Genomic DNA, 126,723 nt, shown 5'->3' on the forward strand with positions numbered 1-126,723 from the left:
TAGGACTTTCAAGCTGATTTTAGAATTTCTCTCCCTCAATACCTAACTGAAGGGAGAAAATAAGACAGAAAAAAGGGGAAGTAGGAAAAAATACTTCAGCAAACAAAAAAATGAAAACTGAAAACCAGTGATTAAGAAAAATAAGTGATACTAAGGAAGAAGGTTAATCAATACAATCTTGAGAATTTTGATGATAGTTCTGTATTTTGTGGAAAAAGAGAGGGAACAAGGTGCTAAAGCAAAGTTAAAAAGCCTTGAGCTTGGAAACCTCATCTATCATTGAAGATGTTAAAATACTCAAAAACCAAAATAGGCTATTTTCTGAAGCCCTCATGGAAATAAGGTATAATCACTCTAAATGAAGTAGACCCTAGTATAGTAACAAACCCTCAAAAGAAGGACAAGAGGCGAGATCTTCTAACAAAGATAGTATAGGACTCACCCCAGCTATGTTGTTAGGGCAACATTTGCCCCTTCTCACCTTCAAATAAAGGAGAGAATGAGTGGTAATGTCATACATGGATGGCCAAGATAAGGAGGGAGGGTTTTTCAGAAGAGTTCACCCTCCATTTATTAGATCAAATGTATCTAGATGAAGTTCATTATGCCTAAGATGAAAAGAAATTGCATGACACTTAAACATAATGAAGCAATACAAGCAAGTATATAAAGATAGCTGAAGGTTCAATTCTAAAAGGAAACATAATCCCTGAACAACAGCAAAAAGTGACATCCAGGGAAAAAAGGTAGAGATATGGAAATAAAATGAAAACCAAATCAATGCAATTATAGAAGAGATACCATGTTATCTTTAACATGGATGAAAGAGAAATGGATGAAAATCCTCTTAATAGAGTAATGGCTTGATGGATGCAGAACCACAATAGATACAGAAGGAAAATAAGACAATTAGAATAGCTAAAAAGGCATTATCTAACTATAAAAGCAAATTTACATGCCCTACAAGCTTATGATTTACATTGCCAACATAAACTCAGGCAAATAGGGACCCATTTATCTTCTGATAAATCTGCGTATTGTTTAAATTCAGGATTATGAAGAAAAAATGGATGAAAATACTGCACGTTAAACTGCAAACAAATATCCTAAAGACAAAAAAGAAAAAACCCTGTTAGAAAACAGCAAGGTTGGAAAGAATTGTGTACTCAAGGACTAAATTGCCCTTGAAATGGATATAGAGGTAATGGAACAACATGCTCAAGCCTAAGGAACTCAGGAAATATTGTTAATAAGCTCTTATAGTTTGATCCTCTTAGGTTAATTTCAAGTAAATTAAGTTTATTACTTACTATACAATGACATATAGTGTGATGTTAAAACATTAATCTGATTGGGATGCCTGGGTGGCTCAGTGGTTGAGTGTCTGCCTTCAGCTCAGGGCGTGATCCCGGAGTGCCGGGATCGAGTCCCGCATTGGGCTCCCTGCGTGGAGCCTGCTTCTCCCTCAGTCTCTATCTGTGCCTCTCTCTGTGTCTCATGAATAAATAAATAAAATATTTTAAAAAATTAATCTGATATTACTGTACATAGAAAATTTTCTAGAATAAGAAATAATTATAATTATTTCTGGATAGATTTTGGGAGAATTTTTAGCTTTTTATATTTTTCTGTAATGCTTAGTTTTTATGAGTATTTATTATTTTGATACATAATTCTGAACAAGAGGCTTTATAGAAGTCAAAATTCAAATCATAGCCACTATTAGTCAAGTTATTGCAGCATACATAAGCTAGAGTATATCTTAGAAGAACAAAGCTAAACTAAAATATCAGTGAAAAAGTAATCTTAAAAATTAACTATAAACTTCTTATTTCAGTAATAGGCTAGATAATTTGGAACCAGCTCCCAGTGAGGACAACCAATAAATCTCTATGAAATGTTTTTAACTGATCAAAGTGCTAACAAAAAAATTATTGACAAAAATGTGGGAAAAGGCAAGAAACCAGAGAGGAAACAAGCAGTTGAAACTACTTTTGGTTGAGGCAAGGATGCCACTGGCATATCTGGCAGCCCCTCTGCCCAGGTAATTACAAAAAAGGTTCCTTGTGGCCAGATAATTTTTAAAAGACACCTCTTCCTCCAGCACTTGGCTTGTGACATAGAGCAGGGATTGTATTTCTGATCCCTTTTGCTCTCCTTAACTGGGTATCTTGATTAAGGAGACCACTCTGTGGTCATTTGTAGAGCCCAAACAAACAAGAGAGATTGAGCTGTGGTTTTGACAAATCTGCAAGGCAAAGGTGATAGAAGTCAAAGATTAGGAGTCTGATAATCCAACACATTCATTAAGCTGGAACTGCAAAGGGCTATTATATGAAATAAGGGTGACCTGGAAGTAAACATCCTGTGTTCATGAATCTTGAGTGGTCCAGGGAATTGCAAACTTACAATTTGAATGAAGAAATTGGACTGGTATTGTCTGGGAGAAAGGAGAAAGACACATTCACACCAGCCCTTAAATTACTCCTACAAATACTTTTCCAAATGGTATAATCAGTAAGCAAAGATCACTGGCATACAAGGAAATAAGATACCACAAATGGGAACAAATAGAAAAATACTCTCTCCAAAAACTTTTGAAATATTGGAATTATCAGCTAGAGCTAATAAAGTAACTATCTTTGGGGCAGCCCGGGTGGCTCAGCGGTTTAGCACTGCCTTCAGCCCAGGGCCTGATCCTGGAGACCCGGGATCGAATCCCATATCGGGCTCTCTGCATGGAGCCTGCTTCTCCCTCTGCCTGTGTCTCTGCCTCTCTCTCTCTCATGAATAAGTAAAATCTTAAAAAAATAACTATCCTTGATATTTTTCTTATGAATACAAGGTTGAAATTTTTCTAGAAATAGGAAACTATATAATGTCTTAAATTTTAGAAAGTACCAAAGACAGCCTCTAAAAAGGAAAGCTAAAATTACATTAGATACAACAAAAGAAAATTAGTGAACTGGAAGAGAGGTCAGAAAAATTATCCAGAATTCAGCAGGAACAAAAGATGGAAAATACAGAGAAGCTAAGGATATAGGCAAATTAAAAGATAACAAATTCCATCATAGTTTTGTTAGAGTCCCAGAAAGAAAGGAGGAAAAGAATGTCCCAGAGGCAGTATTTGAAGAGAGAATGTTTGAAAAGTTTCCAGAACTGATGAAGGACCCAACCCAGATTCCAGAAGTTTAACAAATCCAAAGTAGAGCAAATAAAAATAGTCTCATCTATAAACAGCACAAAGAACTGCAGAAAGTCCACGACAAGAGGAAAAAAGTTTAAAGGAATAACATTTAAGATTGCTAAGTCATTAGTCAGTGGAAGCCAGAAAACATTGCAATGGTATTGTCAGTGTGCTGAAAGAAAAACACTCCCACTCTAGAATTATACATTCAGTAAAAGTGATAAGACATTGAACATATTAAGATGAAATGGATATTTCATATATATTAAAACAGTTTACCACCAACAGACTTTCAGTAATAGAAATTTAAAGGATGTACTTCAGATAGAAAAATGATTCAGGCAGAGGTGCTAAGATTCAAGAAGAGATGCAGAGTGAGAAAAGAGGCAACTATTTGAGTAAACTAAATAAAAATTGTACAAAACAATAATAATGACCTGAGTGGGTGTTAAAGGAGGTAAAATTAAAATACACAGCAACTATATTTGCAATGTTATATATGGAGTTAATGTGTTCCAAAAGTTACTGCCTTATTCAAGAGGAAGGTAAAGTAATAGTTAACATTAGACTTGGAGATTTTAATGGCCCATGTTGTAGTTTTTTAAGATAATTTAAAAAATATTTTATTTATTTATTCATGATAGACATACAGAGAGAGGCAGAGACACAGGCAGAGGGAGAAGGAGGCTCCATGCAGGGAGCCCGACGCAGGACTTGATCCCAGGACTCCAGAATTGTGCCCTGGGCCAAAGGCAGGTGCGCTAAACAGCTAAGCCACCCAGGGATCCCCTCATGCTGTAGTTTTTAAGATAACCAATAAAAATAGGAAACAATCACATAAATTAGAAGAAAAAAAGGCATGATAAAAATTCAAACAAAGGCATAGAAGGAGAGGAAAAGAAACAAAGAACAGATAGTACACAGGAAAAGTATAAACAACATGGTAAAATTTGAACCCACATGTAGCAATTATTATGTTAAATGTAAATGGACAGAATATTACAGTTAAAAGATAAATATGTCAGGCTAGCTAAGAAAACAACATTCTATTGTATGCTATTTATAATAGGCCCATCTGAAGCATGAGGGCACAGAGAGGTTCAAAATGTAAAAGATGGAAAAAAGCATGTCATGCAAATACCAAAAGGAAGATGATGTAACTATATCAGGTAAAACATACTTTAGGACAAAAATTATTAGAGAAAAAAAGGGCCATTTCATAGTTTAAAAAGATTAAATTCACCAGGAAAATAGTGAATTTAATTGTATATAAATGTATTTGACCTAAAGTTATATAATGCAAAAATGGAGAAAACTACAAGAATAGACACTATGGGAGATATTAACATGGTTCTTAGTACTGATGGAATAAACCAAAAAGCAAGGGGGAGAATATAAGATTTGAACTACATGCTTTCTAGACTTGACCTACTGAAATGTTTAGAGCACAGTCCCTAAGGGATGGAGAATATGAATTCTTTTCAAATTTGACCAAATGGTTGAATGAGCTAGATCTCAAGAAATTAGAAAAATGAACAGCAAAATAAAATTTAAAAAATAGAAGGAATTTAAAAAGACAAACCAGTTAAATAGAAAACAAATAGAGTCTCAAAAAAACTAGGTGATTCATTGAAAAGGCTAATAAATTGACAAATCTCCAGTGAAACCAGTTAAGAGAAAAAGGCACAATTCACCAGTATTAAAATCAAAAGGAGTTATTACTATAATGTAAACACTAAGAGAGGATATTATGAATACTTTTAGGTCAATATTATTAAATTTTAGATGAAATAAAAAATTCCAAGAAAAATATAACTTACCCAACTTATCCATGATGTAGAGAACTTACCTGTGAAGCAGAAACTATTCCTATGACTATTACAGAAACAGAATCAGTGATTTTTAAAAAATCTTCTCATAAAAAAATTATAGACCCAGTTGACTTTACTGGTGAACTCTACCAAAAATTTAAGGAGAAAGTAATTTCAATATTTAATTCTTCCAGTTAATAGATCATAGTCCCCAACTTAAAGGTTAGTGTAACTGATAACAAGGACAGTACAAAAAAGAGAATCTCAATTACAAACATAGTTGCAAAAGTCCTAGACAAAAATATTGACAATCTAAATCCAGTAATAGTTTAAAAGACAACATGATCTGTCCAAGTTGGATTTATACCAAGAATGCAAGGTTGTCTGGTATTGGAAAATTGATCAATAAAATTACCATATTAATGAACTAAAAGGGGAAAAATCATAATAATTTCTATACATGTTAAACATGTCTGATAAAATTCACCTATTCATGAAAAAGATAAATTTAGTGATCCAAGAAGAGAATTTCCTTAGCCTAATAAAGAAGGTGTCTAAAGAACAAAAAACAATAGGCATTATACTTAATGGCAAAAATATTAACTTGAGGAAAATGCCTGTCACCAACATTTTTTTTAACATTGTACTAAATTAAATGTTCTAGTCAACTCCATAAGGCAAGAAAAATGTATACATGGCACAGGCATGGAAAAGCGAGAAACATAACTTGTTTGCAGAGGATACACTTCTCTACATAGAAAATGCAAAAGAATATACAGAGATCTTATTTTATTAGTTTTAAGACACATTAAAAATTATTTTAACATCGCTGTAATTGGACTGCATCTTTCAATAAATGAAGAATCATAATTAAGTTGGAAGCCTTAGTCTGGGCTGCTATACCAAAACACCACAGACTGGGGTGGCTTATGAACAATAAACACCTATTTCTCACAGTTCTGGAAGCTGTATGTCCATGATCGTGGTACCAATGTGGGCACATTCTGGTGGAAGTCCTTTTCCCAGCTCATAACTGGCATCTTCATGCTGTGTCCTCACATGTGGAGAGGGCAAGAGGTCTCGGTGAGGTCTCTTTTATAAGAAGTCTGATCACAAAATGCAAAGGCTCCTCCCTCATGACCTGAGCCCCTCCCAAAGGCCTCACTTCCTAACACCATCCTAATACTCACCTTCCTAATACCATCTCTGGGGGTTAAGATTGCAACATATGAATTTGGAGGCAGCACAAATATTCAAGCCATAGCACCTTCTTAATAGCATACATATGGCATATCTTATAATGGTATGACACAGTATAGTATACAGATGGTGTAGAAGGCATACCAAAATACAGTAAACAGTTAGAATTTAGAGTTTAACAAGATTGATGCAGTCCATACACAAAAAACTCATATTTAAGTGTACCACCAAAAAAAGGCAAATGAATTTAAAGTAAGAATTGTAGATACAGTATTAAGGTTATAAAAATGTTATTTAGAGGGGCGCCTGGGTGGCTCAATTAAGTGTCTGCCTTCGTTTGGGTCAGGTCATGATCCTAGGGTCCTGGGATTAAGCCCCGCATTGGGCTACCTGCTTAGCAGGGAGTCTGCTTCTCCCTTTCCTTCTACCTCTCCCCACTGCCTGTGTGCTCTCTCTCTCTCTCTTAGATAAATCTTTTTAAAAAGTGTTATTTAGAGATACATATTGGAAGTATTTACAATAGGAATCAAATGTCACCAAAGCAGGATTCCTCCTTTAAAGTATTTTAAAGGAAAAATATAAAGCAAATACAGTAAAATATTAATTACTATTAAATCTTGGTGATGGACATATGAGGGTTCAAACTATTCTCTCTGATTTCATATATATTTAGAAATAATGTTTAAAAGTTTGTGAAATGACAAAATCCTTAAATGAAGAAATATATTATGCTCTTAGATTAAAAAGTCAATATTGTAAAGAGGTCTATTCTATTCCATGCATTCCCATTAAACAATTCCAATAGGGTTTTTTTTTTTTTAATGGAATTGATGAATTGCTTCCAAAATTTACATGCAATTTCAAAGAATCAAGAATAGCCAATATTCTCTTAAGAAAAAGAATGAGGTATGAGGACTGTTTTACCAGATACCAAAGTTAAATAGAATGAAGACTTAAAAAAAATTAGTAAAAAAAGAAGAAAAAGACAATGTAGTACTGGCACAGAGATTAACAAGTAATCCAGTGGCACAGAATAGACTGCTCAGGGGTAGCAGCTCTGGAACGGCAGGATGAGGACAGGGGTATCTCTCAGAGAGGCATCTATTCAACTAGTCAAAATCAGTAAAGGCAATTATTCAACATGTATAGAGATTGACCAAAAGACTTAAACAAACTGAGAAGCATTAATTCACCAAAACCTGAGGAATTTTGGTAAGAATAATGGAAGGTGGGAGGCCATTGCATTGGAGAACTATGTACCTTATACCCCCTTCCCTAAATCTGCCTTATTAGAAAAGACCTGTTCCATTTGGGGTATAGGCGGAATTGATAAATCAAATCTCACTCTTGCGCTCTCTCACACACAGTTTTGTACCCTACGACTAAAAAATTTTTTTTATTCTATATTGAACACACTTTAAAAATCAATCCTGCACTTGCCCAACAGAGCAAACCTTAATCAATTTTTAAAAGTAGGTTTATTTTTTTAAAAAAAGGTTTATCTAGTCCATATTCTCAGGTCATAATCCAAAAAATTAGTAGTAAACGATTTTTAAATGCCAAATAAACCCTTAACTATTAGAAAATTGGTCTCCCTTGGATGAAGGAGAAAATAAAAGCAAATTAATCTTGAAAGTAATGAGAAAGAGAATATTTTATGCCAAAATACACGGGGCACAGTTAAGGCTATAATCAGGAGAAAATAATGGAATCTAGCACTTTTAATTAAGAAATTAAGAAAAGGGGGAATCCCTGGGTGGCTCAGTGGTTTAGTGCATGCCTTCGGCTCAGGGTGCGATCCTGGAGTCTCACGTTGGGCTCCTTGCGTGGAGCCTGCTTCTCCCTCTGCCTGTGTCTCTGCCTCTCTCTGTGTGTCTCATGAATAAATAAAATCTTAAAAAAAAAAAAAAAGGAATTAAGAAAACAAAATTAAAAAGAAAAAAGGCGTAAAGTTTAAGTTAATGACAAATATTTTTTAAATCAACAGGAAAAAAACCAAAATAGAAAGGCTATATAAATCCCATTGTAATTTGAAAGTGCCAATAAAATTGAAATACCCCTTGAGAAAAACTAATTAAAGGAAGCAAGAGCAATGGTTTGTTATTTAACATTATGTAACTATCCCTCGGCAAGATGATGTTGGCCCTCACTTTTGCCATTTATAAAAACCCAAAACCCAAACTCAGAGGAATAACTAATAACCACGTTTTATCCAGAATAGAAAGCATGATAGAGAAGGTATTCCAATATTCTTTCATATCCAGAAAGAAACCAAATTAAAAAAAAGACAAAATATTTAATAGGCATTTTTTTTACAACTGCAGTACAAATTATCACTTCAAATAAACATCACAGAGTTTTAATTGCTAGTCAGCCAATAAATAATTTTTGTAGCTTTCTGATAAAATTATTATAAAGCAAACATTTTTAATGCATTACTTTGCTTGTACTTCTACATCTGGAGAATTCCATTGTGTCTTGAAATTCAACAACTTTTAACTTTTACAGGAATTGCTTGAGCAGATGTCCTAATTTCAGTCATTTACTGGAACAAATTTTTAAAATAGGCAAGAAGTCGGAGATTTTGTTGTTAAAGGGAATATAATTGGGGTCCTAGAGACAATGTTGAATTGTAAAGCTCTGTGCCTCAAATTCTCCACAGTGAACTGTATGTCCTGTCTTACAGAATGGTAATGAAAGAAACTGCAAGGCCTGTGGGGTGGGGGTCTGGGGGCGGCACACAGAAAAACCAAAAATAAAAAACCCACAGAATGGAATCCCCAGGATGGCAGCTGCTCATTGTCCAGAATATTTAACCAACTCTGCTGCTAACCTAGGAAACTTACTAGCTCAGTAAAGCTCTGATCAAGAAATTAAATAAGGCAATTTCAATCGGCTTTTTAAAGAGTATATTGGTGTGTGAAACTTACATATGATCACCTCAAAATCCAGCCTAGGGGTTTACTAAATATGAACATCCCCACTCAAATATTTGTTCGATTCTTTATGTTAAACTACTTTGAATTCTTACTGTGATCTGCCCTCCGAGGTCAACACAATTCTGTATTAATACTTAATGTCAGATTCTTAAGAGCTACCTGTGTGATGAGCACCTTTCTTAATTAAACTTCCATTCACTATCCCATTTGTTGGCTATTTGCATCTAGAACAAAGAAGAAACCTGATAATTAGGCCTATTTCCAGCTTTGCAAGCAACTGTTGTGTTATACATATCTACTTTCAAATTCGCTTCCTTTTTCGTGGGAAAAAGAAGTGACAGAGGAAAGAACATTTGAATTATGAAATCTCTGATTCCATTCCCAATTGAACCCTCAATAGCAATGTGAATCCTGGCAAATTATTTAACTTCTCCAAGCCGTTTACCCATCTTGCATTCTTTCTTCTGCTAACTCTTCAAGAATGATGTTGTTTACTCGTGTTTGTTAGAGGTAAACAGGATATAAAGTCCTTGCTTACAGAAAGGATCCTCATCAGCTAAGGCCATCAACTCCATCTTTTTAAGACTGGTTGACTACATATGTTCATCCCTGTGGGTCACTAATATCTTTTTATCAGTTTTCAAATGAAATGTGATACATGTTGTGGTTTTTTTGTTTTGAGTGCCAGTGTATCTGTACACTGTATCTGCAGTGTATCTTGACAGTGGCAATGAGAAATAATTCTGAAATCCCAGAGGTAAAAAGAGAGTGGTATCCTGCCCAGGCAGGATGATGACTGTCACCCTAACCATTAGCATTTAGTGCAGGAATTCTCTGGTCACATTATGGATAACACAGAGTCACTGCTATATGATTCTATGACACTAAAAACTAAATATGGTATGTGGCAAACTAATATTTCACCAGTGAATTTCTTGTTGGCAAAAATATAGTATCTGCTTCAAATGGATTCTAGGCCTTACAACATTATTCTTAAAATGTAAGATCACATGGTGACGTCTTTCTAAAGGACCGACGAGGCAAGAAGTGGTGTTGCAAATGTATAGAAAAATGTATAGACAAAAAAATAAACCTAGTAAACAGATAGATAAACTCAAAACTGCTGCCTTGGAATTTCCTATATACAGAGGCAGGTGATACTTTCCATCTTGAGCCAGGCAGACCAGGCTAAATTAAATATTCTTCATAATGTAACAATGAGGACAGTATTACGTGCCAGTAAGAATTTTCACGGTTTGTGCTTATACTCGGTAGGGAATGTAAGGGGAGAAAGAAGCCATGAGGTTTCCTTTAATAGGAAAGAGCCAGTATATAAAAACTGGTTTAACTAGTACACCATGGCTCAAGGCTGCAGCAGTTTATGGGGCATGCAGTAGCTAAGATGTGGTGTAGGTAGGAGTCTCTAACCAGCTTAAGCTCCGGTTAAGCTAAGAGTATATGCTTCAGAACCAAAACAGTGTATGACACCATCTCCCACGTAACCAAGGTTACTATACATGTACATAAATACAAGGGCTCACGGGAATGTACAGTCAAGTCATTTGGTTGATCTGTTTGCTGCTTTCAACTCTGGCTTTGTTTTTTAACCTGGTGTCACAGTAGGCCAGGTACAGCTCTTAATGGTCCCAACCATCTTTCAAGTTTACACATCAACCTTCAGGTGGATCACCAAAAAGTGATACCGAATCTGCAAAATACAAACAAAATTCTAAAAAGAACACCGCATACACACATAAATTGAAAAACCATTTAAAAATCCAACGAGAGAGAGAGAATTTCGTGGACATTATCAGCCAGATTCCCTTTCCCCAAATCCATACCTCGAATCTAAACAGAGGCTTCTCATGCCCCTGCAAGGAAACGGAAATGCACGAGCCTGGAATTAAACATATCGTGGTGACTGAATGATCATCTATTGACTAAGAGACACCATGTCTGTAAACTACACAAGAGTGACAGAAGTACAGATTTTTTTTCAGTGTGCCTTTAAACAGAGGTCTCTTTCCATGGAGGGGGAGCGGGGTGAGGCCAAGGCTCGGGGCTTCTCCCCAAGAAGGCCGAGAGATGCCTGAGGGCAGAAGGCACACGTTCTGCAAGAGAGTGGCTGTCCAAGCATCCCCCTCATGTTTTTGCCAGTGGGTCAAACACCTGCAGCACGGTCCTCTTGTCCTTGTCACTGACTGCCATCCAGCCGGTGAAATCTTTCTGTCCGTGCTCCAGGGGCAGCTCCAAGGCCGGCGAGGCAGCAACTTGCAGTGGGTGCAGTGGGGCCGTGTGTGCTCTTTCCAGGCCCTGAGCCCCCGAGTCCAGTGGGTCAGAGCTCTTGGAAAGCCAGGTATTCTTCAACAGGCTAGGGTGATGGAGAAGGCTCCAGAAGGGATCCTGATAGTCACCCAGAAGGGAGGCTGCCTCTGCCTGGGTCTCCCTGGGGCCCTCAGTTTCGGGGCTCGTGGCAGAGGAAGCACTGAGGCTGGCAAGTGGCGGCACAAGTGCACCCTGGTCGGGCAGGTGTGCAGGGGGCCAGTCGCTGCTTGGGGTGCTGCAGGTGAGGGCCTGGAGGAGCTGGCTGTTGCTCTGCAGCACCTGTAGGTGGAAGGCTGCGGGTGCCGATTTCTTCCTCCTCCTCGGGGGGGCCTGGGGTGCGGGAGGTGGCACCTCCAGGGGGGGCGGCAGGGCGGCTCCTGCCATGGGAGGGGCGTCTTCTGGTGCGGGCTTCCTCTCGGCACCCTTCCCAGGCTGAAGTGTCCTTGGTTTGGGAACAGGAGGGGTTGCTAGAGGAGGGGTGTCAAGGCTGGTCTCTGGGGGCCCGATCGTGAAATGGACCATCTGCTGCCCAAACTGTCCTTCTGGTGACTCCGGCTAGGGAAAGGCAGGACAGAGAGCCAAAGTCAATCAGAAGCTGGCACTGGGGTGGGGGAGCGGGAGTCAGCACCCAGATGGTGTCAGCAGGGTAGCAGAGATGGGTCAAAGCTGACATCAGCAAATTCGAGAGTTGAGAATATCTGGGGTGCGAGAGGGTGAGCAGGAAGGAGAGGGCGCAGGAGGGACACCCGTCTATCAAGTACCAGTAGGTCCAATGAAATAGGAGCAGAAACTTTAAAATCAGGGCCACACAGCAAATTTTCTGAAACAAGTCTTTTCTCTGTTACCTTAGGAAATGCAGTTATGCTCTCCCTTTATTAAAAGTGAACCTCTGAAAACCATCTTCTCGGAGGCCATAGCTTGGAAAATACAGTGTGTACCATGCCGGGAGGGGGGAACTTATGTTGTTGGGGCATGAAGCTAATTGAACACCTGATGGATCAGTGTGCTCCTTAAATCGTTGATATTTGAAATTACTAGATGGCAAATTTCACCCAGGAATGTCACCTCCTTGGTTCCAACCCAACACTATCAACAAAACCACCGCGCGGTGCAAAAGGGAGCTTTTGTACTGAGGGAGCCGTTAGTATCTTAAAGCATCAGCATCTCAGCATTTCCTCGGGTTCTTTGGAAAACAAACTGCAGAAACCATCCCTTCTCCACCAGACTTTCACTGAAACTCTTGTGCGGCAGCTGGGAAAATAAATCCATTTCTGCCCCGGCTTTTAGAAGAAAAGATGGAGCAGGCACAGGGAAAAGGAGGAGGAAAGGGGTCTGCTTTGCAAGGAGGCACGGCAGACGGACAGACGTGAGTCTGCCCCCCAAGTGGGGCAAGGTGGATGCAGAAAACACAGAGCAAGCGTCAAAGCCACACCGCACACTTCCTACGGCTGGGAAACGGCAGTCACTGCAGGGCCAGCCAAGCCATTACCAACGGTCCCGTTACGAGAACACCGAGATCAAACGGAAGATCCAGATGTCTCTATAGGTGCCAGTCTTTGGGCTGCTACTGTCCTGACAAACTCATGTCTTTGAAGCAGCAAGCAAGGCTGAGAAGCTTGAGAGGGAGAGCAAAAAACAATCTGCAAGAAAAGTGGCAAGAGAAGCTGTCGAAACCCCAGCATCGGAGGAGGCCGCACCAGAGCTTGTCCACACCACGGCGCGTCTACACCGCTAATCCGGGAACTGGTGGTTGTTTTTCCAGTGCACGTGAAATTCTGCACACAGGCAAACCTTGTGCACATGACACGGAGTTTCGCAGATGGGGAATTCCGGAGCACTTGGAGGAGAGCCTCCCACAGTGACTCCTCTTGGGGGCTCGGATAGAGCATTTAGGAAGCGTGATACCTCCAAAGCTGTTTCATCACAAGGAGAAACCCCCGTTTTTTCTGCTCAGCTAGAGCCAAAGACGCGGCGGGGATGAGGAGGAGGAAGCGGTGGCCAAGCAGCTTCCTCCAGGATGGGGCCGGGTCTGCGCCTCCTCTAGCCAGACACGGGAGCACCTCGGGAGGAAGAGGTTCTGCTGCAGCTTCTTACCTTGCCCGTCCTCCGCAAGGTTGGCTTCTTGATGGCAGGAACTCTGGGTGCAGGCCGACGGGGCAGCAGCGGGGCCGCCCCCACAGGGGGCTCTGGTTTGGAAGGCCCTTGGTCCCTCAGGGCCGGGGCGTTTAGGGCTTCGCCTGGGGTGCCTGAAACACACAGCGGTACGGCTGAGGCGGGCAGGACAGGGCAATCCGCTGCATGATCTCATCTTTACACAGTCTACACACTAAGGAGTAACGTGCTAAGGCAATGGATTTCCTTTTTTTCTAAAAAAAACCCCAACCTTCTGAGTGCTGTCAAGACCAACCAGCTAGGTTTAGCCCCCAGCATCTCATGTTCACCTTCTCAACAGGGATGCTCTTCACGGGGGATCGGTGAGGCCCAGACATCATACGCAAAGTTTTATGTCTGTGCATTTCTCTGGGGAGGTTATCTGAAATTTCTCAAAATCTCAGCTAAGGGGGCGCTCAAGGGCTGAGTGTCTGCCTTTGGCTCAGGGTGTGATCCCAGAGTTCTGGGTTCGAGTTCCGCACTAGGCTCCTCGCGGGGAGCCTGCTTCTCCCTCTATGTCTCTGCCTCTCTTTATCTCTCATGAATAAATAAAATCCTATAAAAAAAGATTCTCTCCCACCCTCTCCCCCACCACTCTCTATAAATAATAAATAAATAAGTGGAATTATATAATATATAACCTTTTGTGTTTATCTTCTTTTACTCAGCATAATATTATCAAAGTTCACCTGTGATAAAGCATACATAGGAGTAGTTCTTTTTTATGGCTGAATAATATTCTGTTTTATGATTACACTACATTGTATCCTTCTATCAGTTGGTGGTCCCGTGGGTGGTTTCAGCCACACAATTTTATTTTTTTAAATAAAAACAGAAACCACTCAAGATAGTGTTATCCTACAAGAGTGTTTCCTGACCTCTTAATTCATGCCCTCCTTCAATGTTACTTGGGATTCTAAGTAAGTTACATATCTTGCCTAAAAGCAAATAGACAGCAAGTGATTGGCTACAGTGTTTCAGCAGGCATGATCTCTTCTCTCCAAAAGAGATACTTGTACGAAATCAATACAAAAAAAACCCCTAAAATATATTAGCACCAGCAATTTTGAATGTGATTACGATTAATATGATTAACATGAGTTAAGTGAAATAACAGCACCAAAAAATTAACAGGTAGTATGGTGAGGAAGACGTCCCTGCCTGACAGTAAAGAATTTATACTTGCTGCTGATTTCAAAAGTAGGTTTTGTGCCTAAAATAGGGAAGTGTCCCAAATTACCTCTTTTTATGGAGCTGGCAAAATGAGTTAGTGCCTGGAGCATTATTATCCTTTTCTAAAATTCATTTTTGTTTATTTCCATCTCTCCCTTAAAGCACTTCTTGGTAATCTTGGGGCTACTTCTATATACTTACTGAATTTTAAATATGTAATTTCAAATGGACAATAACATTTAGTGGAAGTTTATAAAGTGTTGCTAAAGGGTGTTTCCAATTTAATACTGCCTGCAGGGGGGAAAAGTTACTTTCATTCGAGGCCCCTTCTAGTAGGAAGATGCATAGAAAAGACCAGACGGGAAGTCCCAGCAGAACGCTCACCTCCTCTGGCTTCTAGGAGACATCGGATGGCTGCTTCTGCCTCCTGAGCATTGGTAGTTTTGATCTGCTTGACATTATAGGGTTTACTTATCCCCATCCTGGCTTTGGGCTTCAGCACAGAATCAAGAAGAAAGGCATTATTAACACAGGCAGGAAAACAGGCTCACCTGGTGCGCTCCCTGCCTACTGATCAGCTTGCAAGCCTGAGGTGCACGGCGCTCCTTCAGACGGCAGTTAAACACAAACTCCAACACAGAGCGCAACCCTCAAGCCTCCTTTCCCCAGAAGCACGTTCAGAGCAAGAAGACGAATGCAATAATTCAGAGCTGATAAGCCTCCTCTCCCAAACTGGGTGGTTACAGGTCTTTGTAAAGTGGATAAATCACTATTTCATTAATCAGGCAAAAGCCAGAAAGCCTCATCAGAAGCCACTTTCCCCACAGCTCAACAGTTATTAAAACACCTTCCACTTTTTCCTCAAATGTGCTTTTTCTACCTCTTCATCTTTCTACCTCTGAACCCAAACCTCTGGGTTGCCACCGATGACCTGCCTTCACCACCATCAACCACTGAGGCCTGGTCATCCCTTCTCCTGCTGTCACACGTGTCATCTGCCCCAGCCTCCTGGGATGGTTCGCCTCCACCCAGCACCCTGGCTTCACCTCTCTCACCTCCATTCCACCAACCACCACCTCCAGTCTTCCTCAGCGGCTCATTGCCATCCTCTGGAACTTTCTACTTCTACAAGCCTCCCTGACTGTGGTTATTACTACTGTTCCGCAACCGTGCTAAATTATTTAGGGCCTGTTACCCCTCTTCTTTTTAGCCTCTTCTTTCAAGAGGACTGATCTGAATTTCTCCTACTTTGCCTTCTATTGAGCACTGCTCTGCACACCAAGGTCAAAGGTGCGCATCAGAAAGAAGCAGATGAGTCTGGAAACCAGCAGTCCCACCCTGCAGGGACACATGGGATTTTTCACCAAATAGGATTTTCTAACACTCTGTACAACTATGTAGAAACTCTCTAAGACCTGCTCCTGAATTCTGGGTTTGAGACAGAGCTGGCAGGTAGGCAGGCAGAGGGTAAAGAGATTTAAGTCTGTGTTTGCTGAGAAGAGGCAATCCCAGGGATCCCTGGGTGGCTCAGCAGTTTGGTGCCTGTCTTGGGCCCAGGGTGTGATCCTGGGGTCCCAGAATCGAGTCCCGTGTTGGGCTCCCTGCATGGAGCCTGCTTCTCCCTCTGCCTGTGTCTCTGCCTCTCTCTCTCTCTCTCTCTCATGAATAAATAAATAAAATCTTAAAAAAAAAAAAGTGGCAATCCCACACAATCTTAGGGGCTGAAGATGAACCATGGGGCAGATCCTTTGGGTTTGAAATGCTGGCCCATTTTGCTTTGAGGCCGAACTCAGAAGAACTCACTGCTTGCTGAGGTGCTCCCGGCAGAAGCTTTGCCGTCTGCAAAATCGAGTACTGTCCGTGGGTGCCAGAGGAGATGGACACGTCCGAAGCTGACTTTTTCACCATTAAACCAGCTGGGAAAACCAACAAGGGCAGAGTCTCAATCTCAGTGAAGTCACCGGCTGCTTTGAGGCCAATTCCCAGCCAGCCGAGAGCCAGGCCAACCACAGATGCATTTAGGGGCTCAGCATGGCAGGTGGGCATTCACAGGGTTGATATTAAATTTCTCTTTTGATTCTCAAACAGTTTGTGCCTATTCTCTGGGAAGGATTATTTGCATGCAAACTTTAATCTAACATCCTGGGGCAGTTTAAATCTGTACAAAAATCTTTATTCTTAAGTGGTTTAAAATACACTACTGTTATTAGGAGCCAATTTTAAAAGTGGTTTGTAGGCAAAATCTAAAAAATCCCAAAGCAGGGAAATAAGTGATATTAAATTATACTTAGAGTCATTAAGAAATCATATTTTAGAACATTTAGGGGCACTTGGGCAGTGCAGTTGGTTAAGTGTTTGACTCTTGGTTTCAGCTCAGATCGTGATCTCAGGGTCATGAGATCGAGCCCCACATTGGCTTTGCATTCAATGAGGAGTCTGCTTGGGACTTTCTCTCCCTGCCCCTTCCCCCACTTGCATGTATTCTCTTTCTCTCTCAAAATAAATAAACTTAGGGCAGCCTGGTTGCTCAGCTGTTTAGCGCCGCCTTCAGCCCAGGGCATGATCCCGGAGACCTGGGATCGAGTCCCATTGTTGGGCTCCTGCATGGAGCCTGCTTCTCCCTCTGCCTGTGTCTCTGCCTCTTTCTCTGTGTTTGTCATGAATAAATAAATAAAATCTTTTAAAAAAAATCTAAAAAATAAAGGAATATTTAATGACACAGACATTAGATGAAAGACAAATGACCAAAGAGCATGGATACCAGCTTTGTAAAAACTAAATAGCCATGTGTAGCTACAGATGTATGCAATTAGAAAAAGGCTAGAAGTCTCGTGGTTAACAATTGTTATTTGTAGACAGTCAAGTGAATTTAAACATCTCATTTTCTATATTTATATGTTTTTGCAAATTTCCACAATATGACGTAAATTTTACTTTTTATTTACTTATCATTTTGTTCTCTGGGTGTTAACTCAGAAAAGCAAAGAATATGCTTAAAAAGTCATGCTTCCAGCCTGCCAAACAATTGCTCTTGTGACGTAAGCCAAGAGGAGCCCAACTGGGAAGTAAAGCCTGAGGGAAAGATCTCTGTGTCTGACTGCACTTTTAGGGTGGAGGGAGGAGTGAACAGAAGAGGTAAAACAGAAAGTACTGGACTCTCTCTGAGATCAACACAAAAAAGAGCCTGAGGAGGGGAAGGCGGGGGACCCAGAGGCGGGTGTCAAGTGGCAGGAAATGGGTGGTTATTCCCAGCAGGCACGGTGGCAAGCCCAAAGCAGCAAAGTCTTACTTGGAGGGGGGGGTCTCTGCGGTGGGTGAGGTGGCCGAGGCCTAGTGGGAACCGACAAAGACCTGCTTGGAGAACGGTGCCGGAAATCCCCAACTGCTTCCAGCTCCTGCTTTAGCTCCACCAGGTCAGCGTCATCTGGAGGACATGGCGGAAGGTGAGTGAGGTGGGAGGCAGGCCTCAGACTTGGGTCTGCGCGGAGCTGACCATGCAGGGGGGCTCCCCGCGAGGCAGGGCCCCCCTCTCTGTGGACATGGGAGGGTGGGTGGGCGGGGGCACCCAATGCCTGCTTGGAACATGAGATGAACTGTGGACCAGCCTTCTGGTCCTGACATGAGAGAGAGAGAAATTTTTCCAAGTGTAGGGGTACTTCCTTCTGAAATAATGAAGGAGACTCACACAGAGGACTAGAGGAGACAGCTGAAGACCAGAGTACCCCAGTTTTAATTCCTCACTCTACAACAAGACAGCTGGGGTGCCTGGGTGACTCAGTAGTTCAGTGTCTGCCTTTGGCTCATGATCCTGGGGTCAAGACCCGCATCGAACTCTCCGCAGGGAGCCTGCCTTCCTCTGCCTACATCTCTGCCTCTCTCTGTGTGTCTCTCGTGAATAAATGAGTAAAACCTTATAAAGCAAACAAACAGGACAGATGTTTTGGAAGTTTAGGATATTCTCTGCCTCTGCCAGCAGGGTTGCCTGCCATCCAGTGGCAAGCTCCTAGTATGGAGCGTCCTTGCTCATCCATCAAGCCCCAAGTTCCAAAACCCACTGCCTCTTGACTTGTCCTGCAAATACCTTCTAACTAAGGCTAAAAGGGGCATGAGGAGGTGACTGCTTTGATTTATTACCTAAGTTCAGGAAAATTTCAGATCTTCTCTCTCCTACTGCAACACAGCCTGACTCATTTTATTTTGGCTCAGACACTCCACCCCTCACATTTCCAACAGCTCAAGCCCATGTATTTTGGAGCTAGGAAGAGGCAGGCTTCTCCTTCTAATGGGAATGCCTGAACTCCCATAGCATCATGGACATGCCTTCTTGACATTCACCATCAAGCACCCTCATGCTGCTCTACTAGTTTTTCATTCAGAGAGGCCTTTGAGCGCATGTGTGCACTCTGCTTGGGAGGATTCCTGAATGATGGCCATTCCTGCAGAAAAGGACTGCCTGCTATCTGAAAAGCGTGTCCCTTCAGCCACTCCTACTCCAGGGCAGGAGCCCTCTGGATGTGCAGGGCACAGAACCACCTCGATGCATGGATGAAGACTGCTGCTTCCCAGTAGCAGTCCCCAATCGCAGCCATGCATCTCAGTCCTCCAAGGAGCTTCGTGACCTGCCAGATTTCCAGGGTCCCAGCCCACCCCTGCCAAATCCACATCTCTATGATGGGCCTCAGCAACCTGTAAGTTTAAAAGCTTCTGCTGGTTCAATGTAGTCAGCCTACTAACCACCTCTGGGACCACTGTACAGTCAAAAGGGCTTAGAGGTGTCTGCACCTCTCCCAGTAAATTACCTTCCCTGGGAAGCATCTCAATTCACTTTCACCATGTTCTGTGTTCTCAGCCAGAGCTCAAAGGGTCCTGACATACTCTAAGCTCCCGAACCTGCTGAGCACAGCTTTCTTCCAGTGGGGGAGGGGGAACACAGTGACCAGCAGCTGGAAGGCACTTGTGGCTGGAGCAGTCTGAGGCTAGAGCAGGGACTACCCTACTTTCCAGCCTATGAAATGCCAGCAGGTTTTAAAACTTATTCAGAAGGGCCATTATACCATATAACCTATGACTTTGGAGTTCAATCTGCAGGCCTTTCAGTCCCTCTTTGCTCAATCTCAAATGATAGAATGATGCTAATGTATGTTAATGTACAATAATGTGTTATATGAATATAACCATACACCAGCACTCAGGACCTGATGGATACTTAGATACCTGACAGACTTAGAGGGTGCGCTAAGTGAAATAAATCAGACATAGAAAGACAAGTATGATTTCATTTACATGTGGAATCTAAAAACAAAACAAACAATAGCCAAAAAAAAACCCAAAAACAAACAAACCATTAAACCCAGAAACACATACAGAGAACTGGTGGTTGACTGGGAAGTGGGAGTGGAGGAAATAGGTGAAGGAGATTAAGAGATACAAACTTCCAGTTATAAAACAAAACAGTCACAGGGAAGAAAAAGGTAGCATAGGGAATATAGCCAATAATATTTTTTTCAACATTATAAGATGACAGATGATAACCACACGCACTGCGTAACATATAGAATTACTGGTTTGCTAAGTTGTATACCTGAAACCAATATAACATTGTATGCCAACTATACTTCAATAAAAAAATAATTATGTCTCTCATGGGATTTAAAGAGAAACATTTTGGAGAGGAAAAACAGAATTAGAAATGTAAAACCAGTTCAGAGCGGTGGCCATTTAAACATACAGAGGAAATAGGAATTACTACAGATCTTGTGTGCTATAGGGGTACCAGTGGTTAAAAAAAAAAGAGAGAGAAAAAGAAAAAAAAAAGAAAAAGAAAAAGAAAAAAGCACTACAGAAAATTGGTGTGGTGGTAGCTGGATCCAGGCCCAAAACCCGGTTTCCACCCACTTGCTATGACTTGTTGTTTTAGCTCTAGGGTGGGCTGTGGGCACTTGATTCGTGGTATCACGTAATGTCCTGGTGTTGAGAGAAAGAATGGACTCGATGCCAGAGGCTTTTTAGAAAAGGAGGGGCCAAGCTACCTTTGTACGTCGGGTGCTGCTTCTTTTTAGTGAGTGCAGGTGACTTGCTGGCAGGCACCGCTGCTGTGGAGGCTTCAGAAAGGTTGTCCGCCCCCATCTCACCATCTGAGACCACAGACTGATTTAGCTCATCCACCAAATAGTCTTCGTCATCTTCGAGAATATCCCCTAGGGGAAGGAAATGTCATAGCACACCATCAGGGTACATAGCAGAGCCTTTCAGCAGTGGGTCTGTTTCTTTTTTCTTTTCTTTCTTTCTTTCTTTCTTTCTTTCTTTCTTTCTTTCTTTCAGATTTTATTTATTTATTCATGAGAGAGAGAGAGAGAGAGAGAGAGAGAGAGAGAGAGAGGCGCAAAGACACAGGCAGAGGGAGAAGCAGGTTCCATGCAGGGAGCCTGATGTGGGACTCGATCCCAGGTCTCTAGGATCACGCCCGGGGCTGAAGGCGGCGCTAAACCGCTGAGCCTCCTGGGCTGCCCAGTGGGTCTGTTTCAATATCTGGGCTTGCAGCTCAGCATCAGGATGTCTGCGGCACAGCTTCCTGCAGCCCAGAGGCGCCCACGTGTCAACAGGTACAGGATCCCAATTCCACTCATACCTGAGACACGGGACTGTGCCCACAGCCCAGACATCCTCAAAAGCCCTGTTCTCACTATCATGTCAGATGGCTCCAGGTCTTATTTACCCCTTCAGGCGACACCTCTAGACGTGCACACTGCCCCAACTTAGCACGACGAATAAATGCTTGCACTCAAAGGGCCCTCTGCAATCGTAAGGTGTTAGAAGGGGGCTTGAAAATCTCATGCTGGGGAACACCTGAGTAGCTCAGTGGTTGAGCGTCTGCCTTTGGCTCAGGGCATGATCCCAGGATCCTGGGATCAAGTCCCATATTGGGCTTCCTACAGGGAGCCTCTTTCTCCCTCTGCATGTCTCTGCCTCTCTGTCTGTGTCTCTCACAAACAAACGAACAAATAAATAAAATCTTAAAAAAAAGAAAAAAAAGAAAATCTCATGCTGGTTGTCGGAACTTCTTGCCTGCTGACCTCGCCACAATGACCAAGAAGTCCTGGAGTACTTGGTCACTTAAGTGACTACTCACCCTCTGACTCATAGTCCAAAGTTGTGAAGTCAAAGTTTTCCTCCAGCAAACAGGAATTGGCAGTGGGAGACATGGAAGCCATGCTATCCCGCTTTCGGATGATCTCCTCTTGCAAACCTTTTAGCCAGTCCTTGGTCTTTGGTCTGATCTTCACTGCTCTGCCTTTTACCTGTGAGGACAGAGTGGCCATCTGAGGATGAATGCAGACGTCAGAACCACTCCCTTCGCTTTCAAAGGGCATCTCGCTCAAACTCATGCATGAGAAGCAGGCCAATCTTCATGTTTTGCTAAGAAAAGTTGAGAATCTAGACCTCAGGCAAGATCATGATAGCTCACATTCAGTCAAAATAAAAGTTGAATTATCACTTCCAGCTTTTCATCCCATGTGAGTATAAAACCAGGATATTATCAAAATGGGAAATATCTGTATCCTGTGTATTTCAAAATAAACCGTCTAAAGAAAATGATTGCAGTGCTCTCCCACCGGCAGGTGTGAGCCAAGATGGACCCAGTGACTCAGTGGGATCTGCCCTCTAAAACTTGCTCTTCCTCCTAAATTCTGCAAGTGGCCAGGGAGACATTAGATATACTAATATCCTCAATGAGGACACCAGAAATAGACACCAGAAGGAAGAGTGCTATTGCCTGCCCTTCTGTGGAGTCCACACCTTAAGGAAGAGGTGAAGAGATGCCTTGACCATGTAAAAGCCCAAGGAAACAAGCAGCCCCCCACTCCATGAGTGACCAAGCATGACTCACCTTCATACCATCCACGTCCAGGACGCTGAGAGCCGAGTGACTGTCTGCAAAAGTCACCAGCATTTGCCCTTGGTTGATCCTGGAATAAGTGAGATATGCCAAGTCAACACCAAGAGCAGCTCGGTGGCTCTCATGGGTCCTGGCCAGAATGCACACGACATGCACCCAGGACCCTGTGCCAGCCGGGGCCCTAGTTACCTGACAAGAACAATGGTCCCGTAATTGCCCAAGGTCTGCATGAGTTCTGTGCGTACATCCTCAGGAAACTCATTTTTCTCTTCTAAAGTTGGCGACTGGAGGTTGACTACAACAGTGGCATCGAGGGGGCCCTGGAAAGAGGACACTTCCTGGAACACCCTCTCCCGAGCACCCACATCGACTTCTTGAACTTCCACCTCCACGATCGCCAGCACGGGTCTGCATTAGACATGAAGGGAAGATGAGTGATGGTTAACTGGCTGAGTAGGTCCTGACCCCCAGAGTCCACTGGCAAGAGTGAACAACAATGACCCATGGTGTGGCCCTGGCTCAGCACCTGCAGCCCGGCTGTCCTGTCCTAGGATTTCCGACTCTGTCTTTGCCCAGCCTTAGCACTGTCTTGGCATTCTTACCTAAAGGATGATTTAGAGAAAACAGTGCCCTGTTAGCGGAGATTTTTTCTTATGTGGTACTTGCCAAGATTGCTGAGGATGGAGAGAAGTGTGAATTCTCCCTCTGCTAGGGGAACAAGCTTTTTGGACAGCTATTTGGCAACTGGTGTTAAGAATCTCAAGGATGGGGACGCCTAGGTGGCTCAGTGGTTGAGTGTCTGCCTTTGGCTCAGGGTGTGATCCTGGGGTCCTGGAATCGAGTCCCTCACTGGGCTCTTCCCAGGGAGCCTGCTTCTCCCTCTGCCTGTGTCTCTGCCTCTCTGTGTCTTTCATGAATTAATAAATAAAATCTTAAAAAAAAAAAAAAAGAATCTCAAAGATGTCCATCTCCTTTGACCTACTAATTTCAATTCCAGGTCTTTGTTCTAAGAAAATGATGAGAGATTCAGACAAAGATTTATACACAAGGATGATTATTACAGCACTGTTGCTGAAAGGGGAAAGGGGAAACAATCTATCTGCCCCATACATGAGAGGTTATGGTGTAGCCATATGATCATATATTATAAAACTAATAAGAACAATGTTGGAGAACTCTAGTTGACATATCCAGGAAAACAGGCCAGCAGGAAATAATGCAATCGTGATTGCAAGTGTGATATAGGGATGGGTTTACTTTCTTTACAAAAATTTAGGAAATCCTCTATTATGAAGATTCTGTAATCTCATCAAAGACATTTATAAGACAGTATTAAGTGGAAACAGAACAGAAGACAAAACAGTAGGTCATAGGATGGTGACCTTTAAAAACAGGGAACACTGTGAAAATGGGGAGATGTGAGTGATAACCGATATTATCCTACCACAAATTTGTATCACCATTGTTAGATTTTTGGTTTTTTGCATTTAGAAGGAAAAAGAAGACTGAGGAAAATCTGACACAGGGATGTGCACCAAGTGAGTAGTTGTAAAAGCTGGCAGGAAACCTTTTGGGAGAAGCCGCACGTGCTGTACGGGAAGCATCGCTGAGGAAAGCAGGTGCACACGGGCAGCACCCCCAGTGATAATGCAAACAGGCTACTGATACTCAGAACAACTGCACGGATCTGTAGAGAATGAGGCTGGCAGGAAAAACCCAGTCCCCGAGTTCTGATGCCATTTATGTAACATGCTTGGAATGACGAAATGATGGGAAGGGAGAAAAAGCAGCGGCAGACACGTTAGGGACCAGGGGAAATGAGCAAGGCTATGATAGGCGCCAGGAGGCATCCCTGTGGTGAAGGAGATGTTCTGTATCTTGACAGTGACATTGTCGCTATCCTGGTCATGGCCCTATGCTACAGGACAGGATCTCCTCACTGCGGGGCCTGGGAAAAGGGACCTGGGCTCTCTGTATTATTCCTTATAATCAGATGTCAATCTCTGATTACCTCCACATAAAAAGTTTAATTTAAAGATATGAATGTAGTAAGTAAAAAGGCAATGTAAGTCTGCATAGTATAATCCTAATGTTTTTATATGCATTTATATATAATGCAGAGCTGCACATGAAGGTTACCATTTTGGTATAAGATCTTTTGACATGCATGGAAAATACAGAAGACACGTAACAGACCATTGCAGCCACTGTCTCAGAAGGCGAACTATGGAGGGTTTGTTTGCATATATAGGTTTTCCCTGTCAATGACTGAGGTGCTCTGTTTTTTTAATCAGAAAAATCCATAAATGTCTAAGATGCACTTCAAACCAGTGTGTCCAGATCCGTACCTCCCAGCAATCCAGCTGAGTGAAGGCTACTCTATCCTTCTGGTTGCTCAGGCCAAACTCTGGGGTCTTCCTGAAATCCCCCCTCGCCCCGCTCTGTCCTCCTAAACTCCCCCTTCTCTCTCTCTCTCTCTCTCTCTCTCTCTCTCCCACACACACACACACACACACACACACACACACACACACACACACACACCATCCAATCCCTCAGACAATTCTGTAGGCTCCACTTGCAAAATCTATCCAGAACCCACCACAGGGACACATGACCACCTGGTCCAAGGCTGGCACTGATTCTTTCTTCCCTTGCTTACCACACCAGCTTCTTCCCTGGCCCAGTGGGATAGACTCTCTTTGGCTGATTCTGTCAACACCTCATCAGATAATGCCACTCCTCAGCCCTAGTAAAACCCAATGTATTCTTGTGGCCTGCAGGGTTCTTCCAGATGGTCTGCACTTCTTGCCCATTTCCTATGACTTCCTCTACTCTTTCTACTCCACTTCTGTTCTCTCAATTCCTGAATGTTCACTGCCTCCCTCCTCACCCTGGAATGCTCTCCTCCTGATGCCCCTCTGGCTCAACTCACTTCTTTCAGGTCATCATATTGTAAAGGCTTTCCTTGAACACTGGGTATAAAAGAGCACCAACCCCTTGTCTGACTCTTATTACTATTTTTTTTCACATTTGTTTATTGTCTGTCTGTCCTTACTAGACAATTCCATGAGAATGTGGTCTTGTCTGTTTTGTTCACCGTTAATCTTCAGTGAACAGTATACAAGAACAGGGCTAGTATACAATGCCCTTCAGTGAATATTTGTTAAGTGAACTGCTTCTTAAAGACACTCACTGAATTAGCAAACCTGAAAATCCTATAACTGGAGATTTCCCAAGGTTGGTTTCTAGGTATGTATTTGCAACACAGCTTTCTCAAGAATTTAGGATATCTAAAGATTTAGACCTACTGGCTGACCAGCTATTCATCAACTCTCTCTCCTAATTTCTTTCCTTGTAGAAGTCGAAACTGATAGGCTAGTTTTGGGAGCAGTCGTGGGAAGATCAAACCCTTCCTATTTCCACCCGAAAATGCCATTTTCTCTGTCTCTTTAAAGATGTTCTAGAAGACCAATCTCTCTCTGTGGCTGGTGCCAGTGCACATTGAGCTGACCAACCCTTTTGCTGTGTTCTGTTGTTAACGCAAGATATGCAAGGCCAAACTAATAGCTCAGAGCATTTAAGAACTCAGAATCCAAACTTGAAAACCCTATGGCATTTGTAATAATAAAATATTAGGAAAAAATGTCACCAGTAGGTGAATGGGTAAATTCCATGGATATATTTAGTGTAATACTGGACAGCAATTACAAGAGAACGAGCCAGGTCTGTAATATCGACATGACTGTATTTCAAAGATATTAAATAACAATAAAGCAAGTTGCCCAATGACATCATTTCTAGGAATTTAAATGACAAAAGTATAGGGTGCATCTTTGAAGTTTTCATGAATGATGTAATTTTTTTTTAGTACAAAATACTAACACTGATTCATTCTTGGTGGTGGGGACACAGCTATTGGTCATGCTATTCTTGGTTCTTTACTATATTTCACATGTGTGCACACATGCATTCCGAGGGGGACAACACATCTGTTCTCTGTGGGGAGCAGCAGACGCTGCTCATCCCGGCACAGGAGAATGTGCCTGACGCAGCGAAGACCATACCTGTGATCAGATGCTTGTAGTTCTGCTCGGCCGTAATACTTGAGCACACCAGGAGACCAGCAATGTCTGACTGTGTTGTCAGCATCTACATCGTTGTCTAGAAGGTTGAGTTCTTCAGCTACTCACAGGGATTCCGATCAAGAGACCCACATACAACACAAACTGGTATCAACATATGGGAATGCGGACCGAGGAAGCTGTACAACAGGGATCTCGGGCACAGACCACCACCTGTCTCACCCTCATCTGTTCTAACCTGCTGGACCGGAAACCATGTGGAGTTGCCTTGGGGTAGATAATCTATGTAGATTATCCAGTGATGCCTGTGGCCTCCCCAGTGGACAAACCGAGTGGGAAAGCAGACATCGTGGCTGTGGGGTTCCCATCCCAGGGGTACAGGGACACAGGAAGTCTGCACCTTTTATGTAGGCAAAGCCGAGGCTGAGGCCATCACTGTATCCTGGCCTCTCGGTGCCCCAGGGATGCCCACAGATGTCCAAAGACTGATCTGAATGACGTGATTCCCTGGCTTTGAAATCTCTGCAGCCATCTTGCCAGGAAAGCAGAGCTGTTGTACGTCTAGGTGTTCTGTCTCAACTGCCCTTCCTAATTGGCCATCACAAATAATTCAAAATGTACTTGACCACTAACTGAGGAAAAAGCTCTTCTTTCCTGTGTTTGGCTCCTGTTCAATTCCGAATTGGGAGCCTGGAGCAGGTAAGAGTTTGGTGGAAGCAAACAGTCGGGATAAAGTGCCATGTGTGGGCAAGGGGAGACATACTGGACCAGAAGAGCCGTGGCCTCTCTCCTTGTTGTCCACCCAGAACAGAAGGCAGATGGGGTGGTGTTGCGGGGGGTGGCAGCCGTGATGCAGGGACAGGAAGAGCCAGAGGGGAGCTCCCCAAAGCACAACTTCCAAAGCATAGGGGCCAATAGATGGAATGACTTTTCTATCATTTGGGGTCATCAAGAAAGTTGTTATTTATACCACAGACCGCTGTGCTGAATGAATGTGCAGACTTCCCCTCTACGCTATCGATCACGCCCTCCACCAGCTCTGAATGTGCACACATCTCACGCACCTGTTCTGTCAAAAGAGTGCCTCTTCCTCCACCACAGGACCCGGTCTGTCCAGGCGGGGGTGCGACATTTGTCACTTGTGTCATAGGCAGCAGAGCCAACGTCATACTTGTAGGTAGGTCCAAAATTAATAGCGCCTTCGTGAAAGTCTTTAAAAATCTATTAGGAGAAAAGACCAAGACCAACTTGGTTCTAGATTCTGTATATAGTATGCAAAAAACAAAAAATGAGGAAGCACATTCCCAAGTGCCCCATTCCTAAAAAGACACAAAATCAACATTATAGTTGCAAATATGTCTCAAAGTGAACATGTGTATGCTATTTAATTAGCAAGAGAGGGATGATTATTGATTCCACTGACTGACGCACCACCCTGGGAACTCCCACCCACCTCGGGGACCCGATGTCCAACTGTCACCTCGTCAGTGCCCCCAGAGACAGTGGAAGGCACAAGGCAAGTATCACAGGGGCCCCTCCACTCAGCCCCAGACCTAGTACATGCCTGGGCATACCTAAAAGGCCCTTGTTGGTATTTGCTAACTAAATGAATTGAGTAAATAGAAGCGCAGGGGGACGCCTGGGTGGCTCAGCAGTTTAGTGTCTGCCTCTGGCTCAGGGCGTGATCCTGGAGTCCTGGGATCGAGTCCCAAATCAGGCTCACTGCATGGAGCCTGCTTCTCCCTCTATGTCTCTGCCTATCTCTGGGTCTCTCAGGAATAAATAAAATCTTTAAAAATAGAAGCGCAGGACCGAAATGGAACTGTTTCTGGTTAGCTCTAGATCCAGCCCTGGTGCTGTGAGAAGACCCTGGAACAGACACCTAATTCTCTCTGTGCATCTGTGGAAGGATGTGGACAACACTGGTTGGAGGAAGAAAGAAAAACCTATTCTAGCGAGGTATGCTGTGGTTACTTTTCCATCCGGCCACCCCTCAGCGATGTCGTGGTAGGGCTGAGTGGGAGGTGAACAGAACATCTCGAAGAATGTGTGAATCTGGCTGTAGGAGAGACCTTAACTCTCCTAGCTCCACGCACTGAACCAGCCACATTTTCAAAAGGTAAATGGAGTGCAGGTGCTATGAAGCTAACAGGCACTGAAAAGAGCAAACAGTATTAGGTGGAGAACATAAGCTTCGGGTCATCTGGAAGCTGACCAGTGTGACTGTGAAGAACTGAGGGCAGACCCCATACCTGAATCTTTCCTATTATGTCATGGTCTAAGGAGTCACTAAAAAACTGCACATGGTGGGATGCCTGGGGGGCTCAGTCAGTTGAGCGTCCAACTCATGGTCTCAGCTCAGGTGATGATCTCAGGGTAGTAAGATCAACCTGGCATTGGGCTCCACACTTAGTGGGGATCTGCTTGAGATTTTCTCCCTCTCCCTCTGCCCCTGCCCCCACTCACTCTCTATCTAAAAAAAAAAAAAAAAAAAAAGTCTTAAAAAAATTGCACATGGGTCATGTAGTGGATAAAATATGAGCTCTATAGTTTGACAGTCTTGGATGGCATGATGGCTCTGTGTACTCACTGTGTGACCTCGGACTCATCTGACCTGGGCCTAAGTTCTTTTGTTTATTGAATGGGTGTAATACCTAATTTGTAGGATGGTCTTGAGGATTATCCACCCAAATTGGTATATAAAGCATATTCAGTATTGTTATAACTTGCTAGTGTGCTTACCAATGAGAAACCGAGATCTCACCAAAATAGAGTACTTTGAGTGTCACTCGGTGGTTGACATTGTGATGTCCGAAGGAGGAAGAGACAGCAAACCCACCCTCCAACTGCAGAGCACAGATTCTGGTGTTGGCAGGGAGTCTTCTGCTGCCATCACCTCCTACGCTGGCTTTTGTGCTCACCAGCTTTCCATAGAGTGACTGACAGCCATTCCCACCAGGAGCACACCTGCCCTGAATGCAGCCCGTTGGAGGGGGACCAGGATGTGTGTGTGAACACATGCTCACGTTTCTCTGACTTCAATGCCTGAGTCTACTGAATGTTTCGATGTTATTCCAGAGTGGAAAAGCTGTTGAGACCTATCATAAGAGCACAACTTACTTTTCCACTTGATTTCTGTAGCTGTAGCTGATCAAATTCCAGAAGTTTCTTCCAGTCTTGGCGTTTGACAAAATAGAAGACTTCTTCATAAGTGAGATCAATGCGGTAGTTGAAATCGCCACACCAAAACACGTAATCATGAGAAAAAATGTTTCTTCCCTGTTAAAGAAAATCAGAGTCGTTCCAGCTCATCTTGCAAAGAAGGTGGGCGAGGGGAGGAAAACTCACCCTGCAGATGATACATTTCTTAGAATGTTACTTAAAAAATGACTTCCAGTAGAGCACCTCATTTCTCAATCCCATACACCTAGGGCGGGGCTTTTATGTGGCTTACTTCATTTTAAATGACGGTGTTTTTGAGTGGTTTGGAGAAAGCTCATATCTAACTGGGAAGCATGACCCCCTTCTTCACTGCGGCCCAGCTCTGTGATCGGGCTGTGCTCCTGCTTTTATCAGGTCTACATCCAAAGAAGAGTTGCCCAAACATTCTGTGTTATGAGGATCAGGCTTAAGAAAATAAGTTAAAATGCTCAGAATTTGCAACTTTGCAAAATGTCATGGATTTTATCCATGTTCATCGTGTGACCTGTCCTATTCTTCCCTCCTCTGCCCTGTCTAGCCCACCCTGAGCCAGAAGTCCCCCAGCACAGCCCTGGAGAGCGTGGGATCCTTGCCCGCCCTTCCCTGCCGTGAATCACAAGGACAATGACAGCAGCCACAGCATATAACCCCTATCATCCACCTACGTGTGCTGGGCTCTGTTCTGGGGGCACACTGCCCTCACAGCAGCCCTGCGACGCATGCACTGTTGGCTCTCCTTTGGATTAAAAAAGTTCAAAAAAACTTGCTAAAGTTATCACTAACGCATAATAAGTGCAACATTTGAACTCAGGTCAACCTAAGTCCGAAATCTGTTTCTTTTTCCTTGTGTGGCATTTCCACTCTCTGTAACCCATAACAGTAATCTAGACAGAATATTAAAATGATCACAACCAAATAAATGAGTGTGCAGAGCACTGTTGGCCAGTAGAACTTTCTGCAGTGATAGAAATGTCCTCCATCCGCACTGTCCAGAACAGGAGCCGCCAGCCACAAGCAGCCACATGCAGCCACTGAGTGACCATCAAAAAACATGGCCAGTGTAACCAAGGAACTCTTTGTTTTATTTCATTTTAATTAATTAAAATTTAAGTACCTGCTTGTGGCTAGTGGCTAGTCTACCAAAGAGCACAGGTGTAGAGTATTAACCTATAGGTATCCTTGATATTTCTGTTGGGGGGAGAAAAAAACTATGTTAAAAGCTCTTTGAATATTTTGAATGTGTCCAAAGTTGTTTACTATTTCAAGATAGCACTTTAAGTGAGAAGGGCTGGACTTTTTTTTTTATTTTAAACTAAAGAGACACACAAAGAAAATAAGCATAATGTCCCGTGAAGTCTAGAAGACTTCACGTTGTAAATTTCCCAACTCTACTTGTTTCTTCTTTAATCCAAGAAATAAAAACTAGAGCAAAGATTACAGCACTTCTTAATGAGAATGAAAGAGTTTTTGCCTTGAGTACTGGTGCAGCCCAGAAAACAGGAGGTCAGTTTTACGGGATCTGTCTGGCCTCACACGGAGGACATGACCCAGCCAACTGTCACAGACAATGTGGCAAAAAGAGTTGGCCGCCCCTCACTGCAGGGAGACAGGTGGTTCGCAGCAGGCTGAAGGTGTGCAGGTGACATCTCTGCACAGGAATGAATGACAACATCTGAATCTGAATCTGAATCTGGAAAGACGCCCTGCTGGCTTTGGGATGGAAACCCCCGCCGCCAGTAGAGGGCAGCCTGGCGCGCGTTGTCGGCAATCTGGAGCCCAGGTGGGAGGATCCAGGGCTCCTTGGTCCTGAAGACACAGGTTTCAAAATCCAGCTTCCTTATCTGAGCTGCAACAGAAGGTATGTATGAAGATCATGAATCTTAGGAAAAGCAAGTCTAGTATCATGTGGGCTCAGAGGTTCTTCACCAGCTTGGATGTACCGTGAACAGTGAATGAGAAAATCAGAAAATGCACAAAAATGCAAAGAAACTGTAGGATGCAGAGGGACATTCAGGAAATGTACAGACATGGGGCACAGGACCCTCCAGGGCTGGACCCCCTGGGATCACCTCTACTGTTCCATCCCAGGGTGCTTCCCCTGCCCTGGAGCCAAGCCCCCAGGACAGGGACCCTCCCGCAGCCGCACCCCCCGATGTTGGCCTGAGCTGGGAGCTAGCACCCGTATCCCCGTCGTGCTCCAGGCCACCGGCCACCAATGCCACGCTGCTCTCACCATTGGGAAACTCAGCTTCTGGGTGATCTCCCTGTAGTCTTCGTTCCTCTCCTTCACCTGCGACTGGCCAGCCGTCAGGTGGCTGCACACGAAGCAGAAGCTGGAACTGTGGAACTGAAAGCGGATGCCCACGGCGCCCTTGTTGCCCGCCTTTCCTCCCATGCCTGTCTTCACCGTGTCGATGGCCACGTCCCTGGAACACACAGCGAGCACGTGCGGTGGCTGCTCCATGGCTCAGAAGGAAAAGCAAGAACCGGCTCTGCTGCAGACGAGAGCTGGGCAGCAGCGCCAGGCTTGCAGCTCGGAATCCGTTCAATCACATCGGTGGCCGGGCCACATGGCAACCACATGGCTGTCACTCCGGACCTCTGTCCTCTAGCTGTTGGCAGCTGCCTTGAGGTGGGCCTGGAGGACCCTCTCTGCAGTCCTCATCCTCAAGTGCCCTGCACTCACGAAAGCACCCAGGAAGCTCTCACCTCCACCCTGGGTCCTTTCCGTGTCCATGTCCTTGGGGCCCCTGACCCAGCTTGGACTTCACCATCCCCTGTCTTACCCTCTTGCGGCTTTCTTGCAAAGCACACATGGTGCCATCAGGTAATCAATATGTGTTAAGAACAGGAAACACCCCGGATGAGTGCTAGGCTGTGTAGGCAGTTTCCGCACACACTTCTGCTCACATGGGAATGCCCGCTTACACTGCAACACAGGTGAGCGTGCGGGTCCCCGGACCACAGACTGAGGCACTCAGACCCACACCTGCTCCCTGGGCCTGTCAGTCGGCAGACAAGGTGATGGGGTAACTGGCTGAAAGGCTAAGGCTGGGGGAGAGGCCGGGGACCTTGGGCGGCATCTGGGAAATCTGGAGTTCCCCAGCATCACTCCCTCTCTCACGGTTCATCTCTAACCTTTGCCCTGACCTTACCTTTCCTGACTTTGACCCACTCACTTTGGACACTGCCCAAGGGCCAGAATAAACACTCAGGGGGACACAGACTTAGAGATTTTCTGAAAGTCCTAGAAGAGGTTGATGAGCACGGAGGACAGTCATGCTCTCCAAGCGCTGCCATGGGCACGCCTCTCATCCTCTACATATTCAGAGGCATTCAACCCAGAGTGGGGAAAGGCTCAGCTTGCGTGGGCAGTGAGCTCAGCCTGACGTGGGAGGAAATTCTACGGATTTGAGACCAGGTAGCAGCAGGAGGTTATGAGTCATTAAGGGAAAAAATTAAGTTCTTCCCAAACCTTAAAACACACACATGCACACACGTGTGCACACATGCGTGTGCCTGCACACACACGTGCATACACTTTCCCAAGAGGACGCCCATTTGCTGAGTGTTCCCTTTCTGACAGTCACAAAGCTGTCACTTTAGGACATTACAACGGGGTGACAGTGGTAGAGGCTTTCTGCCCACACATCTTATTTAGAACTCTTTTAAAAAGAGACAAAAGAACTGGCATTTCCCGATGAGTTAACTCAGCTCTTGGTCAGAGGTTTCCTGTCTAAAACTTCAACCAGGAATCCCTTTCCTTGCACAAAACTGAGCTTGGGAGGACAATAATCACTCCCTCTGAAAGGGTTCGGCTTCCTGGCCTGCAAGGTTCCCACTGTGGCTTTTTAACCACCAGACAATATTCTATTCAGCCTGTTTTTTCCTCAGGGGGTTGCTACATTTATCTCGAATAATGGCAAGTCCCGATTCCTGTTGCAGGAGGGGAGGAGGAGGAGGAAGTCTGAACAAAACACCAAGACGAAAGACCCCGCGTCCCCCAGATGTTCATAAACTAAATGTTCTTACCTGATAAATGGGACATGGTATGGACGTACAAAGATATACAGACAGACGCCCACCAGCTGTGCCGAAGTCAAGAGAATGTACCTATGGGAGCGTGAGATGGCCTTCTGGAGCTGCTCACCCCACATCTTCCTGTTGGTGGTACTGGAAGAGAAGAGAAAGAAATGATGCCTTCCAGTCTGCTGGACATGGGCTCTCCCACCAACAGACTCCTTCAGCCTTTATTCTTTTTCTAGAGCTAGTATCCCACTGTCCCCGCTCCCCTGTTACTGCCATGTCTTAACTTCTGCAGTGAACTATCTGTGTATTTCTGGTTGTGTCACACACATCACAGCACATACCTCACTCCCCCATCACCTAAAACCCAACACAGCACCTTGCTCATCAAGAGCTGCATAGATTAGGTTTTATTATTTGTTCAGAAGGTTCCTTGAAATTAAACTAGGAAAGAAGTCCAGTTGACCCTATACAAAATGTTAATGCAGCGGTTTTCTTTTCCTTTGGATCTGGTGGAGAGAAGAGAAGCCCATTCCCCAGGAAACAGTGAATCAGCACCCCTCCAGCCTGGCCCTCAGCACACAACCCTCCAGGTGTGCACACGCCAGCTCACAGCCTCCTCCCCACATGGCCAAGGACATACCTGCCCTTCCCTCTGTTTCCTTAATTTGCAGAGGAAGTGGAGGTGCATGTCTGGGGGGGTTGCTGGAGAGCAATCTGCAGTGCCTACACATCGAGGGTCATAGGGTAGTGCATGCAAAAGCAGGACGGACCCAGAGTCCTGCTCCTAGTGAGGCACCTGGCTTGGAAAAACTTTGGGCGAATTTCAGGGTGTGGTCCTGCACCCCTCATGCCCAGACACTCACCTGGCATTGACGATATTCCCTGCGCTCAGTTCCACCATCTCTTCAAACCCCACGGCAAATATGTCAGCTGGGCTGTCCTCATCTAGGACAAGGCAGGAGTTGAAGGACATCAGATCCCACAAGGCCTGTGTTAGTGGACTCGTGGGGCACCTCGTGTGCCTCTCTGAGCCCGGGTGCACTCATCCCGATGACTGAGTGAAGCTCCCTAGAGATCCCCACCTCCCCTCACCTCCCACTGTGCATGGCCCTGCCCTGTCTCCATCCCGGGGCACCTTATCGACCTCTCCCCAAACCTCTGTTCCTTTGTCTGCAGATGGGACAGTAACCGTCATCTCACAAGGATGTTGTAAAGCACCCATCAGGTGACATGTGTGAAGTGCCCGCCCCACCCGGCAGGTAGTTAGGGCACTGCCCTGTGGGTCCCTCCGGGTGACCCACAGGTGCATCAGACCTAGCCTTAACCCATTAATGATTGCCTGAGGTGGTCCTGTCCCAGGGGACTGCTGCCCTGGACGGTGGCTAGAGGTGAGAACACCCTGCCCGGCTCAAGGTGGTTATTGCTGTTCCCCGGTGGCTGCTGAGGCCTGCTGCAGAAACGTGTTTTATGGGAAGCACAGCAAGCTGAGGGGCTGCCCATCCCTTCTCTGCGTCCCCTCTAACAGGGAATCAGAGGGGTTAATAGGATCCCTACAGCCACTGGCTGTCTCTTTCCAGTGGCCCCTGTCCTGCCACTCAGCCCTTGAGCGTCTGAAAGGGAAGACCCTAGAAAGGGAGACCCTGCCCTCCCTGAGGCTGTGGGGAAAGGCCTGGCGTCCACTTCCTTTCCTGCTGGCCTCACAGGGCAGCCTGGCACTTCGAGCTTAACTGGCTTCAAGTCTCTTCTTTGTTTTAAGAAAAAAATACCTATTCCTCCGAACTGCTGGCAAGAGTCGCCACAATCCCTCCTTCCCTCTGAACCTGGCAAGTTCCCCGTGGGGCTGCAGGGCCACCATCCCAATAAAATCCCCAGCAAAGTGGCAGCCAACTTGCTGTCACCACCCATCCACCCCTGCAGGCACAGGAAGATGGGGGGGCCCTCAGCGCATCCAGGGCCTTGCCCCAGTGGGCATTCTGGTCACCACCCACACAAGAATCCCAGGAACCCCACGCTGTGGACCTGAGCCACCCCGCACCTCAAGGCAGCAGCGGGGGGTGCAGGTGCCCGTGACAGTACGGGGTGGGCTCTGCGCACAGCTCAGAGCGTGGCTCCCTTGCACCATCCCAGGTCGCTGGAGGAAGCCAGCCCACCCACAAATGCCAACTGAAGAGAAGCCTTTATTCCTCAAACCCTGCATCCTGAGGCCAGTATCACCTCATGTGATAGAAGACAGTGAAGTGCCAAGTTTGGAATCACTTGGTTCTTAAGGGGCACGCAAATTCTTTTGTGACTGTGTGATGCAGATGAGCAGATGGAGGCGTTTGGGGAGAAGGCTGGGACAGGTGTCCTCGGCCCGGCCCCACTTCCCACAGTAACGCAGCCCTGAGCACATCCTCCTCCTTAATGACAGAGCCCTTCTAAAGAGCCGAACCCAAACTGCAAAATCTCTCTATGTGGCAAGAGAGACCTCCCCGCTCTGGTGACCCTTCCAAACATCTGGAAAAGAGAAGGCGCCAAGTAATTTGCCAGGTGTGTTCTGGAAACAGAGACCACAGCCCTTTCCAAACTTTCTGAGGACTGAGGGCACCACATGCCACATCTCAAGGAGTCGTGGGCTACGGGAAAGCTCAGCCCGGGGGCAGGGGGGTCTCGGTGGAATCTGTGTTTCAGGGTCAAGCCGCAGCGCTCACCCTGGGATCCCGGGAGGTCCGAGCGCGTGGGGGAGTCGAGGAGCCAGTCGGCCAGCTCCGCAGTCCCCAGGAGGTTGCTCCGGAACTGCTTGCCTCCGTTCACGTTCCACGTCCCCGTGGCAATTCGGATCCGCCTGAAATTTGTGAATTCCGACTGGCGCTCAGCCATGGCCCTCAGGATCCTGGGAGTCACTGTGTAGAGGCAGGAGAGGGCATGTTTGTCTACACTGCACAACCACACGCATCCTCCGCAGACTCGGAAGGGGCTCCCTGTTGGGGAGAGGGCTGCAGCCCCTATGGGCAGGGGCCAGGTATGCTCCCCGTGAGGGTGGGGAGAGGCCAGAGCCACCAGAACCAGTAGACTTCCCTGGGGCATTTGTGCCACAAAGCCCCGAAAACATAGGACCACGCATTCACCCTCAACGCCCTTTACCCAAACAGACACCACAGGGACTCTCTGCTTGGCACGTCCTCCACCACCCAGTGGGGGCTGTCAGCAAGGGGACGCCGCAACCCACCCCACTCTGAACACTGGTACCTAAAACTTGAAACGTCTTAGGGTAAGTGGCTCAGTTGGTTAAGTATCTGCCTTCAGCTCAGGTCATGATCCCAGGGTCCTGAGATCGAGCTCCATGTCGGGATCCCTGCCTGGCAGAGAGTCTGCTTCTCCCTCTGCCTCCCCCTGCTCGTGTTCTCGCTCGCTCGCTCTCTCTCTCTCTCAAATAAATAAAATCTTTAAAAAAAAAAAAACAAAACACTTTTAAATGTCTTACGCCATCTTGGCCTTTTTCACCCTCCATCCCTCATGAGATACTTTGTTTGCCTTATCCTGGACTCAAGCCTTTAAAAAAAAAAAAAAAAATCATTGCTCTGAATCATGTCCATCCTCTGGATATCTGAAATACATTCCATTTTTTTAAATGAGTGACTTACCTCAAATCTATGTCATGCCTACCTATCTACTTAATAAGATCCTGTGCTACTCAGATCCTCTCTCAGCTTTGACCAAGCTGGCCTGATTTCCAGGTCGACGCAAATAATCACCTTGGTGAAGTGAAGCCAAGAGAAAGTCTTTATGGAGGAATGAAAACAGCAAAGGGGCTGTGAAACCATTTTAAGCATGGGCAAATTAATTTTTCAAAAAGTTCTAAAACTTACACGGTCTTATAAGGAAAAATGCCGGGTTCCCCCTTCTTCTCCACTAGCTCTATAACATTTATAGGGTCTAGGGGATAAGAAGCCATTAAAATTCCCTCAAAGAAACCTGTAGCTCATTTACAGGTAGAAGTTAAAAACCAAAAAAACAAAACAAGAAACCAAAAAGAAAAAAACCCACCAAAAAACAACCCTCCCCCCAAACTCTAAAAACCATGAACTCCTAGATATAGAGAAGGGACTAGGTGTTGAGGGGGTTGGGGGAGAGAAAGATGAAGGGAGTCAAAAGGTATAAAGTCAGCAAGTCCTGGGGATGTAATGCACAGCAGAACCACCATAGTTGATAATACTGGGTCACCCATTCCAAAGCTGCTAAGAGAATAGATCTTAAAGGATCTCATCATATGAAAAAAAACTTTTGTAACTATGTGTGGTGATGGATATTAACGAGACTTACTGTGATCATTTCACAACGTACACAAGTATCGAATCATGATGTCGAACACATGAAAGTAATACAATGCCACATGTCAGCTATATATCAACTAACAACCCCAAACCTCTAGCTATTGACAGAAGCATGACAATCTTGCCCCGAGAGCAGGAGGTGTCCTGATCCCCGGAGACAATCATTTCTTCTCCTTCTTCCAGTTCAATAGGGTCCTGGGACCATAACAAACAGGGGGCCACTCTCACGGGAGACTCCCTGGGACAAACGATACTTGGCGATGGGACCAAGAGCCCACTGGGGCTGAGACTGTACACGGATGCCTGCAGTGCCTTCTTGACTTTCTCCCTCCCCTTGGCTTGGAAATATATAAGAGTGGGCTCCCATTCAAGGCCAGAAAGCACGGGCCCCCAAGAAACAGTGATGGCTAGTACTGTATACTTATTTTGTATATTCTTTTGCCTCAATCATGCCAGGATCAGGTTATCATTCAACTAGACTCCGTGCCTATAACCCAAAGCCCTACCAGAATTACTCAAACTGGCCAATCCTAAGCTGTTTACCCTGTCCTGCCTTTCCGGAGGAAACCCCACTGAAGAAAATCCCAATAAACCCCTGTGTGGCATGCCCTCCGTGTCTAGGAGCTGCAAGTCTAATAAAGAAATTGTTAAACTAAGGTAAAATTGGTAGATAACGTTTTATGTCTCCGGTGTAAAACATTACAATTCTACATCCGTACGCCTACAAAATGATCACCACCCAAAGTCTGGTTACCATCTATCACCACACATTCGACAGCCTTCACCCACACCAACCTGCTCTGGTAAACACTGATCTGTTTTCATCTGGAAGTTTGCTTTTGTTTTGTTTTAGATTCCAAGAGCGAAGTCACGTGGTATCTGTCTTTCTCCACTTGACTCATTTCACTTGGCATAATACTTTCAAGGTCCATCCAGGTGGTTGCAAATGGCAGGACTTCATTCCTTTTTGTGGTCAAGTAGTATTCCTCTGTGTGAGTATGTGTGTGTGTGTGCATGTGTGTGTGTACATGTCACATCTTCTTTACCCACCTACTGATGGGCACTTGGCTTATTCCATAATTTGGTTTTGTAAATAATGCTGCAATTGGGGCACCTGGGTGGCTCAGTCAGTTGGGCAGCTGCCTTTGGCTCAGGTCATGATCCCAGGGTGGTGGGATCGAGCCCCACGTAGGGATCCCTGCTTTCGGGGAAGCTGCTTCTCCCTCTCCCACTCCCCCTGCTTGTGCTGTCAAATAAATAAAATCTTAAAAAAAAATAATGCTGCAATAAACATAAGGGTATGTATATCTTTTTGAATCAATGTTTTTACATTCTCCAGATAAATCCCCCAAAGTGGAAGAGTTGTATCATATGGTAGTTCTATTCTTAATTCTCTGAGAATCTCCATACTGCTTTCCATAGTGGCTGTGCCAATTCATATTCCTAGGAACAGCACATGATGACTCGCTTATCTTCATAACTCTCTCCAATGCTTGTTGCCTTTTTGGCCAGTGTGGGGTTATATCTTATTTTGGTTTTGATTTGCATTCCCTAGTAATTAATGACGTTGAACATCTTCTCATGTGCCCATTGACCATCCATATGTCTTCTTTGAGATCTGCCCATTCAGATCCTCTGCCCATCTTTTATTAGGTTGCTTGATTTTTTTGTTGTTACTGGTGAGTTGTAGGAGTTCTTTACATATTTTGGATATTACCTCTTATCCGATATAGGATTCAGAAAAATCCATTCCCATTTAGTAGGCTGCTTTTTATTTTTATTTTTCTGGTGGGGGGGGGCAGTGAGGCAGGGAGAGAGGCAGAGGGAGAGAGAGAGAATCTAAAGCAGACTCTTGATCTTGATGCAGAGCTTGATCTCACAACCCCAAGATCATGACATGAGCCAAAACCAAGAGTTGGATGCTTAACTGACTGACCCATCCAGGTACCCCCTGCCTTTTGAGATTTTTTTTTTTTTTTTAATTTTATTTATTTGAGAGAGAGAGAGAGAGCGAGAGCGAGAGAGAGCGCACGCATGTGTGCACAGGCAGGGGGAGCAGCAGAGGCAGAAGGAGGAGCAGGCTCCTCATTGAGCAGAGAGCCCAATGCAGGGCTTGATCCCAGGACGGGGATCTTGACCTGAGCCGAAGGCAGTCACCCAATCGACCGAGCCACCACCAGGCACCACTGCCTTCTCGTTTTGATGATGATTCCTTTTGCTGTGCAGAAGTTACTCAGTTTGATGTAATCCAATCTATTTGTGCTTCAGTTTCCTTTGCCTTTGGAGTCAGATTCAAAAAAATATTGCTAACACCAATGTTGGGGGAGCTTACTACTTGGGTTTTCTTCTAGGAACTGTATGGTTTCAGGTCTTACATTCGAGTCATCCATTTTGAGTTGACTTTTGTGCATCGTGTAAGACAGTGGTCTAGTTTCACTCTTTTGCATGTAGCTGTTCAGTTTTCCCAATATCATTTATTGAAGGGACTGTTTGCCATTGTATGTTCTTAGCATCTCTGTCATAAATTTGCAGTCCATATATGCATGGGTTTAAATCTGGGCTCTCAATTATGTTCATTGTTCTGTGTGCCTGTTTTTATATCAATACAATACTGTTTTACTATAATTTTACAGTTTAGTTTGAAATCAGAGAGCTGGATACCTCCAGCTTTGTTCTTTTTTCTCAAGATTGCCTTGGCTAGGGCAGCTCAGGTGGCTCAGTGGTGTAGTGCTGCCTTCAGCCCAGGGTGTAATCCTGGAAACCCGGGATCAAGTCCCACGTCAGGCTCCCTGCATGGAGCCTGCTTCTCCCACTGCCTGTGTCTCTGACTCTCTGTGTCACTCATGAATAAATAAATAAAATCTTTAATAAAAAAAAAATTGCCTTGGCTATTTGGGGTCTTTTGTGATTTCACACAAATTTTAGAATTCTTTGTTCTAATTCTGTGAAAAATGCCAGTGGAATTTTGATAGGGATTGTACTGAATCTGTACATTGCTTCGGATAGTATGCACATTTTAACAATATTAATACTTACAATCCATGAGCACAGAATATCTATTTATTTGCCTGTTTTTCAGTTTTGTTCATCACCATCTTACAGTTTTCAGAGTACAAGTCTTTCATCTCCTTGGTTAAATTTATTCCTGGATATTCTATTCTTTTTGATGCAACTGTAAATGGAATTGTTTTCTTAATTTTCAGTCTGATAATTTGTTACTAATGTAGAGACATCAGATTCCTATATGTTGATTTTGTATCCTGCTACTTTACTAAATTCATTTATTAGTTCTAACAGTTTTTGGGTGGTCCTTTGGGTTTTCTATATATAGTATGCCATTTGCAAACAGTGGCAGTTTTATTTTTCCTAACTTGGGTGACTTTTTTCTTGCCTAATTGCTGTGGGTTGGACTTCTAATATATGTTGAATGAAAGGGGCAAGACTAGGCATCCTTGTCTTATTCCTGATCTCAGATGAAAAGCTGAAAGCCTTTCACCATTGAGTATGATGTTACCTGTGGGGTTGTCGTCTATAACCTTCATTATGTTTAGGTAAATTTCCTCCATATCCACTTTGTTGAGAGTTTTTATCAGGAATGGATGTTGAATTTTGTCAAATGCTTTTTCTTTATATGTTCTTTATCTATTGAGATGATCAACTCAATAAAATCTTTTTTAAAAAATATTTTTATTTATTTGAGAGAGAGTGCGTGTGAGAGCATGAGTGGGGGAAGGGAGTGGCAAAGTGAGGAGGAGAAGCAGACTCCCTGCCAAGCAGGGAGCCCAACTCAGGGCTTGATCCCAGGACCCTGAGATCATAACCTGAGCCAAAGGCAGATGTTTAACTGACTGAGCCACCCAGGCACCCAGATCAACAGGATTCTTATCCTTCATTTTGTTAATGTGATGTATCAGCCGATTGATTTGTGGATGTTGAACCATTCTTGCATCAATGGAATAAATCCTTCCTGATCATGGTAAAAACGATCCTTTTGATGTGTTGTTGAATTTGGTTTGCATATTTTATTGTAGATTTGTGTGTCAGTGTTCATCAGTGATCCTGGCCTACAATTTTGTTGTGGATGCATGACATCCTAGTCTGGTTTTGGTACCAGGATAATGATGGCCTCATAAAATGAGTTTGGAAAAAAAAAAAAAAATGAGTTTGGAAGTATTCCCTCCTTTTCAATTTTTTTAAAGAGCTAAGGTCAGGTATTAAAACTTTTTTTGCATGTTTGGTAGAATTCACCAGTGATACTTTCAGGTCAAGGGACTTATGTGTATTGGGAGGGTTTTTGTTGTTTTGGTTTTAATTTTCAGCTATTCCATTTTATTTTTCAAAATATCTCTGCCCAACAGAGGACCTGAACTCACAACCCCAAGATCAAGAGTTGCACGTTCAACCAACTGAGACAGTCACGTGCCCCTTTGGGAGGTTTTTTATTTTTAATACAACCTCATTACTAACAATCGGTCTATCTAGATTTTGTATTTCTTCATGATTCTGTCTTGGAAGAATGGCATTTATCCATCTCTTCTAGGTTGTCCAATTTGTTGGCATAGAATTATGTGTGTAGTCTCCTGTGATCCTTTGTATTTCTGTGGTGTCAGCTATGATTCTCCTCTTTCATTTCTGATTAGTCACTTCTTTTTCTTGGTTAGTCTAGCTATAGTTTAATCAATTTTATCTTTTCAAAGAACCAATTCTTGTAGATCTTTTCTACTGTTTTTAAATCTCTATTTCATTTATTTCCCCTCTGGTCTTTATTACTTCCTTCCTTCTAGTGACTTTAGGCTTCATTTAGGCTTTTGAGGGTTTTTTTGAGGTTTTTTTTTCTAGCTCCTTTAGTTGTAAAGTTAGATTACTTGAGATTTCTCTTGCTTCCTTGAGGTAGGCCTGTATTGCTGTGCTCTTTCCTCATAGAAGTGCTTTTGCTGCATCCCAAAGATTCTGGTATATTGTATTTCTGTTGTTTGACTCTAGGTATTTTTTAAATTTCTCCCTTGCTTCTCTGATCACCCATCACTGGTTGTTCAGCAGCATGTTGTTTAATCTCTACATTTTTGTGGGTTTTTTTTTCCAGTTTTCTTGTGATTGATTTCTAGTTTCATACCATTGTGGTCAGAGAAGATGCTTGACAGGATTTCAATCTTCTTGAAATTATTAAGATTTGTCTTGTGGCCTAACATATGATCCATCCTAGAGAATGTTCCATGTGTACTTGAGAGGAATGTGTATTCTGTTGGCTGGGGGGTGGAATGTTCCACTTATATCTGTTAAATCCATCTGGTCTAATATGTTGTTTAAGGCCAATGTCTCCTTACTCATTTTCTGTCTGGATGATTTATCCATCAATATAAGTGGGATATTAAAGTCCCCTACTATTGTTGTATTGCTGTAAATCTCTCCCTTTAGACGTTAACATTTAATTATCATAGTGCTCATATGTTGGGTGTGTATATATATATTTACACGTTATGTCACCTTGTTTAATGGACCCCTTTATCATTATGTAATGCCCTTCTTTGTCTATTAATAGTCTTTGTTTTAGAGTCTCTTTTTGTCTGTTAGGAATATAGCTACAAACATCTTTTTCCAACCTTTCACTTTTGGTCTGTATTTTTTTTTTTTTTTTTTTTTTTGAGAGAGAGAGAGAGAGAGAGAGAGAGAGAGCAGGGGTGGGAGAGGAAGAGAGAGAATCTTAAGCGGGCTCCATACTGAGTTTGGAGCCTGATGCCCAAGGCAGGGCTCTATCTCATGACCCTGAGGTCATGACCTGAGTCAAAGTCAAGAGACAGACACTTAACTGAGCCACCCAGACGCCTCTGTATGTTCTTACTTCTGAAGAATAAACTTTGTTTTTTTCTGAGCTTCTTCCTCTTGTGGCTGCAAATGACTGACCATTTCATAAAAGAATACAAATCACAGCTGTAGGCTGCTTCTCAAGTGGTCAAGCTCAAGACACAGGCCAGAAGTGCAGGGCATGGAAGCTCAGCTCAGGGGAGTGTCTGCAACCTGCTTTTTGGAACTACCTGAGGAGAAGCAGGAAGGGCTGGCTAGCACACCCACCACTCCCACCCACTCCTTCTGGGGGCAGGGCAGCTGGACACCTCCATGCAAGTGGAGTGGGAGCCCCCTTACCCAGCAGGGCTGTGTTGTCCAGAAGCATCCTTCCTTTGTCTGAAGACTCCTCAGTGTAGACATCCCCAACCAGCAGCAGCTTGATGGCCTCTTGCTTCACTCCATCAAAGAAGTTGGACTGGATAGTGCGAGACACGGACCGGGCCCCATCCTTCAGCTTACCCACCTGCCACAAGCCAGACCATAGGTGGTAAGAGGGATTCATGCAGGCCCTCCCTCTCTCCCTGTGGCCTGCCCCTACCTTGGCCTTCCCTTCTAGGGCCCGGCTGCCTGTGAACATCTTGCTCAGGCTGTGTCCATTCAGAGACCACATGGCTTTAAAGGATTCCACAAAGCGGTCAGCGATGGGCTTTGAATTCAGGCCGAGGCTCTCGAGCTGTAGATGAAGGACCTGGATAAGAAATATGGGACAGATGTCACTGTATTCTCACATGGAAGCTCCCATCACCCATAGCTGGTTCGGGGGGAATGTCACCAGGCATCATTCTGGTGGGTTCCTTATTTGGCAGGCCGTGGCTCATTCTGTGCCTCTCCAAGAATCCTTGTAGCAAAGAATGGGGCTTCCTACCACAACTCACCCAACTTGATCATTCTATCAGCCCTCCTCTGCCCCCCTTACTCCTGACCTCCTCTATCCCCCACCCCTGAGCACCAGAGGGATGGAGAGCAATCAGGGATACCAGCAGGCAGTGGTGACTCCATGCCTTCCCCCCAGTGGTGAGACAGGAGAGGTGAACCAGGTACTGGGCCAGCAGGCCACTAGACAGACTGAGATCTCCCTCTCAGGCTTCAGATTCAGCCTCATCTCAGCCAGCCTCACACTGCCCTTGCCCAACTGGATATCCACAGCAATCATTACACAGAACCACTGTTATTCAAGGTGGCACCTGGCAGCTTTGGGCCACCACGTCTGGGATGCATTCCTCAAAGAGTGCCTAAAAATGGGGCAAAGGCCAGCCAGGAAAACCTCGCTCTTAGCTTCCCAGCACATCTCTGCCCCACATTTCCACTGTTAGAAAGTTAGCCTAGTGAGGTTACCCTCATCTTGCCAATGGAGGCATGGGATATAACCCAGGTGGCCCAAGGGGCCTCACACAACAGGGACAGACCTCGAGTGCTATGAAGCTCTGCACTGTGTTGGTTCGGTCCAGGCAATCAAGACAGTTCATCCGCAAAGTGCCTTTCTGAAAACTTTGAAAAACAAGAAATGCAAATGGTTACAAATTGTAGTTGAAGGACCAAGGGCCATAGCACAATGGCCTACATATGACTGGAGGCCTCCAAGAAAACTGGTGCCCACACTCACCTATTCTGGTAGCCCACCAGAAACCCCAGAACACACCCCAAGGGACCCCAGCACTGCTGGAGTGGCACATACACTCTCGGCCACCTGCACGCCTAAGTTGTTATAACAGATGCCAATTCTCACTATTTGCTACAGTTATATCCTAAAAAGTTACCATGAACAATCAATGAATTGAGAGGCACCTGGATGGCTCAGTCGGTTAAGCATCGACTCTTGATTTTGGCTCAGGTCATGATCTCAGGGTTATGAGATTGAGCCTTGCATCAGAGTCTGTGCTCAGTGGGTATTCTGCATGCGAGTCTCTCCCTCTGTCCCTCCTCCTGCTCTCTCCACCCCATAAAATAAATAAATAAATCTTAAAAAGAAAAAAACAATTAGTGAATCGAACCATTAGCAGATTAGCCAATGCCAAACTACTGCTCCCAGGGGAAATCCAGGGTTAGGTTCCTGCAAGCCTCTGCTCTCACACATTTTCATCAACCACTCAACACACAACCTTGTTTTATGTGTGTTTCTGTTTAAAGGCACTTTAATATAGTTTGTTGACTTATTAACACTGGATTCCTAGCCAACTGCACTATAACATACCCAAGCGAAGCTTCTCTATCATAGGTATTTTCCCCATCTGACACATCACAACCACTTTGTGCTTGGGAACACCTTACAGCTCTTTGCACTACAGTTGGGGAGAATTTTAAACAGTGAAATCACCAATAAAATGCACAAAAATGTGACCATGTGGCACTACACAGACCATAAAAAGGATGCTTTATAGTAGGAGAGCTGAAACCAAAAGGCAGAGTGTCGCCTTGTTCTCCCTCAGCTGGGAATGTGGCATACTGAGAGACTCAAATTTTTCACAGTTCTGAGCATGTCTGTGAATGACCATGAATGGGCTGTAAGTATTGATTTGGGGGTTACACATAAACGTTAGCAATGGACAAATGTGCAAATACAGAATCTGTGAATGCAGAGGATTGACTGCATTGTGATTTGAGGAAGGTAGGCTTCCTTTTTTTTGCTCAGCTCTGAGCAGGAAAATCTATACCCCATGCCCTCCTGGCAATGGGGCTGATGTTAGATGTTCCTCTTCACTCTCATGGGCTTTCATCAGTTTGAACAATGAATTCTATGGCCACCACAGCTCCATGTTTTAACCGAGTCCCTTTATTTATAATTTATTTTGCCAGAAAACCAGGTTTTACCATCTACTCACAAAATTCAAAAGCACATTCTGAAGGTGGGGAGGGGAAGAAGGCTGGGACCTGGGGTCCCCCCCATCCCTGAGCCTGTGGTCCAGGAAACTGCACTTGTTGGGAGGACCCCCGGGTGCTCCGCCAGTCACTCAGCAGGAGGACGAGGATGCAGGTGGAAACTCACCGTGGACTTACATTCTCGCCCTTGGTGAACACGTCAAAGTCATCCCAGTGGAGCTTCAACTGGGGCCTCAACAAATTCTCCAATTTCTCTAGCTTCCCACCTTTGGCCAGCTGATGGAAGTCAAAGTTTATCATAGGTGTGTCGCCGGCGTGGCAAGAAGCCCAGAGCAATTTCTGAAAGTGGAAAGAGAAAGAGTGGCAGGGGAGCGAGGGACCACAAGCCTCACAGGCTGGAATCTGTGAGGCTACCCCAGGCACTCGCTAGAGCCCACAGTTTATTTTAAGGCATGTGGTGGACCAAGCTGTTTATCAGTCCCGACCCTGAAAGGGAAGAACAAAGACTTGTGGACGAGGCTGCAAAGAGCATCTTGCCTGCAGCAGGGCAGAAGGGCCTCCCTGGGCAAAGGACAGCTGGAGGTTCAGCCCCCTGGCTCACAGCCCTGAATGGACATCCCCCCACTGCAGGGCCCTTGGGAGGGCACTCATGAGGGGAGGACCACGCTATCCTTGTAGGCACGCAAGTGCCCTGGGCCCATCAGGGACAGTGCAGCCCAGCAGGCTGTGGAGCTCATAATCCAGCTCCCTGTTGCCCAGGTAACCAGTCCCATCCTGACAAGCGCAAGCCCCAGGGGGGGTGTGCTCAGTGGTGCCCAATTCTTGCATCAAGGTCCCTGTGAGGGGGAGTGCCAGAGGCATGGTCCCATGAGACTTTAGGATGGGGTGACAAATGGTCAGGGTTGGTGGGCCCAGGCTAGTACAGGACCCAGAGGGGAGGCAAGGCCAGAGATGGAGGTGCATAATAGGCGGACCCCAGGCAGCTCAGTGCTCCTGACAGAGGCTTTGCCTTCCTCCCACGTGAGGAACCTCCCAGGTAACAACTCAGCTTTCTTGAGAGCCCTGTGGTAGATGAACCAGCTGCCTCCCCAGGGCACCCGGGCTCAGACCTGCCCCACCCTGGACCTTCCTGTGTAGCTTCAGCTTAGACTTGTCCAGAGAGTCTGATGACCTTGAAAGATTAGAAGGGCTTCAGGCCTTCTGGTCCCTCCAACTCAAAGTGCCCAGCGCTGTAGCCAGAATGCCAGGCAGAGCGTGGCTGTGACCATCAGGAAGGTCTCGCTATGAAAAAAAAGTCAGCTGAACTGACCTGTGTACTTCTTGGTGACTTTACATTTTCGAGTGAGCACCTTGTCCCATTGTGGCCTGATGATTGCAGGCTGGCTGCTGGTACCCGGACTTCAGGGCTGACAGAACCGCAGCTCGGTGTGGCACCGGCAGGTCTCCTCCAGTGGCATTCCCCTTCCCTCTCCTACCTGCCCCCCCTCCACCTGGGCCACAGGACCACTGCTGCCTCCTGCCCCACGAGTGACAAAAGAGCCCATCATCAAGGGGGCACTTCCTCCAGAAGATGGGGACCTGAGGGGATCCCCTCTCCATAACTCAAGATATCAAGGGAAAAGAGATTCTGTTCTTTTTTTTTTTTCCCCCTTCTTTTTCCTTAAAGTAAGCTGTCAACGTTGCTGCCAAGATGGTTGGGTGGGGAGATACTCAGCAAGCTGTTGCCAACAGCAACAAACCAAACAGGAAAAGCAGGTCTGGCCAAATGAAATTGGCCACCAGGAAGTCTGCTCTGAGCACATGGCTTTTCTGAGCAGAGGGAAAGGAGCACCCACTGGGCTCGGCTCCTACTAGCCAGAGGTCAGGAGTCAGGAAGGCAGCAAACGCTGCTTCCCATGAGGTGAAGTCTGGTTTCACTCTCCCCATAAGGGGCTTCTGTGACCTTGGAACAACCAGAGGGCTTTTCTTCACTTTCCATGGGAGACATGGGCCACTAGGATAGGAACGTGGTCATCGCCCACAGCTCATTCTGGAGCTTTTTTCACCTAGTGGACTGAATATACTTGGGACTCTGGCAACAGGGAGAGGCCCTGGGCAAGGTGGGGCAAGGTAGGTGGAGCCATTCCTTCTACCTGTTCCTTCCCTGCTCAGGACCCCCTGCTCCCACCCCTGAAAGTACCCAGAGGAGCCGGGCAAAGGAAGCAGCTTTCAGGGACAGCCCAGAAGGGGACAGAAGATTTGAAGGTTAAAGTTATTAGCAGGAGGAAATCATGTAAGATTCCTTGCTTTAACTCCAGCAGGAGCTCTGAACAACTGCTCCATGCCAGGTGCCCTGCAGGTGTTTGGGTGAGCTTGCCAGGAGGCCCTGGCCTGCAGCAGAGCCAGACCAAGGAAGGAAAGGGGAGCTCAGGCTCCCAGAGCAGTGAGGGGCAGCAGGGCGAAGCCCACATGTGTGCAAGGTGGTGGTGGTGGGGGGTACGTGCGTGCACGTGTGTCCAAGAGAATGGGAAAGAGGCCTGGCTAACCTGAGCCCTCAAAGCCCCAGTGGGAGCCCTGGAGGAAATGCAGCCGGAGATGGGAGATGCTTTGTTTTGACTTTGAGCAAATTCCCAAACCATCAGTTCATAAAAATTAAATTTCATAGATCAGGAGTCCAAATCACCTCATGCTACAGAGCTGGTGGGGAAAAAAAAAGCCTCCCCAAACATGGGGAGAGCACTGCTGTTCCCAGTCAAGCACAGAAGCCTGCCTCTGAGCGGGGCCCTCACCTCCCTCACCCACTGCCCCACCACCCCGGGCGCCAAGAAGCAGCACAGCGTTTACCTTGAAGGCTCTGTTGAGCACCTCCTCTCCGCCTCTGCTCCCCAGCAGGTTTACGACCACTTGCTTCCCATACTGCTCTTTCAGAAGCACCATGTGTCTGCAGTGGAACAGGGCAGCACCGTGAGCCCAGGTCACCAGGACACAGGCTGACAGCCCCACTGTCGAGGGGACGGGGTGCAAGAGGCACCTGTTTGGCACTAGAGGGTTGGGAGGCACTGTTTCCCAGGACCCAAAATGGGGAATTGCGGGGATGAGCAGAGAACCAGTCTCTCCTTGCCATCAACCCCACTGTCAGGGACAAGCATGTCAACAGCCTGCTTGCATGCAAGACCCAGGCCAAGAATAACTCACAGCATCTCAGACTTCTACGGAGGCATAACATCAGAGGAAGGATATGCCGGACTTTCTGTCAAGTACCACTATTAAATCTAGAACAGCTAACTCAGCCTTTTATTAACCGAACCCTAGAAGTAAGACGTGCACATTTCTGAACTTAATCTCTAATTTCACTTGGTACCTTCCTTTTCTAAGCTAGAAAAGCTGGTAGGAGGTCTGTTAACCTCCACGTCTAACTTTTATCTAAGTGCTATATTTCATTACGTGTAACCCAAACAAGAAGGCACAGTAAAATTTCAGGCTTCAGGAAAATAGCCCTAGATCAGAGATTTTTAAAAATACATTTGTTGTGGGGCACCTGGGTGGCTCATTTGGTTTTGGCTCAGGTTACCGTCTCAGGGTTGTGAAATCAAGCCCCACACAGGGCTCTGCGCTGAGCACCAGAGTCTGCTGAAGAGTCTTTCCCCTCCTTCTGCTCCTCCCACTGTGTGCACTCAATCTCAAATAAATAAATGAAATTTTTTTTAAAAATACAGAAGTTGAAATATTATGGACAGACTAATATTTATGCCTTAGCACTAGCTTTTGAAAAGTTAACCTTACAATCTTAATAGGAGGAATGCTTAAATATAATTTTAAAAAACACAGGGAAAAGACCATGCAAAAAGCAGATGAAAACCATATTTTCATCGTGCAATGTTTATAGAAAAGATAGAAAAAAAGACTAGAAGATGGTGTGCCACTATATTAAAAGTGGTGGAATTTTTTTTTAAAAGATTTTATTATGTATTTATTCATGAGAGACACACAGAGAGAAAGAGGCAGAGACACAGGCAGAGGGAGAAGCAGGCTCCATGCAGGGAGCCCGATGTGGGACTTGATCCCTGGATCCCAGGATCACGCCCTGGGCTGAAGGCAGGTGCTAAACCGCTGAGCCATCCAGGGATTCCCAAAAGTGGTGGAATTTTATGTGACTTAAAATTTGTTGTACAAATGTACAAAAGTACATTTTTGTACTTTCCAAATTTCTAGGATGACGGGTTTCTTTCTTACACAAAATGTTAAGTTAATTAGAACCAATTTTAGCCCAATAAAGGAAAGGTTATTCTCTCACCAACTGTGGTCGGGGGTAGTTTGTTTAGGCCTCTGATGACTTGTTAAGGGTGGGCTCCTATCTCTACTTGGCATAATTTTCTAGGGATGCTCCTGACAGCCCCACCCTCCCTGAGGTGTCCCCACCCTGGGAAGAGGTAGGGCTCAATCAGATCCATGCAATCTGGGTGAAGGTATGAGAAGAAATGGAGTGTGCATGACTCAGCCCCTCTGGGCTCTTCTGTGTCTGCCCCGAGAGGTGTGTCCTGGCCAGAGGTCAAATGCATGGAGCCAAAGGGCAGGCTCTGCTCTGGTGGCAGGTCTGAGCTTCCCAGCTCTGTTAGCCACTGAACGAGCATCTGTGATCTGGGAGTGAAATGCAAGGAAGCCACTGTGGCCCACATGCAGGCCCCCTCCCACAATGCAGCTTATCAGAAATAAGGCTGATGTGTGACCCCGAGGCAGCCAATGCTGCGCCTGTTGTCTCAACTGGTTCCAAACCCAGAGATGGAAGAGAAACAGTATCGCTCATCATACCAGCCCCAAGCATCTTAGATCAAATTATTCCTCCCTTCTGAGCTACTCCTTTATCTGTACCACAAAGCTAATCCTTCTCCTGGAAAAGATGGTTTTGAAGACTAAACAAGACAAATAAAAGTGACAGCTTAGTGCCTGGCACGTGGGAGCTGGTTTTCCTTTCCTTCTTTAAAAAAAAAAAAAAAATTTGTAAGAGATGTATTTTGGGGGGGGGGGGGGAGAGAATGCACATGTGCGAGAGCACAAGCACACAAAGAGAGAGGGAGAAGGAGAGGGAGAAGCAGACTCCCTGCTGAGCAGGAAGCCTGATGCAGGACTCGATCCCAGAACTCTGGGATCATGACCTGAGCCGAAGGCAGATGTTCTACCCACTGAGCCACTCAGGTGCCCTCCTTTCCTTCCTTTTAATTTTAAAATAAAACACCTATTAGCAATACACTACAACTCACCTCAGGGCTCCCAGGGGGAGCACTGGAGCCCACATCAAGGCCAGTGAGACTCAGCCCGGCCTCCCTGCTCTGGGCACCCAGGGTCCTTCCCCTGCCCACCCACCTGGGGACTGTTGTGTGGAGCTCCTTGGAGAACTAGGGGGCTTTTCAGGATACCGGGAGTCAGGTAGGCAGGGCACAACTGAGTGGCCAGCAGGCCACCAGACACTCTGGTGTCTGCCCTGGGGCTGCAGATGGCAAGTAGCTCCACACAGAGAGGGAAGAAGGAGCGGGGGCCCAGCATCCTGCATAGGTGAGACCTTGGCACCGCTTCCATAAAGGGTTAATACCTCCATTCAAACTCTACCAGGGAAATGAGATCCTCCTCAGGCCAGCACAGCCAAAGGGCTGCTCAATGTACCTCCACCCTTCCCCCAGACAGGAGGTGCCCAAGTGGTAACAGTGAACAACCCACGGAACAGTACAGCATTGGTCACAGGTATTCCGTGTGTACTCAAACAACCCAGGAAAAGGGGTTTTGTGGGGGTGGGTTAGGGGGGATGGTTAAGGGATTGACTCTGGACTAAACACATCAAAGACTGGAGAAACTCCTGAGAGCCCCATGATATGCCAGAGATGGGGGGCACCCCTCTGGGGGCCTGCAGCCCTGCTTCTCAGGATCCCCAGTGCCCCCGGCGGTGGGTCTGCTGGACAATCATGTGCCCTTGCTCCTACATGTCACTGAAATGAGTGCATCGGAGCATCACCCAACATGTAGCCAGGCAGCTCCTACCCTGGGCCTGTGAGGGCACATGGATCTCAGCTGTCTCCCAGCTAGGCTGCTTGAGGAAGGGAGCGTGCAGGGAGCCACGTTTCCAGTGGCAGCAGCCTGTCAATGGGCTCATGGTCTTGAACACTCCTGTGAGAAAAGAGGGGGCTCATCCTCAGTGCACATACCACGCACTAACAGGATTTAAAAATGTTTAAGTCAGCGTAAACATGCTAAAAAAAAATATATATATATATATATATACACATGTATATATACTTTATATGTATATACATATATTTTAAAAGCTCATCAACACAAGGCCTTTGAAACAAGCCCAGCAGGCATGTCCTTTCCCTTTTACTTGTGGTCAGCTGGGGAGGAATTTGTTTTCAATTTCCTAGGAATATGTAATGCAGATCAGCATCTCCAAAAGACGAATCCATCTACACACACGCAGGACACACTAACAGCATTCTGAAAACAGGGAAGAGCATTTTTATCTGCACATTACACTTCTCTCCAGAGTGACAGCCCACTAGTCATCATGAGCTCATTAGCGGTCATGGTTGGGCTGCTGTCACCAGTCTGTGGTAAATAACAACGATGCATGCAGATTTAACGTCCAAATCAAGCTTCGGGTAGAATGATTAATACACTTAAAAAAGAATCACTCTTGGAATTTTGACAACATTCACTAATTTTTAAAATTAGTATTTAGATTAAAAATCCAAATATTTTAAGAGGCAATTAACTATTTCAAATACAAGTTACTGTTTAGGTCAGTGATGGCTTTTAAAAAAGTTCTGTAACAGGAAATGTGTAATGGTCAGTCTGTGGTTCAAAAATGAACTACAAAAAACAAAACAAAACAAAACAAAATGAACTACAGATCTGCCAAATGGTTTTCTAGAATGACACATAAAAAACTAATAGTCAAATCTTTAGTAGCGGGAATTGGAAAGACAACAGCACTTTTACTTCTCACTTTATACCTTTCTATACTATGACTTTTTAAGTATGGGAATGTATTACTTTTAAAAGAAAAACAAGCAGCCAGAAATATCCTATGATTTAGGTTATCCCTTGTTAACTAGGACAAATGGATAAAGCTTTATTAAAAAAGGAAATGGTAAGATAAAATAATTGCCAAGGGCTACCTCAGTCTTCATGAATTTTCAGGAAAATCTGAGAGCCACTAGAAATCCCATTTTGTAAACTCCCCTCCTCTTGCCCAAAGAACCAAACTAAAAGGCAGACACACGTCCAGGGTTTGGCGCCCTCCCGCTGTCCCCTGTGGTGCCATCTCATGGCGGGGTGGGGGGAAGACTCTCCAAAAGGATGACAGGCTTAGGAGGCAGACAACCCTACCTGTCAAAAGCAGGGGCATTGGCTTCTAGGCCTCTGTTGAGTCTCAGATGATGAGAGCCAACCTAAAGTAAGGAGAAAAAACACTAGTGATTCCCCTTGCTCTGTGAACCCAGGAAGTCCTTCCCCGACCCCCTCGCTGCCATCCAGGCTGCACGCAGCAGCCTCTCACCCCTTCTCTGGCTGTGCTGCAGCTGGTCCTAACTGCAGCATGGACCCGGCGCTGGATGGAATCCTTCCAAAGGCAGAAGAGGAATCTCAGGATCAGCCCATGAGGCCCACGTCAGATCTGCAGACCTTTCCACAGTGCAGAGGGGAAGGTAAGCCAACCAGGAGAGAGACACCACGTCCCAGCCTCCTCTGCAAGTCTGGGGACCTCGACCACCCCTAAAATCTGAGTTATCGCTACCTGCAAACTAATTTGCCTTATGATTTATAGTTACCTATTTAACACTGAAAGTTTAAAAAACAAACAATGCGGCATATTGTTATTACGGCCAGCTTGAAAAGGCTCTCTCTGAACAAACCTGTGAACACTGATCTATAAAGCACAGTATTGCCTTATAGTCTGATGAATAAAATAGGAATTCATAAACCCATACAGATGGACGAGTGGATGAGTGGAGAGATGAGCAGAGAGGTGGGCAGGTGGATGGGGGAGGAGAGAGGGCTCTTCCTTAGAACACCAACTGATAAATGTGGAGAGAGTGGTGGGAAAAATCACCATTTTACAACCATCACAGCAAAGAATGGTTCAGCAAAAATTACCTGTTAATAGTAAATGTTAAGAGAGAGTTTGATGAGGAACAGGACACTAGCATGGTCTGAGTCTGCTCATAGATGCTTATTATTTGAAAAGGAAGACCTATTCACGATGAGTGAAGAAATGGAGTAGCATTGTGCCCGAGCGATGGAAATCAACCTCACTGATGAGGGGGCACATGGACACCGTGGGCTCCCAGTTGGGACGCTCTGACAAGGATGTGGTGGTGTCAGGGATCCACACCCTGAACCTGATCATAATGAAACACCTGGAAACCCCCACAAGGCACCTTCAATTTAAAGAAAGTCTGCCTTCTCCAAAAATGTCAATGTCCAAGGGACAGGGGCAGAGGAACTGTTCCAGATCAAAGGAGACTAGAGACATGACAATGAAATGCAGGACAGGGTCCTGGCCTGGACCCCTGACTGAAGGTGTAAAGACACCATGGTGGACACTATGGAGACAGTTGATAAAACTGAAATGTGGCCTGCAGGTCAGTTTAGAGCACTGTATCACTGTTACACCTGCTGAACGTGTACCCATCCTGTGCTGATGCACGAGAACAGGTTTGCTTTCAGGAAGAACGTGCTGACGTATTAAGGAGATGTGATGTATGCAACCTACGATCTGGTGGTTTGGCAAATAGCAGATGGCAGGTGTGTAGTCAGCAAGAGGTTAATTAACATTGAGTGAATCTGGGGACAGGACACATGGGAGCTCTCTCTACTTTTCCTACAACTTTTCTGTAGGTCTGGAATTATGATAGAAAGTTTTTTGGAGTATAATGTTCAGCTTTGCTGGTTATTGAGTATAATGGTGGTGTCATTAGACTCGTCCGCACCATCAGATGCTCACTGTTGAGTATGGACCAAGTGCTATTTCTAAGTCTCCCCACCACAGGTAATACATCTGTTCATCTTCATATACGAGGGAAGAGCCACTCTAGACCACTGGCTTCTCAGTAACAGATTTAGAAATCACTAGGATTAGGCATGTCTGTTGAAATGATTCTACAAATAAAGCCCCAAGTCCCTTTTGGTCCTAAGAAACCTTGGGCGTTCTTAGGAGAGCCTCAATCAATCGCTTTCATTTTGCTGCTGTGTTTATTCTGTGCTCCTTTTCCCAGCAGCATCAATACCTGGCTGAGGAAATGTGATCCTTAATTCCTAAAACGTGCACAGCCCAAGCTCTGAGAAGACTGCTCTATTCTGCACCCCAACGCCAGTCAGCTCCTGTCTTCTGGTCCTAGAAGGCAGGTGCTGGTGGAAAGCGAGCCCATGTTCCTCTGAGCCCCTGTTGGTGAGATCCCTGGGGGCTGAAGCCCAAGAGAAGGGGCTGCTTGCTGTGCGTGAGTTTGTCCATCGGGGCAAGAAATCTTCCCTGGATAAACTGCAGCTGTTTTCAGAATCCTTCCCAGGGGAAGGCAGTAAGGGGAGAGCAGAAGAACAACGGTTCAGGGCTCAGAAGCCTGGTGTTTAGTTGTGACAGGTTCCGTTACTGGACATGTCTGCCTCTCCCCAAATCATAACCCAAAGGTTCTTCTATAAACAGGAAGAAGTTGCAGGCACAGATGACTGGATGCTGTGATTTCATTGGGATAGCATGTGACCCTGGGTATCAGATGTTTTATAAGCTACCTGGTGCAACTGTTTTGGGGTGCTCCCTCCCTTTAGCAGCTCCTGGAGTAAAACATGAAGTCTCTAGTGTAACGTATGAGGCCCATCGCGATCTGGCCCTTGCCGGCCTTTCTGGTCTGATGTGTGGCCATGGCCCCCATGCCTCGAGCTGTGAGCAGCAAGCCTTGCAGCTCCCTGAACACGCTGTGATCGCAGAGGCCACCACACCTGCCTGTGTGGTCCCCTCTGCAGGGTTCCCTTCCTCATCTGGGCAATGCGGCCCCCATCCCACCGAGTTGGTTCAGACACCCACCCCCCCTCAGTTGCTCCAGGGATCTCGGCCTCCTCTTTCATGGGTGCTCCTCACACCACACCTCCTCCTTGAGGCCGGGGGTAGGACCTAAAGTGTCCCCAGGTGCCCACAGATACTCAGTGAGTGGCTGTGGGATGAACAAATGGCTTGCTCTGAGGGCGGGGTGATAGGACACCTGGGAGCCTGGTCCTTGTGTCATCTTGATAGAGAGATAATGTGGGCACAGTCCCCACTTCGCACATGGGAGGTGGGGGGAAGCCCCTTACTCTGCTCTCCAGGTGCAAAGAGCCATGCTCTCCCAACACAACCTTGACGTGATCATTCACTTTACTAACATTAACAGCTACCACTTGTGTGTTCTCTGGGTTCTGGACACTGTGCTGAATTCTACTATGTGCTGTGACAGCTAATCCTCTCCATAACCCCAGGAGGTCTATTGTCAACCCCACTTACAGAAGAGTAAACTAAGGCTCAGCAAAGATGGGAATGTCTCAGGGTTCTTTTTTCTCTTTGAGATAAGAATCTTTTTCTAAGATAAGAACTTGTTGAAAGACTATGGTCCCTATTTCGGGAGCCAGAACTTGAACTGGGACCAGATCTTATAACTGCAAAGTTTACGCTCTGAACCACAGGATAAGCTACTTTGCGACCTTGGTTCTTTCGGTGATGGTTGCCTGTAAACACAGGAGCTGTGTGCGAGCACCAAAGAGTTGGGGCCCCATAGTGCGTGTGCAACTCTTATCCTGAATTCAGTTCGTTTGCAATAAAGGTATCTTTCCCTCACCCCAACCTCTTATTTTTGAAACTGCTGTGCTACAAGTCATCTCACATCCTTTAGGGGACAAAAAAGAAAAGTACAGCCACACAAATGAGCACATACAGTGCCATGTACCCAAGAGTCTAGTAAACAGGGTGTGACAGGGCGGAGGCGAACGTAGGCAAGGTGGGAACAGCAGAGGAGACGAATCTACTTTGCATCCTCCTCCAGCTGCTGATGTCATATGAAGCTTCAAAACAGAGACCTAATTCATTTTTGCAAGACATGTCCCTATGCGTATGTTACAGGGGAGGAAGATTCTGAAGTGACAGGGGAGCAAAATCTTCAGCAGACTAAGAGTACATAAAAAATATACCCCCTAACTAACCATACCAGGAGAACAATTAGCTTTAAGGGTAAAATTCCAGGGTGGCTATTTATAAACCACAAGCCTATTTACATGGTAAAGATGAAATTGCTAAAGGTACATGGTTGCTAGGAATGGCATCAGGATCCGGGCATTTGTAAGGAAGGCACCAGTTTTCACCACTGTGAAAATGTGCAAACAAATCACCACCCCAAGTCCTCTCTGCCTGACCCCACCCCAACACTCTATCCCTGGCAGGGCTCGTCAGTTCCCAGGGAGAGCCCTGGAGGGTGCATCACTGCAACTTAAAATGCAAGCTATCTGTCCAAAAATCTTTGCATTTTTCATCCAGCCTAAGTAAAGAAGGAGGGAAGAAAGTTCTTAATGGAGAAGAACAAGTAGAATCAATCCCCAGGCTTGCCATTGATAGATCATCACTGAAAGCTGCCCTCCTGGTCCCCTGTGAAGATGACCTAATCTCTCTCTGATGGTGGATGGTTGGAGAGGACAAACATGGGTATCAGACCCAAAGGTTAGCAAATCCTTAATAAGATTAACGAACTCTAAAGCATTTTGAAACTTATTTTGAAGAAACCATGGAAGCTCTGGAGAAGCACAAGTGTCATGAATCTAAAAAGTGCCAGAGCTGCCAAGAAGCGAGCCACCCAGGCCCTACTGAGACTGCCCATGTCAGGGTGAGGGACAGCTGTTCATGGCAAGGTCAGGCTGCATCAAGGGAGTCGAGTCAGGGGCCAAAATTCAAGAGGGGAATGACATATCAGTTTTGCAGTTTTGCTTTGTTTGGGGAAAAGGGAGACCAGAACCTGGAGAGTTCTAGAAATGGAATAGAAGATGCCAAAGAGCTGGAAGGCCTCGGACAAGACACAATGGAGAGAGTGAGAATCTCCTCAAAAGTCTGGGGAATCAGACTCACTGTGGAGCATCCCCCACAACGCCCTGCAGACAGGCAGCATGCAAGGCAAGGAGCAGCCCACTGCTAATCGCAGCCATCCCAAGTCCTGGCCTCAGGGTCAGCGTCAGAGGTCAGTAGGATCCAGAACTGGATGCAGGGGCGAAGGGGATGAGTTTCCAAAGCGCCTTCCCGAATTCCAAGACTATCGCGACCTTACCCAATTTCTGGATTTTTTAAAACCTTCACATGAAACATAACATGGTCTTCTGCTTCCTTTTTAACCCCCACCTCATTTGAGGTTTGCTGTTTATTCTTCTAAATACAGAGCTCCAGAAGTTTCAGAAGGAAAACTGCAACTCTAAAGGAAATCCAGTTTCAAAACCCTTTTAGAATGTCCCAAATGGGCAAACCTATAGAGACCCAAAGTAGAAGAACAGTTGCTTGGGCCTCAGGGAGAGCTGTGAGGGAATGGGGAGGGGTGATGGCCAACGGGGATGGGGTTCTTAGATGTGGTGAGTCCTCTAAAATTATACCATGGTGATGGTCACATGACTCTGTAAATGCACTAGAAACCAGCAAATTGTACGCTTTAAATGGGTGCAGTTTATGGTATGTAAGTTGTATCACAAAAAGGCATTAAAAAAAATAAAAATAAACAAAATTCTTTTGGGATGAGCTCCAGAGTCATCTTCCTCATCCTGCTCATCCTCAGGACAGCTCTCTGTGCCACCACTTCATGCCACCAGCCATCCTCATACATCTTACTTGTTCCTTTCCGATGGGAAGACTGAATGCTAAGAAAGCTTCTCCCTCCACCGGAAGTCAGACCCCACATGAAACTCTCCTGCCTCTTCCTCATTCCAAGAGCTGACGCAGTTCCTCACCGAGGCTGTCAACTGCACAGTGACAGCCACATGGACAAACTGCCTTTTCCTGACTGACACGGGGTCAAGTCAAGGGCTGGGGAAAGACCCAGTGGTGTCAAACACCCCCAAGAACCTGGCAGATGGCTCTGAGCCTCTTGAGGCACCGCTGACACCCCAACTGCTGTCACAGAGTCCTCGGTAAGAGGAGCCGAACCACAGAGGCCCGGGCAGAGAGGTCTTCTGGGCCCACAGATGATCAACTGCTCAGGCCAGATAGGAAGATCTGGGGTCGATGCTGAGGAACCTCAGACCCGCTCGACCCATGACCTCTGGGGAAGGAACTCACGAACGAGGCAGGGCACCGTTCCACTGATGACAAATGTGTTCTTGGAACGTGGCACCACACCCTGAACTCTCCCCGAGACAGAAGGCCACATACTCTGGCACTGACCAGAGCCCTGTTTTAGACCGCAAGGTGTATTTTTAGAACGCATGGGAAAGTTCCGTGCAATTCTCACGTGGCCCCCAAACAGGCACCTTGGAACATCGGACCCGCTGCACGGCCACTGGGGCCCGGAAACCATTCAAAGCCCCGTAGGACAGTCATAGCTTTCAAAAAACACCTTTGGCCATGTTCTCAAATATACCAAACTTGGGGGGGGAGCAGCTAATGAAATTAATTCAACTCAATTACATTACGTGGCTCGCTTATCAGCAAAGACCTTCCTTCCCACTTGGCCTGCATCAACAGCAAGCCCAGGATCAGAAAATTGCATAGATGTATACGTTTCTGTATAAAACCCCACGCACATGCACACACGCGCACACACACACACACACACACAGGTGTGTATACTTTGGAGAGCTCAGCTCAGCTCAGCTCCATCTGGCCTGAGGAACAAGCCTGGAAACCAAAGGAAATGCAGTTAAAAGACACTACCCAGAGTTGTTCAGAAGAGAAAGGCAGGTGACTTACTTTTTTCATCACTTACCTGAAGCCCTGGCTGCTCCCAAAACAGCGGAACGGAGCCTCTGATCTGGACAAAAGAGGACACTCCATCATCCATGTAAATCGTCTGCACCACAAGGGAACAGAAAGGGAAAGTATTCCTCAATGAGACTGAATGTTCTGGGGCCGGGTAATGGGATCCGGCCGCCTGAGACCCGACACCGGCCAGAATGAAGGGCAGACAGTGGCCTTCTGCGCGCCCCGCTCCCCTGGCCGGTGTGGCCTCCTGTCGCCTGACCCGCAGGCCAGCCCCGTGTGCTCACGGGCATGCTGGCGGCTGACCAGCCTTGGCCGAGTCTGGAGCAGGCCCCAGGCCTCCCGGGGATGTGCCACCACTTGCCACCAATAAACACAGCCTTACCCAGCTCCCCAGAAAGCCTGGCAATGCCTCCCCGCACCCCATTTCAGGAACAGAAGCAAATGTGCTCTGGAGTTGAACTAAGACTTTCCTTAGAGCCCACTATTTTCACCTGGTCAACTAGGTAAGGAGCAGAGCACCCCTGGAAAAGGATGGGTGAAATGAATAAGCTACTGCCAAAGGACCGAGGTGGCCCCGCTTATCACTGACACCATAAGGATGACTCAAGACACAAGCAACTGGTAGTTGCTCCTGGCCCATGTTCTCCAACCTGCCACGAAGTCAACACACACAGCACAGCTTCCACATGCTTCCAGGATGGGAGCACAGGCCTGGAAGCAGAGCATACTTACCCGCTGAAGAACGGAGCTCTGTCCCCACTGCACGCAAGGTTACTTCAGAGCGAACCAGCTCATCTGCCTGCAGATGCCCCCCCCACCCCCCCCCAACACTGTAGTGCAAGAGAGTGTTAAGGGGACAAAAGTCCTGAGACTTTTGCAGTCCTGAGCATCACAGGGGGAGGCTGTGGCAATTATCAGATGCACTGCCCTTTATCTGAGTAATTCTACTCTGGCCTGGCAGGGCCAACCTGGGCAACGCTGCTGATCCTTTCCATTTCTTACCAGCCTGCTCCTTTACAGGGTAGCTTTCCATGCGGCTAGATCACGCTCAGATCACACATGCATTAGTAATTCTGCAGCAGAGGACCTGAGCGTCAGACCCACAGCTCCCTGGGACAGCAGGAATTATGGGAGCCTAGTAGCTCTTGTAGTTGAGCTGAACTCCTCTCTGGGAAAAGCACTGGATTAGGAACTTGTCTGTTTCCAGATATGGACTACCAGCAAATTTGCTACCCCTATTTTCTACTGGAAAAAACAAAGAAACAAAAACAGAAGAAAGCAGATTGCTTAAACCAATGGAGGCATCACTGCCTACAGTGAGATTAAGAGCATACAGGTCCAGGGGCACCTGGATGGTTCAGTTGGTTAAGTGTCTGCCTTGGCCTCGGGTCATGATCTCAAGGTCCTGGGATCAAGCCCCACATCAGGCTCCTTGCTCAGCAGGGAGCCTGCTTCTCCCTCTGCTTATGCTATCTCTCTGCCTCTGTCAATAAATAGATAAAATCTTAGAGAGAGAGAGAGAGAGAGAGAGAGAGAGAGAGAGAGAGAGAATACAGGTTCAGATTACTGAGAAAGAAACCAATTTAGCTAACATTTCTCTATAAGGACAGCCCTAACAGTGCCAGGACCTGATTTAAGCCATGAAACTATTACCCTTCACTTTAACATGTGCTAAACAAGCTATTTCCAGCATTAGATCACACTCCTCTTGAGCCGTTAACTTGGCATAGACAGAACCAGCCTGAGAAAACACCCACCCAGCCACCCACCCTCCAGACCCCAACCCAGAACAGGAAGAAATGAGGCTTCTGAAGTTCTCCTGGCATGAAGATATTCCAGTTGTGTCCCATTCACCATCAGGACCACCTTCTTCATTGCCATAGTAACAAGACAAGGCTGACCAATCATCAGCGGTGGATTTGGGGTGCTTTCCTTTCTGAGCTAAAGAACATAGGTTTTAATACTGCTGACAGGCTTGATGCCTCATCTTATAGATGTGATTTTCACAGAGGGCCTCTAGATCCCAGGGGGAGGAGAGGAGGGTGCACTAGGAAAGTCGGTCAGCACATGCACTCTGAGACACCTGCCGGCTCCCACATCCCCTGTAGGGTGACCCTAGACTCATTCTTTAGCCACTTCTGGCCTCAGTTTCCCTCTCTCCACAGAGTTACTGTCACCTGGTCCCAGGGAGGAGTAAATGAGTAATGAGGGAATGTGATCCAGGGCAGTGGCTCATTGCTCTGCAGGCCGGGAGAGCACTGCCCAGGAGTGCGGATGAGACCCCTGCAGAGGACTGATGGACCAGGCAGGGGGCAGAGCACGGAGGGGGTGGGGTGGTGGTGGTGAGCAGGGCTTAGGCTGTGGGGAGCAGAATGAAGGCACACAAGTGGTGGTAGGGAGTCGACCATAGCTGAGCAGTGGCCAGGGCCACACCAGGCCAGGCCCAGGACACCTGGTCTTGGCAATTCTGAGTGACCCTTTGATGGAGTGGTAGGAGCAGAAACCCAACAATCCTCAAGAGAAAGGAAGCAACCTTGCAGATGCTCCTTTATCTGAAAGGCTTTTGCTCAACTTCCATTTCCAGGTGAGATATTTGCAAACCAGTACTCTCCAAGTTTGCTGCATTCTTTGGAGGACACACAGTCATCCCAACCTTCCTGGATTAATCAGTGGCCTTATCTTCAAAAGCCAAATATTTTTCATCTGTTTTTTTTCTTTAGTAGACCAAAGGGACTTTCTTGGTTTTGTTTTTCTGCATGGTGAGTCACAGCTGCCGAGCAATCCCACCAGGTATGACTCACAGCAGAGCCGAAAGGACTCCCGGTTTCTTCCCAGGAAGACTTAGATGTGGTCCACACCTGTACGCATGCATGTGCCATACACACACCATACACACACACACAAAATACCACCCAAACAGGCACTCACACACCACACAAGTGCACACACCTGTGCATGCACACAATGACCCCCGCTCCCCCAGACAACACATACTTATACACTACACATGCACGCGCATGCCTTGGAGAAGAAAGCTGGTTCATTCCTCTTAGGAAAAATGTTAAAGCAAGGCAGAGTGGGTGGTGCTGAAAGCACCTCCCTCTTCTGGCTCCCTGAACATTTAGTTTAAGAGAGGCCCTGCCTCGGGGGCCAGTCTGCTCTCTGGCTAGTCCCACCATTTGCAAAGGAGCAGAGTGTGGCAATTCATCAGCCACCTTCGTGCATGTAGTTAAGGATTTCCACTCCCACGTGGCCACAGGCTTGGGTCTGAAGAGCCTCACTTCCGTGGCAGGGGCATAGGCCAGACGTGACCTATGGGCAACCGCCAAGAGGAGCCAAGCAGACCCAGCTAAGGCTCCTTCCTGCCGCCGCTCAACTCTAATTGCTGCCAAGACGCTGCCTGCCCCTCCCTGGTAAGGGGCCCATGTTTCAAAGGCTGCCACTTTTTTTAAATGTCAGGTCACAGAGCAGGCAACAGCATGCTACCTGAAAGAACCAGCCCCACTGTGCCTACTGTATCACTCTGATTCAAAGGCCCGGAGATGCAATGTTTAATCTGCCATCACCATGAGCAAAGACACCACGACCGTGGGGAGGTGCACCGTACCCTGTAACACTGTCCTGACCCAGGCCAGTCTCTGTCCCACAGATACAAGGCAGCAGGATGTGCCTGGCTTTCCAGAACCCTATCAGATCACCGCAGGCCCTAATGGGCCAACTTCAACAGGGTTACAGCAGCTTGCCCCTATGGTACCTGTGTGCTCCCCTTCCCACGCTGCCCCTGAGCTGAGCAGATGCCTGCAGGCTGAACAGCCTTCCCAGGTGCCAAAACCCAGAAGTCCCTTCACCAGCAGGTCATGGTGGGGCCGGGGTTGGTGGGAGAAGGCATAGCTGTGCTTGGCAGGAACACTGGTTAAGGATATATTCCACTTAGGAAAAGATTGTGTTAAAATAAACAACTGAGAGCAACCTAAGCATTTCTATTGCTAAAAGGGCTGTAAACAAAACATTCCATGATTGCAGAGGCAGACAGCAAATGGCTCTCTTGTACAAGTGAGAGCAACACGAGTGTCCTGCTTCTCCGGGGGAGCAGCTGCTTTCCTTTGGCCATGGCTGCTCATCCTGCCTCTGAAAAGGGGATGACGCTCCTGCGGTAGACACTGCCTGGAGCTGGCTTCAGGAAGCGGCTGACCCCCATCAGGGCTGTGCTGGCTCCCTAGGGGACTGTCAGGGTGTCCTGGGCAGGATGCTCTCCTAGGGAGGCGTACGCGGGCACTGCTCCCATCAACAGCATCTGTGCCTTCCTCTCCCTCCCTGGCTTCCCCGCCTGGCACTGGTTGCGTCTGCCACCCTGCCTTCACTTGCTCTGTGGGCTTTCCCAGCTCTCTGCAGGCAGGACCCCTGCCACTGAGCACGACTATGGGAAGCGTGCCCAGGATCCTGAAGCTGCCTGTCCTGCTCCTGCTGCTTCCCTGACTGGGCAGGCTGACACCCAAACCCAGCCAAAGGGCTCCAAGTTGGCTCTCTTGTTGCCAACGAGAACACAGCGGGAGTGGGCTCTGGGAACTGACTCCTCCCCACCCCTGGTGGGAGCCTTCCTCGCCACCACCCCCCCTTCTGGCCCCCACACCATGGTGGTCACAGTCTGAGGGTTCCCCGAAGGCATGGATCACCCCGGGAGAGCATGCAGGGCTATTGGGAGTAGCCCCACAAAGAACTGCTTTGGGTGCAAGGCCACCATGCCCCCTCTCCACCCCCCACCCTGTTACATGTCCCATAAACACAAAATTGCCATGGGCTCAAGTAGCCCTGTGTTGGTCACAGCTGCCTGCCATCTCTGGGTGGACAGCAGACAGGGCACCCGGCTGCCTGCCTGCTCATCTGCTGCTTCTGGAGCAAGGTTGGGTTGAGGGTTTCGTCAGGAAAACCTCTGATCCAGAGGCCAGAGAGGAAAAGGGAGAGAAAACATGAAATAGGAGGACCATACAGGCTTCGTGAACCAAGAAACCGCTCCCCAGGCCTGAGAAGGGAGGCAGGTAGAGGCTATTTAAGTAGCACAGGCTGTAGGCTCTGGGAGCCAGAGGGCAGGCCAGTGGTGTCTCTAAGGCCTTGCTGGGCTGGCCACGGGGCAACAAGGTCTCTGTCCCAGAGGCCAAGCAACTGGGCACGTGGGACAAATGCCAGTCACCAGGCACACACACAGATGAAATAATCAGAGCAAAGTCCCCAGCCTTCATCTGTAGAAAAATGGGAAAAGGGCAGTATCAGGATTTTTCATAAAGCTAAATGTACTGCATTTAAAGGACTGTCCTTCAACACTGAATGATGTCTCTATCAGAGGGTTCAACTGTGTGCCCCAAGAAGATATGCTGACGTCCTAATCCCCAGCACCTGGGAGTGTGACCTTATTTCGAGACAGTCACGGCAGACCTGGTTAAGATGGGACATACAGGAGAGGGTGGGTCTCTTGTCAAAGAGGAGAGGACACCTCACCTCACCACGTGAAGGTGAGGCAGAGATGGGAGGGCTGCAACAAGGTAGGGGTGGTGGCCAGAACTGGAAAGGGCAGGAAGGATCCTTCTCTAGAGGCTCAGAGGGAGCATGGTCCTGCCAACACCCAGATTTCAGACCTTCGGCCTCCAGCACCCTAAGACAATAAACTCTAGTTGTTTTAAGCCCCCGTCGGTGGCACTTTGTTCTAGCAGCCTATGATTTCAGCATTAAAATGCCCAATCACTCAGGAACTACAGTGATAGGCAGGGCAGGTGCTTTTCTGATGACTTGGTAAGATACAATAGACAAAACCCCAATTTAAAAAAAAATGGTTGAAACTCAAAATTCTGAGGAACACCGAACAAGAAGAGCAAATAAGGGACTATCTGCCCGAGGGCCGGATGGAGAGCGAGGCAGGGGCCAAGCTCCAGGGCTGCCAATGAAAACCTCTTCAATCTGATTCAGTTAGCAGGTTCAGGGGTCTGAGTATTTTGATTTGCACCAATATGCTTTTTTGCACCTCTGGCCCCCAGTTCCTGGCACAAGAATCAGCCCATGGCAGGTGATACACAATAAAGATCTGTTGAATGCACTGATTCAAAGGCTCAGAACACAAGGCTAAGCATTCGGATGGGCAGTGGTGATGCTGGCGGGCCATGCAAACAAAAGAAAGTACTTTTCATCGTGCGGACATGAGCAAGAAAAAAAGAAACTGTCTTCCATCTAGGGGCCACATTTTCTCTGACATTTTTCACCAGATATTATTTATATCCAGGAGTGCGGACAGAATGAATAGAAGTCCTAGGCAAGAAGCTGCCCCTGCTGCTCCTCTCAAAGCTCCTGTTTCAATGTGCTCCCTCTCAGCATCTGACTCCAAGAGGACCTTCTCACCTTAAGCCCAAGCAGGTGGCAGCCCACACACAGAAAGCAGGTGCTCAAATCTGTGCTGAATTAAACTGGCTCAAGTCCTGGTAGAAAACACCTCTCACAGCTGCAGGAAGGAGAGGATGCAAAGCCACTTCGCCACTAAATAAACACAGGCTGTTTGCAGGCTGACACCCACAGCCACGCTGCACCTGTGCCTTTCATGGGGCTTGCCTTTCTTATAATTTATTTCACCTGTTAGTCTCCAAGGTGGCATTATCCTACAGATTTGCACCCTGGGGAGGAAAAAACCAGTGTAAGACAGCATTCCTGGAAATGAGAACAGAATTTAGGGGGGAAAAATCAATGAGATTAAGCAGATGGTTATATTCATGGAAGCCGAAAGCAAGTACCGCCTAACACACAGATTTTGCAACTCCCAGGTGCTAGGACAGGCTTCGGTTGATTTAGAATGAAAAATTGTTTCTCCTCTCATCCTTGTTTTATTGATCTACTTTTTGTCTTAAGAAGATTTTCCAACCCTGCTGGTTCATCCATTGCCTGTGCTTTCAAACAACTGCCACCCTTTATGATCCTGGCAAAATTCCTGCTTCCATTTAGCTGTCAGTATTGCCCCAGCAAATGTGAATCAAGAAAGATACCCCAGGCAAACTGAAGGCCACATTTGCAGGTAAAGCCCCAGTGATTCACTGGTTTCCAATCAGAGGAAGGAGCCACGATCACCAGAAACAACCTCTAATACGCCTAGGCCTCTTCTGCCCCAAACAGAAATGCACCATACACGGTGGCCATGTCCCCTCGGAACCACGGGGTGCCACCGACCCCCACCTGGGCACTGACCTGCTCAGTCTCCACAAAGTTGGACACGTGGCCATCATCGTTCACGCCGCGGGTGTGGAAGCGAGCACCGGCACGCTCGCAGCTGATGCGGGAGATGAGGCAGGCCTTGGCCTGCTTGTGCGAGGCATACACGGTGCGGATGGACACCACGCCGCAGATGACCTTCAGCAGCCAGTCGCAGCAGCTCACCTGGTGCTGCCTCAGGGGAGCGTGCAGCAGCTGGTTCCTGCAAAATAGAGCCCCACGGCGACAGGGTCACTGCACGTCCTCCAGGAACCCCTGGGCCTGAGCACGTGGAGAGGGGCAGGTGCACCCCACCCAGGATGGGGTGAAGGCGCCCCTGGTGGACTCAGGGCTCCGGGCACGAGGCCAGGGCGGTTCACACGTGCTTCTGAGACACATACGCACCCCCACACACACCCAGCAAGCAGCAGTGGGGAAGGGGTCCTTTCCAAAACCACTGCGGGTGTCAGAATCAGCGAATGGAAGCCCTACGAGGAGGGCGAGCCAACCACCACCTTCCAGGGAATGTCGGAGGGGCCTCCCTTTAGACTCCTGGCCTTCACATCTTAAAATCAGAAATCCTATCAGTAAAAAATTTAATCACAGGCTTTGTAATTGAATAACTGATAAAAATAATCATGAAATACAGACATGCTTATTTAAAGGGGTACATATCCCATGAGGTATAGCCTATCCCAAGTAGGAAGCAATCCAGTATAAAAAAAGGATGAGACAAGGGGCACTTGGGTGGCTCAATCCATTATCTGGGGAGTCCTGGGATCCAGCCTTGTGCTGGGCTCCCTGCTCAGCGGGGAATCTGCTTCTCCCTCTGTCTGCCCCTCTCCCCTGCTTGTGGATGCTCTCTCTCAAATAAAATTTTTTTTTTTTTCAAAAAGGATGAGGGATGCCTGGGTGGCTCAGTGGTTGAGTGTCTGACTTCTGCTCAGGGCGTAATCCCGGGTCCAGGGATTGAGTCCCACATCAGGCTCCCTGTGAGGAGCCTGCTTTTCCCTCTGTCTCTTGTGAATAAATAAATTCTTAAAAAAAAAAAAAAAAAAGGATGAGATGAAAATAAGAGCAACAAAAGTTCCAGTCTATTGTCCCCATATCCAATGGGTTGTTCTGAAGCTCTGGGAATCCCTGGGGTCCATGAGGAGGATAAAAGCCAGCATTTATCAAGTGCACTGAGCACCATTCTAAGTGCTTTGGGATGGATTAACTCACTTCATCCTCCAAAGGCCCTCTGTGAAAGGTATTATCATTCAGCCATCTTAAAGAAACTGAGGCACAGAGAAGTACAGGACTCGCCCAAGGTCTTGGAGCCAATAAGCCTCAGCGAGGAGCTGGGAGCCTGAGCTCTTCATTGGCCCTGCCAGCTGCAGGCCTGCGTCCTCTCTGTGAAGGTCCCACAGGTACAGCCGCACCTGTGCTGGCCACCACCTTCTCTGGCTCCCTCTCAGCTTCCCCAACACCCACTCGGCCTTATTCAGCCCAAGCTGCCACTCTGGGAAGTGAGGCCTCAGAGGGGTGCCAGGACCCCTGACATTACAGGCCCAGCTCCACTTGGGAGCTCAGGGGACCCAAGCAGCAGTCGCTTCCTAGGCCTCTCCAACGAGCCCAGGGAGGCAGGAACCTTCCCAGAAGGCTCTCTCCCACAGGGTATTAAGCAAATCTAGATCACAATGCCCTATTTGTTTAAAAAAGGCAGCACTGCTGCTGCCCTAGAGCCTTCCTTAGAGATAGCAGCCTTCTCTCATTTCTTCAGGAGTGTTCTGGGAGCCCTGATGTCTCAGGTGGCTTCTCCAAGCAGCAAGGCTCCCAGGGCCTCAGGCCAGCTGCCCCCACCGTGAGCATGATCACTGGGTGCTGAGAGATCCCACTGCTCCGGGAGCAGCCACGTGAGGCCCCCTCCCGAGCTCTCCTAGCCGCTGTGCTTGTCTGCCTGAAAAATGATGATCACGGAGCCCTGCTTTACAAGAATGCATTTTCCTCTTCTGAATCACTCTCTAAAATTCAGAGGATGAACCAGCTTTAGTAACAAACTAAATCTGCATATGGTATCAAGGCAAAGCCTCTGGAATATTCCAGCCTTCCAGCCACACGGCTGAGGCCACGGTCAGTCAGCAGGGGTCAGGCAAAGGAGATTTTTGCCAAACTGTCAATGCTGTATCCCTGTTTGTAGCCACACTGGCCTGACGCTCTGTAGGAGGACAGCTCTTCTCCCCAGAGGAAGAGACCCAGATCTATAAAGGAAAACCACTTTGAGTTTCCTCCCAGGCTTTCATTATACCGGGAAGCAATTATCCGTGGGGTCAATTACCAGCCTAAAAAAACAACTTCAAACCACCGCGCACTCTCCCTCATTCACCAGCTGCATCCAGTGCTGACCCCATCTGACTCCACAAGTGGGCCCAGACCTGGCACACAGCACCCCAAATGGTGGGTTTAAGCGATCAAGCCCATGACCACTTGGTCAGGGCTGACTCAGCTGTGGTCAATTCCCTGGGCGCTGCCCAAACACCACGCCCTGGAGTATGGTGTGGCCCGGAGGCCTTGGCACACCCCCCACCCCCACCCAAGAGCTGCTGCATCTTCTCAGGTCAAGATACGGTCTGGTGGCCACTCAGGGCTTCCCCCTTCCCAAGCCCCTCTCAGCCTCCACCCTGTGAACCTGCACCCTTACTGCTGTTCTCTGTGGGGCTCACGTCTCCAGCCACCGAACTGGCCCGAGGCCCAACAGGAGCAGTCACAATGGTGCCGGGGCCATCCAGTTCCCCAGGCCCCCGCTATGGTCCTCCGATGTTGCCCAGGAATGGTACAGCTTCGGAGACCTCTCGCCTCTCCTTGTCTGACAGTCCCTGTTGGAAGTGGCTCAGCGGCCTTCGCACAAATAGCCCTCATAACCCCCAGCCCTTGCATCTCTGAATTCAGCTGACTTCAGGAGCATCTGCACCCGCTGGTCCCTGCAAAAGGAATCAGTGATTCACAGAAGCACCATCCTCTGGACCTGTTCCTCTGAGCGTGGGCCTCAAACCAGCAGGACAGGAGCCACCATCAACACCTCCCTGGAAATGCTGAGTCTGACCCCCCACCTCCCGGCCCCTCAGACCTGCTTAATCAGAATCTGCATTTTAACAAGATCAGCAGGAGAGTCACAGGTGTTTTCAAGTTTAAGTACAATACTGCCCAAAAAACGCAACAAAACCAGCCAGCCCAAGAGGATTGGGGGGGGACGGTTGCCGAGGCACAGCGCAGGATATGGTGAAGCCTCTCTCTCCAAGCAGAAGTCAGGCAGGGGTGTGGGGCCCGAAGCATCAAGGAAAAAACATTTATCCAGTGAAGGAGCCCTATGACTTTCTGTCTTTGGGCAAGGGGAGGGAGGCAGCCGCAAATAAAGGATGTAAATAAGCCTCACTGGCCCTGTCTTAGGGCTGGAGAACTGGGGTGGCTGCAAAGAGCCAGCACTGCAATTCTAAGAACATCCAGTAGATGAGGCATATTGGAGCAATTTCTACAGCACGATTTTCATCACACTGGCTTCTGACTCACTTCTCACATGTCTCCTGGCAAATCTGAGGGGAACAGCAATTGACAACACAGGCCTGGCACTGGTCTGTGTAAATCACCGCGCCACCCCTCCCCACCACGACTTGCCAGGGTCGTGAGCCTCAGGGTCCAGAAAGAGCAATAGATAATTTACATATTTAATTCAGTCATCCACACCTAGCTACATCCATGAAGGAGCACTCGAATAAACCCTAAACATAACAGAAATCCAGGCACCTCTGTCTGGGCTTCAGGACATGTCTTATCACATGACCGCATATCACTTTGGCAGGCTGACTCAGTTTCCCTATTTGTTGGAGGAGCTGGTTTGGCTTGGTGATTAACAGTGTGGGATCTGGAGCCAAAATGCCTGGGTTCAAGTTCCTTCACTTGTTCAAGCCTCAGTCTCCTTATCTGTAAAATGGGCATAACAAACAGACCCTCCTTATGGGTTACTATGAGGATTCTGAGTTATTACCTGCAGGAAACTTAGAACATGAGCACCTTATAAGCATCAGTGGTAAATGTATGTGCACCAGAGGGTAACGAGGATTGCTGAGAGGACCACAGAAGCACTGGGCACAGCCAGGTACTTAGGAAGCACCTGGCAGATGTTGGCTCTTATGCTCTCTACTTAGGGAGAGTTTCTTTCCTAAATCTACAGTAGACCTATTTGAACCCCTTCCCTGGGCTCAGGAGTGGGGATGGGGCTTTGATATTTTTCTCACTGTGCTGAGAACGATTGGGCTCTCAGAGGTAGCCCAGGATCCTAGGAATGATGTAAAGCGGAGAGCAAGAACACAGGTGCCAATCAGAGCCTACCCTCCACATGACCCAAGGGGGACGGAGGTGGGGGACAGGGGGCAAGAGACGACCCCGGGCCCTCACCAAAAGAAGGAGCTCCCCCATTCGTAGCTGTCATGGCCCTGCTTCTGCGCCCGGACGGTGAGGTCGAAGCTAGACCCATCATTGGGCCACGAGAAGTAGAAGACACCCGAGTTGAGGATTTTCCTCAAGGCTACGAGGCGGTCCTCCTCCTTGGCCTCCTCCTGTAGAGGGTAGAAGTCGGTGGCGGTGATCTTGTAGATTTCAGCCTCTGGAATTCTGCCCACGGATGTGCAGCCTGTCACCAGAACCAGGAAGCTCAGGGAGGCCCCGCCTGGAAGGGAAACAGGAGGGCTTAGGACCACATCGGGCTGGCGGTAGAACAGGCCACAGCCGCACAGGGGACGGGCGCCCACGTTTCCACTGCAACCACATGGCTGTGTTTGCTCCCTCACAGCCCGGGGAATCTCTGTCACCTGAGCCTAAAGCCAGGTGCCTGGTTCTCAGAAGGTAGCCTCTGACCACCACCACCACCACCTGGGAGCCCACTGGAAATGCGAATTTCTGGTCCCATCCAGACCGCTGGACCAGGAGTCGCTGGACCAGCCACCTGGGCTTTCACAAGCATCCAGATCATTCTGCTGCCCACTAGCCAGAGGATCACTGGCCTGGAACCTTGAGGGCCCCATGGCCTCTCCTTCAATCTGCTACCCCAAAGCATCACAAGTGCGCCCTCTCCACAAATCCTCAGGCAGCACCTGACTCAGGGCCCCCGGGTGGGGTCAGTCCTCCAAGCTCAGTCACTGGAGTCGCCTCTCAAAGTTGCCTGATGGAGGACCTCCCTCTCTGCATGCGTCCTCCCACAATCCCACCTCCCCCAGGACTGAAAGGGGAACTCCCCCAGGGCCGACCACCCGATTCCTCCCCACCCCTGGTCCAGCAGCTCTCACGGGCTGTCCTCTGTGGCATCTCAAATGTGCCACATGCCCTCGCACCCCTGAGCCTTTACCCACGATGTTGTCTCTGCCTGGGATGCCCCACCACCATCTGTCCATCAATGCCTTCCCCACTCGCCTGCCCTGCCTCCATCAGAGTCACGAGCCTGCCCGGGGTTCATCAGGACCACCGTAGCTCAGTCCCTCCTCTCCAGGACAGTTCCTCTCCACCCTTGGGAAGCATTCCCTGTTCTCCCAAGACATTGTTATGTGCCCTCCTACATGCCAACAGCGTCCCTGTTAGCCCTCACATATGCAAAGCTAACAACCTCCTTCCCATCTGTGTCCCCAGTAGATTGGGGGTTCCTTAGGGGCAGGACTCTGGTTCACTGTTAAATCCCAGCACGGCACATGGCAAACGTTTGATGACTACATCCCACATAAGCCAGCAAGAGGGCAGCTCAAGCCTCCCCACTTCCTGTGAAAGGGTTACCCATACCGATGCTCACCTGATTGCCAGGAGAACGAGACACCCCTCTCCGGGGACCCCACCAAACCTTCTGTTCTGTACCCCCCACTGCACAGCAGGCCCCTGGCACACAAAGGTGCTAATAAACACACACCGGTGAGTCACAGGTACATGGCAAGGCTCTGCTCTGGGGACACCAGGGACGATGCCCCCCTTTATTTCAGGAGAGGGCCTGAGATGTAACTTGGGTGACCAACTGGCCTTCAGGGTGGCCTTCAGAACAGGCCTTCTGCATGGTTCTGGTCCAGAGGAGATTCTTCTCACCCTGATGAGGTTTAAAGGACCTGTTCCCAGCAAGATCTACTCCAAATGGTCAGAAGTCACTATCTGGAGCCATGGTGGTCAATGTTTTAGATCTCTGGACATTCTGATAAAAGACCCTTAAGGCCCACAGCTCATTGTGTGGCCCCCACTCCCTCCTCACGCTTTATAGAAAGAAGAGTGCTGCTCAGGGCCAGGCAGGACACATCTGGGTTTTTTTTTTAAGATGCCTTCATCTGATAACTAGGTCACCACTCCTACCATGTTTGCTGGGGGGACCTACAGGGTGACCATGCTCACTCATACCCACCTCCCCAGGCAGCTTATCAGGAAACTACTTTAAAGCCACATAAGGATAAGGCAGTTATGCTGTGGACAGTGATAGGTATCGGGGGCTGGATTTTGTAAGGATAAGTATCATTTTTTGAAGACAGGTGAGGTTTGTGTGGGCTTGACATCCTCGAATTATAGCCTCACAAATACAATTATTCCCATAGCCTGTGCTAGAATCAATGCCCAGGCATCCCATCTGCCTCTTTTGATGTGCTCAGTGCAGGGAAAGCAGAGTTCAAGAACATTCAGAGGTGGGCAGCCCCAATGGCCTGGCGGTTTAGTGCCGCCTTCAACCTGGGGTGTGATCCTGGAGACCCAGGATCGAGTCCTATGTCAGGTTCCCTGCATGGAGCCTGCTTCTCCCTCTGCCTGTGTCTCTGCCTCTCTCTCTCTCTCTCTCTCTCTGTGTGTGTGTCTGTCATGAATAAATAAATTAATTAAAAACAAAAACAAAAAAAAGAAGAGTCAGAGGCATGGCCAGGGGACAGTCCCTGTGGTCCAGGCTGGGAGCCCAAGAATGGATTCTGTAGAGAGTGGGTTCAAGGAGAGGCACGGAAAACTATGTCTCTCTACCCAAGCTGTGGAGTGGATTTCTAGCACCACTTCCTCAACAGCTTCTGCGTGGGGGGACCGAGTCCCTGGCAAGAGTCCCAGTGGCTTTGAAGACAGTAGGCATTTCCTGTGCAGGGCAGTGGCTTGGGGTAGGTTCAGATAGGTGGCTGCAGCAGGCATGAAAAGGCTCTTACACTAAATGAGAATTCAAGCTCCTGAGTCCTGGGATGAGGGGGCTCAGGAGAGGGCACAGGTGAATTAACAACAACAACAAAAAGCCACTGTAGGAGCACATGGAAACCCAGCAGATTAATGACAGTGGATTTTCAGGGCAGTGCTTACCAGGCACCAGGCACTGTTCTATGAACTTTGCCTCAGCAACCCCATGGAGGTAGGACCACTTTTAGCCCCATTTTACAGAGAGGCAGATGGAGGCACAGAGAGGTTAAGAAGCCTACTCAAGGTGACACAGAAGAGGAACTGGAATTTGAAGCCCCTTCTGGGCTCTACCACCTGGGCAAGTTACTCAGGCCAAGTCTGCTTCCAGAGCTGGTGCTCTGGCCCATATCCTTGCTGATGGAGCACCAATGTGCCTAACGATGGTCCCATCTTACACACAAGGGAATAGTCTGCCTCAAGTGTACGGCCAGTCTCTGTTGGCCCCACAACGCACACGTGGGTCCCACTCCCCAACTCCATCGGGCCCCAAGGTCTCCAATCTCATGGACTTAACTGTCTCACTAGGGATGTGCGTGGCTAATGCACCACTCACTCCTTTGGAAACTGACACAAGTTCCCTCAATAGTTTAAGTGGTTGTGAATAATATATTTTCCAGCACATACCAAATGTTGACATGTAAAAATGAAAGTGTTGTAGGCCTCTTTACCATCACCCAGTGGAATCTAGGCTCTGGTTTCATAAAGGAACGCACAAACAAGTTAAGTTCTTCACTAACAGATGGGATTGTCCTTGCATTTCCATCCCACATCCACCCAGGATTTCATCCTAATGTCACATATTTCATGCTTCTGCGTCTCATATTGATCACATTGTGTGGCAGTTTGATCCTAGTGCTCAAAGTGTTTGAAAGACTTTGGCTTGAGTTATCACTGCAATGATTTTTAGTACAAAATCAGTTGAACGATGTAAACAAAATGCTTTGCTAAATCGTGCTTTAACATAAAAAATAAAGATTTGTTGGGAAGGTGGATGGGACCTCCGGTTCATCAAAGAATAAATATCATTTATTAACGGAATGAAACCAGCTTCTATACCACTTTTAGTTCTGTTTTTCATTTTTGTAGATGGGAACACTAAGAAACCACGTTCACGTGAAGACATCGATGGCAAAGAAAGGGCTTCAATATAGAATGTTGTCTATACACGCTTCAAAGTCCTTCTGAGCTACTTGATTTAAAAAAATATCACAGGGGTGCTTGGGTGTCTCAGGGGTTGAGCGTCTGCCTTTGGCCCAGGGCGTGATCCCAGGGTCCCGGGAGGGAGTCCCACATCTGGCTCCCCGCAGGGAGCCTGCTTCTCCCTCTATATCTCTGCCTCTCTCTGTGTGTTTCTCAGGAATAAATAAAATCTGAAAAAAGAATCACAAAATGTATCCATACAGTTATTATTAATGCTGTCAGCTGACAGCCCACTGAAATTCTCCCTCAGTTTTGTAGAAAGCAAACGACTGGCTAGCACCCGACTGGTAAGTCGACTGTCACCCAGTCACTGAGTGACCTGCTTCCTCGGCAGCGCCGACAAAAATTGTGGGAACTGGACCTTTTTTTTTTTTTTTTTTAATTTTTTTTATTTATGATAGTCACACAGAGAGAGAGAGAGGAGGTAGAGACACAGGCAGAGGGAGAAGCAGGCTCCATGCACCGGGAGCCTGATGTGGGATTCGATCCCGGGTCTCCAGGATCGCGCCCTGGGCCAAAGGCAGGCGCCAAACCGCTGTGCCACCCAGGGATCCCAGAACTGGACCTTTGTTTGGCATCTGTAGGCATTTGCCTCCCAGAGTCACACACCATGATGCAATTCTGGGGGGAGAGGTAAGATGGAAGATGGGTGGTTGGGGAAGGGACAGAGGAGGATGAGAAGCAGGCCCCTGAGCACAGGGGTGTTCTTAGACCAAAGAGGGGAGGACCTAGAAACCGCCTTAGCACTGACCACATCTGAGTGCCGTGGAAGTCTCTTGGCCCCAGAGGAACTGTGCTAGGCAGAGGGCCCTCCAGGAGGGGGACCTGGCCCCACTCAGCTGGCGTGTGGCTCCCTGTCACCCCAGTGTTAACACAACTCTACCTACCCAATCTTGTCTAGAACCCTCGGATGTGCTCCATGTAATACAGGTTCTAAGGAAAGGGCCCTGGTTCCAGCCAAGCACCAGACTATTGCTATTAGTGTTGGTGGTGGTAGTAGGGAGTCCATGCCCCCTGGCCTACCTGTCAGTATGGTGTTGGCTTGCGATACCAGCAGAAAAGGTGTCTCTAGAGGATAATGGGGCTGGTGGGACTCACCTGCCACAGGTGTGTGAGATGTCCCCTTGGGTGCCCACCTTGCACACAGGACCTAGACTTTAGGGTCAGTTTTCTCCCAGCCAAGAAGTACGCCAGGCCTGGGGGGAGGCAGGGCAGGGGGAAAGTCTCAGAAGTCATTAGTCGAGGCTGAGTCCAGGGGTGTGAAATCAGTAAGGATCTTAGCAAGGGAAAGACAAAACTCAAACTTGCTTTTTGGCTTCAGAAGGTGAGGCTCTGGACTCAGCACGTCTCCACCAGGCTTTGGGGCCTCTGGCCAGTCTCCTACCCTCTCTGGGCCTTGGAGAACGAAGCACTTGATGGCTTCTATGTCCCTTCCAGCCCAGAGGATCTCTGGTTCCAGGGCTCTGGCCAAAGATAGAGCACACCTGGGTCAGAGGTTGCTGGCTGCAGTCAGGTGAGGTGACAGGGAAGGCAAGCAATGGGTCACAGGCCAAAAAGACACACCAGAGCCAGAAGGGCTGACATACATGGGGACGCAGACACCCCTCCAGAGGGCAGGAGGCTCACGGTCCAGACAACTCCTGCAGTCTGAGCAAGCGGGGCGGAGGAATGGAAGTCAGCCACGCCAAAGTGTATGGATTAGTGGGGACAGGGTTTCAGTTTGGGAAGATGAAAAAACTTCTAGAGACAGACGGAGGTGATGGGTGTACAACAATGTGAATGTCCTTAATGCCACCAAACTGTCCACTCTAAACTGGTTAAAATGGTAAATTTTGTCCTCTCTATATTCCCCCCCAAACACAAAAACCTCAGAGACCTTGAGTCAATTTAGAAATTCTCTCCCTCCAGAGGGCTGCCTTCAAAACCCAACTCCAAGGCACAGCTGCCCCAAACCCCCTGACCCTGCAGTAACGGGGTCCGTGTCTTATCTAGCTGTGACCATTGTCATCTGGCTGGGAAGGGCTGGGGCTGGAATCACGATGAGTCATGCGTAGACACAATGCCGTTTGTGCAGGGACAATGCTGGGTGTGTTCTCACTGCTGAGCCTCTTTCTTTCCCTGCGTTGGCATTTCTTTGTTTGCTGAGCCTTGGAGTTTGCTCCCTGGCCAGGTCTGTGCCAATCTCAGCCCTGTGGTACCTACAGACCACTGTGTCTACCCTGTTTGGACAGGACACCCTCATACTTTGAAGCTGTAGACAAAAGACTTAGGAGCTCTAGGCTTTCCCACTCACGGAGTGGAGGGTCCTCAAGGCTTCCCCCCACCAACAAACTCAGAACCCTAAACACCCTGCATTCACGTGGCATAGCTTCAAGGATCTCTTTCACCCTCCCTTTCTAGAACATGAAAGTGGTGTTGGCATCGGTGTGCTGGCAGCCGGCACCAGCTCATGTGAGCCAGCGGTGCACATCTTTCCCCAACTCTGCACTCAGCCTGAAATCCGCCCCGGGTGGGTCAGCTACCCCACAGAAACTGGCAAACATGACACATTAGGGCTTTTTTCCCCCCAGAGAGCTGGATGTCAAATATTTACCAGCACACTACTGGATTTAGGTAATAAATTATTCTAGGAATGATGAAGGCCACATCATTTCAAGACTCTAGAGAATACTGCATACCCGGAATCTCAAGACGGAAGACTATCAAATTTCCCACTCCAGAGACTTTTCATTTTCATTTCATTTTCCCACCCAGAAGGGAGCCCTCCACTGGCCTGCGCGGATGAACCATTCACCGGGAGTCAGCAACCTGACTTCCACCCCACACCTACTTCTCCCAGAGAGACCCCTCTGCAGGCCAGCCCCCTCCCACTTAGTACCCATGTTCAGACCATGTTTATTCTCCCCTACAAATCTCTTAAGAGTTATGTAATATAGAGATGAGGCAGTTTTCCTGGTTTTGCAGGTGGGAATACGGCCCTAGAGAAATTACGAAGTATAGATGGGGAGTCTATTATGAAGCTGGAACTAGAATCTAGAAGGGCCGTCCCGTACAGCTTTACAGCCTGTGCACTACATAACTCCAGAAGACACAATCCATTACAGACTCACTGTATTCCACCCTTGAGGCTCTGAAGCAGGGAGGCCATGAGAGCTTAGGTTAAAAGGGAGTTAAATCCCTATAATCATTGGGATACATTCTTTGTACTGCTACACTCTCACTTTCTGTGCTTTGTATACTGTATGCATCAGGAAACCAGACTCCCCGGCTAATTGTGGGGGCTCCCCCCCTTCTTGCTGGCATTTCAGGGAGGAAGGAGGGACTTACGGTCTCCATGAAAACCTAGGAACCTGGGATAAAACTTGTATGCAATTTTTGTTCACGTTTCTTAATTTCTAACATTAAAAAAAAAGCTGTCTTCACTTAGGTAGGTTGAAATTGAACAACCTGCCCCATGTTATAAGCCTGAGGGGAAGTCTCTTTCTTTGTACAGAGATCTTCAGCCTAAAAAAAAGTCAAAGGGATGCCCATCCCTAACTCGGGCTGCCTATCTTGGTAGCAACCCCCAATTGGTATTTCACTCGGCACCGCCCAACAGCCCTACACCGGGGAGAAGAAAACATGATAGTTCTGGGTTAGGGACTTGGAGCAGGAAAAGAAAATAAAGTTAAAGCCAAGCACTTCATCACCCAGCCGAAGGGGATTTGAGAAACTCCATGATAAGGCCCAATCCTTCCATCCTTCAGATACCCTAGGCCCTTTCAGGAATGCGTTGAAGACAGGCCAAATAATCCTGACATTCCAAAACTCAGAGGTCATCCTTACCCCCCTCGGAGAGCTTTGGCAGCCCACCCTGGAAGAGCCACTCTGGGAGGCAGGGCTGGGGGCACTCAGAGGACATGAGAAACAGTGGCTGGGGACCTGACGATCCTCAATGCTAGGAGCATGGCCCTGTGTGCAAACTCACTCCTAGGGAAGGGGCAGGGGGGTGGCAGAGAAGAGAGCAGGGCCTTGCCTGGGGCAGCTCTAGCTGTGGTCACCTCTCTCCACATCCTGCCCTGGGACGATTCTGCAGAAGCTTGCCCTGACCGTGGGCCAAACACCCCACAGACACGCTGGCCCACTCTGACAATATTTCTCAGGGGGGCTGCTGCCCTTCCCCGTTAAAAGCAACTCCCCATGGCTGATCTCAGATCATAGTCCAGGAAGAAAACATTTTCCTCTGGGATGATGGAAAGGTACTGCTCTTCCTATCCTTGGAAGCTCAAACTTTTCTGCCCCTTTTCAAGACAGAACAGCCTGGTGGTTGAAAACAACCCCAGGTGCCAGAAGGCACGAGTTTAAAACCCAGGTCACCACTTGAGAACTCCCTGACCTTGGCCAAGTTCCGGCCCTGTGCTAAATCCAGGCCCTGGTCACATGCAAAATGCATCAATGATTTATGTCGGAGAAAAACACTGCCAGTTATAACTGTAAGATGTCAACAACTGTAACACATCCTACCAGCCAAGATGCTACAATGTAAAAAAAAATATATATATATATCACAGAATAGACCAAATATAGCACTTAAGGTAAAGCAGGACAGTAACAGGCACCTGCCTCTCACTTTGGGAGAACCGAGTTAATACATCAAAACAGGGTCTGGCACAGAGGAGGCAGTATGGAAGGTTAGCTGGCATCCTCACATCATCGTCTGGAAGCATGGGCCACAGGAATTTTTCATAACCTCATTAAAATCACGGTGGGGAAAGTCCTACAGCAAATCCCTGGCAGGCAGCACGTTTTTCAGGGGAAAAGCAAGCATATGGAGGCGGCTCGATCTGGGTTTGAATCCTAGCTACTCTTCTCACCGGAGGCGATTACTTTGATTCTCTGAGCCTGTTTTTGTTACTATCAACAGTGGGCAAGACACAATATCCTATTGGCTTATCTTTAGGATTAAATACATTAATGTATACCTAGCCCCGGGCACAAAACAGACATGAACAGATGAATCTTGTCATGTGGGTACTGAGTGCTTTTCCTACACACTAGCTGGAAACGATCCGTGGAATCATCACAGATCAGGAGACACCATCCCGCGAAAGAGAAGACCCAGAAAAGTAGTGTCGAACACCAGTATTCTGTTGGCTTAACAAATCGTGTCTGTGAACACAGCTGGTGTGGGAGACGAGGAGCCCTACCACGCTCGGCCCCGTAACAGCCGTGTGCTGAGTCTGGTCAGCTCACAGCTGTTCTCACTTTGAGAAGCCGGACCGCGGATGAGGGATGTCACCTGTGCTCTGGCCCCCAATGTCCCTGGACACACTGGGTGGGGCCAACCCACATGAGGTGGCTGAGACAGGAGGGGAATGGTGGTGCAGCCCACAAGCGCCCCAAGGCTCCGGTGAGGTCCGGGGCGCAGAGGGGACAAGGCAAGGGGCCCCGCCAGAAGGCTGCGACCCCCAATAGCAGCCCAGCCGACAGCTCAGCCCCGAGGGTCCCATATGAGCAAGGACACCTGCTTGTTCCTGTGAGTTCTCAGCCTTTTCAAAGTCAGACTATGTGGCCCCTTTTCTGCATGCACTTTCCCTTCCTCTCGCTCACACCCCATCCTCGGTGTCCGACGGCAGGTGCTCGGGGGCTCTTCTCTCCTTGCCAATGTGCTCTGTCCCGGCTCTTCTCCCAAGCCACCCAGTGAGTCCGGGGGCTTCTGACCTCCCACATCCACCCCTTCTAGAGCACGGATCTCCTGTAAACAACAAACAGCTCCCTGGGTGGCCCCTCCCAGACCTGACTTTGGAAAAACTCAGGTCCTGGAGGGCAAATAATGAAGGTGAGCTTTCTTTGCATACATTCTCCTCCTCCACCAGCACAGACAGGTGAGAACCAGGCTGCGTTCATTCACCTTGACCTCCTCCCTGGCATGGAGGAGCAGGCTCAGCCAAATAAAGGAACATTTTAAAAGATCAGAACAGCTAAAATAAAACGCCTAAATCCGGCAGCCTTTCCAAACGAACACAAGAGAAGCTCTGCCCGGCGCCCTGAAAGTCTAGCATCAGACGTTCTGACAGCTGCTGTTTTGCCGGAACCGGTGGGTACTCACCAGATCTCAACCTGAGCTCCCCCAAGCAGCCGTAAGCATCCGTGAGCTTCCCATACTGGCCTTTAATGACCTCCTTCTCTTCCGGAGCTGGGGGAGAAACACATCACAGACAACATCAGCCTGGGGCTCCTGTTGAGTTCATTCACCGCAGCCTTCCAATCTGGCTCCCCACCCACTCGAAAAAGAAAACGCAGAGACAAAAGCTCGGCCTCGAGTAACGTGTGTGGAGGTTTTATGATCAGCGAATCACCAGGCTGCAGAGATTTAGACCTTCCCACAAAAAGCTTGCTCTCTGGAAGCGCCCACAGCTCCCTGGGGGCTGGGGAGAGTGAGGAGAGTCCCCAGCTAGGCTGCCGGGAGGTGCTGGGGTTCCAGCCAGGAGCAGGTGCCGCAGGCCCGGCCCCGTCTACAGGCTCAGAAACAGGAGTGAGTCATCGCTGCCCGATGGGGTGGACCTTCCTTCCTAAATATTGTTCAGTGGGGGCTCAGCCCGCAAGTGCCCACCTGCCTGCAGGGACCTGCTGACCCACAGGGGAGGCTGCACAGAAGACGCACGTGCCGCTGGTACCCCGGCCTGGGCCCAAGGCGGCTCCCCGCAAGCTGCAGGAGCAGAGCCCCTGAGGTCTTCAGCATTCGCCACCAGTGCCCAGGATAAGACACAGCCTTGGGTGGAAGCAAAAGAAGATAGCAGACCCGACAGATGGAAAGATCCTTCGGAGCTGGGAGCCCTTGACCTGCAAGGACACCAGAGACCCATCTGGCATGGAGGGTGGCAGGGCCCTTGGGTCCTTCTTCTGATGAATGTTTCTATATTCAGAGAATGAAATATCAATCCAATATCAACTCAAATAAGGGGCCCGCAGACACCATTAGGGAGGCTTACTAGGTAAGCAGTCACTCTGCCTCTGAATTACTGTGATAGATGGGCTCTTTACCTGGGGTGACAGAGGGAGGCCCAGCAGACACGGCCACTCCACGGGAGAGGGTTTGGGGGAATCGGTATGACCTCTGCAACTGTGCGCAAATTTCTGGATGTATTTTTTTTATGGGGCTGAGAGCCGCTGTTTTGCTCAGAATCGCAAAGGAGTTAGTGACGCTGAAGAGGTTAACAACCAGTTTACTAAGTCACATTCCCCACCCCCTCCCCCATACTCAGAGGAATTGTTTGGATTGATTAGAATTTGTTAGGGGGGCCCGGGGGCATAACCTAAAGCTAATTATGAGCAGGACTGGGGGGACAGTCCCACCTACTCCCTCACCTGGGTTCAGAGAAGAGGCAGCCGCAGGGCGCGTGAGTCACCTGCTGCTGTGGTGACAAATGACCAGACCCACTGGCTCAAAACAACACACAATCGTGCATTGACAACTGTGCAGGTCAGAAGTCTCTGAAATGGGTTTTACTAGGTTAAAATCAGTGTTGGCAGGATTGCATTCCTCTGGAAGCTCTAGGAAAGAACCTGTTTCCTGGCACTCCCCAGCATCTCCAGCCCATCTGCATCCCTGGGCTCCTGGCCGCTGCCCATCCTCTTCAAAGCCGGCGACGGCCTCACTCTGGCCTCTTCTCCCACCTTTCCTTCTCATTCTCTCTTTCTATCCTGCTTCCTTCCTCTCTCTCTTTTTTTTTTTTTTTTAATTTTTATTTATTTATGATAGTCACAGAGAGAGAGAGAGAGGCAGAGACACAGGCAGAGGGAGAAGCAGGCTCCATGCACCGGGAGCCTGACGTGGGATTCGATCCCGGGTCTCCAGGATCGCGCCCTGGGCCAAAGGCAGGCGCTAAACCGCTGCGCCACCCAGGGATCCCTCCTCTCTCTTTTTTAAAAAGATTTTTATTTATTTGAGAGAGAGAGCAAGAGAGAGCAGACAGGGGCAGGGCAGAGGGAGAGGGAGGAGCAGGCTCCCCGCTGAGCCCAACATGGGGCTCAATCCCAAGGACCTGGGATCATGACCTGAGCTGCAATCAGATGCTTAAGCAACTGAGCCACCCAGGCACCCACCCGCCCTTTTAAAGGCCCCTGTGAGTACCCTGGGCCCACCCAGGTAACCCAGGACAATCTCCACATCTCAAGCCCCTTCACTAAATCAAATCTGCAAAGTCCCCTTTGCCATACAAGGTAACAGTCACAGGGACTACAGATGAGGATGCTGATATCTAAGGGGCCCCCAGGTGGCTCTAACCCATTTCTCAGAGGCCACAGGCCTCTGGCTCCCACACTGATGATGGGTGAGGGGGACGAGGTAGCTTCTCCATTCCCTGCATCTGCACCTGGCTGCGCAACAAACACCACCCTCTGCCCAGAGGTGATGGCAAGTTCACTGCCAAGGGCCAGACACTGCGTCCTGTGCCTACAGAGTCCTCTGGAAATGGGCCTGCTCGCTGCTCTAGGACAGGTAAATCCTGTGAAATCCTAACCCTGCAGGCCACAGGCCGTCCAGACTGGGGTCTCCTGCACACAGGTGCTGTAGGCAGGGCCAGGATCCTGGCCCTCATCTCAAGACACACATTGATAAAGCAAGAGAATAATTCTGACACACAAAAGATATATATGTCAGCCCTCGGAGCTTTACAAAGCCTTCACACAGAATCCTGAAGCCTTAGTATCACCCGGTTCTCATTTTGTTAACCAACAACAAGGAGGCCTTTGTATATTCATTTACCTCTGCAAATCATCCTGAGAAAATAAAATAAAACATCCAGGAAACTGCTCACTGAAGTGCTGTGGTCAAGTTCACACTCCAGGGGTGGGAATGTGCCCACAGGGAGAAGCTGTGGCAACAGAACTGGCCGCTTGCCCTGCTGGATTGCAGGTGACAAGTGCATGCATCACAGCCCCTGTCACCAGGAACGCTTAGCCAATACAAGTAACAAAGACTCTTAACCTCTTATTCAGCAGACAAACCAACACACCTCAGGGCCACCAGGTCCCCTTTCTGCCGGACTTTGCACCTGGGAACTCGCAGTAAGCCTCCACCTCACTGGCCTCAAACAACACGTGACCATCTCATAGGGCCGAGGGCCAGAAGGCTGAAGCAGGTGTGGGCAGGGCCCGTCCCTCGGAAGGCTCTAGGGAAGGAGCCCGCCCGGCCTCCTCCTGCTTCTGGTTCTCAGCTCGGTGCTCCTCCTGCCTCCCTCCAATTCCCATCCCCATCTTCTCCTGGCCTTTGTGTGCATGTCCCTGTGTCTTGTCCCCTTCTTAAAAGGACACTTGGCATATTGGATCTGGGATTCATCATATGATGTCATCTTGTGTCACTGAATTACATCTGCAATGACTATCTCCAAATTCGGGGATACTGCAAATTAGGACTTTGACATATCTTTTCTCGGGGACACATGTGAACCCATAACACTTGGTCACTTTTTCATGTGGTGAGCCAGTCTTTTTAAAGCCTAGACTCGCTGGCAAGCTGTCTCTCCTAGAAGCTGATTTTCTCTTTTCCATGCACTTCTCTCCAACGCTCCCTCTGACCCTCAGTGTATAAGGGGGAATGGAACGTTCTGCTCCCATAATGCAGCCCCCCACCTCACTGCCTTCTCTGCCCCTCCCCCAGAGCTCCCAGTGGCCTGGCCTTTCAGGCAGTCTGTTCCAAAATCACCCAACATCCCTGCTAGTCCCAAACAACTGTATTCCCTCAGTTAGGTTTGAAGGAAGAAGAAATCCATTCTGCTCTTCAAAAGGGAGCCACAGATGGAATGTCTACAATAGCAACAGGCAGGTAATGAATGAATGAAGCTGCTAGAGGGGGCCCCAGGGGACCAGAGGACACATACCCCCTCTAATGGGTGCAGATGGTCAGTCCCATGCCAACCCAGTGCCAGCGAGCCTCTCGTTTTTTGAGAGAAATAGGACACTCCTGATTTTTCAGTGTTGGCAACCAATCCAAGTTTATTTTAAGCATCGTGTGGGCTGAACACACACCTCTGCAGACTGCATTTGGCCTGCCCATTTGCAACTTCTGTCCTCCCTTACTTAATGTTTCGAAAATAGACTATTCTTGTCTTTCACACTTTTGTTGCATTTCCTGTAGGTTTCTCCATGTTAGAGTGCCTTTCCTTCCCCTCCCACTGGCCACAAATTTCCAGCCTTTAAGGAACGTCCCCTCGTGTACTTTCCACCCTCTTCTTCATTCACCCCTTGGCCCCTGGGACTCAGCCATGCAGCCAGAGACAGCGTCGTGAGAGCTTGCCATGGCTGGCACTGTCCTAGACACAAATACAGCAGCGAACCAAACAAAAACCCCTGCAGAGCAGAGCTGGCCAAGGCAGGCGTTTGGCAGTGGCAAAGAAGGAACGTGTGTCATGAATGGATGTGAGATGACAGTGGAGGCCAACCCAGGAGGGAGTGGGAGCCAGGAAGAGTGGCACGGCCAAGGCATATCCACAAAGGCAGAGTGATGGGGCCTACTCGGTGCAAGCTTCCTGCCAAGAGGAACAGACAAGCTCAATAAGCACAATACAGACAGTGATAGGAGCTAAGGAGAAAAAGTGAGCAGGGAAGGAGACGTAAAGTGTGTGGGTTGTGCGTGTAGGTGTGTGTGCACGCACGTGTGTGAAATTTTACATACTATAATCTGAGAAGACCTCGCTGCAGGGGCGACTTTTGAAAGCAGGCAGGAAGGAAAGGATGGCTAAGTGATGGTGGGGAGGCCACTACAGGCCCAGGAGATCATGTGTAAAGGTCCTGAGGCAGAAGCATTCCTGACTATCCAAGGACCAACAAGAAGCTCCGAGGCTGACAGAGGAAACAGCATGGAGGACACATTGTAAAGACCTTTGTAGGTCATAGAAGGACCTGGGGTTTCACTCTGAGTGACAGGGAGCCGTTGCAGGGTTTGGAGGATTGCTCTGGCTGCTCTGTTGAGAACAGATCCTAGGGGGGCAGGGGGGGAAGCAAGGAGACCCCTGCAATGATCCAGGCAAGAGAAGATGCTAGCTTAGACCAGGGTGGTAGCAATGGAGGTGTTGAGAAATAGTCAAAGTCTGGACACACACATACACACAGATATACACATACACAATTTTTTACTATGGATATTTCCAAAGAAAAATGGAGTACTGGAGCAATGCTGTGGACCTACCCACACTACCGTGTACCCACCACCACCCTAGCTATCAGCTCTCGTACCCCTCACCACTCTCCTATACCTCCCATCAGTGGGTCTCATAATGTGGACTGCAGATAATACGCATCAACCAGCCTTGGAAATACAACTGATCGGACCCACCACAGCCCTACAGAGTCAGAAACTCTGGCCATGAGACACAAAAATCCGCTTTAACGAGTCCTCCACGTGAAAATCATTGCCCTAGATTACTGTGAGTAAATCCCAAACTTCCTAGCATTTCATCTATAAATAATTCAGTAAGAATCTCTGAAAGATAAGGCCTCCTTTAAAAAATGTAACCACGATACCATTATCACATCTGAAAAAAACTTAGCCATAATTCCTTAACATCGCCAGATATCTGCATATATTTTGAAGCTCAAATCAAAAGGATTTGTGGACAGATTTGATGTGGGATATGAGAGAAAGACAAGGTCCAAGGATGAAGCCAAGTTTTTCTCCTGGATAATGGGAAGGCTGGAGCAGCCGTCACTGGGATGAAGGAGCCTGGAGGCCACATTGAGAGCTCAGGTCAGACCGATGAGCCTGCTGTGCCCCCAGGTGTCCCAGTACAGACATTGAGGGCAGAGCTGTGCCAGCCTGGAGTCCTGCAAGGAAGTCCAGCTGAGCTGAAGACACAAACGGGGGCCCCCCCGCAAACAGAAGGTACTCAAAATCTGGAGAATGGAAGGGATCACCTGGGAAGAGAGTGGCAGAAACAGTGTGTTCAAAAGTCAAGGAGAATGAAATATCCAAAGAGCTGTAAGGAAAACCAGAAATGCGTGGTGTCCTGGAGGTCGGAGAAGAAAGTGTTTGAAGGAGGCAGGCGTGGTCAGCAAGTTCGGATGCTGCTCTATGTTCCATCACATGAGGACAGAGTGTCTGTCCTTCCAGTTCAGCACTGGTAGCCAGAAAGGAGCAGTGTCAGGTGAGTTCAGAGACAAGAAGCTGAATGGAGAGGGAGGAACAGAGACTGTGTAGAGACAATTCTTTGAGGAACCCTGTGTGTGTGTGTACATGAGCATACATGTGGATATATGTGTGTATGCATGTGCATGTGTGTATATGTCCGTGTATATGTGCATATGTGTATATTATGTGCACGTGCATGCATATGCATGTATATGTCTGTGCATGTATGCATGTGCGTGCATGTGTGTACATGTGTACATATGTGTATGTGTGTGCATGTGTATATATGTCTGTATGTGTGCACATGTGTATATATCTGCATATATCTGCACATGTGCATTGCATTTGTGTGTATATCTGTGCATGTGTGTATACATGCATGCACGTATATATCTATATATGTGTGTGCATACATGTATGTGTGCACATGCATGCGTGGTATGTATGTGTACATGTGCATCTGTGTATGCCTGTGTATGTGTTTGTGTGTATATATGTATATGTGTGTGCGTGTATGTGTGTATACATGCATGTGTATATACACATGTGCATGTGCACCCACACGCATATGCTGTGGAAGTGCTCTGGGACAGTAAAATCCAATGTCGTAGGAGAGGGGGAGCTGCTGCAGCAATGCTCCAGAGCAGGTCAGTGGAATCCGATGTCTAAGTGGGGACCACCCTCAGAAACAGTCCATCCGTGCTTAATAAAAGACAAGGGAGCAGACACCAGCCAGATGGCAGGGGGGCGGGGGGGGGGGGTTGGAGAGGCAGCCACCATGGCATAGGTAGTGTGGACATCCCTCCCAAATGTTTTCATGCTTCAGTGCAGGGAGAGGCAAGTCCAGCAGCTAAGAGTGAGGAGGAGGAGGAGGAGGAGGAGGAGGAGGAGGGGGAGGAGGAGGAAGAGGAGAGTGGCAGAGCTGAGAGGTGGGAAGATGCGGACAGCCCATTGGGACAGTCACTGCAGGACCCACCTGGAATCAGGGATCATGAAGCAGCAATGACATCTACCAGCATGACAATAGGTCTCTGGAAATTTCCAGCTACACAGAGGCCGGTTCAGGAGAGGAGAGGATCTCACTGTGGTATCAGCAAGGGAGGGACAAGGAAGCACAGGGGGAGGTGCAAGCAGAGCTAGTGGCTGGGACCCACAAAGCCAAAGGAGAGGCATGGGGGCACTGTGGGACCGTGGAAAGGTGGCAGGGTCAGGGACACAGTCCTAACAGAGTCAAAGAGCACCCAATTGGGGAACCAAGGGCTGTGCTGAAAAGGTGGGGGTAGTGGGTGTTTGACAGAGATAGTGGGGGGACCAGAGCATGGCCAGGGGAGAGTGGCCAAACCAGGGTGGAGGACACACCTGTTGAGGGGAGGTCAGGGAGTCCAAAGCCAAGGGCTGCAACAGGATCACCATGACGGCTGCAGGTACCAAGAATGAGAGCAAGCTTAGCATCAGAGAGACTGGTGGCGAACGAGGTAAAATCACCAGGGAGCCAGGTAATCCCAACACAGGGCAATGGGTGACAGTCTTCCTGGTGCGTGTGGGCAAAGGGTTAACAGAACCTGCAAGAGAACTGACCTTAAGTTAGCATTCTAGCCCTGTTTCCGTGGTAACCTGATAAAAGTTATCTAAGTTACTAGACAGTATGGCTTATGATTAAAAATAGTCCTGACTGGTAGAAGGCATCCAGGCTGACAGGAACCACGGGTGACCTATAATAACTATGACAGGGCCATGTGGACTTTCTGGGAATGAATGGGCCTGTCCTTTGAGGGGACCCTGGAAGCTGGAGCTGGTGTCACCAGGAGTAGGAGTTACCGACGTAGCCACCGTGTGCTCTATTCTTAAAACCCAGGCCACGCAGGCCATGTTCCTGGTCTGCAGACAGCCAGTCCAGATCAATAAGCAAACTAACCGCACACGTTTCTTTCTCTCCTAATATATTCCACAATAACACTCCATAAGGAAATTCGAGTGAAGCCCAGCCCACAAGTCACAGAAATAAGTAGGTCAATTTAACAATGCCGACAGTCCAAGACGGAGGTACCATTTGTGGCTGCTGCATTCTTGTGCATGATTTTAAACCATCTTCTAGTATTTCAGGGTCTCAAGAGGACAGCATCATCCAGATCAAGGTCAGTGTCTCCTTCAGGAGTTCAATTCAGACTGGCTTACGCTGTTCCTTCCAGGGTTACCAGTTTAGAGCTAAAGCAGCTCTTCAGAAAGACAATGGGTTTTCTCGGGGTGGGGCGGATGAGGTTTAGGACGGTTGCTAAGCAAAGTGCAAATCAAAACATCAGTCTGTAACCGAAGCTTGAGAGCTATGATGAGAGCCAACTGGGCAGACGCAGGCAGCCCCAATAAGAAACTTTCCTGTACTCCCACTGCTTCTCTCTCTCACCAAAAAAGTCCAGGCCACGCAAAAGAGCCAGCGGGGGGAGGGCGGTGAGGTGGGCCCCCGAAAACACATGACCTAAGCAAATGCGCTGCCTCCCACCAAGGCCGTGTTAGCCTGCGCAAACCAACCCGAGAAAATAAAAGGGAAATTTATCATCTCCTGCAGCCACAGCTGGAAAAACATCTGTGAGGCAGGGGTGGGCCCCTCCAAGCTCCCCTCCCTGCACCGAGGTCTGCTGTGGCTGCAACCAGGCCCGAGGAGGAGGCGGGCTCCTCAGACAGGAGGGCTGGAATGCAGGCCTGTACGCAGCCTTCAGAGCCGAGTCGTTGTCTACACTGAGCATGCTTCGGACAGAGCCTGGGGACAGGGGCCGTAGGGCGGGTGGGTGGCTCCCTACAGCCGGGCAGCCCTCCGCCCCACCAGGGAGCCAGGGGGAAGCGGAAGATACCTGTTTCTCTGCAAATGTGTGTGTGTTCACTGTACACGTGGGGGCGGATCCCATAGACCAGATCCCTGGGGGCAGTGTTCACAGCCTAACTGCAGATCTCATTCCTGGGCCTTCCATCTCTCCCCGCCACCCCAGGCTCTCCTACTGGACCAAGTCCTGATGCGTCACCTCCTCATACAACAAGCTCTGCAGTTTGCTTCCTATGAGTAACAAATTAGGTCTGCCAGCCCGGGCCTGGGGCTGGAGGTTGTAGTACAACTACTTTTCCAGTATCCTCTCTGACTGACAACCCAAACCAGCTCCTCAGTACATCCTCTCTCCTCCTCCTCCTCCCCCAATTATGGGTCCATCTGAATGGCCCCTCCCAGCCCGGCTACTACCCTGCCTCACAGCCTCCTCCCTTGCAGAGAAGCCTCACTTCCACACACACGTGTGTGTGCAGGCCCACAGGTACCCCTTTAGAAGCCATGTAGTGTGATGCATATATAACTTCTTATGCTACATGAGTGCCAGTGGGAGCTGGAAGGAGGGGGAAAGTCACACCCTTTCCTGCTACAACACCATCACTCATCAGAGATTCCCGGTGCGCACTCCCTGCAGGGTACAGCTCTGAGCACCCAGGAGAACTGCAGCCAGCCAGGACCATGGTGGGGCGGGGGGCGGGGAGCGTCGTCTAGGGAAGGAGGTGTGATCACCTGGGGGTGTTTCTGGACAGGGGACACAACTTAGCAGGATCTGGGGAGGTGGAAGTCATGGGGACCTGGATGGAGGGCATCAGAGGAGCCGTGAGCACCAAAGCCTGGCCGAAGCGCGACCAGAACGATGGAGGATGGAAGGAGGGGGAGCGGCCACTGCACGCGTGGACAGAGAAAGGAGGTGAGGGGTTGGGGCAGGGACGATACACCACTGTCTGCTGGTTTAATGGTGGAAATCACCCAGCTAGGAAGGAAAGGGGGAAAGAGGGGCCTATTTTGTCCTCCCCAACCCTGGCCTTTCTGAATGGGATGCCATACCTTCGGCCTGCCCTAACCTCTGGCTATGGTGGCCCCCTCCGACTCTCTGCCCTTCCTGGTCCTGCCACAGCTGTGGGACATGCCCCAGGCACCTGAGCTCTGCCCTGATGTTCCCAGCACACTGAGCCTGGCTTGAACCCCAGCAGGTGTGTCCCCGAGAGGACAAGTCAAATCTGGGCTTATCTGGAAGCCTGTGTGGCTGACCTGGGAGCCAGTGCACAAGAGCAGTAAATGTCTCCTGGGAGAGGGGTCAAGGCCTAAGGGGAGAGACAGGCGGGAGGCACAGCTACAGGGCCAGGGGGGAGGGGTGACACTGGGTGGCATGCAGTGTCTGTCCCGGGGCCTCCAAGCCTGAATCACAGGAGGGAGATGGCAAGAAAAATAGGAGAGTACCAGCGCTCATCCGTCCAGCACTGTGTACAGCCCGAAGCAGAGGGGCAGTGCTGGCTCCGTGGCTTCGGCCATTCGCATCTTTCGAGAATGACTTAGATATCCTTTGTCATCTTTTCTGGTGAACTAGTTGTCCTTCTTTGTGATCTACAGGCACTCTTTTATACCCAATGATTATCAGTCTTTGACCCTTTTATATGTTGCAAGTGGTTATACACAGCTTCTTGCCAGGCTGTTGCTTGTTTTTAAACTACCTTTATGGTGTCTTCTGATATCCTGGAGTTTTAAATATTTATGTAGTCCAATCTGTCAGCCTGACACAGAGTGAAGCCTGAGCAGGAAGTCCTAGGGTACTGTTAATGCTCTGTTTCCAGATCTCACCCTGATCATGTGGGTGTGTTCGCTTTGTGAAAATTCATGGAGCTGTACATTTAGGATTTGTTCATTTTTCTATGTATGTTATACTTCCATAAAAAAATATTTCTTCAATTTGTCAGGTTCCTTTTTATCTTTTTGACTTCTGAGTTTTATGCTTTGTTTAGAAAGGCCTTCTATACCATAAATCTGTGAATGCTGCTCCTTTGTGTTTTTCTAAGACTTTAAAAGTTGGGGCTCTTTATGTTTAACCTTAAAGGCCTTTGTAATTTGCTTTAATGTATGATATAATGTACGGCTCTAACTTAATTAGCATCCTCATGGGCTTAACAAAACCTAGGAACCCCATAAAGATTCCTATGTTACTAGATAACATTGCTTATGGTAAAAATGATATTTGTTGGTCAATTGCCCCCGGACAGGGAAGAACCATAGATGAATTATATAGGCTGGTGAGGACACCAGGCTCGGGGCTTGGGTGAAGTCTGGAATCTGTACTTCTAGGGGTTTTATGAGAGATATTGGCTCTAACAGGCACAAGGCTTTAAGCTAGGGGAGAAGCTAGTTACCAGATGGATGGCTGTGCAAGCAGTCACCTGCAAGAACCCCTGGACTTGCTCCTCTGGACAGGGACAGCCCCCACTGTGCCATGGACAAGCAAGGTTTCCTCCTCTCAGATTAGACAATTCAAGAGGAACCCCATCTGAATATCTGGCTGAATAAAGGAAGAGCCCCACCGGGCACAGCACTGGTCAATTGTACCAACACCATTTGTTGAATATCCACATTTTCCCTGGCTGAATAAATCGTCAGCACTATAATAAAATAAATCAATCCATTTACATTAGTCTGTTCTGAGCCCTCTCTTCTAATTTATTGATTTTCGTATATTATACCATTCTGTTTTTTTAAAAAGATTTTATTTATTTGACAGAGAGAGTACAAACAGAGGGGACAAAGGAGGCTCGATGTGGGGCTCGATCCCAGGACCCTGAGACCTGAGCCGAAGGCAGCCGATTCACCGACTGCCCCCCAGGCACTCCCCTATTATATCATTCTTATGGCTTTCTAGTATGCTTTACTATCTGGTAGATCAAGTTTGTTTTCACTAATCTTTTTCAAAATCTTCTTGGCTATTTTTGCCATTCTTTCTTCATTCCACAGGGTTTCTGGAGCTGCCCCTCACACCAGACAGGGCTGGGAAGACAGTACTATCACAAACTGGGGTGCTTAAAATAACCATGGTTATGCTCTCACAGTTCTGGAGGCCAGAAGTCCAAACTCAGGTGTTGGCAGGGCCATGCTCTCTTGGAAGGCTCCAGAGAAGGAGCCTTCCTTGGCTCTTCCAGCATCTGGGGGCCCCTGGGGGTCCTTGGCTGGTGGCCACATCACTCTAATCTCTGCCTCTGTCTCCACACGATCATCCTCTACCTGTTTCTGTGTCTTCTCTTTTTATAAGGACACTAGTCCTACTAGATCAAGGGCCCACCCTACTCTGATATGACTTCACCTTAGTTTACAACTTAATTATGGCTGCAAAGACCTGATTTCCATATAAGGTCACATTCAGTTATCATGGTATCATGGATTAGGACTTGGACACCGCTTTTGGGGGGACACAACGCAACCTGTAACATCCTCCCATAGAGCCTGCACTCTGACGGTGAGCAACGTTACATAGTACACAGGCAAGCCAATAAAGAAGGTGCTTTTGGTAATAAGTGCTATGAAGACAGGAAAGCTGGTGGTGGAACAGAGGCAATGGGGGTGTGGGGAGTGTGGATGCCATTGGCTAGTTCAACTAAGGTGGCCAGGAAAGTGTCAGCCAAATCATCAAGATAGCCCCGAATGAGGAGGACATGGCCAGGCAGAGGTCTGTGGGGCGGGGGATGGGGGGCAGGATGGCAGGCAGGAGACACAACAAGTACAAAGACGCTGGGGTAGGGGGTGCCTGGGTGGCTCAGGTTAAGCATCTGCCGTGGACTCTGGTCATGATCCTGGGGTCCTAGGATCGCACCCTGCATTGGGCTCCCTGCTCCTAGGTGAGTCAGCTTCCACCTCTCCCTCTGCCACTCCCCCTGCTTATGTTCTCTCTCTGTCTCTCTCTCTGACAAATAAATAAAATCTTAAAAAAAAAAAAAAAAAAAGATGTGGAGACAGAAGCCAGTCAGGGCTGGTCAGATGCAGTAAGCTCAGGAAGTGGTGAGAGAGGAAAAGGAGCCAGGGCACAGGCCATAAGCGGTGCAGGCTTGAGCAGGTCCCTGCATGGGATCTGGGGAAGCCCTGGGAGTGGTGGCCGTGACACCTGTTAGGTGGCGGCTGCCAGTCCAAGTGAAAGAGGGCATGGTTGGTCTAGCACCATACTTGTGCAGTGGAGGGGGACTGGTGGCATCCAGACATACGTGGAAGTAGAGAGATCTGGACTTGCTGGGGGACTGGGTGGACTGGCGGAAGACAGTGGGACCAGGATGACTCACACGTTTTGTGTCTCAAGCCTCTGCCATTTAGTTTAAGTGTGGGGGAGTCCAGATATACCTGAGTCAGCCTATTATGTTTTATGTCAAACTCTTACTGGAATTTAATCGGATTTTACTCATAGGTACTTGCATTTACAGATTAATTGGAGAAGACCATCTTTACAATGTCAGTGTTCCTATCAAAGAATACAGGATACCTTTCCAATTATTTGGTGCTTTAGTAACGTTTTATAGCTTTCTTCTTTTAGGCCTGACATATTTTATTATGTTTATTCTCAGAAACTGTTGTCACTGGGAGTGGAATCTTTTTTTTTTCTTATGTGATCCTCTAGTTTCTAGTTTCTTGACTCATGATAGTGTATGGGAAAGCCATCAGTTTTTATCTGCTGAGCTTGAAAAGCAGCCAGCTTATTAATTCACTAAACCTCCACATACCTACCATTCAATTCCAAGAGTTACCAACATATTCCCAGTCTCATCTCACCTATTCCCTCCCCATCTATCTGCCTCGCACAGTACTACTAAACAAATCTCAGATATGGTATCATTTCACTGACACATACTTCAGGATCTGTTTCCTGGATCTTCTAAGTGCACAATCTTATCATCCATCCAAAACACTTAAGGGTGCACAGGAGTGGAGCTCACAGGCCGCAAAACTGAGGCCCGTCCTACAAAGCCCAGGAAAAAGCTGGTGAGCAAGCTGGTGAGCAAACTAAAGTCACAAAGTTCAACCCCTAAAACTCACAAGATCTAAAACTCACAGGATTCTTACAGGATCACTTCCCTCGTCTTCCATCTGGGTCTATCTTCTCCCTTAAGACAAAATTCTAATAAGCTCTCGGCGACCCAAACATCCTAACAGCAAAACGGAACCAGAAACCTAAGGTCTCAGAGGGTGCTGAAGTCAGACCCACACCTGACAGCCCCCCAGGTCTGGAGCCATTCGTCTGGAGGCAGCAGCATTTCATTATAATTTTTCCCTTTGTGTATGTGATGCGCCACTTTGTTGCAGGGCTAGGCTGCAAATACCAGTTCCACAGATGGATTACAAATGTATCACTGCCATACAAGTTAGAAAAAGGCCTTTACTGGTCTGTTTTCTCCAAGGCAGCCTAGAACCCAGGCAGCCTAGAACCCACAAGGTGCTTTTCTGTGAATTAGAAGAAAAAGTGCTCCCTCTAGACTGATCAGCTTGGAAAGCAGGAGAGGTGGTGGAGGAAACAGTACCAGTACCAGCTCTTTTTCCAGGTAGTCCTCAGCTCCTCCTCTCCTGATCCACAGGCCCCCTCCTCTCTGGGTGCATGCTCCTCCCCTCCAGGCCCCAGGGCTCCTCCCCTCCTGAGCCACAGGCCCCTCCTCTCTGGATGCATGGCTCCTCCCCCTCTCCACTCTTGGTGGTCTGGGTAAAAAATAAGCAGATACCACTATGATTGATGGACCTTATCACAAAGGCTTGGCTCAGGCCTCGGCTGGTGGCAAGTTACTTCTAGCCCAAGTTTTCCAATATTCCTTTCTTTATCTGCACCCTTTATGTAAAAACAAGCCCATTACTGCAGCAGGCCATGGCACGGGTGTCACAGTTCTGTTGGGCCACAGCACATGGACTGCCACCACATTGGACTGCATTCTATCACTCCTTCTGCCAGCAGGATCCATGTCGTCTCCACCTGACCTCTGTTTTGCTTAATGGAGAAGCAAGAGCTGCAGAAAACTGTCTCCTTTGCTTAGAGTTTTCCCCAACATACAGAATTTATCAGCCATGTCTAAGATTCAAAGTGAAGCTAAATTCACACAAGAGTCAGAAAGCAGCTGAAACAAGACCACACATTGCCAGACACACAAACTCCTCCCTCCAGAGTAGACTGCTAAAAGCAAAGTTATGTTTATGTTGAAAGGATCTTCAGAATGTTAATGGATGCTAATAAGAACCAACTAAAGGAGCTAATACTTTAGCACATTTTATATTTTAATAAATACCTTACTTTGTGTCCCTGATTTAAGTTAAATTGTTAATGCATTTTTAAAATTTTTCTGCTGGTTATAGGGGCAGATTCAAGGAGAGATAATCTCATGCCTTTTAATTAATTCATAAGTCTCTAATAAAAAAAATGTATAGCATTAGATTCTTAGCTCAGACTTAGTTCTGAACCATCCTACATTTTACCTTGCCAGATCATTTCTCCCAAGATTCAAATTTCTGGGTAGTTTATTACTTTAGCTAGGTATGTAAAGTAAGGGTGTTGCTTATTTGCTTATGCTTAGCGCTTAATTGTTTGTGTGTTTGTTTTTTTTTAGAGGCACATAGAATTCCAGAGAAGGGGATCCCTGGGTGGCTCAGCGATTTAGCGCCTGCCTTTGGCCCAGGGCATGATCCTGGAGTCCCGGGATAGAGTCCCACATTGGGCTCCCTGCATGGAGCCTGCTTCTCCCTCTGCCTGTCTCTCTCTCTCTCTCTCTCTCTCCTCTGTCTCTCATTAATGAATAAATAAAATCTTTTTTTAAAAAAAGGTAACACATGTAAAGTACTCAATGCCGATATGTGTATACAGCAAATGCCCAAGAACCAGACCTATCACCACCCATTATTATTAAAAAAAAAAAAAAGAATTCCAGAGAAGGAATTGTCATTTGTTTGTTTTCAGATGCAGACTCTGAGGCCTGGAGGGGTTAACTCAATCCCATCAGATAAGGGCTAGGATAAGGAGCCAGGGCTAGAATTCAGGTCTTCTCTATCACCAGGCTATAGAGGAAATAGGTGAAGGATTTAGTGGAGGTCTCACTGCAACATTCTAGGGTGAGACCTGAAGAAAGGGAAGCAATTTGCTTTTTCTGAGTAGAGATTACCACCATCAGTCAATAATAAATCAATACAAGTTGAATACAAAAAGGCAGCTGGCCAGGAGAGATAAGAAACTATACATCAGGGACGCTCAGGTGGCTCAGTGGTTGAGCGTGTGCCTTCCACCCAGGGAATGATCCCGGGTCTGGGGATTGGGTTCCGTATTAGACTCCCTGCGAGAAGCATGCTTTTCCCTCTGTGTCTCCGCCTCTCTCTCTCTGTCTCTCATGAATAAATCTTAAAAGAAAGGAAGAAACTGTACATCATGCCTCACTAAAATCTGGCCATTTCCCTAGATTTTGATGGGTGACTAGACCATCCAGTTTTAGGGTGGGTCTGGGTCTGAGCATTGCTGTGACCACCCTGCCCTCTCCCCACCCCACCCCCCAAATCCCACATCAATTTCAAAACTAGGAGTGCTTTTGGTGGCCCAAGATCTGCGTTGTGAGACCTCACACTGCTCTAAATGACAAAGGTCCCTTTTCATTTCTTATCACCTGCTTTGCCCTAAGTATCGCTGCAGACTGTGCCAAGGAGCAAAAGTGGCAGGGGATGAGGCCTGTTCCCGGGTAGGCGGTGAATACAGCACAGCAGCTGTGGTCAGGCTGGACAGGGGCCCCAGGAAGTCAGGGAGGCTGGGCTCCATCAGGCCTGGCCTTGGAGAAGGCAGGGCAGGGAGGGTGGGCGGTGGCTGGCAGAAATGCAGAAGATTCAGGAACAGAATTAAGTAGGAGCTCCCGTGGCATTACAGGAGGCTCCCCGGGAGAGTCCCTGATCCTCAAAAACTGCCATAAAATTAAACTCAGACTTTTTGTATTCGTACTTTGGAACTGCTCCCAAGAACTGGGTCATCAGAAGGAGCTGCCTGTCCTCCTTAGCTGATGTGCTCAAAGTGAATCCTCCCGCCCGGAGTCATTTTCCCAGCCAGGAAGCTTCACAAGCACATGGCAAGGCTCCAGCATGATGTGCCATGAGTGCAGACTGCCACTCCCGCAGGACCTGGCCAGATGTGTCCAGCTTTCCTGGACAGGCCCTTTGTTAAGCATCCGGGCCACGAAAGATGCACAGTGCCCACCTTGGGTGCAAAACACAGTTCTGTCTGCCCAGCTGGCAGAGTCTCCCCCCCGGCCCCCCGGGCTGCCCTCCAGACGGAGCAAACCTACTAGAACAGGAGGATACATTCACTCATGTGGGCATTCTTCCCACTCACAACTAAGGAGATCTTTGGGAAGATGCCAGTCCAACATGTTATCTATTTTACATACCTCACATTCAGAAGCAAGTTCTTGGGGAGCCTGGTGGCTCATTGTTGCCTCTATGCTAAGAAACTCCTCAGAGTCTTGAGTCCTAATCAGGCTCTGTTCTAGGTGCTGGGGACATCCCCATGGAAGGCTATAACCCATCGTAAGCCGCAGCTCTACTGGAACGCAGGACCCAAGGCCACATATTTCTCTCGAAGATGTCCCTTTGCGATAGCACACTCACTGCTCAGAAAGTGGGCAAGTGCTCCCCCGAGCCTGAATGCTCCTGTTGATGCAGCATCAGATGAAAATCTAGTCCCCACAAGGATGTTCTACTGATTCTTACACTCACCAGCACTCCAATCTTCACTGACAACACGTGTTTTGAAGCTCAAAATAAGCACAGAGATAATAGGGCACCATGAGTCTTTTCCATACACACACTGAACTTTTTTCTTTTTAAAATATTTTTTTATTTATTTGAAAGAGAGAGAGAGAGAGCATGAGCAGGGCGGAGGGGCAGAAGGAGAGGCAGAAGCAGACTCTGCGCTGAGCAGGGAGCCCAATGCGGGGTTCGATCCCAGGACCCCGAGACCATGACCTGAGCCAAAGGGCAGACACTTAACCAACTGAGCCACCCAGGAGCCCCTGAATTTTCTTTTTTTCTAGAGATGAGATTTTACTAAACATACTGTTCTCTAGAGCCTCTGGGCCTTGTTCAAATCATGGTTCCACCACTAACTAGAGGTATAACCTCACATAAGGTCTTATGCTTATCTGTGCCTTGCTTTCTCCAAGTGTAAAATGGAGTCACAATTAGTGCCTGCCTTCGTGTGAGGATTAAATAAATCCATACATGGAAAGCACTGAGAACAGCGCCTGGTTCATGGCAAGTGCTCTATAAATGTTAGCCATTTTTTCCTATAAATGTTAGGTATTATTACCAAGTTGGACCAAGGTTTAGTCAGCTAAAACTTCAAAGCAGTTTGCAATGAACATCCTTACAGCAAAATGAGATCATGATATATGAATAGATCCTGAAATAAATTTCTATCCATTTAATACTGGATTAAGGACACGCATATTTCTTTTTTAAAAAAAGATTTATTTATTTAAGAGAGAGAGCATGCATGTGTGCACAAGCATGGGAGGGAGGGGCAGAGGGAGAGAATCTTAAGCAGATTCCCCGCTGAGCACAGAGCCCTACTCAGGGCTCAATCTCAGGACCCATGAGATCATGACCTGAGCTGAAACCCAGAGTCTGACACTTAATCAACTGAGCCACCCAGGCGCTCCCAAGGACATGCATATTCTTAAGGTTTTCAGTAAACTGTCCTCAAGAATGACTTACATGTACATAGAAGTATGCAAAGCCTCCTTCCAGCATTCCTTGGACACAATTAGAAAGTGCTCATAACTGGGCTGTTCTGCATTGGCCTGAAGGTGGACCCTGGCCTGCTCACTGAGAGCCCCTCCTCTACCACTGTCCAGATGAATCTACCAGTGTGTGGATGACACTTACCAGTGCCTGGATGAGTCTACCAGTGTGTGCACAACATCCACCAGTGTGTGGAAACCAGAAGCATTGTCCATTGCAAATGCAGCCTGGAAATGCTAGCACAGCTCTTGGTCAAGTGCAGACACCTTCACAAAATGGATCTGATTTTCTCCTTGGGGTGGGCTGGCCAGCACACCACCAGCCCTGCCTGAAAATGCTTAGGGACACCCCCCCCCCATCTAATTTCAAAGTCTGAGCCTAGGGCAGTTTCCCAGGGCATTAAGGACACTTCAAGTGGGGGAAAAACCAACAACAACAAAAAATATTCTGCATCTCAGATGGATTGGCTGACCCAGTCTAGCAACAAATGCTGAGCAGCCACAAATCACAAAGTGGGACCTGGTCCCCAAGGAACACCCCAGAGGTGAGACCCATACTTACATAGATGCCCTGAACAGCTGTCAGAGTTCTGTTTAACAAAATACATTCTACCTTCTTAGCTTAGTGAGTTCACCCCTGTTGCTAACTGGAAGATCAGGTCCAGAATGTGGCCAGCAAGGGCACCTGCCCTTAGCCTGGACCCCTTCTCTTTCCACTGACACCATGACACCACCTGCCTCCCCACCCCCTACCTCTGGGCTTCATACCACTCTGCCAGAGGCCTCATGTACACACCTGAGGACACCCAGCCAATGTGTCATGTGTCCAGATCCACCCGTACTGTGCAACCCTGCCACACCCCCTTCCCTGGGACCTGGAGTGGATACTGGCACTGCAGTCTGTCACAGAACCTGGGAAGAGGCACGAGCAGGATGGAAGCAGTCTGGGCATCACTTGGGTGGAAGATTCCAGGGTCCTCTGTACCCGGGGCAGGGTCCAGAGGGGGAGTGCAAATGGTGGGTGAACATGGACCCTTGGCCTGACTCCTCATTTCAGCGAGGGGCACAGGGCAAGCCGCGCTCTTGCCATGGTCTAGGGCAGTGCCACCAAAGGGCTCAGACTGTCTCCTTGTGAACCCATCACTGCCATCCCAAGATGGAGACATCCTGCTCTTCCAGCTGATGGTCTACTCTTCCCTGTGATCACTTTGTTTTTAAAAATGTATCCTGGACTGAGGGGGCACCCGCATGGCACAGTTGGTTAAGTGGCGACTCTTGGTTTCCACTCAGGTCATGATCTCAGGATTGTGGGATCAGGCTCTGTGCTCAGGGGGGAGCCTGCTTCTCTCCCTCTGCCCCTGCCCTCCTCAAAAATAAGTAAGTAAATCTTTAAAAAAAAAAATGTATCTTGGCCAGAATCTCAAAATCAATTCACACCACCATCTCTGTTTGTTGGTCCCATCTCAATCCGTCAAGTAAACTTTGAACTTCTACACATACACACAAATGCAAGTCGGGGGGATGAGGGAGGAAGCCAGGCCAAATAGATTAAAATCTTGCTTGCACTGAACCAACTAAATTTTAGGAGATTCATTTTTTTGCAAAAAATACAGGGACAAGTGACACAGAATTGAAATATATTGACAGATATAAATGCTGAGTGACAAGTACAGAGGATTCATTTTTCCTTCTACTTTTGTACCTTTGAAAATGTTCACAAAGGTTAAGGAAAAAGTTTTCGAGCCACATGGCCCCAAAAGGGAGCCTGGCAAGATACGAAATCACATTCCCACTGGCAAGTTACACAAATGACAGGTAGAAGTACACGTTAACCCAGTTTGTGTTTTTGTAAATATGCTGAGCACACCTAGAAGTAGGAAGAAGGACCTGGGCACGAGCTGTGGAGGCCAACATGTGGGGGCTGCCCAAGTATCCCAAGTCAGGCGCCCTGAACCCTCACCTGGCCCTATCTGTCCTGCAGTCTTCACCCAGAAGAGCTGATAACATGGCACATGGCCACTCACTGATGCTCTCGGGTGCTCTTAAGCAGGTCAAACTTTAAGGCGCTGACCAAATAGTCCTAGGCCACAAGGCCAGGGAGAGTGAGCAAGGCAATAGTTCAGCAGAAGCCTTGCCTGGCTCCGTGGCCATTTCACCAATTCAAATGAAGCAAGATATCGTGGCCTCTATCTAAACACAGCAGCTGGGAAAACCCAGGGCTGGTGTTTACACAGAAACTTTCCCCCCAGAAGCTCAATGTAATTGAAGGACACTCACTAATTAACTTAATTAAGTCTCCCAGGCCTTCCCACCTCCACCCCCACCGCCCCTGCTCCCTGTTCACCAGCAAGCATGGGGTGGGGGGTGGGGGCAGGCAGGGTTGCTCTTGCTCAAAAACACTTGTGCAAACACGGGGGCACTCACGGGCCACCCTCCCTGGGGGCTGTTTGAAGAACACTGAACTTTGGAGTATCCCAGCTCGTCCCGAAAATGGAATCCCTGGACAATCAGCACGCTTGCCTCCACTGGGTGTCCACACTACGTCTACACAAGACAACAGGGAAAGACAAGTACTTTTTGTCCAGATGTGCAGAGAAGAGCACACCTGCACCCTAGCTGTGGACTGCGGACCACGTGCTACGGCGTTTCACCTGTACCCGAGAAGCGTCCTACTGTGAATCAGGTCACCGCAAGAACGTAATCCAAACTTTTGTGATTGGTGCCAACCTGTTTGAGTTTTCTGCTTCCAAATTCCTGCTCCCACTGATGGACACTGAAGATAGACTCTCAACCTAATTCTTTGAGAGGCAGGAGCTCAGAAGTATTCCCTCCGCAAGCTGCCCGCTAGCAGGCCCGACGTGGAAGACTGCGGCAGAGTCACCGTGGAAGGAACAGAAGGACGGCGCCCAGCCACAGGCCAACAGAGGGTCCCTCAGCTTTTCCTAAACTCACAGCCCCATTCGAGCTCCTATCTCTGACCACTGCCCGAAAACACTGAAGCAATTGTGAGTCCCTATCTCCCCGTGGCGAGAGGCCTTTTCAAATATGGGTCCTAATGGGGTAAAGTGGGCTTCGACGAGCGGTGCTTCCAGCCGGCTGCGGGCCCCCCTGGCTCTCCCTGCCGCTCCCCAGAGAAGCAGCAGCGTGCATCTACCGCTCAGCAGGACAGAACTGAGTTATCCTCACTGGCTGGGGAGAAACCACCACCCACACAGTAATAAACCGTCCACTTAAGTCTCCCTGGCCTCTCCCTCCTCCCCGGGGTGACCCATCACAGGAAACCACAGCTCCAGTGAGAGGAAGCTGCCCCCAACCTTGAACTTCATGGAAAGAGTGAACAGTCAGGATTCCAACGCCAGCTCCCCCAGATGCACTGTCCCAGGCAAAAGTTGACCTTGAAACCTTCTGGGGAAAATATGAAAGTATGCTTTTCCTCGTCAAGGAAGGGAAAGCCAAAATGCTAGCCCTCTGAAACACAGATGGGAATTTCAGTTCAGAACTATTCTATCAAATTGTGGCATGTTTTGGATACTTGAGAAGTCTGAAACGACAACCTTCTAGTCACAGGAAGCTTTTATAATCCTCCTTGGACCAGTAATATCACCAAGTGCTACAGCTGCCTTTTATTTATTTATTTATTTTTTATTTTAATTTATTATTTATGATAGTCACTCAGAAAGAGAGAGAGAGAGAGAGAGGCAGAGACACAGGCAGAGGGAGAAGCAGGCTCCATGCACCAGGAGCCCGATGTGGGATTCGATCCCAGGTCTCCAGGATCACGCCCTGGGCCAAAGGCAGGCCCCAAACCGCTGCGCCACCCAGGGATCCCCTACAGCTGCCTTTTAAAAATAGTTTCATTTAACTTAAGAAAAACTGACTTTAAAAATTAAGTATTCAGGGGATCCCTGGATGGCTCAGCGGTTTAGTGCCTGCCTTCGGCCCAGGGCTTGATCCTGGAGTCCCGGGATCAAGTCCCGCGTCCGGCTCTCTGCAGGGAGCCCGCTTCTCTCTCTGCCTATGTCTCTGCCTCTCTCTCTGTGTCTCTCATGAATAAATAAATAAAATCTTTTTTAAAAAAACTAAGTATTCAGCCCAAGTTCTATTGAAAAATGAATGCTCCATTAAGTGACAAATGTGGGCCGCACATGAGCTGAAACGTGCCAATTCCTTTCATGACCACCTCTGTGTTAGCATCCAGCGTACTGTAATCACCAAAGTAATATACACGCATCACAGCCCAAACTTAGTTTCCAAATGGAAAGTTGGCATTATATTATTTTCATTAATCATTTCAAAGTCTTCACTTCTGAAAAAAAATAAAGACTTCTTCTCCAAGTGGTTTCCAAGGGACTCTTACATGTGCCTGAACCTTCCTTAACATTCCTCTACTCCAAGTGATGGACGTTTCAATCTCTTTGATGAAGTAGTATTTTTGTACCACGGAATGAATCTCTCGGTTCTGATAAATGTGGTATGAAGTAGACATCTAAAATGGAATGGAAACCTTTGTGGTTTTCTTTCAAGACCTTAGCAAATGACCAAACTTGGATTTTTTGGGACAGAGCACAAACTGGAATAATCTGCTAATAATTTAATCAACGACTGAATGCACACTATGGTACTGACAATATTGGAGACATTGTTTCTGTAACCAAGCAACGGAAAACAAGCCTGATAACTCTGTGGGAATGAAATGATTAGGGAAATTGAAATAGAAGAGATGATTCTTCCAAGATGTATATCCCAGCTGAAGAATCCATGCATAAAGATGCAGAGGGGTGGGGAGACCAGAGACATTTATAAAGTGTTGTGGGAAGGAGTACATTGGTCATCCAGAACCTACGGACAGTGACCTTCCTTGAATTATTTGTTTAAGACGAGCAAAGTAGGTGGTACAGCTGGACACCACCTGGAAGCCTACCCTCCAGGATTCAAACTTAAAGTTCTAACAATCCTATTTGATTTTGCTCACTTCGGCTTTCCCCATGAAATTAGCCACAAAACAAGGGATGGGGTGGTTGGAGATACCAGAAAGCCTTGCATTTTATGACATTATAAAAACAGCCACATGGTCAGTTAAGCGCCTGGCTCTTGGTTTCAGCTCAGGTCATGATCTTAGGATGTGAGATCAAGCACCGCTACCTGGGCTCACCCTCATCGGGGAGTGTCCTTGAGATTCTCCCTCTCTCTCCCTCTCTCTGCCCTTCCTCTCTCAAATAAATACATCTTTAAAAACAGCCACAGAGGATTCAGGTAGCGATGTGTCACCTTGGGGCAAGCCAGTTTCATAGCCTCTTCAAGGCCTCAGTTTACTCATCTATAATAGGAGGACAAGAGGAACTCTTGCAGAACCGTGAAAGTTAAATGAGATCATCGCGCAAGTCCCTGGCTCGAGGCCAGCCTCAAGACTTCCTGTAGCACAGACGTGAAATAAACTGGCTTGGCATCTAACTTCAAATACGGGCAGCGCAGAGGTAGAGTCACCAGGTAGGACATCTGCAAAGTGCAGGCCTGATGCTTCTCAGCAAGTGTGTGCACGAGGTCTCTCCGGGGTCTCTGTTCCCGGGCTGGTGCAGCCCATCCCTCCCGGGAGAGAAGGGGCCCAGCACAAAGCATCGGGCAATCACTGGCTTCATCAACAGGTGCCACAGAAAACGAGCGCCAGGCTCGGGGCCGGCGGCTCCGAAGTCGGTCCCCTGGGATCCTGGTGGCCCCGCAGGGCGTCCCGGCGGCTGTGAGCGCACACAGCAGGCGGAGCGGGCGGGACAGGCGCTCCCGCGGCCCGACCTCACCTCCCCGAACCCGCCGCCCCGCGCGCCGCTCACCGCGGGGAAGGGAGGCGCCCCCGCCCCGCCCCGCCCGCCCCGCGCCGCCCCGCGCCGGGTCGCACTCACCGAGCGTGGCCACCGTGCCGGCCTCGAAGAGCAGGCAGTCCCCGCGGCCGCGCGCCTCCAGCAGGACGCTGCCGGGCCCCGGGCCGTCCAGCCGCCCGAGCAGCCGCAGCCCTTTGCTCAGCGCCATGGGCGCCGGGGCGCGCTGCCCGCCTCCGTCCGTCCCGCCTCCGTCCCGCGCTCCCGCAGGCGCCGGCCGGGACTTTCACTTTGCGCCGGGCTCCCGGCGCCGCGAGGCCCCGCCCCCGCCGCGAGGCCCCGCCCCTCGCCCCGCCGCGAGGCCCCGCCCCCGCCGCGCAGCCCGGGCAGGTGAGGGTGCGCCGCCGCCTCCGCGCCCAGCGCTCCCCCCAGCGGCCGGGCGGGCCTGGCGTCAGCCCCCGCGCCCCCGGGGCTCCCCTCTCCTCCCCTCCCCTCCCTTCCGCTCGGCTCCGGGGCCCAGGGCAAGTGCCCCCGGCGGAGGGCGGCAGCCGCGGAGGAGGATCCCGCGCGTTCCCGGGCGCAGGGGCCGGCGGGCACCCCGCGGAGCCTGACCCCCTGCAGGGCGCCGCGGCCTTACTCGCGCAGCCCGGGCGCGGCGCTGCGGGGCGGCCGCCTGCGCTCCCGGCCCCGCCCCGCTCCAGCTCCCGCGCTGCGCCGCCCCGGGCCGGCTGCCGGGCTCTGAGCCTCAGCTGCCCTGCGGCGGACGCGGGGTTACCTCGCAGAAGGGGCTCCGCGAGCGCGCGGCGGCGGGTGCAGTGTTCCATAAATGTTGCCTTTTACTAGCTTCCTATACGGGAGGCTACTGGGCTCCACACTCGGGAGAACTGGGGCGGTTCTCGGAGAGAACTGAGACCACGACCCCTAGGCGTGCCCCTTATGTGACCTTGACTCCTCACCTGGCAGATGGTGGCTGTACCTGTCCCACCCGCTCACGCTTACCGGATGGGTGCTGAGTCAGAGGTCAGGGCTGAAAGCGAAGGAAGTAACAAGCAGGGAAGCCGAGGTGTGGGTCGGTGCAGAGCCAGGGGTCTCCTCCCTCTCCCTGCAGCTGCCTTTCAGCCTCCACTTTGCAGTCCCTCCCCCAGTCTGTGGGGTATGTCCTTGGCTTCAGGGCAGACCCTGCAATCAGCCGAATGGGCCCCAGCACACATCCCTGCATCGTGCATAGGAGTATGCTGCCCATACAGGATGACCTCGCAGCTAGGTCAAGCCAGGCAGGGCCCCTCTTGGCACTAGGTTCTAGCCAGATGCCAGGTCTCATCTGCAGGGGTGGGGAGAAGGGAGAGGGCTTGCCCAGGTTAGCTCCTTGGGTGGGTTTGGAGGCTTCATTTCCTTCTCCTCCAACAGTTATGTATGGACAGCCCCAGAGAGCTCCATCAGGGCGTTTCCATCAGGCTCCCAAACCAACCCGGCTCCTCTCACCCCATGTTGAGAAGACTGTGGGTCAGGCTCTTTGTCTCTGGGGCACATTCCAGAAGGAGCAGAGCCTCCCATGCCAAGCAGGACTCTGTGGTGCCCTTGCAGACATTCAAGAATGACCAGATCTTCAATCCTCTGTGGACAACCTCCCAGGTGATGATTTGGGGAATAAAGTAATGTAAATAACTGGCAGAGATTCAAATCATTCCTCAGCCTTCTGTCCTACTGCTCACAAATTCAGTTATGAAGTAGTGGATATCCCAGGTATGATGCTCACAAGCTGTCCAGTTTCTTCCTCTGTGAAATGGAGATATTACCCTCATGCGGACAGTGCACCCATGACATGACACGACGGAGTCTTTGACCCACTTTTCCTTTCCTTTGCAACTTGAAGCTCACTTCTTCCAGGAAGCCACCTGGAATGATGAGGTCCCAGGAAATAGCATTTATTATGTGTACTCAGATTCACAGATGTACATTTCAGCTCTCACTTGCTCATATGTTGCTTGAAAAGGGTTTTTATATTTCTTTCTCTCTCTTTTTTTTTTAAAGATTTTATTTATTTATTCATGAGAGACACATACACACAGAGAGGCAGAGACATAGGCAGAGGGAGAAGCAGGCTCCCTGCAGGGAGGCCAATGTGGGACTTGATCCCATGACTCCGAGACCATGCCCTGGGCCAAAGGGCTTAACCACTGGGCCACCCAGGTGCCCGGGTTTTTATATTTCTTTTCTCTTAGCTCCGTTTCACAAATTAGGGATAAGATCTCAGGAAGCATCTAGTCTTTTTAAATGTTAACTCTCTCCCCCTTTGTGCCTTCTCTAGCATCCCATAATTTGAAGCTCCACATAGTGGTATGATGCTCATATTGTAGAAATGTACCTGCAGTGAAGACCAGCAGTTGAGCTTTACAGCTTATAGAATCTAAGATGCAATCAACTGGAAGATGAACCACTATTTTATGTACCATGAGAAAGAAAAAAAATGCCCGCTAAACTGTGTTGGCTATGCCCTGATTTCAGCAACGGTATGGTGTGCATTTCAGACTCAGTGAACTAATGTAGCTGCTCCCCTATCTCTGACAAGTGGCTGAAGGAGCCAAGAGCCGCTGGGTTTTCAGGTCACTGTTCTCTGGTTTAGAGAGAATGTTCAACATGGGTGGTGGATGAAGTGCAGCCTTCCATGCACACTGCCTTGATGAGCCACGGTTCACCTGGGCACTGCTACATCTTGCAGATGGAAGACATAACAGAGCTTGAAACATTCAAGAGAAAAGCTCTGCTCTGCTACCTAACCTGGGAAGACAAGGGGACCCATCTGAGTGGGGAGAGTCTAGGCATACTCTGCTCCTGAGATCTAGCGCACCTGGAAGGCCCATGATTGGAAGGGGAGGAGGTGAGCAAGGAATGAAAAGCCACCTCCGACAGCCTCCGGAGTGGAGTAGTCCACTGCAGGAAATTCATCCAGGCTGTGCTGTTGGGAGGCAGGCAGGACCTGGGGAGCCTGGAGCCCAGCGGGCTATCAAAGCAGAGGGCGGGAGAGCTTTGAAAGACATGAAAGGCTGAGTCTGGTGCCTGATTGCATGAGAAGTGAAAAGGAGTCAGAAAGGAGCCCAGTGGTTAGAGGAGGGGACAGAGGGGCACCATTGAGAGATAGGAGAACTAGGGGAGTGGGCTGGGGGGTGTAGTTGGGGTTGAGCTGAGTTTATGACCAGGAGGGTCGCCCGATGGAAAATTCCAGAAATGAACAGTGGAGGCTGTGAGGAGGCTGTGTCTGTAGCCGAGTGGAGACAGGGTGTCTGAGCCTGGCAGGGGCAGGAGAAAAGACCAGAAAGTAGTAGCCTGAGAGATCAGAGAAGCCCTGGGAAGCAGGGAGTGGTCAGTGGTTCGAAAAAAAAAAACCCAGAAGGGTCTGTATGAATGGGAATTCAGGAGCATTTGGGTGGCTCATTTGGTTTAGCATCTGACTTTTTTTTTAAAAAATTATTTATTTATTTATTTATTTATTTGAGAGAGAGTGCAAGTGTGCAAGAACAGGGTGGGGGGAGGTATCAGAGGGAGAGAAGCAGATGCCCTGCTGAGTAGGGAGCCCAACATGGGGTGATCCCAGAACCCCAAGGTCATGACCTGAGCCCAAGGCAGACACTTAATGGACTGAGCCTCCTAGGCACCCTGAGCATCTAACTCTTGATCTCGAGGTCATTAGTTCAAGCCCCACTAGACCCATTAGACAAGCCCCACTAGGAGCCTACTTAAAATTAAAAAAAAAAAAAAAAAACAATTCAAGAATGAGGACTCAGTAGAAAACCTGGGTTTGGTGACCTTTGAGTGGTTAGTTTTGTTAGGGGGTGGGACAAAAAGTTGGCTTGGAAATAATTAAGGAAGAAATGCAGGCAGTGAGGGTAGTCTGCTAGTTCTAGAAGCCCAGCTGCGGGAAACACAGATGTGATGCAGGCAGAGGGGACAGTAGAGGCTTTCTAAGATAAGCACATGTCAGGGGGGTGGGCAGCAAAGACGGGGGGCGGGCAGGTAAAGACCCTGGTGGAAAGGGTGTGTCCCCTCTAGAGAGGAGAAGGAAGGCCCCCAGCACAGGTGGCAGGGTGGGCACTTCGGAGGGGGAGATAGGATGGCGTGAGGGCGGGGTCAAGAAGGAGGGTAGGAGGCCTGGCCCAGGCTGAACCCCTCAATAAGCAAAAAAAGGGAGTGGGAACGGGAACTGAGGAAAGCGGGAAAGGCCTAGAACATTTGCTGTGGCGTAGTTCTTTGCCCAAGGAGGAGAAGGCATCTCTGTCAGCAATGTCTTAGAAATATGGCCAGGGTCTGACCACTGTCGGCCTCCCCATCAATTCAGGCCTGGTGGACAGGCCTGGGGACACGGACTCTGAGCTGGGGATCTGCGAGCCGGAGGCGTCCTGGGGGGCTCTGAGGCCTGGGCCAAGGAAGGGAGAATGAAGCTGAGCTGCCCCACAGGCCCCACTGGGCCCTCGGGACCTCCAGAGAGGGCAGGCCGTGTCCCAGGCTCTGCCCCCGAGGCGGTGCCACCTTGGGCCAGGCACGCCACCCCAGCTCAGGGAGCTGCCCCCTCTGCCGCCTCACCCCTGCCCCTCCTGGCCCACCAGCGTGAGCCTGGTCCCCAGCAGTGGCCACGCTCCCACAAGCACCTGTTGGCCCGCGACCCAGGATGCTGTGATCCCTCCCGGGCCACCTGCTCGGGCTCTGTTTTGTTCAGCCAACACACATAACCTGGCTCTCTCCCTGCTCCTCCTCATAGGCGCCAGGCGCCCCCGCTCAGGCCTTTGCCCTTGGAATGCTGCACCCCTGTGTATCCCCGTGGCTGGTTCTCTCCTTCTTTCAGATCTGCTAACTAATTGTCCTCTTACTGGGGCCTTCTGAAGCCTCCTACCTAAATTTCCTCCACCCAGCTAACCCCCTGCTGTGGGCTGAATTGTGTCACCCCAAATTCACATTCGGCATGTCCCTGTGTTTAGAGACAGGGCCTTTAAAGAGGTGACAAGGCTAACATGAGGCCACGTAGGTGGGCCTGACTCCAATCTGCCCGTGTCCCCATAAGAAGAGGCCATCAGGACACAGACACACACACAGGGCAGATCATGTGAAGCCACGGGGAGACGATGGCGTCTGCAGACACATGGAAAGAGGCCTTCGGAGACCCAAACTTGCCAACCCCGTGATCTCTGACTTCCAGCCTCAGGAACTGTGAGAAATAAGCTTCTGCTGTTTAAGCTTGAAGTCTGTGGGACTTTGGTCGGGTGGCTGAGTGGACGAATGCGCTCTCTGTCTTATATCTTCTTCCCTGCACGCAATTTCTCCTTAGCATACATCAGTCTCGAACATAAGAAATCATTTATTTCTTTCCTGATTTATCCTGCCTGTCACCCTCCTCCCCCGATGTTATAAGCTCCCTGAGCAGGGATGCTTCTGTTTCGCCTGATTTGTTCCTGGCACATCCCCAGGCCTAGAACCGTGCCTGATTCGTAGTGAGATCCAGAGGAGCCAGTCCGGTGAATAAATGAATCCTCGTAGGGAGGGCGGAGGATTCACAACTTCTGTGGTTGTCCATCCCAGTGGTTCTTACCTGACTCAGGCCTCTAGTGAACAAATATTTTCTGAGCACCTACTGTGGACCCAGGATTGTTCTAGATGCTGGGGAAAAAAACCACACACCAAACAGAGAAAAGCCCCTGCCACAGAGGGGACATCCAGCTAACAAAATGCATAACTAGCTGGGAGGGGACAGTGCTGTGGAGGATGGGAGAGTGCTGGGGCGGTGGGGGGACAGTTTGAAACGAGGGAGGCCTCACTGAGAAGTGACATCAGAGTTAGGAAATGAAGTAATCGAGGCAGTGAGCCCCATGGGTCTCAGGGAAGGGCATTCCTGGTACCAGGCACAGCCAGTGCAAATCTCCGAGGAGGGAGGACCTAGACAGAAGGAAGTGGAGTGGCCCCGGGCCACAGTGACACTGGCTTTTGCTCTGAGAGTTGGGAGCAGAGCAGTGACATACACGCTCAGATGCAGACCGTCTCAACTACTGAGCTGAAACCTGAGTGCAGGGCAGAGGGAGGGACAGCAGGGAGCCCAGAGGGAGGCCATTGCTCTTGGTGCCACAAGGACGATGGGGACGATCAAGAGAAACTGTCCCATTCTGTGTAGGCTTTTGAAGGGTGAGCCAATGGGTTTTGCTGTTAGAGCAGATCAGAATATGGGAAAAAGGAGTTTGGACAATCCCAGACTTTTGGCCAGAGCTACTGGCAGGATGGCATTGCCGTCAGGTGGAGACAGCTGAGGGAGGAGCAGGTGGCTGAGTCATGTGAGTTTGGGGTGCGTGTTACAAATCCAGGTGGAAGTATCGTGTAGGCGGTGGTTACGCAAGTCTGTAGTCCATGGGCAAGGTCTGGGCGGAGACATAAACACACAGGCTACCGGCATCCCAATGGCGTTGAAAGCCTGGGGCCTGGACAAGTTGGCCAAGGGCGGGGTGCTGGCCTGCACCCAGGGTGTGCTGACCTGTGGCTCTGAGTAAGTGGATGCCCGTGAGATAGGAGGACACCCGGCAGTTACAGGGCCTTGGGGTCCCAGGGAAGGAAGCGTCTCAAGGAGCAGATGGCAAAGGCTGCAACGGGTCCAGGAAGATGAAGACTGGTCCTTGGGGTCCAGCCGGGTGCAGGTCACGGCCACCCCGGTGGGAGCAGTTGCAGAAGGTGGTGGGCATACCGTGGTACTTCTTTACAGCTCGTTTCTTCTTGCTTCACCTCTGTTGGCCTGAGGATCCAGTCTTTGATTTCTGATGACTAAAAGCACAAAGTAAACTTGGAAGCAGTGACTCTGAACACCCTTAGCTTCCCTGGCGAAACACCCAGGCTCTGTGACGGCTCCTCGTGCCTCCTGGTCTCCATCACTCCCACCACACTCTTCGCTTTCTTGGGCCGTCTTCCAGTGTCCCCACTTCTGGAAGCCTGGTGAGCACGTCAGACACACTTCTCTGATGATGCTCTGACTCGCGTGGAGCATAATTAAGGGGATGATACGTACAGTTTCCTGGGTTCCCTTAAATTTCATGTACCTTTGTGCTTTCCTTAAAAGGGATTCATAAATGTACAACTAATTGTGACTTAAATGTTAGACCTGAGTAAGAGTTTTCATCTAAATACATTCACAAATGGGAAAATATCCTGGTGCCAGACCACATGCCCCTTTCTGGGGTTTAGAAATCTATGATCACCATAAGTATACTGGCAAAGCAAGCCAACCCAGCAGCAAATAATGTATTTGTTGAGTCTCCATGTGCATGACTGGCTGGCTTTCAAAGACTTCTAGCTCTAACTTTTTTTTTTTTTTTTTTTTTTGAGAAGGAGAAAGGTGGGCGGAGGGAGGAGAGGGAGAATCTTGAGCAGGCTCCATACCTAGCCCCTAACACAGGGCTTGATCTCACAACCCTGAGATCATGTCCTGAATTCAAATCAAGAGTCAGACACTTAACTGACTAAGCCAACCAGGTGTCCCTAGCCCTACTCTTAAATAAAACGTCAAAGTTTTTCAAGGTACTTTCTTATATACAACATTCCATTAGATATTAACAACACAGTGAACATTTAAGACAAAACCCCAATACTCTCAACTCATGAATGAGCTCATTCATTTATTCACGCAGACTCAACCTGCCAGGAGCTTGTGTAGTAGCCCTTCCCTCCCTTAAATCTGAATCCTTCACATTGCTGGAGAAATTGCATGACCTTGCAGTCCGGTGTCCTTTTTCCAAACAATTATCATTTAACATTATCATATTATTAGATATACAGTTAGTATCCATTTTTCCAAATTGTCTCATAAATGTCACACAGTTTGTGTGAATCACACAAATAATGTCTACATGATGTGACTGATGTGCCCCTAAAACCTCCTTTAATATGGGTTTCCTTCTGGGGCGCCTGGGTGGCTGTCATTTGAACGTCTGACTCTTGGTTTCAGCTCAGGTCATGATCTCAGAGTCGTGGGATCAAGCCCCACATTGAGTTCCATGCTCAGCGGGGAGTCTGCTTGAAGATTTCTCTCCCTCTTCCTTTGCCTCTGCCTTTTTTCTCTTTCCCTCTCTAAAAAAATAGATAATTATATATATATTAATTATATATGTATTTCCCTTCAATTTCTTTTCTCCCCCATTGCAATTTTATTTGTTGAAAACACTGGGATGCATGCCCAGCAGTCCTCCACAGACTGGACTCTGCTGAGTGTGGTGCCTGTGGCATCATTCAGCAGGTTGCTTTGCCCTTTGTATCATCTGTAGCCCGTGGTAGATAGATGCTCAGCAGATTTTGTCCCGTGGGTGTGGTGTGTGCTTCCCGTCAGGAAGCCTGTGTCTGGTTGCTCCTCTCTGATGCAACAACCACTGACCATCAACGCTGTAGTCCTGGCCAGCCTTATATCCTCTTCTCTCATTCCTTCTTCATTGGTGCCAAAATTCTTCTATAAATGGAAATTTTCCATCCACTCTATGTTACCCAGTGGGCACGGAAACAAAACAGGCAGATAGCATTCTTTTCCTTTACTTGCTAGTGTTCAAAATAATGACCGTGATTTGGTATATTAACATCCTCCTATGATGACCAATTAGTTTGTTTTTCCACTTTCATCATTCTGTCCATTGTGGTTTTATCCTGATTGGTGCTCAGGTAGTTCCCTCCTTGGCCAGCTTCTTGGTGACCCCTCAGAGGGCTCTGACCACACTGTCTCCCTGTGCTTTCCCACTGTTCCGCTGGCCCCACCGAGCTGGGGCCGCGTCTGTACCGTTACTGGTGGGCGCCCGATGCCTGGTGTTCCAGGTCCTCACTGAGTGAAGGAACGAAGGATGCAGGAACACCTGCTAGGAGCTGGCCGGGACGTTGAGCCTCTCGAGTAGACACAGGGCAGCTGGCAGCTCAAAGGATGTGTGCCCAGGGCCCAGAATCGAAATACTGTTGCACAAGGTACTGATAACTCGAGAGAAACCTGTCGAGCAGTTACAGTGACCGGAGCAGTAGGAGCGTGGTTCTGCATTCGCTGTCGGAGGCAGCCCGCAGCCCAGAACTGGGCTGCCCCTCAGACTGAGCTGGCACTCACTAGCTGAATTCCTGTCTGCCTCCCTGCTGTGGCTCAGGGCAGAGACCCCTGTGCATGGGGCCTCCTGGCCGCCACCCCCACCCCCACCCTGCTGGGGTGAGGAAGAGCCTGGTGGGACCTGAGGCTGTTGGCTCAGCTCCCTGGGAGAGCTGGCCTGGCTCCGCTGGCCTTTACACTGTGGCCTGGGTGTCAGGCAGGCTGAATAGGGGGGTGGCTGGAAGTTCATCATTATTTCTGTGAAAAAGGAATGGGAGACACGGTATCTATCTATCGACACACACCTGCATGCCCAGGACCGTGCTCACGACCTGAGGTCGTGGTAACTGGGTACAGGCTTTCTTTGCTTTTCTCCTAGTGCACCCTACACGGCAGGACCTCCAGACTGTGGGGCCTCGGGAGGACTGCAGCAGAGCCAGACGACACCGTTAAACCTCCCCCAGCCAGTGAAACACCAGGACACCTGCACCCCGATGTTTCTAGCAGCAATGTCCACAATAGCCAAACTGTGGAAGGAGCCTCGGTGTCCATCGAAAGATGAATGGATAAAGAAGATGTGGTTTATGTATACAATGGAATATTCCTCAGCCATTAGAAACGACAAATACCCACCATTTGCTTCCACGTGGATGGAACTGGAGGGTAATATGCTGAGTGAAGTAAGTCAGTCGGAGAAGGACAAACATTATATGGTCTCATTCATTTGGGGAATATAAAAAATAGTGAAAGGGAATAAAGGGGAAAGGAGAAAAAATTAGTGTGAAATATTAGAAAGGGAGACAGAACATGAGAGACTCCTCACTCTGGGAAATGAACTAGGGGTGGTGGAAGGGGAGATGGACGGGGTGGGGGTGACTGGGTGACGGGCACTGAGGGGAGCACTTGATGGGATGAGCACTGGGTGTTATGCTATATGTTGGCAATTTGAACTCCAATAAAATATAACTTAAAAAAAAAAAAAAAACTCTCCCCCAGTCGAGTGAGCCTGGCAGGCGGTGAGCTCAGCAAGTCCCAGGTGCCCCAGTGATTCAGAGGCTCTCACACCTATTTGTGCTGTGCCTGCTCTCTCTGTCCCCAGGTCCTGGGTGTCCTCCTTCCCTCCAGGTCTCCTACTGAAAGTCCACAGTACCTACTGCTCTTTAGATGGGGTGAAACAGAGCCTGTTGTGTGGGCACCTGTGGGTTCTGGGGACCAGGGCAACTTTCTTCAGTTCTATGGCCAAGGCCAAGCTTCACACACAGGCATACCAGCTGCCAGTTGGGCTGCGGACCTGAATCCGGCATCACAGCTGGGAAAACAACCCAAAGTGCACCTGTCCCAGGCTGGGGTGTGGGGCCTTTCGGATGCCAAGGATGGCTAGGGTTGGCTTGTGCACCATTCGCTTCCAAGTTCACACTCAGGTTGGCGGGACGATTGTCTGGACCAGATTCTAGCCATCCAGTCATTGTCAGCTCAAGTAGCTCTGACAGTAAAGGTCTTTCTCCTGCACTGCATCTGTACCGGCCCGAGAGCCAGGCAAACAGCTGGGGGGTGTGGGGTGAGTAGGGAGGAAGGGAGGAGGGCACTTGAACACCTCCTCCCCACGTTCTGGCTCAAGTCGAGGCCCAGGCCTCTGGACAGCGCTCCCACCTCAGCGGATGGGCAGGCCTAGTTTCCACTCTATCCTTGACCTTCCTCTGAAATACCTCCTTTCTGAGTGGGTTCCAGGATCCATAGATAGAAAAAAGTGCCCTGAGTTGTTTTATAACAAGGCCTGTACATCATCACTCCAGAAAGCAGGGAAAAAGGTTACACGGGATAAGTTTTAGTTCAATGTTCAAAAGATTTTTCTAGCCATCAGGGGTCAAAAAAAAAAAAAAAAAAAAGAGAGAGAAAAGGCTACCTTGTGTTGAAGTAAGCTCCCCATCTCTGGAGGAATGCAGGTGGAGGCTGGGTAATGACCCCTCCTGTGGGTGTGTGAGAAAGGAAACACTTTCTTTGTGTTGGTATTTTTCTGCCTGTTTGAAAAAATTTCAAAATATAAATTTGTTATGGAATTAAAAATAAAAGGTAGATTTAAAAGAAAATATAAATTGTATAAATAGAATATGCATCTACAACTATGCTATTTTTCTATATGTTTAAAAATTATCGAAATATAAATTCTTTTTTTGAGATTTATTTATTAGAGAGGGAGAGAGAGGGCACAAGGAGGAGGAGGGGCAGAAGGGGAGGGAGAAGCAGACTCCCTGCCGAGTGGGAAGCCTGACTAGGGGCTGGGTTCCAGGACCCTGAGATCATGACTTGAGCCAAAACCAAGAGTCAGACACTTACCCAACTGAGCCACACAGGCGCCCCTCAAAATATAAATTCTTAAAACATTTGCTCTTAAATTTTGCTTCATCATACAGTTAGTTTTGAAAAGTATAGGAAATTTTGGATCATTTCATGGTCATTCCCTTTTGCAATTCGTTAAATCTTCCAGTAATAACATATGCAGCTGGTGTGTCAGGGGTACTTTGGAAGGTTTTGGCGGAAGCAACAGAAAACTCAACTCTAAAAGTCTTAAATGAAAAAAAAAAAGAAAATAAAATAAAAGTCTTAAATGAGCCAGGACTCTCAAGGGACGTCATCTAGAGCCAGGCCAGCAGCTCTCAGCTCTTTCTATACCATAATTCTTAGTGAGGTAGAGAAGCTGAAGTGACTCCATGTGAGGAAGACCCCATCTCTACTGTTTCCCTGCAAGTCCCTATAGACTACTCATGTTCTTTATTTCTGATGAAAAACCAGAGAAGCTATGTTCCCACTCTAACGGGGAAGCGAGAGAATTAATCATTCTCTGAGTTTTTGTCCTAGGCTCCCAACACCAATCACATTTAAGAAAAGCCGGATCCCAAACATGTTCTAGAACTTCAATTTTGAACAAACCTCAGCCTACACTGGCATCAACACCCCCTACCTTCAGTGATTTATAAAATAACACCCTATTATTTAGTCACTCACCTTTAATCAGACCCTATCCTGGATTCCTGAAGAAATATGTATCCTAGACCCCTTTTCCAATATAAACACATAGCCCCCAAATGACAGGAACTCATTTTCCTATCCTTTCCTAGTCTCCCAGACACCCCACCTGCTATTCTCTACCTGTCACTTATGCTATTCAATAAACTCCGCTTTTACTTTTTCAGCTCGTATTTGATTCCTATCCTGCACAAAGCCAAGGACCCTCTTTGCTGGTTCTGGTGGGCCCTCTCTGGGTCCTCAGACCCAACCTATCTTTATCATTAGGATTTTGGCCTGTTGTCCTCATGATCATGAAATGGCTGCTTCGGCTCTAGCCATCACATGGATATTCAAGGTAGAACAAAAAGAGGAATCCAAATCAGCTCTTTCTCTTTTATAAGAAAAAGGCAAACGCCTTTCTCCAGAACCCACCAACAAATTTCCACTTAAGTTTCATTGGCCAGAACTGTGTGACATGGCATATGCTGCAATGGGAACTTTTCCTGTCCCTTTGGTTGAGATGGACAAGAGAAAAAAGGAAGTGGGAATGAATGGGTTTGGGTTTGGCTGGCCAGTAGTGTCTCAAGTCTCGAGAACAGCTAGCATCTGATGATCAGTCTTGTTGTTATTTTGGCATAAGGCTTAATGCTGCCTTAGGAACAGTTATGTTATTTTAATTTTTTCCATATGTCATTTCTTTCCTCCTAAGGCAATTTTGCAATGGAAAGGTCAGGAATGATTTCTGATTTGCTGCAAGACACTGAAGCTCTGATAGAACTTGCTATTAGACACTGGCTCTCTGGATTTCTCACTCTGTGTTTTGTTTTGTTTTTTTTCTGTTAGCTATACTGCCTCTGATTTCATATTTTCTCTTTGAGAGAACTTATTTTTCTACTGTGCTGCTGATGAATTCAGCAGGTTGGAGTGTTTGTCCTCATTTGCTGAGTAAGGCCCCGATCACTGGTATTTTCAGCATAGCTCTAGAAGCAGGAAGGCCACCTTGTCCCCTGTACCCACAGACATGTTTCTACAGGGAGCATGGACGACAAGGCTGACCGCAACTGAATAAACACGACAGCCTTTCTCAGATCAAGCCACGTGACTGTTTTAACCACAAAACTCAATGTGAATCCACGTAAGATGTAACCAAAATAAGAACTAAGAAAGGATCTGTTAGTTCAGTGAGCAAGAGAAAGTAAAAGGGAGCTGTGACCCCAGGTCACTTGGCTCCTATCCCTCTAAGGTCCTTATTTCTAGAGTTTCCTATAGGATTCCTTGTTAGAAGAGGTATTCTGTTTGCTTCTCAATAAAGACATGGCTTTTTCTTTTTCTTAATATTTATTTATTTATTTATTTATTTATTTATTTTAGAGAGAGCACGAGTAGGAGGGGCAGAAGGAGAGAGAATCCTCAAGCAGACCCCTGGCTGAGCGCAGAGCCCGATGCAGGCCTTGATCCCAGGACCCTGAGATCATGACCTGAGCTGAAACCAAGAGTCAGATGCTCAACCGACTGAGCCCCACCGTGTGTCCCAAGAGCTATAAACATGCCCCCAGAGTTCGTGCTTTGAAGCACATTTATGTTAGAGATCAGTGGCGGCTCCCCCTCTGGCTCCCCCAAAGCCTCCAGACCAGCAATGTCTGCAGGCTCAGAGCTGTTTCCAAGCTCCACGTGCTTCCTGCCTTTCACCACCCCCCCCCCCCCTCCGCCACCCGCTTGCCACCAGGGCTGCTCCTACTTCTCTAAACTAGAATATGGACGAGACAAGCCGGGGCGGGGGGTGTTGGCTTTTGTTTTTTTTCCATTCTCTTTCCTGCCCTCTGCTTCCCCTCTCTCTGCCACCACCTTCTCCCTCCTTCCCAAAGCCCTTCCTCTGAAAGCCTCACACCCTGCTGGCAGCCACACAGGGCAGTGGGCTCTGAGAGGACATACGTTCCTACAGCAGAAGGACCCTCTCCTTTCTCCTCGAGGCTCAGCTACTTCTTGCTCCCCTCCTGGGGCCGCAGGGTGACAGCAGATCTTTGACCACTGACCACAGAGGTTCTGAGGGTCAGGGGCCCCTGGTGCTTTCCATGCCAGCTGCACCAGCTGCACCAGCCACACCGACTCAAATTCTGGGTCAGACAGGTGATGGGGGAACCGGCTGGAAGCTTCGAGGGCCACGTGGCAACGCCCTCCCGTCCACATGTGAGATGATTCCTCCATCCCTCTTCGTGGCATCCCTTCAGTCCCTGGGTCATAAGGAAAGGGTAAGAGAACCCTGGAAGCAGTTGCAGGCCCGAGACCAGGACGTGGCACATGACTTGTGAGCCGGTCTGGATAGATGAGGACATCGACTTTGTCTTTAAAGCAGTAGCTCTGAGTCCTTCACTGAGTCACCCCGTACCTTTAAGAAGACGATGAAAAGTACAAGCCTCTTTCCCCAGAAAAATGGAAAACATGTGCATGGATAAAATCCCTACAGTCACATGTGATTCTGAAAGAGGATCTTGGCTGCCTCCCTTTTGACCTCAAACTTTCTAGTTGGGTTCTTCTTTCCAGCTGGTCTCTCGGCTAAAGCAGAAGACCCTGTCTGTGGGCGAAGCCTCCCCTGGTGGGAACCGAAACTACCCCCTCAAGCAACGAGGCCACCCTGAGCCAGCAGGAACCCCCGACGATTGGCTCCACGACGAGGATGGACTTGACCCCCACGGCCCACCTGCTCATGCCTGCGCACCTTCGCCCCACATTTTCTTTATATGAACCTGGACGTACCTGCAACACTTTGGAGACTGTCTTTGAGATGCAGGTCTGCTGTCTTCCCAGCATTGGGCTCCCTGAAACAAATCCCTCTCTGGTTCCACCCCCACTTGTTTCTCTGCCTTTGGGGTTTGTCTGCAGCGAGTGGCTGAACCTGGTCTGTCTGGGGGCCCCGGAGCCAGGTGTCCTTGCACCCCTGTGCCCCGACTATAGTTCATTGATCCAACCCCTGGTATTACATGGACCACAAGGCCAAGAAGTCCTATTCTAGAAGCAAGTTAGGAAAAGCTGCTAACACAAGTATCTCTAAAAAGGTGGCGGGGAAGTAAATCTTAACTACAAAGAAATTTCCAAGGCACTAGAAAATGCAGTTAATATTACCCAAAGAAGAGGATCAAGAGCGGAGTGCTCGTCCAGAAAAACTTTAATTCCCCGAGGAGGGGGACGGGGGCAACACTTCTGCGGGTGGAGGTATATGCCTACGGTTTGTAGGAATCCGGTTTCCGTTCTGTTTAGACGAGTGGTGAGAGGAGAACAAGCCCCTCTGAACGACGATGGATCCGTCTGTCTGGGGTGATCTGAACACTTCAGCAGAAGGAACTCAATCTCACAGAAGTGACTTCTTTGCTTTTGTAAGTTTTTGTTCTGTTTTGCTTCTTCCCACTCTTTATCTTTAGGTAGGTTGAGAGTTTTCCAAACGGTACATTTTCAAACACGCCTGCTTCCTTAAAGCCATCACATCTCTAGACCCCTGTTCCGGGGAGGGCGACCCCCCACTCCTGCTCCGTAAGGAGCGACTGCATTGGCCGGGGGGACGCGGCGTGGCTCGTGCTACACAGGACACAACTCCAATCTCAGGGGCTCCACATGGCAGGGGTTATTTCTCGCTCATGAAAATTCTCGGGGGGGGGGGGCGGGGGAGGCAGCAGCTCCCCAAGCCGCCTCCCCTCCATGTGTTGGCTCCGTGTTCCCAGCTGCTTGCACCCTTCAGCTCCTTGATGCCAGCGCCTCCTCCGTTCGTCCCCGTGGGCCGCGGGGAAGAGCCGGGGGGACACCAACCAGCAAACCCTGCTTCCACCTGTAAGTGCACACGTGGCTCTTTGGCCACAGCAACGCACGTCGAGGGGGCCTGGTTTTCCGGAGATGGGGAAGCGTGGTGCATCAGCGGGCCCGGAGGGACGGGGGAGCCCCCACGTAGTAAACTACGCAACGCCTCCTGCAGGTGTTGTCCACCGTCCACCACGGGCTTCGCAGCCCTAACACAGCGTGGGGCAGAGTTTGGGAGAGGAGGAGCAGTAGCTCTGTGGCTTTGCAGGGGAGGCTACAGCAGGTCAAGGCCTTCAAAGCTGCGGCCCCCGCCCCAGGAGGGGAAATACGGGATCCAGGCGGATTCCACAGGAATCCTGGACTTGCTGCCAGCCTCCTTAGCCACGTTTTCAGGGGTGGTCCCAGGTCCCTGAAACGAAGGGCTAAGAGGGAGGTGGGGAGTTTGCCGAAGAGCGCGAGTGAAAAGGATACACCGTTTAAAACTGCACCCAGCTCAGCAGTTGAGAGTCTGCCTTTGGCTCAGGTCATGATCCCGAGGTCCTGGGATCGAGTCCCACGTCGGGCTCCCTGCATGGAGCCTGCTTCTCCCTCTGCCTGTGTCTCTGCCTCTCTCTGTGTGTCTCTCATGAATAAAGAAATAAAATATTAAAAATAAATAAATAAATAAAATTAATTAATTTAAGAAAATGTGCCTCACTGAAGCGTTAGTGCAACATTTTGGGGTTTTGTTCAACTTTATGCTTTTAAGTGGTTTCACAGAGTCTCCTGGAACCCGCTCCAAAGCAAAATACAGTTTGGGGGATGTGCGTGCCAAGTACTCTCCATGACCCTGGCCTTCGATTTTGAAAATAAACAATACGCTTTCTACTTTTAGCAATGACGGTGGGAGTAGAGGGCAGTTACCCCTCCTTTGATGAGGAGAAAAATGGATAGACTATATGAAAAATGGCTTCAGACATGAGACAGCAGGTGGTGTAGGACTTTGATCCCCAGAGATGAGAAAAAGTGGAGCCGAGCCCCACATGCGCCCCAGATCACTGCCTGCATGCAGATGCCAGGCCCAGGAGGGGAGGGGGACCAAGGTGAGGTTTGTGGTCTTGCCAAGTTGAGGGGGCCAGGATGGGAAGGGCAGGTGAGGAGGAGGAGTCTCTGGAGATGGGGGTGCAGGGACAGTTGGGGCCACCAGCAAGCGAGCCCCAGGGATGTCCCCTAAAAAAGACAAGACTGGCTGTGCTGAGTGGTGGCCTACACTCACATGAAGACACTGTGTGACGATCGTGCCCCAGGCCCCAGAGCTCAGGAGCCCAGGCAGCTCCCAGAAGCTGCACAGGAAGGGAAGGAGGCCGGATGGTCACTGGCCAGACTGTGAGACGTCGGAACACAGGCATCGGCCGGGAGGTGGGAGGCCTGGCCTGGGGGAGGGGGTCAGGCTGGTCCCACAAACCCTTTCTCCTCTCAGTAGGCCCAGGGAGCCGCGACAAGTACAAACCCGGGCCTGCTGGGTGCCCGCTACTGCCAAAGGAAGGCCAGATTGTCAGCCGAGAGCCTGGGCCGCTTGTCACAGTCCCTGCGACACGTCTGTCAGGTCTCTATGTGTCACGAGCACACTGCGACGGCACACACACGAGCTGATCTCCCCACGGTGTCAGCTTTCTGCCACCACACAGCGAGGGTAACATGATTGTAGAGGGGGCTCGGGATTCCAGACCCAGTGACACTTCACCGTGTGCTTGACTTGGCTTCTTACATGGTGCATGAAGCAGTGCACAGGGTGAGTCACACCACAAACAAGATCACACGGGGAATGGGGGTGCCTGGGGGGCTCAGACGGTTGGGCATCTACCTTCAGCTCAGGATCCCGGGGTCCTGGGATTGAGCCCCCACTGCGGGCTCCCTGCTCAGAGGGGAGCCTGCTTCTCCCTCTGCTGTTTATTTACTAATGAGAGATACAGAGAGAGAGGCAGAGGGAGAGGCAGAAGGAGAAGCAGGCTCCATGCAGGGAGCCCAACGTGGGACTCGATCCTGGGTCTCCAGGATCACGCCCTGGACTGAAGGCAGGCGCCAAACTGCTGAGCCACCCAGGCATCCCTGCTGGTGTTCTTTCTTTGTCTCCCTCTCTCTCTCAAATAAATAAATACAATCTTAAAACAAAAGAAAAAAAAAGATAACACAGAGGGTAGGAAGTTAATGAACCAAACTCGAAGTCAGGCTGTGGGCCTGTGGTTGAGTCGAGGCCCCTGCTGTCTGCATCAGCTGGTGGCACTTACTGTTTACTATGTTCAAGCCCTGAAGAATCTCAGTTCTGTTCCCAGATCAATCAGGCAAAGCTTTCCAGGGCAGCTGCCTTTTTTAAGTGGTCAGTGCCTGAAGAGTCTGGCAGCTGCAACCCCCACCCCCCCCTTTTTTTTAAAGGGATTGACTCAGTCTTGGGTCCGGGCAGAGCTCCTCTCCTTCCACCTGTTATCAGTTCTGGGGCATTGTCAGCTGGTGCTGGTCCCTGTGACATCTGGGAGCTGCAGGCCCTTTGCTTCACCCAAGACCCCGCCTGACGTGAATGACCCCATCGTGCTTTCGACAGGATCCAGCCTTCCCCCCATCCTGTCAGCGGCCCTCTGTGCCAAGGTCTAGGCAAATCTGTAATCCTAATAGCCAACATTTATTAAATGAAGTGGCGAACTGAATTCAGCCTGGGCCTGTTTCCTTATCTGTGTGGGAAGGAACTGGTAAGCAGGGTAAGCAGCACAGAGCTGCCTTTTTTTTTTTTATTAAATATTTTATTCATTCATTCACGAGAGACAGAGACAGAGACACAGGCAAAGGGAGAAGCAGGCTCCACGCAGGGAGCCCGATGCAGGACTCGATCCCAGGTCTCCAGGATCACACCCTGGGCTGAAGGCGGCGCTAAACCACTGAGCCACCCGGGCTGCCCTGCCCTAACTTTTCTATTAACCACCCTTTCTTTCCCATCTTCACTGGAAATTTATTTATATTCTAATGGCTAAGAAACAAAATAGAAAACCACTATCAATATCTGACTGCCAAAAACACACGGGTGGCAATCAGAATGGAGGCAATTAAAAAAATAACCTCAAGTAGGCAAACCAGGAGTGAGACGCGGGTGTGCATGCCCATTTACCCCAGAAGAAGGAGCAGGTGTGGGGGGGTGCATCCGGCTGGGGAGCCTTGGCCCCAGATAATATGTCCAGATAATAAGCTCAAAGGGTCTCAGCCAATTTGGACTCCCCTGGGAGACCACGCTGTTGAGGCTGTGGCTGGGAAGGCACAGGGGTTCCAGGGCGTGCATGGGAACCTCCACAAACCTTGGGGAGAACTGGTCTCCCTTCGTGTAACTCAAGAGACACCAACTCTGCTAAGTAGGTTCTGGAGCTCCGCCGTCCTTTGTGAAGGGCCTGGGTGTGCCAAGACAAAGGGAATCGGGGAACGCTCTCCAGATGTGGAAGGGGCTGCAGAGGCCTGGGCAGAGGGGTGCTACTCCTGGCCTTTGGTGCCCATTGGGTGAAAACAGGCCAATGACTCTTCTAGAACAGAGGCATGACTCGCCTTGTTACTACTTGTGGAGTCCATTCATGCTTGCTGACCGCCTTGAGATCGAGAAGATTTGGAGCAGAAAGAGGGTGTCCGGACATTTACCCTGGATGGCATCTGCTCGCAAGCTCCCCTTTGTCTTCTGTCCGGTGAGGTGTGCCTGGAGCAGCAGGTGCAACCGGCAGCCAGGTCCTGCTCTGGAATCGGCGGGGCTGACAGGCGAAGAAGGCAGAGGCTCTTGGGTGCACCCGCCCTGCCCTGAAGCCCTGCACTGTGTCCCAGAGGGGCTGTCCAAGTCCCGGGGGC

General features: G+C 48.6%; 1 protein-coding gene across 5 annotated transcripts; it reads right to left on the reverse strand.

The window, feature by feature from the left end:
* Positions 1 to 8,474: 8,474 nt before the first annotated feature.
* On the reverse strand, positions 8,475 to 107,312 carry SYNJ2 (synaptojanin 2). Of its 5 annotated transcripts, none has more exons than XM_072767117.1 (27): positions 107,091 to 107,312; positions 82,618 to 82,704; positions 72,564 to 72,834; positions 68,127 to 68,352; positions 60,913 to 60,996; positions 54,329 to 54,390; positions 49,796 to 49,892; positions 47,139 to 47,311; positions 45,562 to 45,643; positions 44,694 to 44,843; positions 44,453 to 44,618; positions 36,689 to 36,880; positions 34,862 to 34,943; positions 34,083 to 34,142; positions 32,203 to 32,395; positions 29,889 to 30,047; positions 27,833 to 27,989; positions 26,751 to 26,868; positions 22,873 to 23,091; positions 22,675 to 22,753; positions 21,916 to 22,084; positions 20,816 to 20,983; positions 18,076 to 18,210; positions 16,590 to 16,702; positions 15,171 to 15,279; positions 13,557 to 13,708; positions 8,475 to 12,017 (listed from the first exon to the last, which is right to left on the reverse strand). In XM_072767117.1, exons 1-27 carry the CDS (start codon positions 107,215 to 107,217, stop codon positions 11,280 to 11,282), a joined length of 4,368 nt encoding a protein of 1,455 aa, XP_072623218.1. In that variant the 5' UTR covers positions 107,218 to 107,312; the 3' UTR covers positions 8,475 to 11,279. The 5 variants fall into 5 exon arrangements, with proteins under 5 accessions (XP_072623218.1, XP_072623214.1, XP_072623227.1 ...); XM_072767113.1 differs by having other exon boundaries at positions 34,002 to 34,142; XM_072767131.1 differs by lacking the exon at positions 8,475 to 12,017 and adding an exon at positions 12,865 to 13,102 and having other exon boundaries at positions 34,002 to 34,142.
* Positions 107,313 to 126,723: the final 19,411 nt, after the last annotated feature.

This window comes from Vulpes vulpes, chromosome 1 (genome assembly GCF_048418805.1).
Source record: "Vulpes vulpes isolate BD-2025 chromosome 1, VulVul3, whole genome shotgun sequence".
Lineage (NCBI taxonomy): Eukaryota > Metazoa > Chordata > Mammalia > Carnivora > Canidae > Vulpes > Vulpes vulpes.

Bases quoted from the DNA above. Each gene is read 5' to 3' on its own strand.
- SYNJ2 (XM_072767113.1), bottom strand. From the start codon at position 107,217: ATGGCGCTGAGCAAAGGGCTGCGGCTGCTCGGGCGGCTGGACGGCCCG. The intron at 30,048-32,202 runs GTGAGAGCAGCG...TTTCTTTAACAG, and splicing joins AGAAGCTGAGTTTCCCAATG to GGAAGAAACATTTTTTCTCA. The intron at 15,280-16,589 runs GTGAGTTCTTCT...TCTGTGCTGAAG, and splicing joins CGGGAGCACCTCAGCAAGCA to CCCAAAGCCAGGATGGGGAT.